This window comes from Dermochelys coriacea, chromosome 9, assembly GCF_009764565.3.
Source record: "Dermochelys coriacea isolate rDerCor1 chromosome 9, rDerCor1.pri.v4, whole genome shotgun sequence".
Lineage (NCBI taxonomy): Eukaryota > Metazoa > Chordata > Testudines > Dermochelyidae > Dermochelys > Dermochelys coriacea.
The window spans coordinates 97,989,258-98,133,436 of NC_050076.1; the positions used below are offsets into that span (position 1 = coordinate 97,989,258).

At 43.0% G+C, this 144,179-nt stretch overlaps 2 protein-coding genes and 1 long non-coding RNA gene across 7 annotated transcripts; 2 read left to right on the top strand and 1 right to left on the bottom strand.

Annotated features, from left to right (window-relative positions):
* Positions 1–816: 816 nt before the first annotated feature.
* Positions 817–75,140, top strand: MCF2 (MCF.2 cell line derived transforming sequence). Of its 5 annotated transcripts, XM_038417080.2 has the most exons (28): positions 817–984; positions 8,061–8,180; positions 8,955–9,071; positions 11,113–11,262; positions 20,040–20,164; positions 20,700–20,814; positions 21,842–21,961; positions 23,156–23,347; positions 27,108–27,299; positions 27,452–27,623; positions 35,692–35,780; positions 37,166–37,254; positions 39,743–39,809; positions 41,777–41,892; positions 42,004–42,073; positions 42,595–42,687; positions 43,196–43,288; positions 45,185–45,310; positions 46,237–46,458; positions 50,248–50,340; positions 51,608–51,686; positions 51,966–52,007; positions 52,315–52,378; positions 53,185–53,291; positions 53,421–53,533; positions 55,690–55,802; positions 58,383–58,483; positions 73,196–75,140. In XM_038417080.2, exons 1-28 carry the CDS (start codon positions 934–936, stop codon positions 73,234–73,236), a joined length of 3,072 nt encoding a protein of 1,023 aa, XP_038273008.1. In that variant the 5' UTR covers positions 817–933; the 3' UTR covers positions 73,237–75,140. The 5 variants fall into 5 exon arrangements, with proteins under 5 accessions (XP_038273008.1, XP_038273010.1, XP_038273011.1 ...); XM_038417082.2 differs by lacking the exon at positions 58,383–58,483 and having other exon boundaries at positions 72,874–75,140; XM_038417083.2 differs by lacking the exon at positions 58,383–58,483.
* A 3,615-nt stretch (positions 75,141–78,755) lies between these two features.
* F9 (coagulation factor IX) lies at positions 78,756–102,556 on the bottom strand. Its single transcript, XM_038416699.2, has 8 exons — positions 102,457–102,556; positions 98,556–98,719; positions 97,585–97,609; positions 95,057–95,170; positions 91,688–91,816; positions 87,613–87,818; positions 83,760–83,877; positions 78,756–79,342 (listed from the first exon to the last, which is right to left on the bottom strand). Exons 1-8 carry the CDS (start codon positions 102,521–102,523, stop codon positions 78,798–78,800), a joined length of 1,368 nt encoding a protein of 455 aa, XP_038272627.1. The 5' UTR covers positions 102,524–102,556; the 3' UTR covers positions 78,756–78,797.
* Positions 102,557–116,292: 13,736 nt separating this feature from the next.
* On the top strand, positions 116,293–126,607 carry LOC119861497. The gene is made up of 3 exons (XR_006274247.1): positions 116,293–116,880; positions 117,412–117,479; positions 126,054–126,607. It is a non-coding gene; the product is annotated as an uncharacterized LOC119861497 (long non-coding RNA).
* Positions 126,608–144,179: the final 17,572 nt, after the last annotated feature.

Below are 144,179 nucleotides of genomic sequence, written 5' to 3' on the forward strand. Positions count from 1 at the left end.
TTTTTTTTTCTTCAGGTATGCGGCTCACTACGTATTTGCAGACATGGGGTATGCAGCGCTGTTGTAGCCATGTTGGTCCCAAGGTATTGGCGAGACAAGGTGGGTGAGATATCATCTTTTCTTGGACCAACTTCTGTTGGTGAGAGAGACAAGCTTCCCAGCTTACTCGGCAGAGCTCTGTGACCTTATGAAGAATTCTGTGTGAACGCCAAAAGCTTGTGTCTCACCCACGCAAGCTGGTCCAATAAAAGATGTCGCCCCCCCTTGTCTCTCCGTTTGCACATGTCAGTATCCACCTGGTCACAGTATGTATGTGCACATAGGTAGCATCCAATTTAGAAAGCCAGGCCCTCCCTGTAAAAAGAAAAGGACTTGCGGCACCTTAGAGACTAACACATTTATTAGAGCATAAGCTTTCGTGAGCTACAGCTCACTTGAAGTGAGCTGTAGCTCACGAAAGCTTATGCTCTAATAAATGCGTTAGTCTCTAAGGTGCCGCAAGTCCTCCTTTTCTTTTTGCGAATACAGACTAACACGGCTGCTACTCTGAGGCCCTCCCTGTGAACCCCAGGCTCTAGGATTTGGCCGGCTTCGCTTTTCTATTGCATAGTCGGGCATGTCATTTAAAGATGCGTCTTTCGAGGCCCCACTAGGCGTTTTGCTTGCTGGAGGGGTGCCCGGCGGAGTGAGCAGCCCCCGGCTGGAGGAAGATTTTGGCCTTCCACCTTAAAGGGGGCGGGGGGGAAGAGAGAGAAAACCGGAGGGAGCAGGCGAGAGTCAATCGCCGTCCCCGCACGCCCGCAGAGAGGGGGGGGGCGGCGGCAGCAGCGTTGCGGGAGGCCGGCTTGCGGGCGGGGTTGGTCCGCCCCGCACGCCGCTCCGCCCCCCCCCCCCCGGCAAGAAGGCGACTGCCGCTGCGGGGGGGGGGCGGCGATGGCCGAGGCGACCCCCGGCGGAGGCGTGCGGAGGCTCGGGAGCAATGCGGTAAGGGTCCTGCCGGCTGCCCAGCCCGGGCTGGAGTGCGGGGCGCTGCCCCCGGCTTGCATTGCCCGCCGGGGGGGGGGGGGGTGCCTTCAGCCGAGGGCGCAGCGGGAGCCGCGTCTCCTTGCGGGGGCGGCGTTGGGATCCGCCGGGGAGGCGACCTCTCCGCAGCCCTGGTGCATCAAAACCAACGCAATCCCTCGCCGACGGGTGGATTTGCGGCTGCCCCCAGAGCCGCTCCGCATCCCTGCGGGAAGGCCTTGCAGAGGCTGTCCTGCCCTTGCAGAGGAGCCGCCGGCTTAGTCTGTATCCGCAGAAAGAACAGGAGGACTTGTGGCACCTCGGAGACTAACGCGTTCATTTCAGCATGAAGCTTTCCTGAGCTACAGCAGCGGCTGACTCTGCAGCCGGCTCCGAGAGTAAAACAAGGCGGTGGGAGCAGGGTGTAGCTTCGTCCGCTGCCGCAGAAGTAGAAGCTGCCCCGGCCTCGTCTTGCCTGACTTCGCTCTCCAAGGAGAGAAGAAAGGCACTAACTTTGCAATCGGTGTATTGATCCGTTTCCTGTGTCCAGGATCAAACTTCCTGGTGGCTTTTCCTTTCCTCTTGGTCTGTTCTTCTTTCCCTGGGTGCAGGGAAATCCCAGCAGAGGGCTGTCTATTCAGGGGGAGATGAGGCTTTTGAATGTAATTCCGAGGAAAGATGGCAAATGCTTTTAGTGCAGAAAATTAAGTACATAATGGCCAACCTATGCAAGTCCTAATTTAGTCACAAATGTGCATTGAAGGCAGTAGGATGCTTCACTCGCTAAAAGTGGCTTGCCCTTTTTGGGCTTAATGTTTTATGTCCTTAGAGCTTTGGGATCATTTTAAAAAAACCCACAAATTATTGTGCTACTAAATTAGGAACATTGTTAAAATATTAGCAGTGGGTTGATTTTTTTTTTTAATTGCACAGATTACTTTAAATTCTTTTCCAACTCTCACATTATAGAGAACACTAGAGGCCGGAGAAGGGGAGTTGAGTGCAAAGGGTTCATGAGTCTTTTTACCAGGTCTTATCAAATGACAATGATTCTCTTTAGTATAATGAATGGTAGGACTGGAAGTTCAGCTGCGTTAAGGCGCTTCCTCTTTTGGCTTTTAGGAGCATAGGGTGTGAAAGTTCCCCACATGTTCTCTCTCTGTCGTATTGCAGCATGACATCTTTTCTTGCCTTGGCTAATATTAGAGTTGAGCGCAAAGGTGCTGGCTTACCTCAGTTAAGGTATAGGGAAATGCAATGATTGTAAAGGGCTGGGTTTTGGTTTTAGTCCCTTCATAAACGTTAATTTCAAATAATTATTAAACCAGCTGATTTTTTAAATGTATTTATTTTTATCTATCATTTCTTCCCTTAATTTAATACTACACAGAGGACACCTTTCTGCTGGTAACAGACTTAAAGCAAGGATATTTTACGTACGTAGTCCATACTAGATATTGATCTGCAAAAGGTACATTTCTTCGTCAAGTACATATCACCTTTTTGCTTCTCATTAAGTGGTGACCTTGATTGTACATTGATAAAATCACCTTTCATGCAGGAAAATCTTAAAATGCTTTCTAAACAGTAGGAATCATGTTTCCCATTCTGGAAATGCAGCTACCTCTGGGGTGAAACGTGACACATGTTTAATAGCAAACAGATCCTCTTACATAAGTTTAGGATACAACATTTAAAAATACCATATCAGACTGGAATTTGCCTGTATCCCAGATGTGACAGACTGGGATAAATCTGTGCCAGATTATGAACTCTTATCTTGTATTATGTATGAAAATGCTCGGAACTATGATTTCCTAAACCTGGACATGCCCAAAGGCAATCTGCGATTCATTGGGATGAAGTACAGTAATGCTTGGGAAAGATGTTTGACACCTTGTTGAAGGACTAACGCTAAGGCTTATGTGTACACGAACACTTTTTTGTCGGTAAAACTTCACAAAAAGTTTCACCAGCAAACGCGCCGGTGTGGACAGCGCTATGTCAGCGGGAGTTGCTTTCCTTCTGACCATAGCTACTGCCGCTCATTAGGGGTGATTTAATTATGCCGGCAGGAGAGCAGCTACACGGGCAACCTTACAGTGGCACAGCTTTGCTGCTGTAAAGTCAGTAGTGCAGACGTGGCGTAAGAGCTGTCACAGAGAAATTTAGGACCATGGATGCTGATTGTGTCTCATTTACGGGCCTTGCCCCCCCCGTGGAACAATAGCTTTTCTACACAGCATCCTGTACAGGGTAAGGAGTGGGGAGGGAGAGCGTAATTGATGGATCTGTAGTTTCACTCTCTGAGCAAAAGGCTCAGAGACAGGGTTCCTATTAAAGAGAAGGATTCTCTTCCGCCCAAGGGGGCAAGGGGATTGATCATTGCCACACGTAAGAAAGAGTTGCAGGAGGAATTCTTTCCAGCCTGAAATGTTGACAAACCTCAACCTCACAGGGAGGGGGCATTTCAGGACTTTGGTTGTTTTCAAAGATCTGTAATGTCTTGTGCTTTAAGAGTAAACTCATCCTGGTTAAGCAATTCCTTTGTCAAGCCAGTGTTTCTTGCTATCCTGACATCTTGTCCCTGAAGGGTTTAAATTGAAGTCCAGAGAGTCTCTAGGTGGAGCCCTGGATGAGCACATGTAAGAGACTGGGGCCTTTTGATTTTGGGGTCTAGGGCAGCTGGACAGCAGCACCCAACGTCCCAAGGAAGGGCATCAGACAAGAGCTCTGAGCCAAGGAGAGTGCCCTGTAGACCTACAACTTAGATTTTACCCAGACCCAGCTGGCCTGGGAGGACACGGGAGCCAGGAGTGGGTCCACTCTCAACAGACAGTTGACTGCAGAGAGGCACTGGGCCAGAGTTTAACACAACAGCTGTATGAAAGCTTCCCAGTTTGTTCAAAGATCAAGCTATGAGGTCTGCCAGAACTACCACGTTTGGATGTGGCTGTGGGCCGGGTCACGGGCTTGTTTATGTCAGGTTTGGGCCATTGACTTGATTAGGTGCAGGATTTGGGAGGAATATAGGCTGTGCCTGTCCATTCTCATCTTGCTGTGGCTCCTTGATGGAGCCCTGTGATCTCCTTGGTGGCTGCTGCTCCCCTGACCGGTTTTCAGAGGAATATCTGCTGTTGAAATTACTATGCTGTGGGGTGAGACTAATAAACAAATAGTAAAATGGTTTTAAGGCCAAGAGTGGTAAACTAAGGAATTGCATGTGATAGGAATGCAGCTCCAGGGCGGCATACATGCTCTGTCAGTAGTATATAGGCAGAAAGGCCTCATAGGGGGGACAACCAGTTCAGATTCTCCCTATGGGTACCTGATTGTAAATGATTTCTCTGAGCCTCCTGAATTCATGGGACAGGCCAATCTAATGACCAGGATAGATGCCGTGTAACTATCCATGTGGCTTGCAACAAATGTCCAACCACCTCACAATCTAGATATTGTCAGGGAGAATCAGACAGCACAAAATTCTTGAAACAAAGCCCTGCGTGTCAGCAGAGGAAGCTCTGACTAGGGAGAAGAAAAAATGGCAACAACCCTTCCCCCATCCGTAATTTGGAGTATTGCAGACTTTCAAGTTGGAGATTTCCCACTCTGCCAGTTAACACTATTCTTGGCAAAAGGAAAGATGAGAATTGTTCTTTGATTCTGACCTTTTGAGGATGGTTGCGTTCCTAGTCAGCAACCTGTCTGAAGTTAACACACAATGATGTGACATAAAATTGGTCTCTGGTTCTGTAACTGTACATGAGTCCTTGTAAACTTTGGAATGTCAGGTTCACTCCCTCCGTGGATTGTGTTGAGATGCTCAGATGAAACTGCCAGGCTTTGGTTGGGTCTGTGAAACCCTCCTAGGAGACACTGGTGTCTTGACATTATCAAACTGCGAAGTCTAAGACCTCTCCTCTCCCAGAAAACCCACCTCTCTCCAGACCTACCTTGTCTTTTGGGTGGGAGCTTAGTGGTTGGCTACCCCGCTCTGGTTGAGGGTGGTGCTTTGCACAGGAATGAGCTTCTTGCCAGTCCTTCCCCCCCAACCAGTTTCACAGCATCAGTCCTATAAACTTGTGGCAGCTGGCCCTATAGCTGCTGCCTACATTGGACTTGATCTTAGTCCAGGGTCTGACACCTTCCCTTTCCCCCACACTGTGCCAGAATGCACCACTATGCTGCAGCATGCTGAATGACGCCTGTATTTAATTCGTGCCGATAACGCATACGCGTCTCCCTCCCCTCACATGTTTTGGGGACTCCCTAGCGCTGCTGTTTATCGTGGGGTACATCAGAGCTCAGAAAGACATAACGGGCCAGGTGAACCAACCCTGGGACCGTCAGCAGCAGCAGCATTTGGAGTCCCACTGATTGCCATGCAGAGGGGTGGAGAGGCAGCCTGCTCCTCTGGACCATATGGGCGGGGGCTTGCCTTCCCTACTGACCCAGGTAGAAGACGAAGAGCTCCAGTCAGCCTGACTGCTCAGAAATATCAGGAGGAGTGTGTGAGCGTGCCGTCTCGTTGGGAGAGAGAACTGCAGGCCGCACGGTTCCCAGCAGGTTTGCTAAAGGGAGATTCTGAGCCTGTTGGAAGAAGGGAGTAATAGCTAGTCTTAGAACCAGGTTTGCAAAGCTTTCTATGACCGGGGCCAGGTTTCAATTGGCAACAATCCCAGGTGCAGGTTCGGCCGGATGGGAGGTTTCATTGTGCAAGGTTCACAGAGCTCTAGACTGGCAAATGTTTTACTAACCAACATTGGTATCAAAGCAATAGCATACAAATATTGGCAAGGAAAGGGTGGGCATCCAGGGTTTGAATCTGAGACAATGTCACTGGCCATTTAGTGGTTTGCTCTTGCTGTCAGAGCCAAATCTTGAGCGCTGGCAAAATTCCCATTGAATGGGAACTTAGTTTGTGTTCATTTATTTTTTCACTCCCGTTTAAAATCACTACAGATGAATATAGTGCATTTATGTGGCTCTTGTGATGCTGAAGAGCACTGACCATTTCTAAGAGGAACACAATCCACAATCAGGTTTTTAAAAAAATTTTAATAAGAAAAACATAAGCGCGGCCATATTGGCTCAAACTAGCCCATCTCGCCCAGTATCTTGTCTTCTGACAGTGGCCAGTGTCAGCTGCTTCAGAGAGAATGAACAGAACAGGGTGATTGAGTGTTCATCCCCGATGTCCAGTCCTAGCTTCTAGCACTCAGAAGTTTAGGGACACCCAGAGCATGGGGTTGCATCCCCTGATCATTTTGGCTAATGGACATTGGTGGACTCATCCCGCATGAACATATCTAATTCTTTTTTTAACCAAGTTGTACTTTAAGCCTTCACAATGTCCCCTTGCAATGAGTTCCACAGGTTGACCGTGCCTTGTGTGAAGACCGTGCCTTTTGTTTATTTTAAACCTGCTGCTACTGATTTCATTGGATGACCCCTGGTTCCTGTGTTATGTGATGGAATAAAGATTGCTTTCTTATTTGCTTTCTCCACAGCACTGATGATTTCATATATCTCTATCATATCCCCCTTAGTCGTCTCCTTTCTAAGATGAACTGTCTCAAAGTTCTTTAATGTCTCCTCATATGGAAGCTGTTCCATACCCCTGATCATTTTTGTTGCACCTTGTCCAATTCTGATATGTCTTTTTTGAGAGAGCGCAGTTCTGGTTGCCCCCAGTATTCAAAGTATGGGTGTACTATGGATTTACATAGTGGCATTACAATATTTTCTGCCTTATTATCTACCCCTTTCCTAATGGTTCCTAACACTCTGTTAGCTTTTTTTGACTGCCGCTCTGCATTGAGTGGATCTTTTCAGAGAATTATCCACAGTGATGCCAAGCTCTGTTTCTTGAGTAGTAACAGCTAATATAGACTCCATGATTTTGTACTTAGAGTTGGGATTATGTATTCCAATGTGCGTTACTTTGCACTTACCAACGTTGAATTTTATCTGCCATTTTGTTGCCCAGTCAGCCAGTTCTGTGAGATCCCTTTGTAATTCTTTGCAATCTGCTTTGGACTTAACTGTCTCGAGTAATTTTGTATTGCGTGCAAACTTTGCCACAGTGTAATTTGTGCGTGTCACATCTCAACTGTAAATTATGGCTGCTTTGTACATAATTGGACGTTTATGGAACCAAACCGTGTTTTGTGTGCATAGATATAGACACTTGTGTTCTTCTTCATCAGAGTGTAGATGCTTATGTGAAGGTCATCTTTCTCCCCGCTCCCCCCCACCAGTTATACACATTTTTCCCTTGCAAATGGGCTAGTGAATATTTCATACCAGGGTTTTTTTCATTGCCCCTCAGTGAAAACTTCATTTAATGTAGATTTAACTGGTAGTATCAGGACTTTTCTATCATTTATAATCACATAAATAAAATGGTAATTTACACTTGATAAAGGATTCACATGTTTATGCTGACAAGTTAACGTGCACTTGATACTTTTAAAGTTCTCAAGAACGGTAAGAAAATTTATATATGAGATAATATATAGAGATAGTTTGGCAAAACTGGATTTTAGAGAAATATCATACATCTTAATTAACTGGGTTCCTTCTGTCATTTTACTTATCTGTGATTTCAAGTTATTTTTCTTGGCTCTATTAAAATATTCAACATTCTTTTCTGTGTATCATTTACAACTCTCTACCACTATGTATGAAATATGGAAATGAGGTTTAATATTTGTGCCACAAATTACATTGCCAATAATTACTAAGGATGAGCAGGTTAATTTTGATACACTTCTGAGGAATACATACAAGTACATTACAAAATGAATCACGGAACTAAATTACAGCTACTTCACAGCTATGACTCGTTTCTTGGTAGAACATTTTATGGAATGTTTCAAATCCAGCATTTTCATCTGCCAAAGAGCAACCGTTAAAGTAAGGAGGGGTGTGTGAATCATGGATGAGCACAAAGAAATAGTAAGAATTGCTTGAAAAGTAGGCTTTGAATTTTGGGTCTCGTCTGAATTTTCACCAGTTGAATGCCCATGTTGATCATCTGCCATGTTTTCCTGCAGGCCTCCTTTCCTGGGAACCTGCAGCTAGTGATGGTTCTACGTCCCACTGGGTTTTTCCAGCGCACTTTCACTGACATTGGATTTCGCTTCAGTCAGGAGGATTTTCTACTCAAATTACCGGTATGAGTATTTCAGCTGTGCATGATGCTCATGTAATCATAGAATATCAGGGTTAGAAGGAACCTCAGGAGGTCATCTAGTCCAACCCCCTGTTTAAAGTAGGATCAATCCCCAGTTTTTGCCCCAGATCCCTAAATGGCTTCCTCAAGGATTGAACTCACATCCCTGGGTTTAGCAGGCCAATGGCCAACCCACACAGACACAGTCCAAACCACTGAGCTATCCTATCAGAAAAAGTTGGGTCAACTCATTTTACGTGAACAAAAGCGAATATCTATATATTATAAAATAAGTGTATGTTTTGTTAGCCTGTAATTGATAAATATAAATTTGACCTCAGCTGCATGTTAAATGAAGGCGTGCCATAAAGAAATAATTGGTGCAAAAGCCAATGTTGTAAATATGGTAGGGCCTTGACTTTAAGAATACCAATCTAACGAACGACAAGTTATCTGAACCATTTTTTCCTTGCATAAAAATAAATGAGCACATGAGTACTGTCAGCGAAGAACAAACCAACATCCCTTCACATTCTGATGCCTGGAAATTGCTTTGCAGTGGTTTGAAAGATGAGAAGAAATTTTGATGCACTCTACAACACTGCAACTTATGCACCGTACTTACTGTGGTTTTGAGATGTTCAATTTTATGAATCTCTTCAGTCCCCAATTAGTTTGTGTAATGGAGATTAGTACATGAAGTATTGCAGGCGTGATTTGCATGTTAATTGTGAAGAAGCTGCAATGAATCAATTAATGATGTTTTTGTTCTTAGGTGGTTATGCTGAGCTCAGTCAGTGATTTGCTGATGTATATTGATGAGAAGCAGTTAACCCCGGAGTTCGGTGGCACCTTGGAATATTGTCATAGCGAATGGGTTATCTTCAGAACTGTACGTAGCGCCGCTTATGTGGTGTTACTCTGCGTAAAGCATCGCTCAAGCAGGGCCCAATTCTACAAAGTGCTGAGAGTTGCCGCCCCCCACTAAACCCCTCCTGGGAGGTGATGAACACCCTCGATTCCCTAGTTAGCGCCCCGCAAGATCAAGACCTTTGCATAGCTCAAGTTATTGGCAGTGCTTAAAGGGATCTGAAAGAAGGGAGATTGTCTATTATTGCCCCCTCGTCTACCTGTCCCCCTGACACATCCCTCCATCGGTTTCCATGCCCCGATTGCCTCCCACCTCACCTCTGCTCTTCCTGCAGCTCAGGCATTCTTCACCCCCTTCTTCTAGGCCAGCAGGGTCCTTTCTGCGCCTTCCCAGTGAGGAAGAGGAGCAATCCTGTTGCTCAGAGGAGGGGAGAGGAGGGAGCTAGACCTGCCTTGAACTGCTGGGTTCTTTCTGCTCCCCTCCTGTGTGATGGTGTCAGCTTCTGAGGGGCGGGGGTCAGAGTTCCGCACAACTCTGATTGGCTGCTCTTGCCTAGGTGGTATTCAAGTGAGGAAAGCAGCCAATCAGAGAGGTTTGCCCCCCTCAGGCTATACAACAAACATGCTCTCCTCAGCGACCCAGCTGGCTTCTTAAATTGTTTTTTCCCAGGTACATGACCCGGTGCACTTTAACCATTGCTTATTGACTAGGATTTTCAAAGGACTCCAAGGGAGTTAGGCACTGAATTTCTATAGGAGATGGGCAACTAACTTCCTTAGGTCCCTCATCACTTTAAAACCATTGTAAAATTCTCTTCACAGCAGATACAGAGATCATCTCCTTTTGTCCCATTGGTTTAAAATGACAAATATTGTGTGTTTTTCTTTGCTTGTGGATTAAAATAATTGAATAAGGGTGTTTGTTCCTTGCACTTGCAACTCTTTCATATTGCCATTTTTCTATGACTTTGGCTTCCATGCTTTCTCTGAGCTATATCCTGCCATAAATTTCTATGCAACACCCTTTGATTTCAATGGACTTTCTGCTCACAGAGCAATGGTAGGCTGTTCTGCTAATTATTATCCAGCTCAAAACTCTAATGAAAATTGCATCAAATTATTGCTTAAGGCTATAATCCTGGAATGAGAGCCACAAGGGCAGACCCCTGTATCTGCATGGAGCTCATTGCAGGATGGGGGTCACAAGCATCTTTCAAGTTCTGCACCTGGCGTTAAGAATTAACGAGAGCACATTGTTAAGCAAAAAGGTGTTTATAATGTAACATAACATAATTTAAAAAATGAGGCTGAGAAAAGGTTGAGAAAACTGGGGAAAAAATGAAAACATGTTCAACATTTCTGCTTGTTATGACATTCACAAGGGCGATTCAGCTTAGATTCATTGCATGGCTTAAATTAGCAGTTCTCAAACTGTGGGTCGGGACCCCAAGGTGGATCGTGATCCCATTTTAATGGGGTCGCCAGGGATGGCTTAGACTTGCTGGGGCTCAGGGCCCAAGCCAAAGCCTGAGGGATTCAGCCCTGGGTGCAAGACTCAGGTTACAGACCCCCTGGCTGGGACTGAAGCCACTAGACTTCGATTTTGACCCCTTCCCCTTCGAAGCGGTAGGGCTCAAGGTTTGGCTTTGGCCCCCACACCCAGGGCAGTGAGACTGGGGCAGGCTCAGGCTTCAGTCCCCCCCCCTCCTGGTATCAGGTAGTAATTTTTGTTGTCAGAAAGGAGTTGCAGTCCAATGAAGTTTGAGAAACCCTGGCTTAAATCTTACTCTTGTACAAAGATTTAAAATACATTAACTTCCCAGCTACTTTGAAACTAATGGCAAAACTCCCATTGACTCTAATATGAGCAGGGTTTGAGCTGGGGTTTTCAAATGAGCTTTGAGGAGTTAATTGCCCAACTCCCATTGAATTTCAATGGGTTAGGGTGTGCCTAACTCCCTTAGGCTCATCTGAAAATCTCAGCATTGGCTCTTAGTGCATTTTTGGATGAGCTCTTAGACTATCCTGACTACTGAGCTGATGAAATCATTGTCTTCCACCAGGCTATTGAGAGTTTTGCACTAACAGTGAAGGAAATTGCACAGATGTTACAATCTTTCGGCACAGAGCTGGCAGAAACAGAGCTACCAGATGACACTTATTCAATTGAGCGCATCCTGGCTTTGCGCACAGAAAAGTATTGTCAGCTCAAGGTATGCTCCTCAGAAACTCAGCTCTATAATAAGTCAGTGTCCTACTTCAAGGTAGGGCTTCTGTGGTTTGACTGACTGACTGTTCTCTCTCTCTCTCTCCCCCATTTGCATGTGTGTCTATTATGACAGTTAAAATAAACTATACCTATCTCTGTATGTTACATCTATATTTGCCTTTCACCCATTCAAACAATTGTCATGCCAACATCCAGGAAACTGTCTCTGCTCCTAGCTGGTTATTTGATAGCCATGTAGGTGTCAGAGCTCGAGAAACAAAGCAATTCTTGCCCATTCTTGAATGTGCATCACGCTGTTCTCTTACAGCGTGTCTCCCAGGGAAGAACTATGGAAGGCTTTGTCAACTCCAAGTGCAATGCTTCCCTCATGGATCTGCTTGATAGTACCCAAATTTGGCATATGCAGAGTGAACAGAATGCCAATCTCCCACTGAAATCAATAGGAGTTTTGCACATGTAAAGAGAGCAGAAAAATGTGATAGATTTGAAGGATAATTTTGCCCCAGAGCGGCATACATCTTATGAATGTGATTGCAAATTCACAGATACTATGGAGCAAATTCTGTCCTCCCAGTGACTTCAGGAAGGGTCCCTTGGTTTGAAAGGAGGCAGTGAATGTGTAGGTGTAAATATATTGAGAGAATATACTACAGATTTTGTTACCCATGATATAAGCTTTATTTTAATGTGAGCCCCCTTGTTTTATATAAATCAAATGGGAGTGCGGAGCTGGTGTTCAGGGCAGGGGCAGCGCGCGGAGTCCCATGGCCCCCACCAGCCTAGGAGCCAGACCTGCTGGCTGCTTCCAGGGCACAGTGCGGTGCCAGGACAGGTAGGGACTAGCCTGCCTTAGTCCCGCAGCACCATCGACTGGACTTTTAATGGCCCAATTGGCAGTGCTGACTGGAGCCGCCAGGGTTCCCTGGTCGAAAACTGGACAGCTCGTCACCCTACCTGAACAACTGTGTCCCCTCAGCTCTCCAGCGGTGTCCCCTCAGCTCTCCAGCCTGAGATGCCTTTTACACTGCTTTGCTCGTAAACAGCCACCCTCCAGGCTTTGCCCACACCCAGCCTCTAATATGTAAGCTGCTCCCAGCTATACATTACTGAGTGCCGCTAGCTATTCCCTCCACTGCCATAATGGAACATTCTTTAAACTTCTTCCCTTCTTCCTCCCCAGACCTAGTTGTCATTGGCAAAGCACGAAAGCCTTCCTTTACTTTTTGGCAGAACTTTTCTTTTCTTGTTTCTTTAATATTTAAAGATATATTTTACTTATTTGAGATTATGATTAAAATATTATATGCTTAAACAAGGATTTTGGGTACAGCAGCTGCCAACCACGCTGTTGTTTTTGATACTGCTGCATATGTGAGAGGCCAGACTGGGTATAGTTCTGAAATACTTAACTTCAGTTCAGAGATTCGAAGGCTAGAAGGGAGCACTGTGATCATCTAGCCATAGAACATGCGCAAAAGAATTCCTAGAACAGATCTTTTAGAAAAATGTGGCACCTTAGAGACTAACAAATTTATTAGAGCATAAGCTTTCGTGAGCTACAGCTCACTTCATCGGATGCATTTGGTGGAAAAAACAGAGGAGAGATTTATATACACACACACACAGAGAACATGAAACAATGGGTTTATCATACACACTGTAAGGAGAGGTTTCAGAGTAGCAGCCGTGTTAGTCTGTATTCGCAAAAAGAAAAGGAGTACTTGTGGCACCTTAGAGACTAACAAATTTATTAGAGCATAAGCTTTCGTGAGCTACAGCTCACTTCATCGGATGCATTCCAGGGCACTGTAAGGAGAGTGATCACTTAAGATAAGCCATCACCAACAGCAGGGGGGGGAAAGGAGGAAAACCTTTCATGGTGACAAGCAGGTAGGCTAATTCCAGCAGTTAACAAGAATATCAGAGGAACAGTGGGGGGTGGGGTGGGAGGGAGAAATACCATGGGGAAATAGTTTTACTTTGTGTAATGACTCATCCATTCCCAGTCTCTATTCAAGCCTAAGTTAATTGTATCCAGTTTGCAAATTAATTCCAATTCAGCAGTCTCTCGTTGGAGTCTGTTTTTGAAGCTTTTTTGTTGAAGTATAGCCACTCTTAGGTCTGTGATCGAGTGACCAGAGAGATTGAAGTGTTCTCCAACTGGTTTTTGAATGTTATAATTCTTGACGTCTGATTTGTGTCCATTCATTCTTTTACGTAGAGACTGTCCAGTTTGGCCAATGTACATGGCAGAGGGGCATTGCTGGCACATGATGGCATATATCACATTGGTAGATGCGCAGGTGAACGAGCCTCTGATAGTGTGGCTGATGTGGCTGATAATCAAAAAGGCTGACAAAGGAGGTGCTGTCGTCATCATGAATAGGTCGGAGTATGAACAAGAGGCTACTAGGCAGCTCTCCAACACCACTTTCTACAAGCCATTACCCTCTGATCCCACTGAGAGTTACCAAAAGAAACTACAGCATTTGCTCAAGAAACTCCCTGAAAAAGCACAAGAACAAATCCGCACAGACACACCCCTAGAACCCCGACCTGGGGTATTCTATCTGCTACCCAAGATCCATAAACCTGGAAATCCTGGACGCCCCATCATCTCAGGCATTGGCACCCTGACAGCAGGATTGTCTGGTTATGTAGACTCCCTCCTCAGGCCCTTCGTTACCAGCACTCCCAGCTATCTTTGAGACACCACCGATTTCCTGAGGAAACTACAGTCCATTGGTGATCTTCCTAAAAACACCATCCTAGCCACTATGGATGTAGAAGCCTCTACACCAACATTCCACACAAAGATGGACTACAAGCCGTCAGGAACAGTATCCCCGATACTGTCACGGCTAACCTGGTGGCAGAACTTTGTGACTTTGTCCTGACCCATAACTATTTCACATTTGGTGACAATGTATACCTTCAAATCAGCGGCACTGCGATGGGTTCCCGCATGGCCCCACAGTATGCCAACATTTTTATGGCTGACTTAGAACAACGCTTCCTCAGCTCTCGTCCCCTAATGCCCCTACTCTACTTGCGCTACATTGATGACATCTTCATCATCTGGACCCATGGAAAAGAAGCTCTTGAGGAATTCCACCATGATTTCAACAGTTTCCATCCCACCATCAACCTCAGCCTGGACCAGTCCACACAAGAGATCCACTTCCTGGACACTACGGTGCTAATAAGCGATGGTCACATAAACACCACCCTATATCGGAAACCTACTGACCGCTATTCCTACCTACATGCCTCTAGCTTTCATCCAGATCATACCACTCGATCCATTGTCTACAGCCAAGCGCTACGATATAACCGCATTTGCTCCAACCCCTCAGACAGAGACAAACACCTACAAGATCTCTATCATGCATTCCTACAACTACAATACCCACCTGCTGAAGTGAAGAAACAGATTGACAGAGCCAGAAGAGTACCCAGAAGTCACCTACTACAGGACAGGCCCAACAAAGAAAACAACAGAACGCCACTAGCCATCACCTTCAGCCCCCAACTAAAACCTCTCCAACGCATCATCAAGGATCTACAACCTATCCTGAAGGACGAGCCATCGCTCTCTCAGATCTTGGGAGACAGACCAGTCCTTGCTTACAGACAGCCCCCCAATCTGAAGCAAATACTCACCAGCAAGCACACACCACACAACAGAACCACTAACCCAGGAACCTATCCTTGCAACAAAGCCCGTTGCCAACTCTGTCCACATATCTATTCAGGGGATACCATCATAGGGCCTAATCACATCAGCCACACTATCAGAGGCTCGTTCACCTGCGCATCTACCAATGTGATATATGCCATCATGTGCCAGCAATGCCCCTCTGCCATGTACATTGGCCAAACTGGACAGTCTCTACGTAAAAGAATGAATGGACACACATCAGACGTCAAGAATTATAACATTCAAAAACCAGTTGGAGAACACTTCAATCTCTCTGGTCACTCGATCACAGACCTAAGAGTGGCTATACTTCAACAAAAAAGCTTCAAAAACAGACTCCAACGAGAGACTGCTGAATTGGAATTAATTTGCAAACTGGATACAATTAACTTAGTTTTACTTTGTGTAATGACTCATCCATTCCCAGTCTCTATTCAAGCCTATTTCCCCATGGTATTTCTCCCCCCCACCCCACCCCCCACTGTTCCTCTGATATTCTTGTTAACTGCTGGAATTAGCCTACCTGCTTGTCACCATGGAAGGTTTTCCTCCTTTCCCCCCCCTGCTGTGGGTGATGGCTTATCTTAAGTGATCACTCTCCTTACAGTGTGTATGATAAACCCATTGTTTCATGTTCTCTGTGTGTGTGTGTATATAAATCTCTCCTCTGTTTTTTCCACCAAATGCATCCGATGAAGTGAGCTGTAGCTCACGAAAGCTTATGCTCTAATAAATTTGTTAGTCTCTAAGGTGCCACAAGTACTCCTTTTCTTTTTGCGAATACAGACTAACACGGCTGCTACTCTGAAACTTTAGAAAAATGCTCAATCTTGATATAAAAATTGTTGTTGATGGAGAATCCACCATGACCCATGGTAAATTGTTCCAATGGTTAATTTACTCTCACCATTAAAATTTGTGCTTTAAGAGTAATTGGCCAAGTGCTCCTGTGGACTTGAACCCACCACCTACCTCCAGCGCTGGAGGCAAGAGCCTCAGACCAATGCCAACAACCTGCCTGTTAGATTGCTCATGCATTCAGTGGGGCAACTAATACATAATATAGGATTAGGTCCTGTATTTGCACTAGAATGTAATGGATTAATCTAGTAACATTTGTATATTTTATACATAACATGTTGTTATGCCATTCCTATGGCATTGTCTTTATAGAAAGCTCCCGATTAGAAATGCACACAATGGTGACCAAAATGTGCTCTGTGTATGTATACATAGGTGCATATAAAATATATACAGCATAGGGAAATATTGCTGTATTTTTAGAAACAATTGTAATATGCCAGCTATGCATTGTAGTTCATGTTTGATTTAACCTTTGTGCTTAGGAACAAATCCTTAGACAGTGAAGAAAGTGTCAGTTACAAATGTGATACTAAATATAGACATGTCAGTGATGCCTGCTTGTTTTCTGGCGAAATCAAAAATATCATGAGTTTTCATTTGCAGTTAAAATATTGAGATGTTCCTTTAGATTATCATTCAGTAGAAATCTGTTGTTTTTTTAAATCTTATTAATTAGTTTAAAATATCAAAAAGGCTGAGTTTTTGAACAAAATGTAGCCTGGGGGGGGTGGGTGTGTGTGTGTGTGTGTTTTCAAGAACATGAAAGATTAAGCTAGATAAGAAATTGTGCACAGATTGCAGTAATGATGATACAAGATTGCTGTCATAGCAACTGAAAGATTGGGGCAGGAGATTTCTGAGTGCATATAAGAACTATCACATACGTTTGCGCATTTGTGTATCTGTGATACTGAACAGAAGCCAGTTGTAAAGGTAATGAGAAAAAGACAGAAACTAATTAAGCACACTAACGAAGAAATTAACCCCTTTGATACACTGAAAGGGGGAAAAATCATATTTAACACCTGTTTAGTTGCTTTTGATGCTTAGGTTACAGCATCTTCCCGTGTAATGGAATTGTCTGAAACAAAAGGAGACTTTAGGTCTCTGGAGAGCTAAACATGAGAGGGTAAAGCAGCAGCCATCTCTTCCCTAAAGCAAGCTGCGTAATTCCTCTTCCCTTTCGTGTTTCCTGGATTACCGAAGTATCAAACATGGTCAGAAGTTTGGTCCTAAATCACATCAATCAAGTGCCAATTGATACTAACACATTCCAACAGTTTATACTTCATGTGTTGTGATTGACTGTCTGGTCCACCTGCTCCTCCCTTATGGTCTCTTCAACTCAACGTCACTCCACAGCTGCCCCTCTAACCCTCTTCTGCCTTGGCCTGGCCCCCTCACACTCTTTCCTTACCCCTTTCTTTCCATTTAGCTGATTCCATCCTAAGTAACCCTTCCCCCTCCCTCCACCCCCCTGAAACAAAGTGGAACTAACATGACATTTGCCACTCTTGGTGTTCACCCTGCTTGTGTGTTCTACCACTTCTCCTACCCAGTGATGCCTGCTCTATTTAGATTGTAAGCTCCTTGGGGCAGGGACTGTCTGTTGCACTGTGTCTGTACAGCGCCTAGCACAACGTTCTCCCCCTGTAAATAAACCAGTCCCTTGAGGTACTTTAACTTGCTCTCTATGTATATACTAATCCAGCCAGGCATCCTTCTGAAGGAAGTGAGACTAGCTTCTTTTTAATCTCCCCCCTCCCTCCCTTGATGATCCTGCTGCTCCTTCCTATCGAAAGAAGAAATATCCAGGAACACCACACACAACTGTGTGCTGGGTGCGGTGTGCAACTGTACTGTTCTCATGCCCCGGGGCTTCCCATTAATCAACAAACACAGCTGCATGGGTTGGGCTGACAGTACCAAGTGGTACTTTGCATTGCCATGCCAAGGAGGCAAGATGGGGTCCAGTCACAGCCATGAAAGGCTCTTTCTTGGACAAGAGTTGGCCTTCAGAGGGAAGTCGCATGGTGCAGTATTCCCAACTAAATGCCTTTGGTGGTATAATTGGGTCATAGCTAGAAGGGCAGAAGGTAAATGGGCCTGGTGCATAATCTACTGTTGCAGAACCTTGTGCACCCATAGTTATGGGGCCTAGTGATTTAAAACTTTACCCTGGAAGCTTTTTGAGGCAGGGTGTATGAACAGCACCTAGCGCAATGAAGCCCTAATGTTAGGGTGGGAGTAGGTCTACACTACAAGCGCTGCAGCAACACATTGACCTAGCTGTGTCAACAGTGGAGGTTAGAGTGACCTAACTACGCTGCACAGGGCATGAAGGTTTTCACTGCATCGAGCGATGTTGCTAGGTCGTCGACCTAAGTTCAAGGTGCAGACCAGGTTGGAGGTGCTACTCTAATAGTATCATTTTAAGAGGAAAGGTAGGGAGGAATTTCCTCCAAACCTCTAACTTGGATGGAAAACCCTGTTCTTTCTTCCCTTCCCCACGCCCAATTTCAGCCCCTCCATGGAGGGGAGGGGAGGGCAGGGAGGAATGCAGCGAGATGGTGGGGAGAAGGTAGCCATCTGAGTTCATTGCTTAGTGCAACTTGGCATTGCTTCTGTCACTGGGGCTGCTCTGTTACAGAGACCAGAGGCTGATTTCTGGAGCTGCAGCCCCCATCCTCTGTATGCAGAGCAGTCCCCCTGGCAGGCAGACAAGCATGGTCCCTGTCCCCCTCCATTTCCCCTCACACTCCCCCTGAAGGAGATTTGGAGCTGAGGGGAAGGAGGAATCAGCCAGGGAGCAGCCTTCAGAGGACACAAGATGGGAGAGGGGGTCCCTGGGGTGGGGAATCGTGGGGAGTGACAGGCTGGGGTGGGGTGGAGTGGTGTGGTGATGGACTTGGCAGTGGGGAGAAGCAGGCTCAGGAATGGGTCTTGTGGAAGAAAGCTGCGGGAGAGGGGAAGACGAGGTGTTTTGTTGGGAGGAAAGGGTATTAGTGCAGGGGAAAGGGTTTTGAGGGGTCTGGTGGGAGAAGGAGTGAAGCTGCTATCTGGGGAAGCGCCAGTGAGCGAATGATTGCGGCGTGAGGTACTGAGACCCTTATTGGTAGCAGGGCATAGGAGGAAGGAGGCACTTGCACTGCTGGGGGATGAGGAGGGTTTGTAGCAGAAGGAAGGTCTATGTCCCCTTCAACTTTGCTGGCAACGTTACTCCACCGGTAAGAGAAGTAATATTGATAAATAGGAGCAACCCACTGCAATGCATGCTCATGCCACACGTAAAGGAGTTGCCAGCAGAGTGTGCTGTGTGAGAGCCCCTTCGCTCTGGGATGTACTGCTCCCCACTTGGTCTGCTGGAGCCCAATGTTGTTAACAGGATAGCTTACCTTGCAATACTGGGAATCCCTTTTAGTTCAGACTAGTGTGTTCTCATGGGCAGTTATACCAGCATAGCTATAGCCGTTTAATTATCCCTCTGGAGTTCTGCCAGACAGTTTCCCTATGTTGACTAGCCCGTCTTCTGTTTTCTCTTTTGCTTCCTGAGATGTGCCTTTCAGCCCAGTTCAACGCCCACCACAGTTTTTCTACTCTCTTAGCATCGCCAACTCAGCTCCAACTGTTGCGTCCCATGTGAAAATAAACATAGAAAACACTTGCTTTTGGGCTGAACCTGATGTAGAGTGAAATTTTTCAGCTGAAACTCAAATACCAAATTTTTAGTTTGAATCCACTTCCAATGAGTTTATAATGAAAACGCTGGCAAATGTTTGGTTGTAGAGACTCTGGGGCATGCTGTCGTACAATCACAGTCTCAAGTTCAGTGCACAGCCAGCACATAGTGGGGATGTTTGTTCTTCCTGTGATATTGACCTTGACTGAAAAATGCAACATACTAACTGGAGCAATATTAATTCAGTACGCCAGCTGTTTATACCTAGTCTATCTAATATCTCACTCTCTATAATCTTTATTAACCACTTTATAATAACACTTTTATAGTGCTTTCCCATCCAATGCTGTTAAAGCATTACTCCCCTGCAAGGTAGGTACAGTAGGTGCTAACATCCCCATTTTACAGATGGGGACATGGAGACCCAGAGAAATGAATTGACTTGCACAAGCAGATCGCTGTGGAGCCTGACAGTGTCTGAGAATAAACTAACCAGTAGTGTCTTACATTTGTGCAGAGAGATATTACAGTAGTAACAAAAGAAGGAAACGTGCTGTTAAGTAGTTTAGAAGAGCCCAATGCCAACGAACGTAGTCAGAAACAACACTGCGACAGGCCCGGAGACTGGGAAACTGTGAATCGGTGAGTGCACCGTGCTTCTTGTTTGATTTCGAATGGGAACTCTCAAGATAGTCAAACTAAAATAAGACTTTATATGTATTAAGCCATGCATATACTTTCCATGGCAGCAGTGGTCAGTACAATGGTACCGTCGTGGGTTCTGTTCCTATCTGTACCACTGACCTTGCTTTTGCAAGTGATTTAATCTTGCTGTGATTCTGTTTGGGAGGAAGGGACTCAGCATCCTCAGTGACAAGTCCCTTAGACATCATAGATTAGAAAGATAAAATAGAAGCAATTTTATACCTACCTCGCATGGCTATTGTCTGCCTTAATGATGTTTGTAAGGTTCTTTTGAGATCTGCACGCAGTCATTTAGATACACATCTAATGAGTTATCATTAGAGAGGGGCCCCTCTCTAAAAGCCCAGATTCAAAACTCCACAAAGTGGAGTGGATTCTGGGTCAGAAATTTGCCGGGTGGTCCCCTAATCCTGTATTGGCCAACTCTTTCTTTTTTTTTTTTTTTCTCTCGTCCTTTTTCATTCTTGTTCAGGTTACTTGCTCAGTTGCATGAGATGGAAACCGCTTTTGATGGCTTCTGGGAAAAACATCAACTAAAAATGGAGCAGTATTTACAACTGTGGAAGTTTGAGCAAAGTTTTCATGAGGTATGGAGAGACTGATCCTTCCCCCCCCCCCACAAATGGGAGTCCTAAAAAGAGACTTTGGGCACTATACTATTGGCAGCAACCATGGCTGTGCCTGACAGGACATTTGTTAGTCTCTAAGGTGCCACAAGTACTCCTTTTCTTTTTAAAGAAGACATTGTAACCAGGCTGCTGAAACAATGACAGTAGGACCCAAAACAACAGGCACATGGAAATGCTGAGTAGAAGCTGAATACTGTAATCCAAGGGTTTTAAAATGCAGGGGCTGGGGCTTTGATTGGTAGAACTGTTTTTTGTGTGTGTGCGTGCATGCATGCATGCTTGCAAACACCAGAAAGAGAGACAAGATAAGCTGAAGTAAGACAGACTGCGGGAGAGCCTGGACAGGCACAGAACCCAGAAGAAGCTAGAGAGGGGGCTTCTGGGTCCGTTGCTGGCTAAAGAGGATTGGGGCTGTAAGCAAAGAAAATATCATCTTTTGGTTTTAGTTCCTCCTGCATTCGGAGAAGTAGGATTTTGTACATCCTTGTAAATAAACAAGATTGCTTCACAGAAAATACCAGACTCTGGTCAATTTTGTTTCCAAACTGGGACACTCTCAGGGCTCCAAATTTTGCCACTTGAAGCAAAAAGGGATGATGCCGTATAATACCTAGGCCACACCCCTGAGCGACATAATTCTATTGACCTAATCTCCTGTGTCGCTAGTGCTATGTTGGCAGGAGAGCTTCTCCCCCGACATAGCTACTGCCTCTCGGGGAGGTGGATTAATTATGCCAATGGGAGAAGCTCCCCCATCTTCCCTTGGTGCAGCTGTGCTGATTCAGTGTTTTAGGTGTAGACCTGCCCTTAGATAGACTTAACTGATGATTTCCAGGCTTTGGGATTTTTTTTTAGCTCGAACGTTCTTTCAGTTTGGGATGTCTCACTTAGCAACCTTAACTATAATGGGATGAGCTTTTGGCTTGAGAATAATTTTGTGCTTATAACTTGTATCCTTTTGCAATTGTTGTCTTCTTATTTTTAGCTCCAGACTGCCATTGAATTTTTAATGGGTCAGCAAGCAGAACTGCCTGATACTGGAGATAGCGTGGCTCAGGTGAAACAAAGGCTCAAAGACTTGGGTAATTTAGATGGAATGGCTCAGGTGAGATAATCTTTCAAATGCTAGATGTACCAATGAAACATTATAGGCGCTTTCTGAGAGTGCCAAAACTACCTCTCTGAAATGGCCTGACTTTCTTGTAACTCATCAGTAGGTGGCTACAAGCAGGTATTGATTTCACTAGTCTTTCACCTCTGTGGAGCTTCATCCAGAACACATTGAAAACCCTATAGCAATGAATTTGGTTCTCCTAGACAAAATAAATCACTGAACCACAAAATCCAACACAGATAAGTCTGTCCATAAAGAAGACCAGGGGGCTGCAGATCTGGGGGAATAGTTATTTATTTAATAAATGTCATTATTTGATAACCCGTATTCCATAGGTGCTCACTAACCAGTGAAGAGGCAAGACAAGTCCCTGGCCGGAAGTGTTGGCGATCTAAGTAGGCAACACATAGGTGAAGAATAGGAGATGTGACAAAAAGGAGAGGGATAGGAGCAGTGAAGTTTGCTGGGAGTCTTGTCGATTGCATGCTTTTTGTGTAGTGATATATACGATGTGTGATAGGCATGTATGACTACAGACATACATGTAGGCTGGGATTTTCAAAGGCATGTAAGAGAATTGGGTGCCTAACTCTCCTAGTTAATATGACTCTGTGGAAAGGCTTAGGGCTTGTGGGCCATTTGAAAGAAGGGTGTGCTTAAGCGGAAGCTTGAAGGAATAAAATGAGGCATGGCAGATGGGGAATGTTGGGGAAGGAGTCCCAGGGTAGGGCCCACATGGCAGAAGGCAGAACTGTTGCATGACATAGCTGCCAAGCTTGACGATGAACAAGATGGTTAATTCTTCCTCCCACATTATCATCCGGAGAACAAGCCAAAGCTGGCTGTAACCACTTTTGAGGGCAATATTTCTGGAAATGATGGTACAATATCCGAGACAGCTTACTGGTAGGCCAGCCAGTTTGTGGTGGTGGTGGTTGTTGCTTTTCCTTTTGAATGGTACAAACACATTAAAAGCTGCCCATCCCTGGTTGCGAGTGCCCTGTTTTCAGAGGTGAATGCTGCATGCTGAAGCTCTTACCCATTTCAAATGGTATGGACTTGGTAGGTGAGAACAGATGAAATTGTTAGTTACAAGTTCTTACTGATAAATGTTTCCACATTTCATCTTGATGGCATGATCTAAACAAGTGTGTAATCCCCTCCATTGCTTTGTCTTTACGAAAGGACCTGGTAAGGAAAGTGCAGGTGGTGATATTACATGGGCACCAGCTAGCGGCAAATCATCATTATGCACTCAGCTTAATCTGTCAGCAGTGCAATGAGCTGCGGCACCATTCTGACATCCTGTCAGAGGAGATCAAAAGGAAGCATGTACGGCTCCGAATGACCTTAGATCTGCACACCCGCCTGCAGCAGGTAACCGTCAGAACTGTGGTGCACTGGGGCTGTTTAACCTCTCTATGTGGATCTCCTGCAGACGGACACCCTGGCTGCAAGTATCCCGCTTGCAATGCACATCTTGTGGTGAAGATATTCTGCTTATATAACTTGCACTAGGGCAATGTGCCTCTTTGTCCTTCACTAGTGACCGAGCCACACAAGGGGTTAACACATCTGCTACCATGGCTGGCTCGGGCAGACGAGTCCTATGATTTTCGGGTTGAAGGTTCCAGGTTCATGCCCTGTGGTACACCCAAGTGGGTCTGGTTATACTTGAATCTCCTCTGTGGCAGCCCCCTCTAATCATTCCCCATGTGATCTCCACATGTAGTTCTTAGTGTTGTTTCTGATGGTTCATGTCACGCTGTTTGGAGTGGCTCACAAGTGAGAATACCAGCCTTAGGGCAGACTGTTAGGAAGCAAGGCACAAACCCCCAACTGGTCGTGAGTTCTATACTTAAAAATTCATCAACCCCGTAACAAGTGTAAACTCCTCAGGCACTGTGCGGCCTTACCATGGAATCAGACTTTCCCCTTGTGCCTTCCGATCTATCTTGCCTCCATGATAAATGGCCACTTTACACCAAAATCCAAAATAGTCTGGTTACTCCCAGTCCCAAAGGACCAGTCGCTTACCCTAGGTCGATTCTCACTTAGATCTCAAACCAGAGAGAGCACGAGCAAGCTGGAGTATATCATCAGGTGTAGCTAATCCTATAGTAAAGTAGGGATTTACTAACTAAGAAGAAATGAGAATTATTTACAAGGTTAAAGTAGGTAAGTGTGCACACACAAATGGGTTAGTCAGGTTTCCACAGGTAATAGCAACTTCTAAAGTAAGCACACTCTATATATCCTTTAGGGCTAACCCAAGCTAAACAGATGGGGACTCCTTGCTTATGCATACAAATCCTCGCCTCTGAGTTCAAGCAACAAAGGAATAATGCATTCTCCTTAAAAGGAATTTTTATTTCCTTCCCCCAGCGTTCGGGCTGTGATGGGATGAGGCCTTGGGCACCGCTCCTCTTCAGGGATGTGGGGGAAGCAAACTATTAAATCATCATTCCACAATGGCCCACTGGATTGAATAGTCCTTGCTGATGGGCAGGAGATAACTGCTCTTGTGATAGACTCATATTTCACACTGGGTAATGCTTCTCCCCTGAATCTGGGGGTTTACCGTCTTAGCAAACATTTCAACATTACCTTCTAACATGGGGTACAGAGATTTAAGTAGGATTAATACATGCAGCATCCTACAAGCATGCCATAAATTCTGAAGTCATTCTTCTAACACTATTATCTCTCTTAACTGTACTAGCCCACAGGTAAGCCAGACTGGTTTCCAGCTGTGCATTTTTCAGTGTTCACTGAGTCCTGGGCCTTGGCACCTGGTCTGCCAGCATCCCAGTCTATTTACCTGTAGAACTAACTATGAATCTAGCTGTAGTCACAGGAGAGGAAACTGGTGAGCTCATGTTTTTGTAGATCCATCACCCAAACTCCAGAGAACCAAAACAATTATAGAACTTCACAGGAATTGTTAGATTTCCACATCCACAAATACTACCAAGTCCCACCTCTCCTTCTCCAGACACCTGCACAGATTGGTTCTGAAGTGTGCGTAACGGCCAAGAAATCTGGGCCTTTCCCCACCAAAATGGGGGAGTTCATGTTAACTCCCAGCTACTACATTAAGGCTTTTTGCTCCTTAAGAAGTGCCATACAATCTTACCATAGTCCACAAACATTTGGATTTTCAATAGAGTGGACCCCAAAGGCAGTAGACTTGATTCAGTAAGGTTTAATGTCGTTCCATAAGGTTTGTCCAGGATATTGTTATATCCATCACAACATCCTTCCTTGATACTGCTTCTTTGTGATCAGCCAACCGTAGCTAGTGTCCCAGGTCTCAAACAGTCCACCCAGTCTCTAGTAACAAAAGATGGGCACACACCCTCAATTAAATGGGCAGACACAGTTCTCAACCTACGAATATCCCCACGCTCTTATCCAGATTGAAATGCAGCCAGCTAGGCCTCATCCATGCCACTGTCAATACCAAATACTGGGTGGGGCATTTGACAGCATTGGCAGGATCAGATGAGAGGGAGAGAGATACAGAATTGGGTGTCATCTGCATACTGAAAAAAATTTAGCCTTTGCTTCCTCACTAACCGTTGCAATGGCTTCAGAGTTGTATTGGAAAAGGAGACAAGATACAATTCAGTGGAACCACCACCTAAGCCTGCCTTGGGCCAGCAGTTGCCCAAAATTGCTCTCTCCTGGGAAATAAGGATGGTGCCAAAAGTCACCTCTGTTTAGTCTTCCAGGGTTCTGTGGCCATAAAATTGAGTCAGTTCAAGTGGCCAACATCACAAAAGCAATGTTCATGTGACATAACTGTCTTGTTGGTACTCATGCTTGTATTAGTGATGCAACCTAACATGTTAGCTTTCCTCTTCGAGGCTTTGACTCACTGGACTAGAGAGAACACCTGATGATATACTCCAGCTGGCTCGTGCTCGTTCTCTCTCAGTAATTTGAGGAGAAGCAGCATAATTGATTATAAAATAAGATGACGGGTTGGTGGGTAAATAAAACTTCTGTCTGTTTGCATGCAAATGGAGTCCTGTAGCTACAATGCTTGTTAATATCTTAATTAGCATTGAAGTTTCAGAGATAATCATGGCAATTTGGCTAGAAGACACAACTGAAATGAACTTGAGTCAATGAAGTAGCAAACTTGTGACCATCCATTCTGACTCAATATCTGCCACATTTTTCATCAAGGGAGCCTGTTTTTTCTCCATCCACTCCACTTCAGTATAGCACTAATCTGAGTGGGCACAGGATTATATAGGAACATAGGCATTGCCAGATCAGACCAGAGGCCCATCTAGTCCAGTATCTTGTCTGAGACAGCAGCCAGTACCAGATTCTTCAGAGAAAGGGACAGTAATTGGGCAGCTGTGGAATAACTTGCCCAGAACAGAAGTTTCTAGTTAACCCCTCAGTTAGAGATTGCCTTCTGCCCTTGTTTTCTAAGTGCTTATTAAAGTAATTTTATACCATCTCATTGACTATATAAAAGTCTGATCCTTTAAAAGAACTCTATTCCATTCTCATTGTGGCAATGAGTTCCACAGTTTACTTATGGTAATTGAGTGGCATGCTTAGAACTTTCAGATGTTGTTTATATAATATTATAGGTATAAAACTGTAAACTGCTGCTATTAAGTTCTTCGTTATAAAAATATGGACACAGTGATGTCAGCTATTCATCACAACTCAAACTCTATGTTGAGCCCAACTTTGTAGTCAGTTTTTAGCCAAACTAGTTAGTCACTAAACACATTAATGGCTGATCTTCTTGTTCATTTTGCCATGTTTACTTTCAGAGCAAGATAATACAGGAAGAGTTAAGTACCAAATTCTACTTTTATGTCAGTGCCATACCAGTGATTTTGCACCAGTGTAGCTGAGAGCAGAATTTGGCTGGCAATGTTAGCCATTCTCCAGAAATTTAAGGCCTGACTTCCTATTATCAGAATGCAAGAGAGTTGATTGGACTTCTCATAAAGCTAATTAGCTTTTTGGTTTTCTCCAGATTGAAAAGCAGATGAAGTGAATGCTAAATTAATGGGTGATAAATATTTTTCATTTATACTTCAGTTAACTGGAGGTTTCAGCTCACTTATCTGTTTACTCCTCATTTGTGTTACACTTTTATCAGGCCCTCGAGTGCTGTGATGAAGGGGCTAATCTTCTAGCTAATCAGCCAATGGATAAATGCCAGTCTAAAGAAGGTGCTCGGAAAGCTCTTGAGGATATAGACAAATTTCTTGAAAGTTCTTTGCTGTACTTAAACTATGATCCTCAAGTCCTGTGCTATGACTTTGAATCTGTTTTAACACCTGAAATAAAGGTAAGATACCTCTGTAGTCTTTTAAAAATAATAATAATACAATTACAACACAATTGCAATATTGCCAGCCTTTATACTGTCTCTGTTACAGTGACTAAAGTGCCAAATAATAATAGTAATTTGCTTATGGTTGTCTTATTCGCACTCCGCAGGACCAGATACAGTCAGTCCAGATCAAGCTTGAAAACGTTCGAACTATGTTTGAGAATCGGCAGACTTGCTTCAAAAAGCGGGTGGATAAACAAGTCCGGCCTGTTCAGTTAGTAGCCCCTCGACCAGAAAACCCACCAAGATCGAAATCTCCTTTATTCTCTCCCAAACACGGTAAAAGTATTTTTAAGTTTCTGGCATCTTAAAACGTTCAGTTTTGTTCATTTTGTTCTGAGCTATGAAAGAACAAGTCTAAGTGTAGTTTTAAGAAATAAACTAGAATTTATGGGCTGATGTAAAATTACTATATCAGTGTTAAATGCTTAGGAGATTATTACCCCTCAAGTTTTGGGCTCAAGTCTCCGATTAATGGGTAAGTAACATATGTTTAGAAGTCCCCCATGTGGTGCATAGATGGGACAAAGATCCCTGTTGTATTTAAGTTTGTTGGTCTCTGCTACCGTATGGAATGCGTTAGCTTCAGAAGCACAATATAGTTATAAGTAGAGCTGTTGTTGTTATTGATACTGAAAACTCTTGAGCTCTTTGAAGTTTTGGAGCCTTCAAGTTTTAGTTTTTATTTCAGTTGTGAAAAGGCTGCGTGAGAATGGGTGCAATATTTTCTCCACTTTCTGTGTAGACAAGCTGATGCAGTTTTTCTCAGTTCATTTTTGACGCTCGAGCTGGTTTGGCTGGGATTGGTTGCATGGTATTTATCCTGAAAGACACAGTGCAAACTTCCCCACACTGTCCCACCAGACAGCCTGCAGTGCTAAATTGGAAGTGAAATTAGGGTTACATGGGAAAAGGACAAGAACCTATTAAAACTTATGAACATATTTATTTTCTATATCAAGAAGTCCTCAGTTAGCAATCTCATCAATATACGTAGAGCTGCAGCTGACACAAATTTTGGCTGACATTTTGCAGGAGCCTAAGGAAATTAGTCACCCAGATCCCACCGAAATTGAAAGGGAGTAGGGCGCTTAACTTCCTTCGACTCATTTAAAAATTCCCCTCTTAAGCCCTTATTATGGAATAACAAATGTTCCTAAAAACCCAGGTCCTGGGAAATAAAGGTCCATGAATGTTCTGCCCAGAACAGTATTTGGCCCGATGTTAGTTTAAATGATGAAATTAAACTTTTTTCCTTAACAAGTATTTATATACCAGTATAAACAAGTTGTCCAAGATAATGGTCAGTGGTTTGACTATATAAGGCAATTAATCATTTATGATCTACACAAGGATTATTTTTCTTATCATATGCACAATGAGCCTCAGTATTCATCACCGAATTTGGTCTGCTGGTTGGATCATTAGCTTCTCCGGCCCAGGCCAATTAGTGACTGGGAGTGTGACGTGAACGCTGATCCATGATCGTTAATGATTTATTATGATATTAGGTATGTTATGGCAGTACCTTAGAGCCCTCAGCTGAAATCAGAACCCTGTTGGGCTAGGCTCTGGGTATGTACATGTTAAGAAATGCTCCCCACTCTGGAGAGTTTATCCAGTAAATAAACAGGGCAGGCAAAGATGAGAGAGGAAACACAGTAAGAGAGGTGAAGTGACATGCCCAAGGTCACACACATGTCAGTGCTGAGAATAGCCTCAGGTCTCCTGTCTCCTGTCCAGTCCCTGTTCAAGCGCTGCCTCTCCAGCATTACTCATCAACAGTATTGTGATGGCTTTTTAAAATCAAAGCGTTGTGACTATTTCGTAATGTTCCATCGTCGGCATTTCGGAAACAGGAGAATGATAAAGAGAGGACTTGGCCTTAAAGATTAGGGCAAATTGTGTGACCTGTCGCTGTCTGTGATGTTTTGGGATCATTCACACTAGTACCCTGTGACCTTGGGTACTTGAATGCTAATCTGCTGAGGTTCATATTCCTGACATCAGGAGTCAGCCCATAACCATAAAGCTCTCACCTCAGCTTCCACCAGCCTACTTGGTCCTGGGGGCGTGACCCCAATGGCCCTTTCAGTCCCAAGTCTCCCCAAATCCATCATCCTGCGTTCCTAACTACCAGACATGTAGACTTTTCCTCTCTGGTTTGTCACCCATGAAGGCGTGAAACCAGTCCGCTTGCTTTGGCACACAAACTCCATGCAGTTTGCACACCAGGGACCTGCTTGGAGTAAAAATAAACAAGAAGTTCATTTAATAGGAAAACCACGGTTTCAAAGACGAAATAGCAAGGGAAGCAAACTCATACAAGCTACGGGGACAATAAACATAAAGAAGCATCTTCAGGATGTATCTTTTCAAATGAGAGAGAAATCCCTTTTCTAATGCACCGTTTCTCAGCATACTCCCTAATTGTAGGGGGGATCCAGGGTTCAAAGATAGCTTCCCATTTCGATGTTGTCCCTCAGTTTCTGAATAGGTTTCACTTCAAACCCCTTCCCCTTTAAAAAGGGTTTTCAGGGTTTTTTTTCCCTTCAGTCACTGTAGAAATTCAAAGTGGGAAAACCGCCCCCCCCCCCGCCTTTCTTAGTTTTCCAGACCGGGGGTTTCTTTTCAGTTTCAAGTTGTTTGTGTTTTCTCATCAACTCTAGTGGTCCATCATTTGTCTTTTCCTAGATTATACAGTGGTAGGTGCTTAGGGCTCATCTCATCTGGTTGGGGAGCCCCTCCCTGCCTGACTACTTACCGCCCTGCTGTGAGCGGGAGCTGAAAGCTGCAGCGCAAATTAGGAGCACAAAGAAATAAATTCATATATACACGTAAATGCATAACCACAATTTGTATGATTATCTCATCATGACCATCAAGTTCAGAACATGACAGGCTTTCATAAAAGACCTTATTCACATATTTTTAAAGCATAATAACATTGTATACACCTTATTCTTTGGGGTTCAAACCCCTGTTCTACCCTGGGGGTGCCTGGACCCTGAGGGTCATACCATCACAGTGGGTATCTGACTGGATGTATTTGATGCTGTTCCCTTAAACATTGTACATTTTAAAGGCATGAAATCAGTCGTAATGGACAGGTACCCTCCATTAATCTTAACCCTGAAAGATGCAAACAAGCATCTGGAAGTGAGCGCAGCCAGCAAAGGGCGAAAAGATGAAAGGCACTTCTTTTGGAGACATGCTGCCAGTGATCCATTTGGAAAGGTCTCCCTTTGACAGTGAAACATCAGAATGGCTGTATCTGAACTGGTGGGATATCTTGTGTCAAAGATCCGTCCTGGGATGCACTGAGTGTGCTTAGAGTTCTGCAGACACTATGGCACAGATTGAAAGCAAGCTACTGGGAAGAACACTTTTTTGTGCTCTTTTCTTTCTTTTGTTTTTTAAGAGGTTAGGAACTTCCTCCTTTCATCTTTGCCCTGGTTTTGAAGTCTCTGTTGGGGGGGCAGGTCTATTTTTAAAACTACTTTTGAAAAAATGTAAACCATAAAATAATGTAGTACTGTATACTGAAGTGCAGTAAAGTGCAGTAAATGTTATGGCTCTATAATAAAGTAACATTAAGGGCTGTATTTTCAAATTTTGCCACCTGAGTCGCAGACACAGAATACAGGATGGTCCTGAGCACCTTCCAGTCTCAGTGGAGTCACCCACTGCTATCAATGAGAGTTGAGGTTGCTCAGTGCTATTTAGGAGATGCTCACCTACGTGCATCTGATGTTCCTGCAGAATATGTACGAAAGAGTCTTCCCCTGTGTAAAGGGGATAGTTACACTCACAAGAACCTCGCAGACATGCAGATATTTGTCATGCACATGCAGATGTGTGCTATGTAAGCACAGCTAAGGAATATGCATTTTACAACTGCAGTTTAGGAATGAAGATTTCAAAATGTTGCCAGTTAAGGGGGTGTTTCAAACAAGAGCAAGGTCAGGTAAAGTTAAGGACAACATTCCCAACTTATTGTGTTGGTACAGAGGAGGAGGCATGAGGATGGAATTTTATCATCAAATTGCAATGGTTTTCATTTGTGGCTTTTGACCCGCTCCTTTTAAGGTGCAGTTCAGGTTTGAAAATTACCAATCTAACAATAAAAAGAAAAGGCTCACGAAAGCTTATGCTCAAATAAATTTGTTAGTCGCTAAGGTGCCACAAGTACTCCTTTTCTTTTTGCGAATACAGACTAACACGGCTGCTACTCTGAAACCAATCTAACAATGACACCTAGATACACTCGACTCACTTACTCCCTGTGCATATTCAGTCCTATCTGCTAAACTTAACTACAAAAATCAGTTTTGTCCGTGATTCTCTCCTGATAGTCCTGCTGAATCAACGCTACTAAGAGGGCAGGAACTGGATTCGTTTCCCTCTCGTGCATCATCGACAGAATTGTTGACATAGTTCCAATCAGTTACAGTTGTCTAGCTAGTTAGCACAGGTGTACAAAGGGCATGATATGAAGATAGAGGAGATGCACAGATGTCACATGTGCCATGGGATATAATTTGGCCCACAGGACCTTTTGTGAAGCAGTAAAGGGTCCAGCTTGATTTCAGAGTGCTGGCTGAATTTGCAGAGCTGGCAGTTAGGAAAGAAAAAGCTTGACTTGTAAAAAGAGCATCTAAGATATGGAAACCATTGAAAGACAAATAAATTTAGAGTGCCACAGGGCAATTTTTATGTTTGCTCTTCACTGCCGAGCCTCGCTTCTAAAAGCAAAGGGAAGTTCACTCTGGCTTGCCAGTGGCATTTGTGGGCTGCATTACAGTGGCTAAGCCACAGGACAGGAGAATGGCAAGAAGATGATGATGATGATGGGCTTCTGACGAACAGGAGTCACTGGAGGGACCTTTTCGCTGACTCTTAATGTTTTGGTTATCTGTAACTGTACAAGCTACTGTTCTCCTTGTGTGTATCAATCCAAATAACACTTAGAGAGAAGTAGGAATTTTGCTGAATGTGTCACAGTAATTTCTGCCTTTTTCATTTTTAAAAAAACATGAGTGTAAATGTGGAGGCTCGATTGCTGGAGAATGATTCCCCACCGTCCTTCCGCAAATTCAGTAAAAGGGAACCAGTGTTTAAAATACTTTTCTTGCACCTTCATTGCCCCGTTTTTAAAATTGCAGCACAATATTGCCGTCTGAGGATATGTTTTCTTCCGATGACTTGCAACAGAACATCTGTGTTTAATCAGCGTTGTTTGTTTTTAAATATCATCACTGATCTTTTACTTCAATGGAAGTCTCAACAGTGAGACGGGTCCTTTGGTCAACCATACTTATTAATGGCTCTATTGTTAACTTTTTTTGATGCTTCAAATATGTATTCCCCACCTTCTCTCCAGCAGTCAGCCTTTGCAGTTGAAGTCTTTTTCAATCTAACTGGTATAAAAGTCATCACTGAAATAGTAATTTGTAATCATTTTATTTTGTAACAGCACATTTTGAAGATGAGAAGCCTTCTCTCCATATCTGTTTCTATTCCTCTGCATCAATTTTTCTCCCTACATGTTTTGCTCATTGCTTCACAAAAGGTGGTTCTTTTGTATAAATATTATTCAAAATTTTAAATATTCTAGCTCCAGCTCCTTTTTGTATTCTCACCTGCAGCAATAAGTTTTTCCCTCTTGAAAAGAATCTTTCATTAATGTTGCTTTATTTTTGCCTTTGCTGACTTATTCTTTGATTTTTAACTCGTGTGAAGATTACAAGTCTTAAGAATTTTTATTTTATTTTGTCTCAAAATTGCGTACAGCCCTTCTTATAACAAGTCACACAATGATCAAGTACCTGCTTTCCCCCAAACATCAACATTTCCTCCCACTAGTGAGAGACTTTAAAATCGTCATTTCATATATTGACAATTACTAATTATTTGTATTCAGGTAGCACCTGTGGACCCCAAGTGAGCTTGAGGCCCCATTGTGATGTGCACTGCATGTAAGCATAGTAAGAGAGAGTCCTTGTCCCAAACAGCTTCCAATCTAAATGGCCAAAGGGTGGAGAAAAGGGCAGTATTATCTTCCTCATTTTGTTTTCGGGGAAAGGAAGCACAGAGGTTATGTCAACGTAGTGTTTTTGGAGCATATGGGAGCGTGCTTCTGGCTTGGGTCAACAGACTAAGTTAGCAGGGCTCACGCTAGTGCTCTAAAAAGAGCTGTGTGGACACTGCTTTCAAGATGAGGCTTGGACTGTAGCTCAGACTGTGAAATCCACCCCTGGCCCTATGTTTCAGAGCTTGAACTCCAGCATGAGCTGTGACTTCAAAGCGCTGTCTAGATGCCTTCTTTTAGAGCGCACCAAGTCTGTCAACCCAGGCTGGAAGGTTGGCTTCTGCTCACTCCAAAATGCACGTAGGCATAGCCAGAGAGGTGTAGACATAGCCAGAGAGATTTTTGGTGTCTCCCCCAATGACTGAGAGTCAGGAATGAACTCCATATCTCCTGCGACCACAAGACTCTGCTTCCTGTCATACTGGTGCTAGACGAGATAGAAAATGATTCCGTTCCTTTGAGACAAAAGCTCCATCATTTTAGATTGACTTTAGCGGTAGAAGCATTTGTAGCACTGTGCCCCATTCTGAGAGAGCTTGAGGGCAGGGTGGCCGGCGGGATGGGTGGGATGGAGATGTTGCTTTCTGTGACACTCTCCTTTTACTTTGCCCCTGGATTTCTGCTCAAAATGTGGGCAGTTGGTAATGCAGCTCAGAGATTCAATACCTTTGTCTGGTGTCCTTCTGTGGCTGCTATTCTGCAGGCTTGGTGGGATCCAGCCTGTAGTAATGCAGCTCCTGCCACAGCCTTGCTGCAGGGGGTAAATGGGACGGCGGTAGAGTGTGAAGTTATCCATTAAGTCATATCTCATTGCAGAAGGGAATGCTGTTGTTTTTCTGTACTGAGAAGCCCAAGGGCTGGGAGGCAACACAGCTTCAAAAATCCACTGCTCCTAAGTCCCTTCCACTACAGACACTGTTTCAGATGAAATCTTCCCCTCCTCCTGTTTCTTCTTGCCAGTGAAAGGGGGAGAGATGGCCCTTAGTCACTTTTAATTGCTCTGATGTTTGTGAGATAATATAAATGAAAATAAATTCACGCAGGTCCTGTGTATCTCTTTCATCTGCTTCGATTTGAACATTCTTCTGATGTAGTAACAGCACACAAGCCCTCAATCCTTCCAGATGTGGTTCAATTCCAATTTTTTCTATTGCCATTTCAAGGCATCTCCATTCAACCCTATCAAATGCTTTAATGATGCTAAAACACAAAGGGTGAAATCCTGGCTCCACTGAAGTTAATGGGAGTTTTACCTTCACTTGAGTGGGCCCAGGATTTCACCCTAGAGCTGTTGTTTGTATCAGTCTTAATAGAGATTTGTAAGGCTCCCTACATTATCTACAGGCTGTCTTCCTTATAAAAAGCATGTCTAACATATCTCTCACAAAGCCTATGGAAGTTAATGAAAAGACTTGGTGTATTTTCTTTAATAATCAAGAAAAAATAGCAATACCTTAGCCAGCCATTTATCCTTGTGGTATAAAAACATTATAAATCTATAGACATCACATCATGAAAGATTTTCCCCATGTTTGAGGATGACCTGCATAATAGAGTCTGGAGCTGTCCATTGACTCTGGTCATATCAAAGGAACAGGTCCTGTTTGATTTAAGTACCAGTCGTGTCAATTGATGGAGCCTGGCATCTCTTTTTAAAGATTTTGTAAGACTCAGCAGCACATCTGTCTGGCATCCTTTATGTTGTTCATCTTCAGACTTACTACTTCAGACAAAATTGTCTGACTCTTGGTTATAACCGAACATTATGGGTCAGTGCTACAGCTGGTGTGAGTCAAAATAGCTGCATTGGAGTCAAAGGAGCCAACTTACAGCAGACGAGCCTCAGGGCCTGTTGTTGTAAGTAGGGCTTTTGTAATCTAATCACAATAGGTGGTATTTCTTCAGACAGGTTATTAGAGAGGCATAGATCCTTATAATTTACAGAAGCTTCACTGATTTTGTTAGTTACAATATCCCCTACTTGGAGAGATGTTTCTTTGTACCCAATGAGCTTTTATTTTGTGTCCTAATGATCTATTGTTTTTATTCCCCTTTTCATAACAAAATTGTTTGATATGTCTAAGGTATTTTTTTTCAATTAGGCGTGTATTCAGTTTGCGTTTAGCTTTAATTAACTGATTATACACTCTCTGGACCATTTACATTTATGCAGGTGATCTAATTTTTTAATCTCTTCCTGCAATGCTTCCTTGGTTACTGTTATACATTGTGTAATTGTGCACTTTTCTATCTAAGGCATGGATTTTAATTCCGGTTTAAAATTTTCATTTGACATCTCTCTCCCTGGGAAGAAAACGTCAAGAAAATCTCTCAACTCTCGTAAGGTAAAAATTGGTAGTGAACCTTGAATGGGTTTTACATGGCAAGATCTGAAATCATATTTTTCCAGGGATTGATAGAATTTAGATTCTGGGTTTTTTTTGGGTGAGATGTTTTGCATCCTTTTTACTCACACCCTGATTGACTTCAATGGGACTATTCATGCTTAAAAGTTAAGTACATGCCCAAGAGTTTTCCTGGATCGGGGCCAAAAATCACGTTTCTTTATCGATTTGCTGTTTTATAACAATGACATCAATAAAGGAAATAATCCTTCCTTCAGGAATCTTCAATGCTTTGAAGACTAGAAACAAAACTCTAATGCCCCTCTCCCCCCATATCAATAGTGGAGACTATTTTAAGAGTTGGAAAAACTAATGTAATTTGGATCTTTCTTTTTAATTCTGCAATCAGCTATATCCAAGAAGGATGCATAAAGTACACTTGTCAAGGATTTGGGTTTTTAAATAATTTAACATTTGTAGGATTGAAGCCTGTTGCTTGTGTCCTTATCAGAAAGCTAATATTATAAAAGACAGAGGAGGGGAAATAAACTAATGGAGTTTCTTGTTTTGCTTAATGGCAGAAATAATATTGAAATAAATGTTAGGTATTTATTACCAGTATATAACACACTGTTGCAATTCTTAGTTCATTTGGCACTTGTAATTCTAGTTACTATGTAACTATTACTTTAATATGTAGTCTATTTATGTAGGTAGCAATTTATCTGATTTTTCATATACATTACAGCTTATAGTTGCCTATGGCCTTTGCACGTATATGGTACGCAATACATTTTACACAATTGTATTACAATATCCTGATCATTTACCTGTATTTGTCTAAATTACTCATGAAATAGGAAATTCAAGATTAATCACCACTAAGGCCCCAATTCAGCAAAGCACCTACGCATGTGTCCAAGTCCCTTTAAAGTTTGCCACGTTCTTCAGTGGGTTAATCAGGTCTTTACAGTGATTCTGAAATTCTCTCATAATGCCCTTACATATTTATTCGTAGACTATGAAATTGAGTATTATTATTTGTATTATCATAAAATCTAGGAGGCCCAGTCATGGGTCAGCATCTTCTTGTGCTCGGCACTGTACAGACACAGAACAAAAAAGCATTGTAACCAATGTTTTTAGACAGTAACCTAGCCAGGGAATTTCTGGGAGAAAGTTTGACAGCTCCTTACACAGTATGTCATTTTTGATTTTAGCTCTCTTATACTACAAGGAAGTTCCACAGTTCAGCATATCTTATCCTGATCCAGGAAACCTTCCCCAGAGGTTCTTGTGTTTATTTCAGAAACTGAGCTGATTGATATTGGCTCAAGCATATCCATCTCTTGTGCCCTCTCTGATATGTACCATTTCCATTCTAGATTGAAGTAATGCATGACTATCAAGAAAAAAGGAATTCCTTGCAGTCTTTTATTTCAGAAAGTGAAGACAACTTAGATATTCTAAAAAGGTATGTTTTGTTTCATATATCATCCTAGTAGAACCTGATGTAGAATATCTTGTGTTCAGAAGATCTGCTTAGTGCAAAATCAGAACCTCTGTTGGAAGCATCACAAAAGGAGGAAGACTATAGTAATTATTAGATGACTCTTATCCTCAAAATGCACTCTATATCAATGGAAAAGGAATTTTCAGTCCAACAGTTCTCTTGGCTGGTGTGTAAAAAATCAAAACTCACCAATAAAGTGCATGTGCCAATGTAGTTTAAATAAATATGGGAAACCAGCGATTAAGAGGGGACTCATGGAGCTCTTTGTAAAAGATTATTTCATGGCAAGGGAAAGCAAAGGGAAGGTCTGTGAATAGAACACAAGTGCAGGTTTTCACATCTGGGCAAAACACATGAACAAATGTCCTGAAATAGAAGCCCAGTATCCTTAACAATTTGATCTTTCTGTTAGATCCACCATCAAAGCTAAAACTCCCCAGTTTGGCTTTGTTGTAGGGGTATGACCTAGAATGAGACAGACAAGCAGTCTCAAGTTTGCTGCTGTAGGAACAACGAACCTCCACTAATATGACATGTCTGTCCACTCAAGCAGCTGAGCCGAGATGGCCCAGAAATGCTGAGGACATTGTTAAATTTCTCTCTCCCTGTATGATCTGGCACATGTTTGGGATGGGGGCTGGGCCATGGCTTGAACATGTTATTCTTTCTTTCTTTCTTTCCGCACCTCAGGTGTACAGTGTGTCCACCAGTTTTCACCATTTAGTATGGTCATGTGCTGGTTTATTCAGGCTTCTGTGTGTCCTGTTCATAGATTTGGCTTCCGATTTTTTTTTATTGCCCATATGAAAATGATTAGGGCAAGTCAGTTTATATATACTACTTAAGTGTGCATCAAGCTGACAGACTCCTGAGACTGGTACCACAACTGGAAGAACCCTAGGGAATAGGCAAGAGTTTAAAGTTACTAAAATATACCAAGATGCTCTTTGGATGTGAGCACAGCCGTGGTGCGTTTAAAGAATTTGAAGGAGCTGCTGACATGGAAAAGTGTTGTCCTTTCATTGTATGTCCACAGCATTTTTGAGGTTGACAACATCCATTCCGTTGAATGAGTCTAGAGAAGACATACATAGATTAGCAGTCACTGTAGCATCTTCCAAGGGTCAACCTCCGAGCTAGTCTACGCTACCACATGCCACTGTGGTATCTCCCATCAGCATAATTACTCCACTTCAGTGAGGAGAGTTGGCAGGAGAGTGACTCCTGTTGACTTAGCACTGGCATGGATGATGCCTAGGTTGATGCAACTTGCATCACTCAGGGAGGTGGCTTTTTTACACTTCTGAGCAACATTAATTAATCGATTTAAGCAGTAGAGTAGACAAGCCCTCCATGTTGTCTTCTGTAAACCCTTGCTATTCACCATGTTCTGAATGCAGTCTTTTGAGATTGCACTATGTTTGCCTCACTTGGAGAGAGATCCTTTTGGCAGCAGTGTAAGAAATGAGTCTTCTAAGACAAAACTCTTCCAGATAGAAGCTGTGAAGTATCGGCTTGCCTCTTAGATTTGCAAATCTAATTTAAAAAAAATCTGCTATAAACTACGTTCCAGAAAAGTTAGTTCTTTAATTCAGATTTTGGGCTCTTCTCAGAGGAGAACAAATTCTTGAAGGCAAAATGGTGAATGGGGGTGAATGACATCTAAAGCTTCTGAACTGGTAAATAATTATGGAAATCTCAAAAGTCATCATTTTTGTAGGACTTCTTTATAGAAATCCATCAAGCAGAATTTGGAATTTTAGAGAGGTGAAGTTTTACTCTTCAAGAAAACATGAGGCCAAGATTTTGTTGGTGCTCAGAAGAACTGGGAACATGCAGCATTTAGGGAAACACGGGGAGAGCCTAAGAAGTTCAAAATCCTTTTTCAAGGCTAAAACATGGTGCTATTTTTTTAAGCTTAGATAAACCATGTCTGAATTTTAAAATAGTAATTCCCCTCAAAACACAGTTCAGAAAATGATCCTTTAGTGAAATTTGTTAAGAACAGCCAATTATTTGATGTGTAGTGAGGAGAAAGAGGAGTTTTAATGTAGTAATCTGTTCGGGTGTTGCACTTTATTGATAGAAAATGAACACATTAAAATTAATGGTTTGTTACACAACCAAGTTGGTGTTTACAGTAAAATGCAGGCAGTTAAATGGTCACTCTGAATTCACCAAGTGTAAATAAAATGCACATAAAGAGCAAAGGGTCCAAACAAAACCCTTAATTCTGCATTTAAGGTGCATATGGCCCTCTGATCTGAGATGGATTTAATCTTTTACGCATTTACCTGTCCTATTGTATCTATACTCATTCTGCCCCTAATCATTAGAGTGTGGCTAATGTCAGGCATATTTACCATGAAATTGAAATGCAATGGCTCAACCCTGCGAACATACAATGAGAAATGCTCCAATCTGTTTTTTTTAATTATTATTATTTCAGCCATGTCATAAACGAGCTAATAGAAACAGAGAGAGTGTACGTAGAGGAACTGTCCACTGTTCTAATGGTGAGTTACTTAAAATTCCTCGTTTCTGCTCTCTGATGTGTTTTCTGAAAGGCATCTGGCAAATTAAACAAAAATGTGATTTGGTAAATTTCTACTTTGCTGGCACATCCCAGGTGATCTGGAGTTTTTCTCCCATCATTTTGATTCAGATGATTAATTTGATTCAGATAGTATGTGCACAATCTTTTAATCTATAATTTGGAGGGAACCTTCTGTTCACAAACATATGTCTTGGTGACTAATTTTATCAATGGTTGGAGAGGAAATATACAGAATAAGCTGCAATTTGATCATATGCACAAATACATGAATATGTTTGTATGTGTATATATATAACATACTGGCTTGATAGACTGAAATCCTCTCTCTCCTCCCACCCTCATGTTTTTCTGAAATTTCTTTCCAAGACATGGCATTTTATATAGCAAGGCCTGGTAATGGTGATTAAAACTGAAATGATTGATTTCCATTAAGCTGACTCAAGATTTATGTTCCTGTTGCATCTTAAAGTCAGTAGTAAATTCATATTTTATGTAAGATATGCCAGCATTGCTAATAAGCAGTTGTGCAAAAGAGACACATTTCAAAGCTGATGTAGGTGAAGTTGTATATAACTGAGTTCATTATTCCTAACTGGTTGACTAGATCCATTATATGGACCACATTTTGTCATCGGTTGTGTGTAGCACGCATTGAATTCTGTGGAACCTCATGTGTCTGCATCCGCAGTTAGAAGCTGTCCCTGAGACTGGCTACTTGTTATCTTTTTCACAAAAAAATTATATATCCAGCTCAGAGACAAAAACAGGGACAGTTCAAAGTTCTGGCTCTGCCCATTCCCTGTTCATTTTTTCTGATCAGTTTATTCTTTTGTGTTAAGTCTTTTTCCAGGGATTACACAATTGATAAATATTTTTTGTAATGGTGTTCTAATGTGACCTTAAGGTAGAGTGCTATACTTTAATTTACTAATAAAATATAACAATTTACAGTACAATAATATCCATTGTGCCACTGCCAGGTTACTTAGTGCAGATTCCCTTTTGGAAAATGCAGTTGATTTCAAGGGGCAGATGCTGAAGCAGAGTGGGGAGGGGGACCTTAGGCAGCAGGAATCAAGGAGAAAAGGGATCTGGTGTTCCGAGAGTGTATTGTTGAACAGCAAAAAATGCCCATTGATTTTTGTTGTTTGATATCTAGCAGTCTTTTGCTTTGTTACAAGTTTCCCACCGCATCAGACCTTGTGAGAGTATCTTTAATTGTTTTCCACTTAACAAGTTGTCAGCTATGTCTTGCAGTCATAACAGCAGATGTGTAACCAAGACAAATATTCCTCCAGGACCTCTCCCTCAGTTGTACTATAGAGAGAAGCCAATGGCAGTTTGTCTTATCAAAATACAGAACATCTCTGAAGTAAATGATGTTTTAATGGGTGTGTATGTGGGTACTTGCCTTTTCCTATTGTATATCTAAAAGTTTCAGAAATCATGTGTAAACACAGACCAAAGCCATGCATGTGTATATGTAGACGAGAGGGCAGCCTGGATCCCTAACAGTAGAGCAATTTTCTTCCATGCGAGGGCTCTGAATTCCATTCCCAGACTTGGGCCTGGTCTCCTTGCCCTGTCACATACAGGGAATGATGCTGAGCACAAGCAGCACATTCAACTCTAGGTGCAGGAACATCTCGTGTTGCTCTGTAGTTACTTCCTCATGCTGTCTGATGAAACAACAGTGCCATGTGAAGCCCGCCCCATCAGACAAATGTCACTAATGCTCAACCTCTGAAAGCGAGGAGAATTCAAAGGGGAAATCAAGAAGATGTGGGGACTAAAAAAAGAAATGAAAGGAAAGTAGCATTTTGTAACCACATACATTTTAGTCATGTAACTTTCCATCTAGTCTTTAATATGGCAATAAACCAGGCTTATACAGGCCTAATCATGAATACCAGCTATCTTCTACAGGGTTACAGGGCTGAAATGGATAATCCAGCGATGGTCATTCTCATGCCGCCTGCCCTGAGAAACAGAGAGGATGTTCTCTTTGGGAATATGCCAGAGATATATGACTTCCATAACAAGTAAGTAACGAGCTGTATATTCCCTTTCTTTACGAGTTCCCCTTAAAAATGGACTGCTCAGCTGCTCTTGCATTCACAGTCACATTGTGTCTCTCCCTTAACCTCTTTCAGAATTTTCCTACACAATCTGGAAAGCTGTATTGGAGCACCAGAGCGAGTGGGGCTTTGTTTCCTGGAAAGGGTTAGTGAATCAATTGTCGTATTTAGAACTGACTTTGTAAACTGCATTTCCCCCCGATACTTAGCATTCCTCAACTTGATGCTTCCTATATGAAATAGCAACCACTGGACACTGTATTTATGGGAGAGAGACAAGGTACGTGAAGTAATATCTTTTACTTGGCCAACGTGTATTGGTGGAAGATACAAACTTTTGAGCTACACAGAGCTCTTCTTCATGTCCGGGGAGCAAGCAGAGCATCTGAGCTAAAATGTATCTTGCCCACATGTCCAGCAACGTACAGGAAAAAGCAGCAGGCATGGCAATAGGCCTATCTACCATGTAAGAATCTCCTAATTTTAGGGAGTGACTCTCATTTCCCATCTACTTGGTTTTTTTAAATATATATTCTCCCAATTTGCAAGTGAAATAGAAGCTAAGAAGGGCATTTGGTGCTCACCTTATTCTGCCTTACAGTTGTCTTAAGTAAGAAGTACTAGACTGCGTGTATTTTAAAATTGATTTATTTATTCTTCTTGCAGCGAGAAGATTTTCAGATGTATGAGAAATATTGTCAGAACAAACCCCGGTCGGAATCTCTGTGGAGGCAGTGTTCAGAAAGCACCTTCTTTCAAGTATGCTAATTATTCATGTGCAAAGCATACGTTAGCCTGGGTGAATTATTTTTGCAAAATGCAACATTCATGTCCTCAACATTGCAACCTTATTCTCCATTCTATCCATGTGGGAAATCCCCATTAATATCCACTGCAGTTACTTAAACATATGGCATGTAGAAGAGTAAATTATTGTGCATCCTATTCATAGATTTCAAGGCTGGATAGAACAATTGTGATCATGTGGTCTGACCTGTGTAACACAACCCAGAGAACTTCACTACAATAATTCCTGTTTGAACTAGAGCATATCTTTTCAATCAAAACTGGATTTTTTTTTAAACTTGCCAATGATGGAGAATCCTACACAATCCTTAGTAACTTGTCCCAATGGTTGATTGCCGTCACTGTTAAAAAAAAATTGTGCCTTATTTCCCGTCCAAATTTGGCTGGCTTCAACTTTCAACCATTGAATCTTGTTATACATTTGTCTGCATGTTTACTTTATGCTATTTTATTGTTACAGGAATGCCAAAGAAAATTAGAACACAGACTTGGGCTGGATTCCTATTTGCTCAAGCCAGTACAACGTTTGACAAAATACCAGTTGCTTTTGAAGGTATTCATATGTCCTTCTTTTTTTTTTTTTTTTTTTTTTTTTTTAAAGCACAAGGAACGGAGGGGAGGTCTAGACTAATGGCTATTCACTAGCCATCACCAGGAATGCTTAGGTCTTAAATCTAGGACATTGCTGATGGCTGTTGGAGAGTTTTAAATTCTCTTTTATGTCTGGCGTATGCTGAGGGCAACACTCAAAGCATGTACTCCTGAAGTCTGAGAATGTCTTGTTATTACTGTACCCCTTAGCAACTTATTTGGCAACAGAATTGCAGACTTGTATGCTGTTCTCTTCACTTCTGTGGCTGGTGACTTATTGGATCCTTCTTAAAATTCCAGCCATCATTAAGCCCTCATGCAGTGTGCAGTTGTGATGTCTGAAGAAGACCTGACCATTTGAATAAAGGGGGAGGAGTTGCTTAGGTTTTTTTTTCCACCTTAGAAATATCAGGAATATCAAGTCTTACCTTCCTTATTTTTGTTGGATGACCTAGAAGTATAGATTGGGATCTTTTTCAGCCCTGAGTTGAATAGACATAAATACAGAATTTTTATTAAAGGGAGCTTTTTGCCCGAGTGTTTTTTACTAAATAATGTTAAAATTGACGACTCCTTTTAATGAATCAGGTTTCGCTTCCTTGGTATCTCCTAGTTCTCCAGCTTTCCAAGGTAGACAAGACCTGACTTTCTGAATCAGAAACGAGGAAGAAGAACCCCAAATACCTGAATTTTACTGTCCGGCATTCTTTACACAATGTGAACAAAGCCACCAACCCAATATCTCCCTCTTCCCAGCCCCTTAACCTTTAAACCTGTGATAGGCTCATGTCTGAATACGGCTTAGCCTTGGCTTCAAAACGAGAAATTCTATGGGGAGGGAAAATTCCATAGTGGAGGAGGAAACAAGTATTTATAGCAAACTATTGTTACGAGGGAAAAGGTTGTTTGAATCTGCTCAGTGATATGGAATGAAAGAATCCTGCAGGAAATGGAACTATGAGTAGATCTGATGGTCAAAAGAGCATGATAAATGCAATTTACCACACTGGCATGTCTACTTTTTCTTAGGTATTTCTATGGCAGCCATCACCATATTATCTGAGTGCCTCACAGACTTTAGTGTATTTGTTCTTGCAACACTCCTGTGACACAGGGAAAGGCCATGGTCCCTATTTTACAGATGGGGAACCAAGGCACAGAGACACTTAGTGACTTGTCCATGGTCACACAGGAAGTCTATGGAAGAGTGGGCCAATGAACTCAAGTCTCCCAAGTGCCAAGCTAGCACCCTAACCACTGGATTATCCTTCCTCTCACGTGGGGGGAATGTACATACAAAGTTATAACAGAGAGAGAAAGAGATCAGCTATATAATGTAACTTTGTATGTGTATATATTATGGATAATACAATTTTTAAACACTGACACCTTGGTTACTCACTTATTGCCTCTGTCCATTGTTAAGGGTTTTCATCTATAGTTATCTGGGGTCTCCCACTGTTAGGGTAGTCTTCTGTTTGGTATCTTATTTTAGTCACTGTTCTGACTCTTTTTCTACAATATTATTCTCTGATGTGTGAATCCTACTGTCTCGGTTGCATGTCCTTTATCTATCACAGCAGCAATATTGTCAAAGAACTCTGGGAGGTTAGTTGAATATGACCTCCCGGAACCAATACTGACTGTCTTTAATGAAGCCGAGAAAAAAGCTGTGTGTGAATGTGGTGCTTATGTGCCACGTTTTCCATACAACAGTGAATGCATTTTAAAATGTTCCATTTTCCCCCAAGATACAAAATAAAAGATACACTGGCTTCTGAACTATTGCAATTTCATGGGCAATGGAGGAAATGTGTTACATTCAAGTGAAAACATAGTCTTTGATTTCTAATTACAGGAATTGCTAAAATACACCACAAGCTGTGATGGAGTTAAAGAATTGCAAGAAGCTTTGGTTGCAATGTTGGATTTACTAAAATCAGTCAATGACTCTATGCATCAGATTTCAATAACAGGATATGATGTAAGTACATCTGGGTAACGAAAGACCTTTTACTCCAAAGTTCTGGGCATCTCAGTGGGAATGGATAGAGTCCAAAAAGATAGGGAATAAGTAGAGTCTAAAATGAATCAATATGATGTTAAAAAGTATAATAGAAAAGACAGTTACAAAATGAATAGGATGGGAAAACACTTCTGGGTGTCGATCTTTCCTCTAATCGCATTAGTTGGGTAAACACTTTCTTTTTTTGTTTGCATGCAAAGGGCATGTTGCAGGTGCAGTCTCAGAGCAAAGCCACTTCATGGCATAATCTCCATTTCCCTACTGGTTCACCCAATAACTCACCCACTGTCAGGGCTTTTTCATAAAATTTCCCTCTTGGGGTCTAATTTATTAAATCCTCTTGAAACACCGTTTCTTTGGACCCTTCCAGGCTCAAACCTTGTCCTTCCTGAGGCTTCAGGTCATGGTATCTTGTTCCCCCTAAGCAGGGAAGCTCTTCTGGTCCCACTCCAGACCCTACTTTCTCCAGAAAATCCTTCCCCTTGGATCTTTCCTAGGTACAAATTGGGTTCAGATTAATCCCCCCCCCCCCCCCCCCCGTGAACTTGGAACAGGTTATTCACAGCCCTCTTTCCTGGGCTGTGCATCACTCCTGATAAGTTTCCACAGCTTCCCAGTTCTTCCCCCTGTGGACGTCTTCCCCTTGAAACAGGATAACTACAGCCCTCCTTCCTTGGTCTGTGCATTGCTTCTGGCAATTGGCCCCCATTTCCAGCTTGGTCTGCTGATCCTTCCAGAGAGACCTTATCTTAGGTCCCTCTGGCTTTGGGACAGGGTTGGCTGGCCCTGGGCCATACCTGCCCTTAAAGGGGACAGACCACCCTGTTACAGAGCATGTTTTAAATTTTTAACTGGTGATTATTTATTTGCTGTGTTATTACCAGGGGGACTTGAGTGAACTTGGAAAAGTATTGATGCAAGGATCGTTCAGTGTTTGGACAGGACACAGAAAAGGCCCTACAAAAATGAAGGAGCTTGCCAGGTTCAAACCAATGCAGAGGCACCTCTTCCTGTATGAGAAAGCCCTGGTGTTTTGTAAGAAGAGAGAGGAGCATGGAGATGCGTATGATAAAACCTCCGCATACAGTTTTAAGCATTTTTTGAAAGTAAGGAAAACCAAGTAACGATGAGAAATTGCATTTTATGTAATAAACAGGTAGCTTTCAGATTTGGGAAAGTATTATTTATCCAATAGATAAGGTAACATTCTCAGCTATTAATACTCATGATGTACAGAGCATTACTGCCACCCTAATGAAAAAATCTTTTCTGACTTTAAAAAGCCACAAAGTCCCTTGTTCTCTAAGCACAGAATGGGCAATACCCCAAATTAGAATCATAGGCAAGTCTTTCGTTTCAAAGATCAGATGACACTTTGTCAATGAAATTTTGCTCTGGGCAAGCCATGCATGAGGGACAGGGATGTGTTTTTTGGGAAACAAGAATTTGCTTCTTCCATTGAGCATCAGGGAAATTGTAGTTGAGCCATGTGATCCTGCTGAATTAAAGCTCTGTCTATAAGCCAGCGGGGATAATGAGGTATTGTCCCAAGCTTCTCAATCACTGCCAAGGCTTTGAGGCCTTCTGGTAAGATCAGTCCCTGCTGGGGCAACAAGACAGCAAGGCCATGACTTCTCTGTTCTTAGGCCAGAGCAGGTCACCCTGCTCTTGCATCCTCTGATTCCTGGAGATGTCTGAGCAATGGCTGCTAATCACCCAACTTCCCAATTGTCTGTGTAGTTGGGAAGGTAAGTAGATGACCCCTCTTCCTCTCTCGCTACTCTCCCTCCTTTGGCAAGGATTTGCTGCGACTAAAAAGGTAAGTTTCAATAGGAAATAGCATAGAACAGAACTCAAGCGATGTAAACAGCTATCCCAGGGCACATACAGACCCTGCTGTCAGCAAAGGTCGGAGAAACCCCAATCTATCATTCTCCTGTTTCCTGCCTTTCTTAGGGCTCATTGTGCTCCAGCTTCCATGATGCCCACAAGTGCTAACCATTATCAGTGAAAATGCTATCGCTCTCCCATTATCCTGAAAAGCGCCCGCCCCTTTAAGATGGACCCTTTCTATGGGCCTCTTAGTGCATTCCATGTGGTAAGCTCCTGCAGGCAGGGGCCATGTTCTCCTCTGGCCAGCATAGTGCCCAGCCTCTAGTGAATAATAATCATATGTGCATATTTTAGAGCCGAACAAATCTGTATTTAGAGGATAAGCCTCCATGTATGGAACTCCCACTGACTTGGATGGGCTTGGAGAGTTAGGCCCTCACTCTATTCAGAATGTCTTTAAATATGTTATGCTCTCTCAAGCCTATTCAGCTCATAGGCACAATAGCAATTGCAGTGGGAGACCAATAAATACCGGGCCGTTTATTTCAGTATTTATTTGTTTTTCCAAACTTCATCATTTTGTTTCTTGAGAGCTTCTCTTTCCTTGTAGGAAAAATACCTCCAATGCTTTTATAGATTCCAGAGTGGCTGCTTGGGGAATCCTTGTTCAGAGGAGAAAATCCAGGGTTCAGCCAGTCTTAACATTTGTCTGTGTCTGCTTCGCTTTCCAGCTGCTCATGCTGCAGAGCTGAGTGATTTGTGATAAAAGAATTATTTTCTTTTCTGTATTGGCGGCATGAGGGGCAGAACTGTGTTTCTGGAGCCCTGAATTTGTTTGATTAGTGATAGTAGTGAATCATTTTTTTGCTCAGGAAGAATGTTTTTCAGAAATGTATAGTTTAGGAAATCTATTTAGTAGAAGCTGTGGAACTGAGAAATCTATCAGAATAACTTCATTTGAGAGCTGTATATCTGTAAGACTTGGGATAATACTTTAAATGGCTGCAGATACAGTACTTTTCTGAGAAGAGTTGGTTTAAGACTATTACAGTAACTTACTCCTGGCTACTTTATTCCTGAGTCAGTATATAATCTTCTAGACCATCACTTGTGGCATCTGAGTCCATTCATTTAAAAAAAAAAAGAAAATTTAAAAAAAAAAACCTTGCAAATCCATATGCCAAAATATGCATAAATAATAGAAATTGAATCATTTAGGAAAAAAATTCTCAGCTCTTGTATTTTTTTAATTTAAAAAAAAATGGAGCTAGATCTGGCTTTTTGCAGCATTATGGCACTGTACAATGTGGGCCAAAACTTTCCAGAATGGGTTTCTATTTATCTCTGTGTGTGCTGAGAGTACTAACTGCATTGCAGCAGGTTTTAGTGTGCATGTTTCTTGAACACGGGTATTTTTATATACACACAATTGTAGGAGAGCAAATGGAGGCTGGGTTGAGGCACCTTTTGAAAACTCGACCCTGTTCTTCAGTACAGGCATGCAGAATATTGTAAAACAGGTCCAATTTGGCACCGAACCAGTGGAATATGACCCAGAAAAGAGACATTAGAGAAGACTTGTTCACTGATATTCCTTTTCTGCGTCCAGGGGTAAATGCTTTCTCAGAAGTTCACAGCAAACTCTGGAGTTCTGAAACTGTATGGCGGGCTGGGTAGGGAAGGCTGTGCCTCCCCAAATAGCCTGGCCCCCACCCCCTATCAGCCCCCTCTCACTTCCTGTCCCCTGACTGCACCCCTCAGAACCCCTGACCCATCCAACCCCTCCTGCTCCTTGTCCCTTGACCGTCCCCTGACTGCTGACACCCACCCGCTATCCAACCCCCCCTGCTCCCTGTCCCCTAACTGCCCCGATCCCTATCCACACCTCTGCCCCCTGATTGCCCCCCGCTCAGAACCTCCGACCCCTGTTCAATGTCTCCTGACTGCACCGCGGGACCCCCTGCCCCTTATCCAACCCTGCTCCCTGCCCCCTTACCATGCTGCTCAGAACACCAGGACTAGCAAACACACCGCCACTGCGCGGTCTAGAGCCCTGGGACAGGCTGGCGGCTCTTGCAGCCGCGCTGCCCGGCAGCAGCTCGCAGCCCCACCGCCCAGAGGGCTGGCAGCATGGCGAGCTGAGGCTGTGGGGGAGGGGCCGGGGGCTACCCTCCACGGCTGGGAGCTCAAGAGCTGGGCAGGATGGTCCCGGGAGCCATAGTTTGCCCACCTCTGCTCTAATTATTAGCTATCAATTCCTAGCACCTTGTGCTGTAAATGCGATCAAGAAGCATATTAATGCACATTAGAGGAATAAGCCTGGTATTAAAATATTGCTTAGTATCCGTTGCTGGTGAGGCAGTAATCTGGTGGTATGTTTAAGAGATAGAGTAGAGGCTTCCTTGGCGGCTAGACCTCTTTAGGGTTTTAATCCTAGTTGAGTCACTGGCTCTGTTTGTCTTTGTACAAGTCACATGATCTCTTTGTGCTTCGGTCCCCTCCAGCCAAATTGTCAAAACTGGTTTTGGTTTTGGGTGCCCAGCTTTCGGCCTGATTTTCAGAGTTGCTGAGCTCTCCCAGCTGCCCAAGGTAGCTCAAGTTGTACATCCCTCTTCCTCTCAGAAATGTTGGCCTTTAGCGGTAGACCTGGGTGAAAAGCAGAACTGCCCTGACACTTGGATGCTGTGTCTGAAATGAGGAGAGTGTTGGGGTTGTTCTCAGTGGGAAGTTGATACACACACTGTGGAGAAGGCCTGAGACTCAGGCCTGTGATCCCTCTTCTAAATCACTCCCACTGATCCACGAATGTTATGGAAAGTCCCCAGAGGTGCACGGCTAGCTCCAAGAAACCTTCTATAGATGTTACAAACTGTTAAACAAAATGCCCAGTGTGAACAACTGTAGATAACCACTTTCAGTCACTACTGAAAATAAACATTTTTGATGAGCTTTGTTAATTTGTGGGTATGGGGGGGAAGTAGGGGATTGTTTAAGATGAACACAATGTGAAGACATTTGGTTTTCAGATTAGAGTAAAAGTACATGTGATTCTTTTTAAACAGATGAATGCGGTTGGAATCACTGAAAACGTGAAGGGGGATCATCGAAAATTTGAGATCTGGTACAGCGGACGAGAGGAGGTGTATGTTGTGCAGGTGTGTGATTTTTTTAAAATGCCATGTTTGTTTTTATATCCTCATAGTGCTGTTTAAACTGGTGGACATTCAGCTGAGAATTGCCTGTCTCCATGTGAACTGGGAACTCTGGCTGGCAAATGTGTGTGGACCGTTTCTGTTCAGATCCCTCGCTGCTCTACTAGCCTGATAATGATCCAGTAGATTAATAGAATAGGTTCTTTCATTGCCTTTGTTTAGTGGCATCTGCAGTGGGCCATGCTTAAGATTAAGAACATAAACTGCAGAGTATAATGTTAAGAAAATCCCCATGCCACAGGAATATTGGGGAAACTGTACCTTAAATCAATAAACATGGATACTAGTATTGGTCTGGAACAGGCCTGGCAGCCCTGAGAGCCCTGGTTCCTGAGCTTCTTAGCATCTTCCCAGACAGGCTGCCTTGGATCCAAGGCTCCCAGGGAGTATGTTCCATTTGGGAACCATTCCTGCTTCGGAACCTTTCACTGCGTCCAAAACCTAATTTTGCAGATTTTTGAGGAGGAGCGATGTCCTGATTTTGTCCTGATTCAAATTTTTTCGCAGAACTAGAAGTCAGTTTCCCACCCACCTTTAATTGATACCCCTTCCAAAACACACGGTCGCACTGAAATGTCATTGCAAGATGTGACACAGCTTTCTTTCAAACTTTTTATTTGTATTTGAAGAGAATTTTATTAACTCTCTGGGTGAAATCCTGACTCCATTGAAGTCAATGACAAAACTCCCAATGATTTCATAGGATTTCAGCCTATATTTGTGGCTGTATATCTATGGGTGTGTAGGTCGAGTAGTGGAGACAATACATGCAGACTGTTGTGTCTGATCACAACAAGCTTGTCTTTTGAAATGTGTGTGGTGTTGCCTTAGAATTCTGAACCAGCTCTGTTGTTCATTTGAAATGTGGTAGCTGTTTATTTGTAAGCAGGTTTTGCCTTTGGGTATTTTGGAAAAAGATTTAATGAGACATGCCCATGTACTTTTGACTGCATCCCTTGTATTGTGATAAGCTCTACATGATTTCCATTTACAGTACAACCTTTGCTATCTGAATGTAATGGAGAACTTTAAATAATTTTGGGGACTTGGGAACATTTTAAATATAATTAATAGTCATCAGAGGCTATAATCCTGCTTTGGATAATAGGGATTTTTGGATAATTACAGTTTAGATAACTGAGGCTCAACTCAATTTTATAACGGAGGATTCATAAAAGCCACCAAATTTCAAATATTTCTCCTCTTTCAGGCCCCAACAGTAGATGTGAAGATGGCGTGGTTAAGTGAAATGAGAAAAATTTTGTTCAAGCAGCAGGAGCTTATAAAAGGTACATTTGAACAATTTCCTGATGGTGTTCACTACAGCAGAGCCTTTCTGATGCTCACATTGCTAATCTGCCAACCCAGTCATTCTCACCAGAGAAATAGTATGTCTCCTATTATTGATATTTCATTACTTTTAAGAAAAATGTTATAGTGCATATACTAGCATAATAGGCAGTATTATTATAAGTAAAAGCAAATTACCCTTGTGGAAAATAAATCAAAATTATCCTTTTTTGATGTTAGCATCTTGATATATTAAAATTTCTTATTTGTTCTCTTAGGCCCTTATTCAGCAAGCTACTTCAGCACCTGCCTCATTTTAGGTACATGAGTAATCCCTTGACTTTAGTGGACTACTTGCACGTGTACAGTTGGGATGCCTACTAACAGACCATGCTGAATCAAAGACTAACTCTCTCCAATTTGCAAAAATTGGTAATCCAACTAATCTGCAGTTACTAGTGCAAATTAATGAGGCTCTACTTTGCCTTAAAGAAAAAAAAAAAGCACTGATTTGTGCAAAGAAGTCTGGTGTTTGAAGTAACACTTTGTCTGTTTTGAGTGGGTGATGACTTTGAGTGATTTAACAAATGACGTTAAACTAACACAGTATTTGCAACCTACTCACAGTTGAGAAGAAACCATACAGTTTGTTTACAGACCAGATTCAACTTTCCCCTCAGCTGAGTGATGGGTAAGTCAGATGAGCTCTACAGATGTGGGGGGAAAAAAAATCATTCACTATGTTCACTATTTAAAATACATATGCAAATCCAGAGCCTTTTGGGCACTCTCTGGGTGAGCACTTCGCCCCCACTCTGGCCCCCTCATGCCATGCAAAAGGGCTGGAAAAGTGGAGAGGGGCCCTAAAAGCCCCAGATCCAGCTAGAGAGGATTCCACTGGTGCAGCACTGTGGAAAACAGCCGTAAGGCTGTCTCTTGAGGACCTCCTTGCAAGCCCTGGCATAGGAACGCAGCGTGTTGGGGATGAAGGAGGGGCGTGTTGGGGATGAAGCTACTGCATGCAGTGCTGCGGTGGTTCCGGGCAGTGCTGAAGAAGCTGCCATAGCTTAGAAAGGCACCCAGAGTGACTTAAAGCCAACCCACCTCTTCATCCCCTCAGCTGTGAATTCTGTGCTGTGCTTCTCACCCTCTGCTGAAAACATCCACAGGAAGTCCATATTGATTGGTGCACAGAACTCCCATAGAAAATAACTCTGAGTTTTGCATGCAGAGGGACATTTCCTATAATCTCAGCAGGTAGGGTGCAGTCAGAAGAAATCTACAGCTAAGGTGGTGCTTGCGCTTTGAGAAGCAATTGCTTTAGCTGTGTTTGTTCTCTGCCCCTTCCCCCCACATTGAGACTATATGCCACTATAGTCAGTGATGTATTCAAATGCACCTTGTAGTACCTGCTTAGATCCTTCGCTTGCCAAACTGAACAGACTTCACCAATATTTGAAAATTAAAACAATGACACATTTCTTTTATACGTTTCAGAAAGCAGCATAGAGCCTCCATAAGCTCCGAAGAAAATGATTCTGAACGCACCAGTCCTATAATGTTGGATCGTATCAGCTCATCGCCACAGAACAAGCCAAAGCAAAGTATGTACAAGTTTGCAAGATCTTTCTGCATGCATAATATTACACTGCAATATGTTATATTCCAAACCAACAGCCGAAAAATATATCAGTTATTTAAACTAGGGCCCTAAGTAACACATTTTCTTGCAGGTTGGTCGAGAATGTCACAATCTGTGGAAATCTGTGAAGGGCTTGAGGACTGGTCCAGCAACAGTTACCTTTCTAATTGCTCAGACACAGAAGAAGAAGATGGAAGCCAGTTGGTTAGTGATGCATAAAAAAATGCTTTATTTTAAGGGCACTAAATAGTGTGTCTGGGGATATCCACTATAAGACTTCTCTTTTTGTTAAAATCTGTATTTGCTTATGCTTTCTGTGTATTGGTGTATGCAGTGTTGTTGTAGCCAAGGTGGTCCCAGGATATTAGGGAGACAAGGTGGGTGAGGTAATATCTTTTATCTGTTGGTAACCTGAAGAAGAGCTCTGTGTAAACTTGAAAGCTTGTCTCTCTCACCAACAGAAGCTGGTCTAATAAAAGATATTACCTCACTGACCTTGTCTTTGTATATTGGATACATTTTGGTTACGCTAGCTCTTGAAAATGCCCCCCTAAATGTTATATGTGCATATGAACCCTAAGTGGGATGTGGCAAACAAGAAAAAGGATTTCTGGGGAAAATGGACATGGTTCTGCACAAAGTGATAAAAAATGAAAAGTCATAATTGGAGCTGACCTTACTGGGCACTGGAGAGAGACAGTAAATGCTTCCAAATGTACCATAGCAGCCATGGATTTGGACATAAGAACAAGGAAGGGGAAACTGTCTTTCAGTACACTCAGACATGTGATTTGGTAGTCATTAATACACTCTTCCCTAGGAAGGAAGAACATTTGATTACCTACAAGAGTGAAAGGCTGAGGGTGCAGATAGGTTACTTCCTGATAAGCCAAACTGAGCTGAAGAACATCAAAAACCTGTCAGGTCATCTCAAGGGAAAACATTGCAGCTCAGCATAGACTTGCTGGTTCTTGACTCTGGAAACATATACATGAGAAGAAAATAGTCCAAAGCAGTACAGAAAACCAGTGGTGGAAGCTTAACGAAGTTAGCAAGGAGTTTAAAATGAAAGTGTTGGGAAAGATCTCTTTAGAAGGGTTCAGAGAAAATATGAATCAATGGCAGAATCGTATTGCAAGCAAAACTCGAGAATGGTGAAACAAAAGTGAGAGTCTTTTTCTCCAGTTAGATCTGGTGGTGGAATGATAAAGTGTGAGAGGGCATCAAGGAGAAAAAAATGTTTAAACTTTGTCAAGCAACGCTCCAACCGCAGGATTTTCAAGAGTATAAAATGAAGAAAGAGGTGGCAGCCACTGAGGCTAGAGCTGTGGAGGGCTTATATGTCCATCTTGAAACAAAGCAGGATGAGAAGGAAATATACAAACTGGCAATAAGAGAAGTAAAGATATTGGTAAGATCAAGTCACTAAAGATGAAAGTGGAAACAGTACCAGAAGGAAAAAAAGCATCATGTTAATCAATGAGACCAAATTAAGGAATGGCGGAGAAATTACTTTGAAAGGCTTCTTAATGAAGAGAATCCAAGAGACCCATGACTTTATGATAAAAACCAAACCAGGATCTGATGGCATCAGTCCTAGAAGTAGTCATTGAGGAAGCATTGGACCACATGAAAAATAAGAGAGCTCTTGGCCCTGATGGCATACCAGCAGAAGCATGCAAGCGTCTAGGGTGTAAACACGTCCCTGCTTGTCTCCTCTACTGTTCCCCAGTTTAAAACAATTTTGAGCGAGTTTTTTTTCCCAAGCAGCATTGGGGTGGGAGGATTCAATCTGACCTCAGTGAATTTTTTCCTATTAATATTTTTTTGTTATTGTGTGAGTGCTAGCCAAGGGGAACAGAGCACAGCCTGAGATCAGGACCTCGAATTGCATCAGTATCTAAAGCACATTTGAGCACTCTCTACAACTTGCAGCACTAGTGCCATAAATGTTCACTTGATGTACAGAAAAAAAAACAAAACAAAGACATGGAAGTCACAACAATATCAGAAGGAGAAAAAGCATCATTTTTCTTCTCGCTACTAATTGTATTCAGGAACAAGAAAAAAAGTAGTTCTCAGCACCACTTAATTTGACTTTAATAGCATGTTATCAGTTGCTGCATGTATTACAGTAATTGTTTTTTGTAGATAAAAATAATTTGTTTATAGAAGTGTTAAGAAAGCAGGTTGCATATGAATACTTATCTCCAACATTGTTGCATGATTGTTTATTATTATACATAAACCAAGAAGGGTACCACTTTCCCCACAGCAGCCAGGAATAAAGACTGTTAAAAAATTAATTACACCATGTTGTAGAACAGAGTTCTTGTGAAGTAATTTTTTTTTAATGTTAGTCTCCAGGAAAATATAAAGCCCTAGCAGACTGCAAGAAAAGAGGATCGGAGGACGTGCTGGTTAAAAACGGGGATGTAATTCAACTTTTGCATGAGGACGGGGAAGGGCAATGGTAAGTATTTTAGAATTCTTTTATCTTACCTCCAGGAACCTACAAGGTAACTATGCTCAATCTTGCTTAACTCGGAATATATCTGGTGTACCTTTGTTAGTGTGTGTACTCTACTGGAAACTACAGAATTAGCATAGGTCTAAACTGCAATCATGGGGAGCTATTGCAGCTTGAGTAGACATCTAGATTAGTGAAGCGGCCTGAATAATTACCTAGAGTTTTGTGGGGGAGGGGGACTTGTACAGTGTGCTTTGAAGTCCATGCTGTCGTAGCCTCACTGCTCTGATATCTGAGCTAGCTACATTAGAGCTAGCTCAGCTTTGTCTACCTGAGCTGCAGTCACGCCCATTGACTGAGTATAGCCAGACCCTTAGACTCCTTACAAATGGTTTCAGAGTAGCAGCCGTGTTAGTCTGTATTCACAAAAAGAAAAGGAGTACTTGTGGCACCTTAGAGACTAACTAATTTATTAGAGCATAAGCTTTCGTGAGCTACAGCATCAGATGCATCCGATGAAGTGAGCTGTAGCTCACGAAAGCTTATGTTCTAATAAATTTGTTAGTCTCTAAGGTGCCACAGGTACTCCTTTTCTTCTTACAAATGGTGTATTCCATTCTTATTGACCTGGAAATTGTGGTTACGTTTCCCTTCCCTTCCCAGCTTGAGGGAATAACGTAAAATCAAACACGTTGTGAGAGAGACCTTTTTAAACACCTGATGTTTCTGTTTGAAGCCATGGTGTGAATGACTGCTCTTTGCCTTTGTCCTCTCCCTGTCCTCTGCAGCTCAGCTCTGGGTCTTGTTCCTCTGGGGCAATTAATAATAGCACTTAGCAATTACAAGGCTTCTTTTTTTCTTCAAATTGTTTTGCAAGTGTTAACTAATGAACAGCGATAGTGTCATCTTTTGGCTTTATTTAAAGCAGTGGCTTGCAAAGACAGTTGGACGTGATGCCGATCACATCACTCCCTTGTGTACTGTTGGCTATGAAACTGATGTGCCTTAAGCATGTCAGCCCAATGAGCCATTGGCTCAGGGAAACTTTGAGTTTGGCTTGCAAGGTAAGGATTAACAGCTGGCTCTCTGCTTTCAGCTGGGAATACTGCCTAGGAAATTACCATATCTGATGTCCTGCATGTCAAACCATTACGCTTATTAGCTCGGAGGGCATGATGCCCTCTCATAATTTGGCCTACGGTCTGGCTGCTTTTCCTTTTTCAGGTTGATTTGTTACCTGGCTCTTGTCAGTCAGCCCTCAGAGCCTTTCCTTGAGTCCTGGTATGAAAGCAAGCTGCATCATTTAATATATTTTCATGGGGATGGAGATTGTGCTATTATGAGAAATTTGAATTGGAGGGGTGCAGTGACCAGATTCTAAATATGCAGACACACATTGCCCATTAGAGGATTCCTGGCCCAAATCTGCATTTGTTGTATTGTAAGGGAAATTAAATTGAACATTAGAAACATCAATATACAAAGCATTGAAGTGGGTGGGGTTTTTTTGAGCAATCACCAATTCCCATGGTGATTTTAGCGACACTGTGTCACAGAGACTGGCTACTGTGAATGTACACTACAGATCTCTAGTGGCTCACAGTGAGTTCTAGCAGTGTGACAGCTAATGGAGATTCTCCTTTATCTTCAGTTGCAGGGCCTTCTGTGGGGATGGAGGTTGGAAGCAAAAGGCCTCGGCCTGTTTTATGGATGGGGAACTAAGGCACAGAAAGATTAAGTCACTTGGCCAAGGTCACACAAGAAATCAGTGGCAGAGCCTGGAGTCGGTCCCTGATCTGTTGGGTCTCAGTCCAGTGCTTTAACCACAAGACCTGTAAGCACCTGTTTTGATCATGGATATGTAGTATTAGACTTGAGGGGAAAAAAGGTAAAAATGGCAAGTATACATTGGACTAAATGATGCTGCACTGCTCAGGAATGACTGTGACATGCAAGGCTAAATGATAGAGAGACATACTCTGAACAAAGGATGGGAGCTAGGGAACAAAGGATGCGAGTTCTCCTCCTGACTCTGACGCTGCATCTCTCTGTGGCCTTAGACAAGTTGCATAAGCTCTCTTACCGATCTCACAGGGGAATCATGAGGAGGAATGAATGGAAAAACTGTTATCTATTGTTAGCACAGAATAGGTTTAATTTATTGTGTAGTGAATTTCCAAACATGAATGAGACCATCTAAACACAGATCAGCTGATCAAGATGTCATATTTTAACACCTTATTAAATAAAGTATTTGACAGACATGGAAATATTAAGATCCAAATTTTCAAACACAGGTGCCTAATGCTTGTTGCCTCAATCCTATAAATGTTTGATTAGGCCCATTGAGTTCAATGGCGCCTAAATAATGATGGTGGGTGCTTTACTTTATACACCCAAATCCTAATTCAGCAAAGTACTTTAAGCACGTGCTTAAGTCCCATTGACTTGCTTTGCTGAACCAAGGCCACTGATTTGAATGTATTGTCTATGTTCTGTAACTTTTCAAAATTAATGATGAATATTGTGTGTAATGGGTCTAAAGCTGCCCATGTTTTCCACTAATACATTTATCATTCAAAGGTTGGTGAAAAACCTGAACAGAAGGAAAGAGGGCTGGATTCCTGTCAACAGTTTGCAGATAGTAATAGGCGACTGTAGGTTTCGGAATGCCAAAGTCGCAGGTATCATACGATAAACATATAGGAAATAGTTTCAGAATTGGAATCAGATTTTTATAAACCATAGCTTGCATTATATTTTGTGTATCAAATTTGGCTATGTAAATCTCAAGAGAAAAAAGAAATGAATAATATGAAAGCAATTACTCCGAAAAGCTTACAAAAGTAGTACATGAAGCTGCTGCTCTATTTTTTTGACATTTTAAGAATTTGTTGTGATTTTGAAGACTAAGACACTAACAAAATAATGCCAAATATTTAAAAATGTAGATGTTGCAAGAGCACTTAGTACTGTATGATGGGCAAAGAAATGGAGTATAGCCATTAAGGGATTAAGTGGCTGTTTTGTCTACACATTGCTGCAAGTTTGGTCCCCTGTGTGAATATAATATCACCGAGGCAAAATCGTGTCACTCTTTAAAAAGATATTCATGCCTGATACAAAATCCTTTGAAGGGAGTCTTTCCATTTACTTCATTGGACTTTAGACCAGACCATATACAGCTTTGATAGGCCTCACTGTTTTATTCACAGCTGACTACTGGCTTACTGGTTAAAGTTTATTGACAATAGACTGGGTTTCTGTGAAAGCGCCAAGATTCTAAAATGTATTTTCTCCCATGATCATTCTCGGTATAAATCCAGACCTAGAGGGGAGACAGATGGTACAAGAAAACACCTTTACAACCACTTGGCATTCCTCACATTTTATCTTACCGCCCAGGTTTAACGTTGTCTTACCATGCTGCAGTGTTGGACATATGTGACTGAGGGTTATAAGCAGATTTGCTTTTTAAAAAAAAAAGGGGGGGGAGGGGAATTTTCACACAAATTTATCCAGGTTTTTTTTTAACTGTTTTTCATAGAAAATTTAAAATGTAAAAGCTTTTGAACAACTGTAAAAATATTAGCAGAAAATTTCATTGAAAAGGTTGACCCTTTTTATTGAAATGAAAAATGTTGATGAGTTTTGTCCTAATTTCAACCTTTTCAATTGGATGTAGCCAAGAAATGTTGACATTTTCCAATCTTCCACCCACCCCAACATCAGTGCTAAATATTATGGTACTTTTTCCTTTGTGTTAATTTGCTACATTACTTAGATTTCAGGTGTTCTGATTTTCAATCTGGATTAGCTAGGGCTGGTTTAACAATGACCTAATTTGTATTAATCAGATTTCATCATAATGTATAACAAAAGTTTACAAACCCTCAACCAGTGCATCCTGATTTTATCAGAACTCTTGGTTAGCTTAACTCAGTTTCTCTGGGACTGTATTGTGCATCAGAGAGATTCTCTGGGCTCCACAAGCCACAGATGCTGCCTGGAGCAGGATAGCTGTTGTCCAGGGCTTTGCACAATGGCTATTTTTATAGGGGTTGTGCTAATAGTCTCTAAAAATCATAGAGACTGCTATTCTCAGCTCAGATTGAAAGTCGCTTGAAGACTGAGACCTGGTCTACACTACAGAGTTAGGGTGATGTAAGGCAGCTTATGTCACCCTAACTCTGTAAGCGTCTGCACTACAGTTCAGCTCCCACCGATGTAAGTTGCTCACTACACTGACTTAATTCCACCTCCATGAGAGGCGTAGCACTTAGGTTGACGTAGTTAGGGTGACACAGTGTCAGCGTAGACACTTGTTACTTACATCGCCTGTTGGCTATCTGGCCCAGACTGGCTGGGCTTCAGGTCTGAGTCCCACATGGGTCAGACTTCCCCACTTAAGTCAGTGCAAGTGCTCCTGGTGAGGATGCACACCACCAGCAGAAGGAGGGTGGTGTGGACATGAAAAACCGCAGTAATTACTGCAGTAGCTGTATGTCAGCCTAACATAGGTCAACTTAATTTTGTTGTGTAGACAAAGGTGTCTGAGTAAAAATTAAGAGAAACAACACAGAAAGAGTGTTGAAATCTGAGTTTCTCCTGGCCACCAAGAAGCTTTTGCTAATGAGTTCTCAGGGGTTGTCTGATGACAATTTGGACAGTTTATTTGTTCTCCCTGAAAGTTAATTTTTTCTCTTCTATATACTTCTGTATTTCCTGTCAATTTAGAGATTCTAGATCTGATTCTGATCTTACTTGCACTTTAGCCAATTTTGTAGGATATTTTCCTGCATTTTTAAGCTCAAGTATCTGGCTTCCTGTTGTTAAGCAAATGAACTCATGTGTGCCCAAAGTATTAACACAATGAAAAGATTACTAAAGGAATAAAAGTTGGAACACAGAAGGCAGATGTTTGATGTGGGACAACAAGTCACTGGATACTTTGGGTTTGTTTGCAGCAAAACCTATGAATTTCCCCAAATCATAATTTATTCTAGAAGTTCAACAATTTTTGTTAGCTTGCAAAATTCCTCAATGCACTTTGCAAATTAGATGTCAGTTGCAGTGGGCATGCACCATGCAAATTCGTAACTGCCAACTGTCCTGGGGAAGCTAAACTATTTGGCTGATGGGACAGCTGCAGTCTCCTAAGCTGGCCAAAGGTTTCTAAGAGTTGTAGAGAAAAAAATATGTGCTGGTGTTGGAGAAATAGTCTGTCTTCAGGCCATTTTAAGAGTGCCTCACAGAGCATAGCAAAAAGTGGGCAGAGCTAAGATCACATATGCAATTTTTGCATTTTCTGTTCATTTCAAGGGAAGTTTCAGGGCTCAATAGCTCTGAAAATCAGACCACAAAGGTGCCTAAATATGGAGTTAGGTGCCTAATTTAGGCAGTAAAGTTTGAAAAAATTTGGTCATAATATAAAAATCTTCATTGGAGTGAACTGGTTTTTAGACGGTGATTTTCAGTGATGTCGTATCTTTATAGTTGCTAAGCAGTTCTCTGAAATGTGATATGACAAAGATATCTTCATTCTCAACAGCTCTGTTCCTTGCATGCATTTGGCCATATCTGCTGCCCTGAGAAAGAAATATCAATATTTCTCTACTTTCTTTATTCTTGCTAGTGCTGAGGAGCCAATGCTATTGTAGGAAAGCGAGCTGGATTATATCCTGTTTCTTGCATTTTCCAGGCAGTATACGATAGCTTCAGTTTTGCAAGGCCAATTACTGCTCTGGGTTAAACATCTGCAATGACAGCAGATTATGAAGATGGTGAGGTTACCTTGGAGTAACTGAGAGCAGAATTTGGCTGCAGAATCTGGTATAATGATAGGAAACAGCACAGCTTGCCTCTCAGAACCCAAATTCCAGGGCTCTCTATAGAAACATCATCTTTTCCTTTATAAGCAGAGTAAATTTGAGCTGGAGTCATTGAGGTACAATAAACATAAAACCTTGTGGTGTCATTTTTCAGAGCTTTGTGAAATGCAGCATTTTGCTTGGGTTCAAATGCAATTGACTCAAAATCTGTAAGCAAAATACAGTTGAAAGCACAGAGGGGACGTCTACACTAAAAACGCTACAGTGGCATCACTGCAGCTACCCTGCTGTAGCACTGCAGTATAGACACTTGCTGTAGCAACGGAAGAGGTTCTTCCATTGCTGTAATACAGTGGTTTTCAACCTGTGATCTGCAGATCACTGGGGTCCACAGACTATGCCTAAAATTTCCAAAGGGGTCCACACCTCCACTTGAACTTTTTAAGGATCTGCAAGAGCATGGTAGCTAAGGCGATGGAAGAACCCTTGCTTTGGTCTAGTGGTGTCTACATCAGGGCTGAGGTCGGTTTAATTACATCACACAGGGCTTGAAATGTTTCACAGCCATAAGCAGAGCAGTTAAGCTGACTTAACTGTGTAGTGTAAAGTAGCCCAGAGTTTTATGCTCAAATCATGGGAGAGTCTGAGAAGTTACAATTTCAATGCAAAATCAGGTCTCAGGAACATTTAACACTGAATGAGAAAAGCAAGGTTTTATGCCTTAAAATTCCATCTTGGAATTATCGGTAGGGATCTTCTGAGTGCTATCCCAAAGCTCCTCCCAGACTTCAACATCAAGATTCACCCTGGCAGCCTCGCTCCAGATTCAGTCGGAGATTAAAAGACAAGCAAACTAAAACGCCATCTAAAAGGAAGAAATTGGGCCAGAACCTTTCCAAGTTGGGCCTGGTTATTTATTTAGAGGACCAATGCAAAGTGAGGCTCTTTCATAAAGGGCCTCAGGCTGGTTGTTTTAAACATGGATCCCACTGCAAAATAAGCAAAACAAGAGAACTTACATTTGTATCACTTGCTCAGGGAGTGGGGAGAGGTTTCTCCTAGGAGACTGCCCGCTGTATATAGGTTCTTTGTTGTGTAGGTCCCGCCTGTTTCCCTTGAGCTCCTGCCTTGTCCTAGTTTTTAAACTCCTGGCAGGTGGTGCTGTCCTTCATTAAGGAATCTGGATCTTGAAGGTATCATGACCACAAGGATCCCAACAAATGCACAGTGCCCATTTGAAGAAAGGGGTTTTTTTTCTTCAAAGCACTTTATAGGCTAATGAAGTTATGGGACATTTCTTCCCAAGTACAGACCAACCAATACTGTATTTGGCGAAAAACTCACTGTGCTGTGGACCGGTACTGGTTATGGCATCCACTTTAAATATGCCAGACCCAGCAAAGAGAGAGAGACTATAGTCAAAAGGGAGCTTGCAATAGCCAGACTAATCCAGTGGTCACCAGGTTCTTTTCATTCCTTTACATAACAATAGTAAATGCCAGACCTGTAACCTGTCTGTAGTGCAAGGTAAAGCAGATATTTCAAGCCCAGTCTTTCTATATCCCAGACAAAGATGGGGAGAAAGCTTTATTAAGTACTTTACAAGCCTTACCTAGATATAAAATAGAAGATTTGGGAAAATCAGTTACTAGCCTGGGGGGCCGTTCGGAAGACGAATCCTCACCTCTCGTGAACTAGAGTTTGGTACAGCTCTGTAACTCTCCGTAATTTCTGAAGCAAGCCCTTGCCTGCTTTTGGGAAGTTACTTTAATTCCTAAGGGATACATTCTACCATTGTGGAAATCCATGGGCGGATTTGCCAGTTGTCTGTGGATTTCTGCATGCATTAAAGGGCAGCAAAGCACTCTGTACCACAGGTGTAAATGTGCAGCTATCACGGTGAAAGAGGTTTCTAGATAGTGTGACGGGGCAAGGCCAGATGGCTATAGAAAAGTAGAGGGAGATAGATATATTAGCTCCAGGCTAAACACATCCCTGGTACCAGGTTAAGTGAAATGGAAGCTGCTCCAGGTCAATTAAGACACCTGGGGCCAATTAAGAACTTTCCAGAAGGCAGGGAGAAGGCTAGGTTGATTGGGACACCTGAAGCCAATCAGGGTCTGGCTGAAACTAGTTAAAAGCCTCCCAGTCAGTCAGTGGGGGTGCACGTCAGGAGCTGTGGGAAGAAGTTGCGTGGATGGAGAGACTGAGCTGTACACACCATATCAGGCACAAGGAAGGATGTCCTGAGGTCAGGATGAAGTGGAGCTTGAGGAAGTGAGGGCTGCTGTGGGGGAAGTAGCCCAGGGAATTGTACATGTCATGTTTCTAAAAGGTCAGCTACCATAGCTGATACTATTAGGGTCCCTGGGCTGGAGCCCGGAGTAGAGGGTGGGCCCGGGCTCCCCCCGCACCTTTGCCCCCTGATTAATCATTGAGACTGGGAGACAACAGAGACGTGCAAGGAAGGATAACTTCTCCTCGCCTCCCTCACTGGCTTATGATGAAAATGGCTCAGTAGACTGTGACCCTTGTCTCTAGAGAAAGAAGGGTTACGTGGAGGGTCACAGTGAGCCTCTGAGGCTAGCGAAATCCACCAGGAAACGCGGGACCCACGGAGGCAAGGACAGAGCTTTGTCACAACTGGTTTAGAAGTGGGATTTCGTTCACAGCGTGGCGGAAGAAAGAGGTTTAAAAAAAAAAAAAAAGTGCACGGGTTTTGGATTTTTTTGTTTTGTTTTTGTTTTTGTTTGTTTGCTTTGTACCACAATGGAGGAGGTGGTAAGAGCTCTGGTACAAGCCACGGCAGCCCAGCAGGAGGCCACCCGGGTTCAGGCAATGGCCCAAGAGGAGTCTATGCGGCTACAGCAGGAAACCAATCAATTATTGATGAGCCAGGTGACCCAAGATCATGCCCCCTTGAGAGAGGTGGTGGACCAGCTGAAGATCCTCACCACCCAGGCCCGGGGGTCCAATGGGACGCTAACCCTGAGGGCCACTGGTTGTCTGCCAAAGATGATGTCAGGAGATGACGTAGAGGCATATCTCCTCTCATTCGAAAGGACTGCTCAGCACAAGGCATGGCCTCAGGAGCAGTGGGCCAGCATTCTCGTCCCTTTTTTGTGTGGAGAGGCTCAGAAGGCCTACTTTGCTTTCAGACGGGTATAGTCAGTGGCATCCGTGCAGGCAAGTCAGAGATCCTAGCACGATCGGGGTAATGGCAGCGGTAAGGGCCCAGAGGTTCTATGAGTGGAAATACCAGGAGAACAAACCCCCGAGGTCCCAGCTATTTGACCTCATACACCTTGCACGGAAGTGGTTACAGCCCGAGGTGTGCAGGCCAGAGGAGATTTTGGAGACCCTGGTCATGGACCATTACATGCGGGGGACTGCTGCCAGATCTCTGCAAATGGGTAGGCCAGAACGATCCGTCCACGAACGACGAGATGATCACACTGGCAGAAAGATGGATGACAGCCAGGGAACTGACCCGACTACCCAAGGAAGGCCCCTTTCGAAGCAAGCACCCGACCCCAACCCTGGAAGGTTGGGCAGCCAAACCCCTGGGGATTCCTAGGTGGAAGAAGGGGGGGCTGAAAACCAGCGGGGACCCCAGAAGGAAGGGATTGGCCTGAGTGGGGTGGGAACCCCGGGACTAAACCCCCTAACCTCCGGGATAGGGGAGTGATTAAAAGCAATTATAGATGTTATGCATGTGGGGAGTGGGGACACATAGCAGCACAGTGTCCCAGCACCGAGGAGCCTATGCAATGTAACTTGGGGGATTGGGAGGTCTCATGCTCCCTTATCCACCTGGCGAGGGTTGCATTAGCACCTCATAATTATACCAGTGAGGATAAATGGAGCAGAGACTACAGCGCTTGTGGACTCTGGGAGTGCTATCACCCTCATATCGGGTAAGCTGGTAAAAAAGTCAGCTGCTACAAGCCAAACGCGTAGCAGTGACGTGCGTGCAAGGGGATGTGAGCCATTACCCCACCATCCCAGTGGAGATAGAGGTTCAGGGAAACCCCATTGAGGTGACCATGGGCGTAGTTCCTAAATATCCTGTAGTCATTGGGAGGGACTATCCAGGGGTTGATAATTTACTCCCCCTGGAGAGGCTGGAAGGAGGTGGGGACCCTGAGGGCAGCGACTCGTCACCGGGGGAATGTCAACCCCCGATGTTCGCTGAGATTTCTCAGGATCTGTTCTCAGCCCCCCAAAAGACCTGGAAGACAAAAAAAGAGAGGAAGGCCATGAAGGCTTTGGGAATCTGGATCCTGACGCAGGGCCAGAAGACCTCCCTAGTAGGCAGATGGATGCGAGCAGCCAACAGAGAAACTTCCACCACAGAAGGTGAGCCAGAAGCTGCCACCAGCCATGACGGCGGCGAGCCATTGGAAGAAGCAGAAGCCGGCCTCTGGGAGCTTGGGCAGATTAGTCCCAGGAGAGAGACTTTGGGGCGGGATCAGGAGGTGGACCCCAGATATAACACCAGGAAAGAGGTGGCCGAGTTCGATGGGATACCCCCAGATGGGAAGGTACGGGGTCCCAGACCTTACTTTATAGTGAAGAAAGATCTCCAGTACCGTATGGTGCAAATGCAGGAGCAAGAGATACAACAGCTTCTGGTGCCACGAAAACATCAAAAAGCCATATTGAGTCTCGCCCAGAGTCACCTGATTGGTGGACACCTAGGGGTAGAGAGAACCCAGGCACGATCCTGCGGAGGTTCTTCTGGCCAGGAGTACATGAAGATGTCCGACGATACTGCACTTCTTGTCCAGAGTGTCAGTTACATAGCCCTCGCCCGCACTTGCGGGCTTCTTTGATGCCTCTTCCAATAATAGAGGTTCTTTTCGAACGGATAGCCATGGATCTGGTAGGGCCCCTAGAGAAGACAACTCGGGGCCACCAACATGTGCTTGTTGTACTGGACTATGCAACCCGGTACCCTGAAGGTGTTCCCCTGCGCAACATAGCTTCCAAGACAATAGCTAAGGAGCTAGAACAGATCTTTGCCCAGGTTGGGCTACCCAAGGAGATATTGATTGACCAAGGGACATCTTTCATGTCCAAGTTGATGAAAGATCTCTGTTCATTGCTCCATGTACAAGCCCTACGGACCTCTGTATACCACCTGCAAACAGATGGCCTTGTGGAAAGGTTCAATAGGACTCTCAAGGCCATGATCAGGAAAGTGGTGAGCTGGGATGGGAAAGATTGGGATACCCTATTGCCTTACCTCATGTTAGCCATCCGGGAGGTTCCGCAAGCCTCCACGGGTTTCTCTCCATTCGAACTACTATATGGGTGCTACCCTCGGGGCATATTGGATATAGCCAGAAAAGCCTGGGAAGAGGAGCCAAATCCCGGAAGGAATATAGTTGAGCATGTACTGCAGATGAGAGATTGGATAGCCTGAGTTACACCCATTGTACGGGAACACTTGGAGAGAGCACAGGAGACCCAATGAACCCATTATAACCACCAAGCGAAGCTTCGACGGTTCCAACCAGGGGATTGGGTGATGCTACTGGTGCCCACAGCAGAAAGTAAACTGTTGGCCCAGTGACAGGGACCCTACGAAATAATCGAAGCCGTGGGAGAGGTTAACTATAAGGTGCAGCAGCCAGGCCACCGGAAATCGGAGCAAATTTACCACATCAATCTTCTAAAATCTTGACACGATCGAGAGGCATGCTTAGTCATGCAGGAGACCCTTCCCCAGGAGGATAACTTACACGAGCAAGTGAGGATATCATCCAACTTGATGCGGATCCAAAAGATCGAGGCAGCCGACATGATTAATCGCAACAGAGACATGTTCTCTACAAAACCAGGGCGGACGACTCAGACCTATCACCATATCCGCATGATCCCCGGAGCCAAGGTAACATTGAGACCCTACCGAATCCCAGCAGCCAAAAGAGAGGAAATCAAGGCCAAAGTAAAGAAAATGTTAGAATTAGGGGTTATTGAAGAATCTTACAGTCAGTGGTCCAGTCCAATTGTTCCAGTGCCTAAACCTGACGGTACCATGAGATTCTGTAATGACTTTCTCCGACTGAATGAAATATCCCAGTTTGATGCATACCCCATACCACGCATTGATGAACTGGTTGACCGACTGGGTAGTGCCCGATTCTTGACTACACTGGATCTGACAAAAGGGTACTGACAGATTCCTCTGACCAAAGAAGCTAAAGAAAAGACAGCATTCTCCACCCCGGATGGGCTATTCCAATACACCATCCTCCCTTTTGGGATACATGGGGCCCCAGCCACATTCCAGCACCTCATGGATAAGCTGCTGCGCCCCAATACTAGCTATGCAGCTGCATACCTAGATGATGTCATCATCCATACGCCAGACTGGGGAACCCACCTGGAGAAAGTTGAGGCAGTACTGCGCAACTTAAGGCGGGCTGACCTCACTACTAATCCTGCTAAATGTGCCACAGGGCTAGCAGAGGCTAGGTACCTGGGATATATTGTGGGAAGGGGCATAGTGAAGCCCCAAACAAATAAGCTAGAGGCAATTCAAAACTGGCCCTGGCCGACCGAAAGAAGCAGGTCCGTGTGTTCCTAGGCGTGATAGGCTACTACCGACGGTTTATTCCCCACTTCGCCACTAGGCCCACAGTCCAGACATGGTAAAGTGGACTGACGCAGCAGAGGGGGCATTTACAGACCTTCGGACAGCCCTCTGTAATGACCCCCTACTCATAGCTCTGGACTTTAACAGGGAATTTATTTTACAAACAGACACTTCCGAGGTGGGGTTGGGAGCAGTTCTGTCACAAATGGTGGGAGAAGAGGAACACCCGATCCTCTACCTAAGCAGAAAGCTTCTCCCAAGAGAACAGAAATACGCAGTAGTCAAGAGAGAATGCCTTGCTGTCAAATGGATTATGGAGACACTGCGTTATTACCTTTTAGGCCAGTGATTTACTTTTGTGAGGGACCATGCACCCCTCCAGTGGCTGCAGCAGAATAAGAAAAAGAATGCAAGGGTCACCAGCTGGTTCTTATCCCTCCAACCATTCCAGTTCCGCATATGGCACAGGGCTGGATGCCACCTTGGCAACGCTGATGGTCTGTCACGAACATACTGCCTGGTGTCCCAAGTTGCCCAACTCTATTGTGTTGAGCAGAGGGGGGGATATGTGATGGGGCAAGGCCAGACGGTTATAGAAAAGTAGTGGGAGGTAGATATATTAGCTCCAGGCTAAACAAATCGCTGGTACCAGGTTAAGTGAAATGGAAGCTGCTCCAGGTCAATTAAGACACCTGGGGCCAATTAAAAACTTTCCAGAAGGCAGGGAGAAGGCTAGGTTGATTGGGACACCTGAAGCCAATCAGGGGCTGGCTGAAACTAGTTAAAAGCCTCCCAGTCAGACAGGTGGGTGTGCATGTCAGGAGCTGTGGGAAGAAGTTGCGCGGTTGGAGAGGCTGAGCAGTACACACCATATCAGGCACAAGGAAGGAGGCCCTGAGGTAAGGATGAAGTGGAGCTTGAGGAAGTGAGGGCTGCTGTGGGGGAAGTAGCCCAGGGAATTGTACATGTCATGTTTCTAAAAGGTCAGCTAACATAGCTCATACTATTAGGGTCCCTGGGCTGGAGCCCGGAGTAGAAAGTGGGCCTGGGCTCTCCCCCCCCACCTTTGCCCCCTGATTAATCACTGAGACTGGGAGACAACAGAGACTGTGCAAGGAAGGATAACTTCTCCTCACCTCCCTCGCTGGCTTATGATGAAAATGGCTCAGTAGACTGTGACCCTTGTCCCTAGAGAAAGAAGGGTTACGTGGAGGGTCACAATGAGCCTCTGAGGCTAGCGAAATCCTCCAGGAAACGTGGGACCCACGGAGGCAAGGACAGAGCTTTGTTACAATAGACATGTCCATAAAATACCAGCATTCAAGCACGAGCTTCCCCTTAGACTTAAGCATGTGCTGTTGGATTAAGGTGCCTTGTTCTAGCTATCAGATATTATGTGGTCACATAAAAACTTTCCTCACTAAGGATCTGAAGACTATTTCTATGTGTGCTAGGTCAGTTGATAATCCAAACTACTATTCCACAATGGACCATCAGATAACATTTTCTCTGAAAATCTCACCTGTAGCTAATATGCCAAAGATCATGTAAATTCTGTGAATTTTTTCATCCATCTCCTGGCATGTCATCTCCTGGCTTTCCAGATAAGAAAAAGGGGAAAATAAAGAAAATTCTCTATTTTTATTATATGTAATAATAGTTTTTTTAAATATTAATATGATTTTAAAGTTAGGTCCCTTTAAATAGCAGGAAACAGGATAAAATTATATCTGATTCTAACTGCCAGTGTATGCAACGGAAGTCTGTCAAAATCACATGCTCTTCTGTTGCTTAGGGACACCTACATTGTCAGATGCAATGCAAGACTCAGAGGTAGGGTTTTGAGAAGTGCCAAGTGAGTGAAAGTCAATGGGAGCTGGGCTCCTAACTCTTCTAGATGCTTCTGAAAAATCCCACCCCCGATCCCAAAATAGTTCCAAAAAGGTGGAGACCCTGCTGCCTGTATGGAGCACCACTGAAGTGAACAGGGGATGTGTGTGTAGGGGTTCTATCTGTGAGGACGTCCTTGCTAGTTTGAGGCCTGTGTTTGAAAATAAATATATTCAGTTGTCTCCCTGGAGGCTGCAGACCTGATTTCCTTTTAACATACGCTGTTCTCATACCAGTGTAGCTCTACTGGGGTCTCTCTTGATTTACACTAAAAGAAAAGGAGTACTTGTGGCACCTTAGAGACTAACAAATTTATTAGAGCATAAGCTTTCGTGAGCTACAGCTCACTTCATCGGATGCATTTGGTGGAAAAAACAGAGGAGAGATTTATATACACACACACAGAGAACATGAAACAATGGATTTATCATACACACTGTAAGGAGAGTGATCACTTAAGATAAGCCATCACCAACAGCAGGGGGGGGAAGGAGGAAAACCTTTCATGGTGACAAGCAGGTAGGCTAATTCCAGCAGTTAACAAGAATATCAGAGGAACAGTGGGGGGTGGGGTGGGAGGGAGAAATACCATGGGGAAATAGTTTTACTTTGTGTAATGACTCATTCATTCCCAGTCTCTATTCAAGCCTAAGTTAATTGTATCCAGTTTGCAAATTAATTCCAATTCAGCAGTCTCTTATTGGAGTCTGTTTTTGAAGCTTTTTTGTTGAAGTATAGCCACTCTTAGGTCTGTGATCGAGTGACCAGAGAGATTGAAGTGTTCTCCAACTAAGAGTGGCTATACTTCAACAAAAAAGCTTCAAAAACAGACTCCAAGGAGAGACTGCTGAATTGGAATTAATTTGCAAACTGGATACAATTAACTTAGGCTTGAATAGAGACTGGGAATGGATGAGTCATTACACAAAGTAAAACTATTTCCCCATGAAGAAAAGGAGTACTTGTGGCACCTTAGAGACTAACAAATTTATTAGAGCATAAGCTTTCGTGAGCTTCATCGGATGGTGAGCTGTAGCTCACGAAAGCTTATGCTCTAATAAATTTGTTAGTCTCTAAGGTGCCACAAGTACTCCTTTTCTTTTTGCGAATACAGACTAACACGGCTGCTACTCTGAAACCTTTGATTTACACTGATGTTGGTGAGATCAGAACCAGGCTCTCCATGAGTAAGGAAGCACAGCTGCACCCATGATGTGTTTTTATATATTCAAAGGAGAAAATAGACAAAGGATGAGAGATTGTCAATAGTCTTCTCTGTAGGCCTAACTCAGCTTCCATTGAAGTCGGTAGTAACACTTCCATTGAATACAGTGGAAGCAGAATTAGGTCAATCCTGCGTGCTTTCGAAGCATGCTTCTTCCCCCTCCAATATATAGGAAACATTTTTGATAGCTCAAAAATAATGTAAAATGGACTATTTAAAAACAGATTTGTATGCTCAATAAGATTGCACTTACAGATGTTTGATTATCAATGCATAATCATTGACTAAAAAGGGAAATAACAAATTACATGGGGATGTGATATAACAGATGAAGAGAGAAATTTCTTGGGTGCCTGAGCATTGAGTATTTTATGGTGGAAATCACACACTCCGTAATGTGGTGAAAATATTTAGATGTTAACAAAAACAAAGGGCAGAGAGTAGGTCTTCATCCTTGGAGCCATTAATTAAATGCAAACTCTTGTACCTTAGGAGCTTGACATTTCATTGGTGGTCTCAAACCGTGGATTTGGAACAAAAGTGTCCTGTACCAGTGTAACTATTCTGTTATAACTCATAAAAATTTCTTGTGTGGACAAAGCCTTAGACATCTAGTTTGATTACCTCCTGTTTGGGCCCAGAGATCAGGCAATGAGATGTTTAAGTTCTACCAGGTATACCAGTGATTCGTTAATGATGCAATTTTTTGTGGGTATAAAACTGTGCCAGCAAAATGAGAATCTGGGCAGAGTCCTATCTAAAAACTAGACCCTAAAAATACTAAAGAGCAACAAGTCAAGAGACTTCTTTCCACTGTTAGATCTCTCGCTGCAATGAGCTCTGCATGGGTGCACCCCCATTTATTTTAATGAGGATCCACAACATCTGTCTCTAAGAGCTCTTTGCAGGATCCAGGGCTATAGTTGCTTTTACATTTGCTTAAATAGCATATTATTAACACCAAGTGTGTTCATGATTTTGATTAGTGATATTGCCCCAGGTACCTAATTAACCCCTTCAGTTCCCCTGGGTGCATGATGCATCCAACAAAGTGTGCTCTCGTATGACAGTGAAGCTCTGGACATCAATTTGCCCTCTTGTTCTACTGAAATCCGTAACACATAATGGACCATCATGGCCTATCAGTATGTATTCTTGGCTTGGTCCCAGTGCTTATTGGAGTCAGTGGGAGTCTTTCTGTTGACTTCAATGGACTTGGGTTAGACCCATGTGTGGCAGTCTGGGGGAATATTAATGACAGCAAACCACTTGCTTTGAGACAGTACTATACTTTGGTTTAACGTTGAGCTCTCGCAAGCTTACATGGGCATGTTTGCTAACATTAACAATTATACTGTAAATAATTCGATTTAAAATCTCATTTACAGTTTTGCAAATATAACGAAGCAGTTTGCACTTGTACGCACTTTAATGACTTCAGTCACAAGCTTTGTCATTTATGCAAGCAGAATTATTTATGCAGGGTCCATTAAACCCCATGTTGATTTTTTGCCTTTGAAACAGAAAGCAGACTTCACTTTTTTACACATGGATATTCTCATCCGCTTCATGCAGTAGATCTTTTGTTACTACGTAAAGAACATTCGAGCGTCACAGCAAAATAAATGCAGAGATGATACTATCCAACTGGTTGTGGAAGTCAACGGGCAGAGTACTGAATTAAGTCAAATTCTGTGGTCCTTGCTTGGACAAGACTCCCACTCAAGGTAGTGGGAGTTTGCTTTTAGTGAAGATCACAGTTTTGAGGCATTGTTGCATTATTACAGGAGCCAGTGTATTCTTCGAATAAGATGCTCTAATGTTCTCATTCTTCATTACTTTATAGATGCTGCCCTGTGTAACACAAGCAAGTTTAGTTCCCCCTGAGTTATAGGTGAACTAGTAGCACCCTGTTTTTGATGCTCCTTTGGAGACTTTGCACTAGGTGTTACAGAGAAACCGCACAATATCTGGAGTTACCCTGTACTATTCATCACAGTCACAGAATTTCACAGCTTCATCTGCACGGACCGGGACTGCAGTTTGTCACCGTCATAAATAGTTTGTCACGGTCATAAAGGAAGACATTGTTGGCTATTTCATTCTTTTTTCCCTATGGAAAGCACTGTATTTTATTTTTGCCTGCTGTTTTTCCATGCCATCCATTAAGTTCATCAAAGAAGTAAATCGACAGTGTCCTGACGCTTCATTTAGATACCTGAAATTGATTCGACAGAATGAAAGCTTTACCCATTTATTTGTTGTGCTTGATTGCAAATGAAAGAGTTCAGTTTAGTAAACCAAAAAAATAAAAAAGCCACATTTTCTAGTTTACTTCATTTTATGGAATGGGTTTAGATATATTGCAGCTATGTGAATGTAATGTACAATAAGATCATCTTCTGGCTGGGTCATATGATGATGATGCAATAATGCTAAAGAACTTCCTTTTGCACTGAATAGCTGATTCAAAGCCCATTGTAGTCAATAGAAGAAATCAACAGGAGTCTAATGGGCTGGGGGTCAGGTCCACTGACTGACAACTCAGGGTTGTCAAGAATCACTTCGAGTTCCAAAGTGTTCCAGGGTAACATCTGTATCTAGCAAGTGTTGAAGTTTACATGTAATGTATTGTCCTTTTGGAACGTGTGCCATAACTATAAGTTAAATGTCCACATTTGCACTACAGATGTTCTTCTTATAAGACGGTACTTGTCAGCATCTTTACTGATAACTTACCTTGTGAATTTTTGGGGAAGAAAAATTAAAATGTTTCATAATTTATTTTGTTTGTCTAGTTTTTCTTTTTGTAATACATATGTACAGGTGGTTTGACTTTTAAACAGGGCTGTATAAAGATAATTCTGATTGCATTGAAAACAGAGTTAGGGATATGCATGCAATATTGAAGTTACACACTGTCTCATTGGATTGAAATGTTTTATACTCTGGATTAATGAGGAATCCTTTTGATGTGAATTTGATTTGTGAGCCATGAATTCTGAGTTATAGTGTAAAGTTATATAAAACCTCATTTTTATTTTCCAGTGACCATTTTTGTACAAAGGAATTGCTGAGCTACTGTATGACTGTCATTGGAATTGCATGGTACATTTCGTAGCATGGTAGTACACCAAACTAATGCTGTTTGGCACTTCTCTAACAATATTACTCATCCATCCTCAAAAATATGAAACTTGTACAGTAGATCAGCTGCATTTGAATTAAGGATCACTGCAAATGCTAGAGATCCCAATCTTGTCCAATTACTGGCATTCTTAATGAACAGATTTTAAATCATCCAAATACATTTTTATCTATTTTAAATAGGATCACAATGCACTTGTTAAGAGTAAAAATAAGATTCTGTTCAATTACTATTGGGGCTACTTATAGTAGTAACAATTCTTGTGGTAAAAAGTACACATTTTGGAGGTACAAGAATAAATAGCAGTGTTGCAATCATAGCATACATTGCATATTAAAATGGTTTTAATTTTCTCTGTCTTCTATAGTCTTGAATCTAAGTTTTGACTAATTGATGAGACTGATTAGTTCCGCAAATCTGACTGTACAGTCTTAGACTTTTCACATTTGGACCTTTGCACAATAAATGTTATGTTACCTTAAGTATATGGATTAATGAGGGTGTTCATGTATATGGTACTATACAGCAGAGGGTTTTCTCTGTCTGTAAATTTAAATGAACTATATTGTATATGTACTTTTAAAATGTGTTAAATCTATATTTAAAAAAATTTAAACATTGTTAAATAAATTCATATGAGAACACTTAATTCTGTCTGAGTGCTGTACTTTTACTTTACAAAAATAGTTTTCATTTTGTTGACTATTTCCTTTCTTCATAACAGCCATAAAACCCTTATACATATTTTGACATAAAATAATACATATCAATATTATAAATGAACTGATTTGTTTAGTGGCAGATAAACTGGTGATAAGAGGAACAGAGGTCTCAGTGACTAGTGCTATAGCCTGAAAAACTAAGTATAAATCCTTTGTCCTTAATCTTTGAAATCTTTAGTGAACATTGATCTGTATCACAAAACTACCATACAATTTGGCACGTCTGAAACTTAGCCAAGAGGGTCCCAGGACTGGGATAGTAAAGGTATTGCAGTTCAGAGTGGAAGTATTTTTGGAAGAGTTGTTTGGGGAAGCTTGGATAGCCCTTGCCTGCAGTATGGATACCCCTAATTCAGGAAAACACAGGAGAATATACTTGATTCCTATTGACTTCAATGGAATTAAGCACATGCTTAAAGTTAAGCACGTGGTTAGTGCTTCCCTGAATCAGGGACCATATCTGGCCCAAACCTAGTGCCTATTAGTAATTCATTTGCATATAACACCACTCATGTTTGTGGCATTTCATAGATACAGCAGGCAAAAATTATAGTGACTGGTGACTTTCAGAAATGAGGCTAAAATTAAAAAAGAAAAGGAGTACTTGTGGCACCTTAGAGACTAACAAATGTATTTGAGCATAAGCTTTCGTAAGCTTTAGCTCAATTTAGATAAATACAGCAGCTGCATTTAAAGAATGGCTGGAGGCAATGTTTTACTTTCTGTCATAGCATGGAGCTTTGGTTACCCCATATGAAGTATTCATTTGTTTCATCCACTTCAGCATAGTTGTGTCATGCTACTGTAAGTGGCAAGAAGGTGGCAATCGAGCTCCCTTTTGAGCACTGCTGAAGGGGAGGGGAGAAGCCAGCTAGCACGTGCCCTTTGATCCATGCAATGCCAGGGTTGCTGTGGGATTACCGTATTGGGGGAGTAACGCATGATGTCTTCCCAAGGCTCTTCACTGTACAGCCTGCAGCAGAGACCTTATGAAATGTACATGAGCCATAGAATTCCAAATGATACAGTGGACATAAAGAAGTCTTATTGACCACAGGTTCCCTCCCCGGCTAATATTCTGCCTTTGTGAGGGAAGGAAGCCGAGATGGCGGATGGTCCTGCAAATCAAGGAGTATTGCTTGTGCAAGCATTTGCTGTCATGCTTTGGCCAACGCCCAAAGTAGAGCTGTGTGACAAAGCTTGTACATCACCAGAATATGCTGATCACCATCCCACAGGAGTGACAGCATGGCCTATGGAATTTTATAGAAATCACTGTTTTTCAGTGGAAATGAGACAGGAGTTAGTGATCTTATTTAAACTTTCCCTCAACTATATTTATTTCACTTCCCTTGAATTTGGGAAATATTAGTGTATGGATAAACAAATACGCAATTAACCAAGTGAATTGGATTCAAAATTTGCTATACCTCTGTAGAGGTCTCAGAAGGCTCTGTTTAGTTCAGCTTCATCAGTTCCTAAAGCAAATATCTTTCTGCCTCCTATGGGAAGGGGGCATCGTGGATGGACTCATGAGGCCTTCTGCAAGACCCAGGGAAGCTAAGGATATTTCCGCTGTCCAGGGAGAAGAGAGCTGTGAAGGGACACCGTGGAGCTGAGTGAGCAGGTGAGAGGGGTGGCCAGTTGATGTACAAACAACATGGGGGTTGGTGGGTCCAGTAGCCCAAAGCAACACAAAGATAGGAGCAGCAGGTTGCATCCACCAATGTACCACCCGCCATGGAATGGTTTTGCTGCTGTTATGACTTAAGCCCTGTCCTCTCTGAGTGTGGAGTAGAGCCCTTTCGCTGAATCAGATATTAGTTTATATACCTAAACTACCAAGAAAACAATGCAAAACCTTTGGATGCATTCATCCCACATCTCAACTTGGTGAGAGTTCTTTAGGATATGGTTTTGCTACAAATGCAATGTGCTGCCACACCGAAGATTTCAGCCCTAATGGGATAGAGTTGTATTTAGTTCCTGGAACCATAAGCAACTAATACATACAGCAAAAATGGAATCCCATACTTAGAATGTGTATTATTTTATTAGACAAGTACTTGCTCAACACAAGGCTTTGTTTTATGCTAACAGCCAGTGACTCTGCAGCATTTGTCTGCTTTTTCCAGTTAAGTAGCTAAGGATAGTCTGATAGCAATGAGGAGGTGAATCTGGAGGCTACAAAAGTGGGTGAAACTTGGTAAATTGTTTCCCAAATATTCACATTCTCTTATGGCTGAGCATACAATGCTTCAAAATTTCAGCGTTTAAGGGACAATATTTTCAGTCCTCTTAGGTGTTCCATCATCAGGTTTATTTATTAATGCGTTTATTGTTAGAATTAACCAATGATGCCCAAAGCACAATAATGTCTTAATAACGTAAATGACTTGAGTCAGAGGAAGATCAAAGGGATATGACACAAGACTGGACAATGGTGTTTATGTTGCATGAATAGATTGAATATATTGAGCAAGAGCCTGATTTATTCAAGTGGCAAAGCTATCATTAATTTGAATAGGAACAGCAACAGACCATATAGACCTAATCTGCTGCCCACTGGAATAACTAGTGGGCAGTAGATCAGGCAATAAAGCCCAAATCCTCAGAGGCACCTAACTCCCATTATTTTCATTGTTTTCAATAGGAGTTAGGTGCCTAAATACCTTTGAGAACCTGGATCTTAGTGAATTACAATGTTTTTAAGGTTAAAATCCCATTGAATACAAAGCCTGGGTTACTTGCTTTCCCATTGGAATGACATCCATTCTCAAATACCCATGAGTAATCGAACAAGGAGGATTGTATGAGCTTTAAAAATATCAGTCCGGTTCTTCTGATGATGTAAATATGCATAGTTTCGTTGAAGTCAATGGAGTGACATCAATTTACACTAGCAGAGGATCTGGTTGCTAGTTATAATTAACTCTGAATAATACATTGAATGTTAAGTTATGGAGATAATTGTTTGCATCTATCTTTTCATAACCTAGAATCAAGTCTCGGCAGAAATCAGTATCACAAATCCTGCAGCTACTTGCATGTGAGTTTTTAATAGGTCTGTGCTTTCAGGTTATTTTACATCATGAGAACCAGTGTTACATGTTAATAAATCTCACACAAGAATTTCCTACTGATCGTAACAATATTTGCACTGGTTGACATTAAAACTTCCAGACCCTTGAGATTGTTGGCAGAGAAGGTAATGCGTTATTCTTTCAGTCGCTGCAAAAGCTCACAGTATTGTATCTTCAACTCAAATTTCTGTCCTCTGCTACAAACACGCAACAGTGATTTCAAAGGTAGAGGCATGCTCAAGAATGAGGGTAGAATTTGGCCATTTACAATGAATGCATTTTTTTTCTTTTTAACCACATGCACTCTGAACGCCCTGCGTAAATATTTATCTTCAAAGAGAAAAATTGGTTCTATTAAAATTGTTTATTAAAATGCAACATTTTAAGAAAAAACAAATTAGGGTTTGTTTTTGTTTTTGTTTTTTTTTTACATTCTCCAACATCTCCTAATCAGGCAATGCACAGAAAAGCAATAGAAAGGTTTAGCTCTGTTGATTAACCACTTGTTTTATCTTTTATCCACTTGGTGTACTTTGATACTCTGGTGTAGATACCATATTTGCCCTTCAGTGCGCACTCTTCCCCCCAGCTGGTTATTCCAGTTAGAAACCAGGTACCTTCTATTTCTGAAGTATGAGGGCCCCCGCTGTCCCCTTCACACGTATCTTTAGCCTCTGAATGGTAACCGGCACAGAACATATTATGTAAGATAGAAAACGTGCTGCTTTTCATGCACGTTGCACGGTCAACAAATGGGACTTTCAGAACCTGTAGGACTGTGGCCACCCTTCCCCGGAACAGCTGGCTTCCCCAGCCACTCACGGTGCCAGTTCCGTACTTGAGGAGGCTGTTGGTGAATTCTCTGCTGGCGATGCAAATGGGGGTGACGTAGCTGTTGAACTCCAGCGGGGTCCCAAGCTCTAGCAGTGCTATGTCATTCTCGTGCTTGTTTTGGCTGGCATTATAGGTGTGATGTGGAAGGATTTTCACCACTTGGCGATATTGCTCGGTACCATCACTGACTTCCGTGTTGTGTTCACCTGGTGAAAGACATGTCATGCTTTTTACAATTACAAACAACCTGTGGGTGACTAAATATACTCTCAGCATTAGTAACTACATACAACTGATACTTATAGTGTAACTAAGGATCAGCTGGGAGCCAAAATGTCATAAGTTCAAATCCCACACTGGGAATTGGCTCATATCCAGTGCTGATAGTGCGCCGCACTACAAGGAGATATTAGATGTGCCATCTGTTGGATGAGACAAGGTTCACTCTGCCTGCTGCTGTATAATCTAGTTGTTGCTGTGTGTTTATGCCAATGCAATCTATTAACAGATCTGACTAAGGCCCTGATCCTGCAAAGGGAGACATAGGCAAAAGCTTGCCAGCTGCAGAACTGAGGCCAAAGTGTGTGATTATCTCCTCAGCTAGGGCCTGATGCTGCCCCCTTTTGAAATTGACTTCACTAGAAGCAGGATTAGTGTCTGCCCTACAAGGAGTAGGAAACCAAATACCAGTGATAGCTCATGAGTAGTTTCTTTATGCTATGTGACAGAGTCCAGTGCTGCAGGAGCAGGTAATGACTTATGTCCCTTATGGTGCAAATGCAACCTCTTGATGAGTGTGTGCTGTGGGCTCCCCGCTGTGCCAATCCAGGGAGAAGATGAATTGCCACAGTCCCCAAATCCAGAGTCTTGGCTCTTTACTTCAAGCTGTAGCAGTTCATACTTTTAGCTCTATAGGTGCCTGATGCAATGATCACCCTCTTGAAGTGACAGACCAGGGACAGCATGAGGTGCTATGGTCTGAGTTAATGCACTATAGCCGAGGGCTCTAACAACTCGTATCCTTTGTGGAGCAACACAGAGGGGAACCTGCAACACACACGCACCAGTGGGTTACACATACATCAAGTTTAGCTGACCACGTTGTATGATGTATTAGCCCAGAGACGGTGGCCACCCAGCTAAAGATCCAATAGTACTGTGTTTAAAAAAACAAACAAACAACCCAAACAGTTGAGGCTAACCCTGGCCTCGGAGCCCAAACATTCCCTTTGAAAATAGGGGGTGGTGATCAAAATTTTGTAGTGTTCGGGATAACAGAAGTTTGGCAATTCTTTGCAGAGTTATAAGGGGGAGCGTTGTCCTGGGATATTACAAAGTCTCCAGAACCAAGAATATTATCTTTTTAAAACAGACCCCTTATTAGCAAACAATACTTCAGAACAACAGCAACCTGCAAACAATCTGTATCTTTTCCTAAAGGACCGTGACCCCACAGAGTGAGATGCAGGTAGTTGCTGCCAGCAACTGGAATATTAGGCCCTAAAAGCGAGTAAACACAAAGTCTCTGTTCCAAAGCCAATCTTTCCCAGCTCCTGCAGATCCCCCTCCCCCAGCTTCCTACACTTTCCTCTGCTGAGGATAAAAATCAGCTGCAGGCAGTTTGTTGTTCAGGGCTATTGCAGCTGATTTGTTGGCAGGGTATTCCCTTCCTTCAAAGATTTTTCTAGACAAAAAGGGGGAATTTGTCAAGACTTCAGGTGTTTTGAGTCTGCACAGCGTTAAGATTTGTCTGGCGGCAGTCAGAGAAATCCTTTCCCACCCAAAGGAAAGTCTACCTGCCCAAGCAGCTTGCTAACTAGCTCTGCAAGGAAATCAGCAGCAGAATCACTTCTCCCTACTGTGACCAACATCCTAAATCTGCAGGTAACTAGGGTGGGATGGAGGGGACTCCTGAGACCTGATCAACAGCTTGTCACAAACAACCCGCTTCTCTTTTTTGTGGCCCAAAGTGGGTCGGGCATGTTTTGCCTCTGCCTCAATCTTTCTAGGAGCTTTGCTGCAATCTCTAGGATCTGAGCTGGTCTGTCAATCGTAGTCACAGTGCTTCTGGTTTTAACGGTGTATTGGCTTCCTGCTGAACATGCAGAGAGAGCCGGAAGTCATATAATCAGTTAGCTGTCTGCGTTCATGTGAATGTTATTGTCTGACAAGGGCCACTATGGCAGCTTTGCTCACTACACTGATCGTGGGCCACGCTCTGTGAGTGTGTGTTTTCAGTGCATTAGGATATGAGATATAAATGAGGGAGTAGGGATTTCTTTTCAGATGACATTACTAAACTGTAAAAATAAGACACACAAGGGGGAGACTTTGAGGGTTTTTTTCTTATTGGTATTGGTATTGGTATTGCTGCATAATTGTTGGGGGACAGGCTAAACATACACCCTATGTGGAATTTGTGGGGGTAATTTTAATGCCTTTATTTTTGTTTGCTAAATATTTCAAGTGGGGGCGCTATTGTGCTACAACTAAAGGTAGGTGTTTGGCATGGATGGAGGGGCAAGTGCGATATGCATGATTGGCATATATTCCAAAGTCACTGTGAAAACCTGCAACCCCCGATCTTTCCCCCTCTTTCCTTGGTGCCTGTCAATCAAATCTACTCCAATAAAACCTAGCTGTGTTCCCAAACAATCCTCCTGTATCCCAATCGGAGGGGTGTGAAACATTTGTGATGAAACTAGAAATGGATGAACTTGCTACAAAATGCAAACCCAGAAACAGACCCATTTCCAAGCCAAAAAATAGGCCCTTCTAGCGTGAAACTGTTTCCGCTGTATAAAGAGCAGAAGTTGTATACTCGCAGTTTAACAGATACGCTCTGTCACCCTTGTGAACTTTCATGGAGGCAAAACTGGTTGAAAGTAAATGGTAGAAAATGTGGCACTCAACCTTCTGTAGACCCTGATCCTATGCAGGCCCAGATGCAGCCTGTACTGGCATGGAGTTCTGTTGAAATCAGTCCCAGGGGTACACCCAGGCAGAATCAAGGGCCAAGAGAGCAAAAGTAAGTGGTGGATCAAAATCCAATAAGGGCTTTGAGCCATTCTCATTGATGGGACTTGTGCTCCCTAGTCTCTTAAGCCTTTTTAACAATCCCACTCTTAATGTCTGAGTTGGTCCAAATTAAGTGACAGTTATAAATATACCTAGATCACCTAACTTTTATTCTGGGTGTGTTGCATGTTTCAATTGAATCTGTTGTTGTTAGCAGCTGCTACTAACTAGATTTGTGTCCCATGTGCTCAGCAGTTATAATATGAAATACACACTTCATAAACCACTTGAGGAAACTGACTTGTGCCACACCTGTGAACCATCACCTTTTTACCCTTGCCTTAGTTACGGGGCCCTGCGTTGAATTATCTTCAGGTTTCCTATAGGCAATTAATAAAAGCTGGGGGAGGGACGTGATGGGAACAGGGGGTTGAGGGCGGAAATAGCATTGGTAAAGATGCAATGAAGTCATTTTGTGGATGTGTCAGTTTTGGCTTCCTAGCGCCTGTCTACACCTCACAGGGACGTTGTTATGCATAGAAGTTCAGTTCTCTATTTCAGTCCACAGTTTCTGCTTTCTACAGAATTTGTCTTAAAGGATCTATTTCTGCTTCTGCTGATCCCTCAGTTAAGTCTCAGATCTGTGTGACGTTTTAGGCGAACGGTTATTTTTATGAAAGCTTAAAGCCTGACAACAATGGAAGCAGAAATGCAGTTTTTAGCCAAAGGCGAGACACTAGTTGGTCAATGTATTTGGAGCTGTGCGACCCACTGCCACCGATAGTCCCATATTAGGGAAAGCCAGAGATGCTCTTATAAGCAGAGCCCCGCAAATCTGCAGATATCCGCTTTATAGCCACAAATGAGGATATCTGCGGAGCACTTTTGCGGCTCGGATGCGGATCTATTTATAAGGTATTTCACGTTTTGTGTCAGCTAAGGCTTCGGAGGGGAGACTGCTCCTTGTCATATTCTGAGTGGTGGTTTTATGGATTTTTGCTTCACTAAACAGAGACCCATAAACTCCTCTCTTTTAGGCCCTTGTTGTTGGGAGCCATAATCCTGGAGACAATATTAAAGCCCCCTGAACTTACCTCTTCTAATTTACTATGGGCCAGATTTTCAGTTGGTGTAAGCTGGTATAGCTCTACTGAAGTCAATTGACTTTAATGGAGCTAAGCCAATTTATATTAGCTAAGGACCTGGCCCTACATCTTTTGTTTCTTGCAGTCAGTGGACACCTTAAAGCCTGTTACATTACAACTCTAGTGGTACCATGGCACAGTTGTCTGGCCTGGAGAGAGGCATCCATGTTGTAATACAGTTTGTATGTACAGCTGGAGTGGGATAACGTGGCTATCGGGCTGTAATACAACCCTTGTGCCCTACCTGCCAAAAACCATGTTGTCCCATCAACGTAACAAACCCACCCCGCTGGAACATGGGTGGCAGGCACAAGTCTAGTGACATAACTAGACTTGTGTGTGGGGTGGATCTTAGGGGAAGCTTTGCCATGATAAACATGTTCATAAACTGGATAGCGCCAATTTATTTAGCATACCTAACTGAATATCCACTAATGCATTCAGACCTCCTTTTGCTTACCTGCCACAACAGTAATCTGTGCGCCAGGCACAATGCAGTGCGCTGCTGTTACGATCCATTTTTCATTGACAATAGACCCCCCGCAGAATCCTACTCCATTACTATTCTGTAAATGAACCTACAGAAAGAGAAGCCTTGGGTACCACACAAACCAGTAATGAAGGGAAATCAAACATCATAGGTATATTAAGGGAATGGACAAGGGGTGAGGAACAGCCACTGCTAAGTGGTACATGCAAAATTGACACTGTGAAAGCAACCACCCACTTTTCCTCATGCAAGAAGGCAATTTCTGATGAGTTCCTGAGTGTCCTTCCTCCCTTCTTGAGCTATTCCTGTCCAGTCCTGCTGGTTTGACCACATTTCACAAGACAACCTTACCAATGGCTAAATGCCATCTCCCATCCCTCCTCTGGCTAAGTCATGACAAGGGGAAACCAATCTGACACAACATGAAGTTCAACTCGTCATTCCAGACAGACTCCTGAACAGGTTAAATCGGACACCGGTGAGAATAATGGCAATGGACCAGATCCTCTGCTATAAGACACTAAGTGCTGCTCCAGGGGTAGCCAGGGGATACAGGCCTACATGTTTTACATTCCAAAACTTAATTTCAAATTAAATATGCTAATTTACTAGGCACAATTAATTTAGAAGAGGGATTTCCCAGCTATGTTCCTTAAATAGCACACAATTGCTACTAGATATCAGCTTCCTCCTGCAAGTGTACCTGCTGCCTCTTTAGCTCTGAGAAGCAGAATTTTAAGCATGAGAGATCAATACTATAACTAAGAGAAGTAAGCTTACATACTACAAGAGGTTTGCACCAAACATGATCTGCTCTACAATTAAAGATTAATACTTTGTATCTCACAGGTCTCTGTTAATAAAGCACAGTATCTATTTGTACAGATGAAAGATAAATGCCCCTGTTAATTCCAACCATGTTTTATTTTGGCAAGAGAGAGCTCTAAGTAACTCAATTGTAGACTTAAAGGTACCTGGCCACCGGAGGGCAGGTATACATTGAAAATTACAAAACTAACTCAGCTACTTAAATATCAGGCTGCAAAAGTATCAACATAATTTTAAAGAAGTATTTGCTACTGATTTGAGATGTGGCCCAAGCTAATCTCCAGATCCAACTGTTCCCAAGATCTGAGACAGTTTAGATGAAGGTCTGAATTCTGTGTCCTGGGCCCATGTCCATTAGCAATGTCTTAGATTACAAGTGACATTAAAGGCCTTCTCTAACATTAATCAGGCTGTTTGTGCCAGTCCATCACAGAACTTACAGCACCATAAATTCTTGCCTAGAGCTGGTATAGTGGTGCATGTTGTTAGAAGTTCTGGGCTACCTTTTCCCTGTGTCCTTGTCTGTCTCAGGTAGACTGGCCCAGGTGCAGGGTTTTCTGCCTGAAGTTATCCATTGCAGCCACTAAAGGCCTCTCCTTCAGCTGTCAGGAGGGCTGCCTGTTTTGTGCTCTCCAGCTATCTTCCTGCATGGAGTGATTCGCTCACTCTTTAGAAACAATTCCTCAACAAGAACTCTGCACAGAAACATGTGAGGGTGGTGGAGAGAAGGGAATATGGACCAGAGAAAGCATGGGGGTGGGAAGAGGTCGAGGAGAGAGACAAAGGGGGAGAAAAATAGGTGGATCCTGAAGGCGACTCCACACTTGAGAGGGTGGGGAAGAATGCCCCAAGATGAATGGAAAGGGGACACAGAAGGGGGGGATAGCTTGGAAAAAAGCCCAAATGGAGTACTGGGCCACTCAAACACATTGCAGGAGGTAGCAGAGCTTCTGACCATTGTCAACTCTTATAGGGTAGCAGGTCTACTAGCTACTTCCCCATATGATGGGGATAAAAACTGGGAATGGGGAGGCACCCATGTTTAGGGCAGCAGGAGAGTCGCGTGGCTTGGTAAAGGCCTCTTGAGAGTTGGCTAAGCATTGGAATTTGAAGGGGTTTTTCCAGGCCTGTGTGGTTCCCCCGTCACTCTTTTTAAATGTGTATCCTACCATCGTGTCTCCTATATATTATTTTATGTCAATTGAGATGAATCATTGTATAGTGCTGTATCATCACCATGCAACATATGGAGCCGGAGAATGCAGGGCTTTGAGCATCTCTGGGCTGGTAGTCCGGGCAAGACTGCAAGCTTTGTCGTTCCTGGATACGATGGATCTGTTTTTTCCCTGATGCACCTAAATGTTGATTTTTGATGTCAGATTTGGGGCCCTGACGTCTGTCTATTTTGAAGTCCATTGAAGAACCTAGTGTCAACTTGTGTGTGACCAGCTATGTTCACATAAACACAACTGTTTTGCTGTCATCCTTAAGATGTAAGATCACTTCTGCCAGCTGCTAACCTTCTAACTTAACCCCCCTTCGCTTTTCGGCTTCTTCAGCAAAGCTCTCTCTGCCTCTTACTGAGCTCTCTTTTTCGCTACTCGGCTTCCTAGAAACACCTCCTGAAGAATGTCATTTTCCCTCTGTTTGAGACAGGATTAAAATACCTCCACTTGATCTGTCTGAGTGAAGATTTTATATCCCAGTTTGTGCAGCATCTATTCATTGGTCTTCAGAGTAGCAGCCGTGTTAGTCTGTATTTGCGAAAAGGAGTACTTGTGGCACCTTAGAGACTAACAAATTTATTTGGTCTTGCAATCCCCATTACCGGCTGTGCTGGGGCTCAAGTTATCAAAAGATTGTACCTCATACTAATTTTATTAGTTCACTGTTTAACTCTCTCAGCCATTGCAGGATACATCCACCTTTTCTAAGCCAGGATAACTATGGAAGACTTTGAAAAAGGTTCCGTTTAGTAACAATTTCTTCTGCACCTCTCTTCTGCTGCTCCTCATTTTTACAACTGCTTACATAGCAGTCAGTGGGTGGAGTTTTATTTGCATTTCCCTGCTCCAGACATCACAATATCTCTATTTTATTACATCCCTGTTGGTTTGGATGGAGATGGCTGTGATGTCACAATATCTGTTTGTGACTTCAGGTGAGGAATGAGCAGATGGAGAAGATGAGACTCCTTCAAATATATATATAGGACCAGTTTTCCTGTTGACGTAAATTATCTAGCTTCACTGAAGCCGGTAGAAGTACTCTGACTTACATTCGCTGAGGATCTGGCCCAATCTGTGTACTCCTATAGGTGTTCCATGGTAAGAGAGGATGAGCAAGGAACATAGCAATTATTTATATGATGCCATATGCGTGCATGGCACTCGCCAGGCAAAATGAAGTCCCTGACCCAAATCTAAGACCTAATCTTGCAAGTGTTGGCAGACCCTTCTGGAGTCCCCTCAAATCACTGGGTTTCTGCCTGGGTGCAGAAGTCTGCCCACGTGGGTCCATCTGCAGGATCAGAACCTTTGATTGTAAATTCTGATTCATTCAGTGACAATATCATGAAAAATAGCCCACAATTTCATATGAAGTATTAAAACCTGGCTCTCTCCCTTCTTCACTGTGAAGTTGTGTCCCAAAATGTCAACATGTCCCCATAAGTTTTGCTTGATCACAGAAGTCTTCCCCTCAACTGCTCGCAGTGAAGTGCTTGGTGCACTCATGTACTATTCTGCCAGCAGCCAAATCTGGTTGGATTGTCCCGTTTGGACAAAGATGCAGTCACTCTGTCTCCTAGCACATTGCCAGTGTGGCCCTGAACTGGGTAAAGTATGTTGCTACAGCATAGATAATGTACATGGGCCAAAAGACTCTGAGATTTTAAGTGCATCGAAGAGCATATAGGAGAAATGCTGCTTTGTATAAAATGACATGAGACCAATCAAGTTTAGCAGGATACCAACAGGAACAGAACATCCAGTACCTGCCAAGGAACTTCACCTTTCCTGCTTTCCATTCCACCAACAACTCGTGTAACTGGCTTAATGATGGGTGTGATTTGAGTGGTATTGTCTGTTGCTTCGTCATGATCATCGGTAGAATTGTAGTTCCACTTGTCAAAGGTATTCATGGCCCGGGTGTACTTGCTTTTGGCTTCGGGAGCTGTAATCCTCCCACATGGAAACGGCACTGTGAGAAGAAGGTACAGATTCATAAAGTAGCACTTCAGCTGGCCATGCATCATATTAAGTGTTATTACAAATTAAGTGGCAAAACTGGAGATAAATGTTTCACACATCTCACCAGCAGGATGATAAAGGAGCTCTAGGGGAGTGGGCTGATTCAAGTGGTTCATGTTTATGTTTGAATTAATTGATGGTGAAGTAAGTAGCTCTCATAATCAAATAAACACAACAATAAATCCATCCAAAGGTCAGAAATAGGAGCTCCAAGCGATATGCCCTAGGTAGTGCAAGCACAAAGCTTTTCCAGATTTTAGAAATCAATTTTGAGGACTTTAAAAAGGAAAAAACACCAACCACCCTGTGTGTATGTGCACATGTGGATGCGATTAACTCAGGTCTTTATTCAGCATGGTACTGGCATATGTCTAAATTTAAGCATCCGAATAGTTCAGTTGACCCAAGGGATCTACTTGCATGGTTAAAGTTAGCATGTGCTGACGTATCTGGCTGAATAAGGGCCTCACATGGCATAACTCTGCTGTAATGTACAGCCTAAGTCCTTGCCACCTAACCAGCAGTTTTAGTAAGAGACTTCTAGGGGCTTGGAGTTGCATTGCATGGAAAGGATGTCACGGGATGGGGTCAGAAATGAGGGGTTCAGGGTGTATTTGGGGGGGGGCTCCAGGCTGGAGCTAAGAGTTTCAGACTGTGGGGGGGAGCAGGCAGCTCTGGGCTAGGGCAGGGGGTTGGGGTGTGGGGTGTGTGTGAGGGCTTTAGGCTAGGGTTGCATACTCGGGTGGTGCTGGGGATGAGGGATTTGGGTGTAAGAGGGTTCTCGGGGCTGGGGCCAAGGGGTTTGGAGGGCAGGAGGGGGATCAGGACTGGGGTAGGGGCTTGGAGCGCTGGGGGTGAGGGCTCTGGGATGGGGCTGGGGATGCGGGGTTTGGGATGCAGGAGGGGGCTCTGAGCTGGTATTGAGGAGTTCGGAGGGCAGGCAGGGGATCAGGGTTGGGGTCAGGGGTGAAGGCGCCAGGAGGCACTTACCTCAAGCAGCTGCCGGAAGCAGCGGCATGTCCCTCCTCCGGCTCCTATGTGGAGGCACAGCCAGGCGGTTCTGTGAGCTCCCCTAGTCCGCAGGCACCACCCTGCAGCTCTCATTGGCCATGGTTCCTGGCCAATGGGAGTTGCGGAGCTGGTGCTTGGGGCGTGGGCAGCATACAGAGCCCCTTGGCTGCCCCTACACATAGGAGCCGGAGGGCGGATGTGCAGCTGCTTCCGGGAGTCATGCAGAACCACAGCAGGCAGGGAGCCTGCCTTAGTCACACTGCGCTGCCGACCAGACTTTTAACAGCCCAGTCAGCAGTGCTGACCAGAGCCGCCAGGGTCCTTTTTCAACCGGGTGTTCCGGTCGAAAATCAGACACCTGATACCCCTATTCCCTGCCTGCTATGAAGCTTTCCAATGAGCCCCGCCTCACAGTCCGAGACTGTGGACCACGTTGTGAATGGGAAGCCTACAAGCATTTCACTTACACCACTGACCTATGGTGGTGGCTACATGCAACCATGCTTCCCGGAGATCGCCACTCTGCATCCTCTGGGTCTAGCTGGTTCTGCCTGCTCCCCCTTCCAACCCTGTCGTTCCTGGAGCAATGGCAGTTTATACTCTTAACCTGGCTTACTAGCTAACTGCTAGGAGTCCTGACACCCAACAATTTTTGCTGCCAACAATTGTTGCTGCCAGAGAGATGGTGGGGAATCTCGAATAGGAGGGGAAATGCCTAGGGGACAATCTCTCTCTGGAGATGATCTCCACATTCTGAATAAGTTTGAGAGCCTTAGTAGATGCGGGGAAGGGAGATTAATTGTGCCGTATAGTGCCAGATCCCTTCAAACCAGCTGACGTTGGACTCTGGTTCTACTCAGTAAAGCAGCAATGCAAATGTGACATTTCTTACCTAACAGATCTGCCCCTTCTTTGTATCAATCAAACCTGGTTACTTCTGTGACGAAAGTAATTGCTTACTACTTCTCGTTCCTGTTTGCGCTTCACTGTTCCTGTCTTCCACTCTACCAACCAACTCACATAATTCCCAGTTACAGGTTCTATTCCATCTTTTGCATCAGAGTCAGAATTCTTTTAGCAAAGTCCCTATCAGCTATACCTGTGCAAATCAGCTTGAAAACAATAGGGCCACAGGGAAATGGCTGATTTTGTTCCGCAAAACCTCTATCACTAATAGTGATACACAAGAAGGAAGCTTATCATTTTCTGTGGTGTTCAGCTTGCTTCCCAAAATGATGGCTGTATATGTGCCTGAGAGATTCATGGTAGGCACGTTGCAATAAATCAAACACATAAAAAGGTATCAAAGAGTTTGGGAAAGCCTACTGGGTGGTTCGGAACATCAGAATTAGAAACCAAGAAAATCAACTCTCCTGTTGTACATTTATAGAGAGAGATTTCTCCCACTGTGCTTGCTTATTATAACTGACATTTCTATAGCAACTAACTACAGTGCAATATAAATACAGCATGTGTCTGAGCTAGAACAGCATGGAAATTATACATGTATAGGTAAATATTTTACAATCGACGAAGGTGAGAAGACTATTAAAAAGCTGTTGATGGATTAGTAAATGCATTTTAGAGTTTTTAAAAACAAGTTGCCATTTCTAAGTACTTTAAATGCAAAGACAGTTAACTGTTATTTTTAATAGCTATGTCTCACTTACTCTATATGAGATCATATCTTTTATTGGATCAATTTCTGTTGGCGAAAGAGACAAGCTTTGGAGTCACATAGAGCTCTTCTTCAGCTCCATGTAGCTCGAAAGTTTGTCTCTTTCACCAATAGAAATTGATCCAATAAAAGATATGACCTCACACAGCTTGTCTCTTTAATATCTTGTGCCCAACATAACTGCAACCACATTGCAGACAGAGTTAACTGTTCTTTTCTATGACCACTTATTTTATATGCACAGCTAGTAATATATCAAATTGGGACCACGTAACAAGTCAAAGTTGTTTCATGATTTTTTTTAAACGTAAAACTTCCTTCTTAAGTTGCAACCATGAAAATCCATGTATTTCCTTTTAAAGATTTTTTTTTACCTCCTAAACAATAGATTTAGGCTGCATATTTTAGCATCAACTGCATGTCTTTTTCTGACTATCAAGTGGTGGAATAGAAATAATACCCAAAAGCATGACGTTCAAAGATGGGATCTAGCCCTGATCTGTACCATCTGTAGGCAGCAGCCCATTCTGACTGGATGTAGACTTTCTCCATCCTGCCTACTGTAATCAAAAAGCCCACAGCATCCCAAATATGAAGAATGTGGGTTCAACAATGTAATAGCTCTTGCTTGCAAGAACTCCTATGACAGGCATGCCTATGGGCATGAGAGAAGCTGGACACATGGCTAGAAAAGTTGGGGAGCTCCATATAGAATGTTGTAAGGGGGTCATACTGGTCCATTGACAGAGGAAAAGTAGACATGACCTATAGATGGGTCTCTGGCTGCCTGAAACAATCAGTGGTCCCAATGTCTACTCTTAAGCATCCCATTCCTGCGCTGCAGAGTAGTGGCCTTAGTGTGGCTCTATTTTTTTCTACGTCTTGTTTGGGGAAGGAGTTTTATGCCACCAACTGCATGTGTGGCCCTTATCTGCAACAAAATGTCCACAGTTATTGATAACCTGCTATACTACACATTTCATAACATGCTTAATGAAACAACCAGGCTGGGGGTTCCAAAGCCACCAAGGGGATTTAGGTGCATTAATTTCAATGACACTGTGTGCCTAAATGCTCTAAAAAGCTTTTGAAATCTCATCCCAAATCTTTAAATCATTTTAGAACTTGACCTGCAGGGTCACAGGATCTTCCATCTCCATTCAGTTTATAGCCAGGTGCACAGGAGCAAACAACTTTATGGGGTGGATCATTGTTGCAAAAATGCTTGCATCCTCCATTCTTAGTAGCACAGGTTGAATCTGAAAGAAATTAAACCAAACCCTTAAGACACTTTAAAAGTGCAATAAATGCAAAGCATGTAACTGAGCTGTTTACTTAGGACCTAGTCCAAGAGTAATGGGTGGTTAACACTTCTCAAGATCAGGCCTTTAGACTCCAGCGTATAAACAACCCAAACTGTTGCATGGCAGAAGCAAATTTGCATCTTCCCTTCTTCCAATGAAAGCACTGATAAGGAAGCGGTACAGACAGAAATTTATGCCTGCTGTGTGTTAAGGGAACCAGAGTTAAAAAACCCATTCCATCTGAAAGCATGGTTAAATCCCTTCATCTTCCTTGAAAACCTCAACCACCGTATCTAACCCATGCACTTCTCCAAGGAATACATGTACAGCTTATGTGAGACCAAGAGGTTAAAGCAGGGGCAGTCAATTATTTTTTTGTCAAGTTCCAAATTTCTTGGCCAAGGTATAGTCAATGTCCAGACTCCAGAGAAAATAATAATAATAATAATAATTCATAAGTAAATAAAAAAATTTCAGGGTCAGTTCAATAGCATCTGGCAGTCTGGATTTGGCTGGCGGTCCACCTATTGACTATCCTGGGTTAAAGCCAATCTCCCCAAAACGGCAAATATCTGAGATGAACTGGATGAAACTGGTTGGAAAAATGTGTTGTGGAAAGTCATGGTGAAGTGGTAGCATCTGTGGGTCCCCCCATTTCTCTCTCTGCTGGAGAATGTTTTGGCTGGTGGACTTGGTTCTGATTGCCGATCCACTGGACCTGCGGCCTGCCCTGCACCTCCTAGCCTCCTGGCAAGCTATCAAGGAGACTGGTTTCAGAGACCTGCTTTGCAGTATGGAGAGGGAGCAGAGTCCACTAGGGCAGCCGCCTCCTGACAAACAATGACTTCAGCGAGATTGAGGCCACACAGCATTTCAGAGCTCTTAGGGACTTGGAAGCTCCACTTGGAACGGTTTGTACAAATATTTGGCTACAGGTCACGTGGATTCCCCACCACACTCCTCCTCCCCCTTTCTTCAGTTTGGATTCAGGTGACCAGATGCCAGGTCAAAGGGTGCAGTGTAACTCTTGGGCTAGAATTCTGATTTCAGATTGGCATGAACCAAGAAACTCGAAGCAAATGTCAGTTTAAACTGCCAAGTTTTGCATCATAAATGAAGTAAAACCACAGATTTCCCATGACATAAACCATAAATCCTCCCTGACGGACACAAACAGCTCACAAGCCTGAGTCCAGCTTTTGGTGAAACTAAGCTTGGAGCTTATAGTGGAACCTTGTGTAATGCTGATGCCTCTGGGTGAGTCCTTGGCAGTAGGCAGTGAGTCCTTGTTGCACGCGTCTCTAATGTCTAAGCAAAAAGACTCAGCCCCCAGCTTCAGCCCCTGCCACTGACACCGCACTAGGGGTGTCCGTGTCCCTGGTGGTGGCCTGGATATGAAATTGAACTCGGAAGCCTCTGGAGCTTGGGACGCACTTCCTCAGCCGGGGGGGGGGGGGTCTTTGTAGGACATGACAACTTGAGGTGATGTTCTGTTTCCCCTCAAGTGGAGGCTTGACCAAGTGCAGATGGATGAGCCTGCTATAGAGGTAGCCAAGAGACTTTTAGCTCAGGCAGTAGAGGCTCATGCATGAAGATCCAGAGGTCCCAGGTTCGATCCCCACTGCTGATGACCAACCCAGGGGCATTCCCATTACACTCATATTTTGTTAAAAGAAAAGGAGTACTTGTGGCACCTTAGAGACTAACAAATTTATTAGAGCATAAGCTTTCGTGAGAAAGCTTTTCATTGAAAATGCATCTGATGAAGTGAGCTGTAGCTCACGAAAGCTTATGCTCTAATAAATTTGTTAGTCTCTAAGGTGCCACAAGTACTCCTTTTCTTTTTGCGAATACAGACTAACACGGCTGCTACTCTGAAACCTGTCATATTTTGTTGTGAACATTTTTGATGCACGCTCCCCTTTGCTTTTCTTTGTCTTTCCAGAATCTCATCCTCCAAGTGTCAAAAGTGACAAGTCAATAGACTTGCTTGTAATCCTCGGTGAGTTTTCAAATAACTTCACAGTGGATTAACTTCTCTCCCACTCCTCAAGGACACATCCATTCCTGTCGTCATGCTTACGTGATTGTTTACTATTTTTACAGTCACTTCATTTCAATTGCTATTTTAGTCCCAGTCTCCCATCCACCAGAAGACTGCAGTGGCTTGAGACCATTTTATATTTGCTGCAAATTTAAAACACTCTTCCAGACCCGCACCTCTTCCCTGCCAGAGTAAAAACACAAGTAGAAAAAGAATCTCTTCTCAGTGCTCATTCATTACGCTGGCTATACTAGATCAGAGGATGGACACGAACAATGAGACAGCGAGATCCTAGCTCTTTAAACCATTAGTGGTTCTATTTTCATAATCTCCTGAGCCTTTCAGGAAAGTATTTGCATTTTGTCTGTCTTTGGAATCATACTGTGTGTGTGTAGTTGATCATTGCTCATTTCAATGTGTTGAGAACTCATTGTCAAAAAGGGCCCTGTGTGCATAAACCTATTGGGCAATACTCAACCCACCAGCATGGTAGCTCTGATCCTGCTCCCGCTGAAGTCAATGGGAAAACTCTAATTTGATTTCTGTGGATTTTTAATCAGGCCCAATTCCTCTCTGTCTCCCCAGAAAGTTGAATGGAACCATAGGGTGAAATCTTGGCCTCATTAAAGTCAATGGAAAAAATATTGTATTCTCTTCATTAGGCTCAGGATTTCACCTGGGGAGTTAAATAGTCCTGACTAAAATAATCCATACTGGAAGGGCTTGTAATAGGGAGAGAAAAGAGGTTCCTGATTAAATATTTGCATTGGGAGACATGACATTACTGAGCAGGCTGTGAATCTGAGTCTCATTTATAATATGTGATGGCTGCCACCTTGGCTAACACCAGGGTTTAAACCAGGGACACCATAGCAAGAAGTAGAAGTTGCTTTAGCATGAGCTGTATAACCAGTCCTTACTAGCTGGGGTTGGGAGGGTAGCATCTCCTCTGTGGATTGGGCCCCGAAGGAGAGATCTGTAACACACTCACCAATGGGTTACACTTGTGTATTGAGTGGTCACTTACAGCAGTGCAAAGTGGGTATAAAAACCAGCCAATCAGAATGGAAGTTATTCACATCCACTTTGCCCAGGTCTAAGTGACTATGTATGGTGCAGGGCAGCAGAGAATCTGGCCCCTTGGTACATACCTAGCTCACAGTTCCTTCCTTCATACCCTGCCGGACACCAACACACGTAGGAACCGATGTCATCTGCGCAATGGGCTCCATTTTTACATGGATTTGGATTACACTGGTCTCCATCTTGGAAATGAAAACAAGATCAATTAATTAGCAGACAAGGGCATTCATCACCTTTGCTACTCAACAGTGAGTGTTTCCCACACCCTACCAGGCTCAGGATAAAGAATGTTAAGTTAAGCTTGGACCTGAAAACTTCTTTTAAGGGAAAATTTAGATTCTGGAAAATAATTGCATAACAAATTGACAGAGCAGCAATCCTGTGGTGACCTCTGCAGCTGCATTAAGCACAAAGGCCTGATTTTGGCATCAAACCTGACCTCATTACAGTCTTTTGGTGTGTTAATTGCCCTGACTTCAGTTGTTCTCTGCCTGTTCTCACTAGTGTGAGATCAGTCTGGTCCTATTTCTGATTGAGTTAGAAAACTGGAGCTAGGAGGTGGATTTCCTAGAGAACATGCAGAGCCAGCTGTCTCCAAATTAGGTTTTTGTTTTTGTTTTTTTAAGTTCTCATCCTTCCTTGAAGAAGACTGTGTGTAGCCACCTGGTTTTGAGCCTTTACTGTAAGACCCTGAACTTTAGGGCTCAAGCTTTTCTCCACAACTGTGAGGGCTAGAAACAGACTTTTTAAAACAAATGAAAGCTGAGATTCTCATGTTTTCCTGATGACAGGTTTCAGAATAGCAGCCGTGTTAGTCTGTATCCGCAAAAAGATCAGGAGGACTTGTGCACCTTAGAGACTAACAAATTTATTTGAGCATAAGCTTTTGTGAGCTACATGCATCCGATGAAGTGAGCTGTAGCTCACAAAAGGTTATGCTCAAATAAATGTGTTAGTCTCTAAGGTGCCACACGTACGCCTTTTCTTTTCATGTATCCCGGTGAATCCAGGAGCCGGGGCTCTAAGAAAAACACCAGTTATCAGAAAATTTGCAATAAACCCCCGGGGACTTGGCAACTGGATCAGTGATGCTGAATCTTAAGGAAATAAACTCTTAAAAGACAGAGCAAAGCCAAAGGGGAATGGGAAGTGAAGAGTGCCCTGACGCATTCATGTTATACCAGCAAATTCACCTGTTAATACTTTTCTTATCCTCTCTCTCCTTACCCCTGATTCCAATGCAAACACGGGGCAAAATACAACAAATTACAGAATGACCAGCTTGCAGGCCAGGGACTGTATTTTTTTGTCTCTCAGTGGATCGACTTATACCGCTGCAAGTCAGTGTAAAACTCTACCTCAACAGAGTTTTGCACCCACTTACACCAGTGCAGACACAAAGCACAGTGCAGCAGAGAATTAGGACTCAAGCCTTGGAAACTGCCAAAAGGTTGCTTGTGTGGCACAGAAGATGGCCACTTACGGCCACATTCACCGCTGTATAGAGTGTTAGCCTATGCATCACTTAAGCTCTCAAATAGGGTTTACTTGGTGCACAGGTCTTGAGCTGGGTTTCTGCATGGGAGTGAATGTCACCCACGCAGCATGGAGGCTGGTACCAGCATCTTGTGAGCTAAACAAGTAAAACATGCACAGTGATAAAAGGAGAAGGTAAGATTATTTTTTTTTGGCAGGGGTCATTAGTTTCAACCATAGAAAAACAAAATACAGTGTCTCAGTTTCATGATGATTGTTTTTTCAGGGGACAATTTTAAAATGCAAATGTAACTTTTTTATTGTATAGTCTGGACTGACTTGTGAGTTATTTAAGACGGGAGCTGCTCTATGTGCTCAGCCAATCTATGAAGCAATTCATTTGCTGAAACATCCTTAGTTTCATATGTTTAGTGTTCATTGAATGTTTTTTCATGGGTGTGGGGGGTAGTTGAGGTTAGGGACCAAGGAGTGAAGAGACAGATTGTAAGTGTGAAGCAGAGTTGGACAGGAGATGCAAAACTGTTTGTGAGCATTGGTTTGAATTCCAAACAGCTATCTGCTTTGGTCACATTTATAGCTCTCTTTAATATACTATTTCCAAGCAAACATGATGTGCTCACACACGTTTACAGAGGGGCCATTCATAGGAAGAGCCATATTTGCATGCAACCAGGGCATTTGCTACTGGCCATTTGTTCTCAAGCCTTAACATTTCATTTTCCCATAGGAACTGAAACATTCTACATGGTTTACATGACCAATCACACATCACAAACAGCAAGTGGTCTGTGGGAACTCATACATTGAAACTTGTTCACACAAGCTGATTGAACAAATGCAATAATTAATAAACTGGTAAAAACCAATGCTGTGAATTATCTACAACCAGAACAGGGAAAAGGACTAAACTGGGGGGATATATTATTCATTATGCATAACTTTTACCAGCTCTACTGTAGAACATATTTCATTAAATGGGAAATATTCTTTCAATTAATACCTGTACCTTCCATTACTTATAGGCAACTACTGAAAGGTGAATACAGGATGACCTTATGGTTTTTATGTATGTGAAATGTGGAGGAAGCAAATCTCTTACCAATATACCCTTTCCAAAACTCCATCTGCAAAACAAACAGACAATAACATGAATAATTTCTCTTGATATTTAATTTGAAAATTAAATTACAGAACTAGCACAAAGTAAAGCCCCCAAAACTTTAGGTAAAGGATCCAAATAGAAAGTTTTTAGGGTTAAAATCCCTTTCATGAAGTGGGTCAGCACAGGCATAAGTGCTTATATGAGACTCGCATGAGCATAGGTGCTATGCTGGTCCATTGCACCCTTTGGGGAAAAGAGACTTTTTCATAGAATCATCGAATATCAGGATTGGAAGGGACCTCAGGAGGTCATCTTGTCCAACCCCCTATTCAAAGCAGGACCAATCCCCAATTAAATCATCCCAGCCAGGGCTTTGTTAAGCCTGACCTTAAAAACCTCTAAGGAAGGAGATTCCATCACTTCCCTAGGTAACCCATTCCAGTGCTTCACCCCCCTCCTAGTGAAAAAGTTTTTCCTAATATCCAACCTAAATCTCCCCCACTGCAACTTGAGACCACTACTCCTTGTTCTATCATCTGCTACCACTGAGAACAGTCTAGATCCATCCTCTTTGGAACCACCTTTCAGGTAGTTGAAAGCAGCTATCAAATCCCCTCTCATTCTTCTCCTCTGCAGACTAAATAATCTCAGTTGCCTGAGAGTCTCTGGATGAAGTTTAGAAGTGTGAGCAACAAGGGTGATGTCGTGGTGGGAGTCTGCTATAGACCACCAGAGCAGAGGGCTGAGATGGACAAGGTTTTCTTCAGGCAACTAACAAGAGTTACTAGATCACAGGCCCTGGTTCTCATGGGGGATTTCAATCACCCCGATATCTGCTGGGAGAGCAATACAGCAGTGCACAGACAATTGCACTGCACATGCAATTTCCATGATTGTCTCCCTCCTGTCTCTCCCCCAGTAGGTTCATAATGCTGGGTTTGGTGTCATTCTGCCATAACAACACTCACTGTTTTTTCCGTGTTTTCAAAGACTTCTCGCGCTTCTTCAAAATTGCATTTTTCTTCCTTGCATTCTCTCTCGAGGTTCCCTGGAACAAACTCTTCCAGTCTATTTGAATTATATCTCTTTTGCCTGCGCAAAATTGAGCTTGCTTGTTCATTTTTGATAAAAACTGCAATTAAAAAACCCCATAGACCATAGTTACAGATGGTACATTCCCCTCAATGTTTTAACTGTCATGTTTAAATGCTGTGTTCTCAAACAACATGCTTTCTGCTCCTGTGTTTTCACCACCTAGACACCATGGCATATTGCACATGCATAATAAAATTCTAGTATACCTTATTCCCCTTCCTGTATACGGAGGGTACCTGTATACACATAACTGTGTCCACACTAGAAGCTGTAATCATATGACTATATCAGTAAAAAACCCACACCCCTAACCAAAATAGTTATGCAGGTACAAAACCTTTGTGTAGACCAAGCCTGAAAATGCTTGTTGAGTTCAATTTCACCCCAGTGCAGAGAGGCTAAAGGCTTAAGTGAGAGGTAAGTACTGCACAAGATTTATGCAGGCCCCCTGCAGAGGGGTGAATTTTGTCCTAGAAGAAAATCAAAAGGAGAGGATTACTATTTGTTTTCACTTTTAAAACATTGTTTACATTTTTTCCAGAACTAACACAGCTTAAAATTATTGTGCTATTTTCTCTTTACTGAACCAGATCCCAATAACTCATCCTGTGGGGCTACCACATGGCAGATAAATTCCCCATTGAAGACTTTATTAATGGCAGCCTTGTGTGGGCAATATTTTTTCAAAGTTTCAATGTTCCTGACTAATTTCTCCAATGTTCTAGGAACCAGTGAGCTTTGTTTCACCTCACACCGCAAGCACTGTTCTGAGTGTGAGCAGATCTGCTTATTAAAACAGAGAAACTTCTTGGTTACCTACTTTACAGCCAGATTTTCAAGGCCCTTTCTTATGACTAGCAGGCTTACAGTGAAAGACATCAAATCCTTTCATGGTCACTAGATGGCGCTGTCAGTTCTGCTTGGGGTTAAAATTGGGCATTACATTTGCGAAACAATATTATGTAGCTTCTTGTTCATATAAGGTTTATACTATAACAAATTTCCAAGTGAATGGGAGTAAATTTCATTGGCCACTTGAGAGTTGGTGAGAGAGAGAAGGAACTCATCATGATGACTAGAAAGGGAACTTGTGAGGACTAGTAACAGCCAGACAGAATCTCTATTTGCTTTTAGAAGGCTAGTTTCTGCTCTCACTTAGTGCCTAATTAAATGCCCCTTTTCATCCGAGAAAATCGCACTGACTTCAATAAAGTCCTTACTCCAGATTTATACTTTGACCCCATTTGAGTTCATTGGAATTACCATTCTGCACTTACCCCCTGTAACTGAAGGCAGGAATTTGGCCCTTCAGATGGAACTCTATCTGCAAGTGACAGGTTTCAGAGTAGCAGCCGTGTTAGTCTGTATTCGCAAAAAGAAAAGCAGTACTTGTGGCACCTTAGAGACTAACAAATTTATTAGAGCATAAGCTTTCGTGAGCATCCGATGAAGTGAGCTGTAGCTCACGAAAGCTTATGCTCTAATAAATTTGTTAGTCTCTAAGGTGCCACAAGTACTGCTTTTCTATCTGCAAGTGATTATTCTGACTGCCAACTGTTTTTATAACAGTTTAAATGACTGCAAAACAAGTCTACCATTCTGTATTCCTTGTGCTGACACTTGCTTTCAATTAGCAAAGGCAACAATGGTGCCGGGAGAATTAAAAGCTTGGTCTTAATAGAACTACGTTGCCTGAGATCTTAATGGAGGAAAACATTACATTTTCCTGGAAATCAGGTCTGGTAGAAACTTGTGATTATTAATAAAAATTGTCCAATGTCAATAGTTTGGTTTGTGTTTGGGGGAGGGATCAAAACTTGATTTCCTTTCTCTTCTCTTCCTTGAAGTTTTGACCATTGACCAGTTCACACTTAAAATGCAAAGGCGATCACTGTCAACAGATCACGTGTAGCAGCATCCATATGAGTAAAGATGGTTCTACCACCTTACCTTTGAAAACAATCCCCCTTTTTTTAGTGGTGAATGTGCTTTTGGGGCCTGCCATTTTGCATTTGACCTGTGAAAAGAGTCCAGTCTAGTGCAGTCCAAGACATGTTCAGCTCCATGGGCTCAGAGACAAAACCCATAGTCTGAGCAGCCTTTCACCCTGCTTGCTTTAGCAACTCTGCTGCCTTTTTCCACAATTAGTCTCCAGACTAATTACACAAAAACTAGAACATCAGCTGCAACCTTTTCACTTTATATCTCTTCTTGGACGCTTCTAGCCAATAGGAATACAGCAGGCACCTGTTCCAATTAACCTACGTGCACCAGATATAAATGAGAGGTTTCAGAGGGGGAGCTGTGTTAATCTGTATCAGCAAAGACAACAAGGAGTCCTTGTGGCACCTTAGAGACTAACACATTTATTTGGGCATAAGCTTTCATGGGCTAAAATATTGTGTTTTAGCCCTCAAAAGCTTATGCCCAAATATATTTGTTAGTCTCTAAGGTGCCACAAGGATTCCTTGTTGTTTTTGCAGATCTAGATGGTAACTCTTCAGATGCCTCATTAAAATATAACGCAAAGCACTCCTCTAACTCAAGTTACTGCCTTTCTGCCATTCCAGTTAATGCAGTCATGTACTGATGCTGCAGAATGCTTTAAAAACAAAATAAAACAACACCCTGGACAAAAGGCTACAGGCCCACTTGGGGAATAGGCACTTTATTCCATCCCCAGGGACACCTCTGGCTGGAAGCAACTACCAGTAGCTAAGTAGGTGAATCTGAGAGTTAATGGAGAGACAATTTAAATACACTTTCTCGGTGCCTGGGTCTATGAGGTTTCCAGTATCCAGCTCTAGCACAGAATTCTGTAGTAGGCACATCTCACGGGGCATGGGAAGAATATTTTGCCATGGTTTGCTTTCAAGAAGTATCGCAATACTGTGCTTTAGGCTCTCAGCTCTAATCAGTGAGTAAACACACTAGAAAGAATATTTTATCTTCCCAGCTAAGACAGGCTGTCTGGTTTGAAGTGAAATAACATTATACTACTCTGCACCGATATATAGTCCCTTCCACCCCCCCACAACACAGCACAAACATAATACAACCTCATAATCCCACCTGAGGGGGCGTGTTATCCTCCCTGTGTAGGACTGGGTCCTGCTTCCATTGAGGTAAATGGTAAAACTGCCTTTGATTTCCTTAATGCAGGATCATGTCCCTGGACATGAGGAAAGCTAGGCAACAAATGGTGTGATAGTTGGTGTATCAGCCTCATTTCTATTAGAAATGTCTGCTCTTTGGCCAAACTGGTCTCTTGCATGCTCATGATCTTAGTTTAAAATATTGCATTTGAATTCAGCCCGAATTTGGCATTTAAACAATCTTCACAGTAGCAAATCCAAGGACCATGTCATGTATTTATTGGTCTATTGGACAATTTGTTCTAGGATTCCAATACACAGTAAAAGGCACAGACACTAAATTGTAAATATCTTTTCCTCCTATTGTTTTATTTGTATTAAAATGGCTGAATCTAGAGCAAGTCCTTGAAATGAATAGTCATAAAAAAAGTATCAGAAAAGTCCCATTCTTTAAATAAAGAGCGGCACAGCAGTTAATCTTATCACCATAAAACCCCTATTTTTTTTATTCTCAAGAGCAAACATATTTTTAAATGGAGAACCTGTACAATTCAGCAGTCTTACTATGTGAATTTTGTTGCTGGTAAATGATTTATTCCTTATCAGAGGACAGAAATGTAATCCGATCTATGAGAGCAACTAAAAAGCAGAGGACTTGCTAGGTTTAAAATGAACCAACCTGTACATTCGGCACTGAGAAGAGATCCCAAAAGACCAGTTATGATCATGAGAGAGGTTTTTGCCATTTTCGTGTACCAAGCAATCCTTTCGCTAATGATTTGTGCAAGTATAGAGAAGCTGGATCAATAGTTCCAAAGTACAGGCCCTTGTTTGCTTACTTCGGGTAATCCTTTAATTTAAGGTCCCCAAATGCTCATTTGACGAGGCTTCTCTGAAATGGTAGCTTGGATGTGAAAGGAGGAGCAACCACCCCAACTTTGCACAGGATAAACCTATTGCATAGTTTCAAACCCCAAGAAATATTGTGGGCCGGGTTAGGTGGGTTTATATTTGCTGTTGCCCATGTAAAAGAAACAGCCACAGAGCCCAAGTTCTAGAACCAGTGACAGACTCATGCATTGGCCTACAGGACCCGTGCCCAGGGGGCTGCTCAGGACAGGTGGAGGGTCCAGGGCTCCCCACAGTGGCCCAGGCTCCCTTGGCAACTCTTACCACAGCCCAGCTCTGGCTTCCAGCCTGGCCAGGGAGCACAGGGCTGGATTAATGCAGGGGCTTTAGGGGCTGCAGCACAGGCCCCCAGGCTAAGGGGGGCCCCGGTGCAGCAGGGCTCAGGCAGGCTGCCTGCATGCCTTGGTCCCACGCCACTCCTGGAAGTGGCTGGCTGCTAGCACGTCTCTGTGGTGGGGGGAAGGGGAGGCAGCTTCGCGCATTGCCCCCTCCCCCAGTACCGTCTCCACAGCTCCCCTTGGTGCTTGCAGGGGTGGCGCTTGTGGGCATGGGCAGCGCGTGAAGACATGCTGTCCCCCTGCACCAAGGGGTGTGCAGATACGTGCCAGCAGCCGGCCACTTCTGGGAGCACCGGGGGGCCACGGCATGCAGGCAGCCTGCCTGAGCCCTGCTGTGCCACTGGCTAGGAGCCACCTGTGGCAAGCACATCCCGGCTGGAGCCTGCACCTCGCACCTCCTCCTGCACCCTAACCCTCTGGCCCAAATCAGAATCCTCTCCTGCACCCAAACTCCATCCCAGAAAGAAACTAATATAACAGCTGTTCTAAGGTAAGAAGCAGGCTATTTTGAATTAACTTAACTATATTCTACGTGTTTTAAGCCTGAAATGTAACCACAGAACGGCTTTACGTTAATTAAAAGGCAAGTTTCATATAGTGTTAATAGCCTCAATGCCATAATTGTGATCATTTTGTTTTAAATTAGGAAAAAGACTTGTATACAGGGGCCCCACAAAATCTAATAGCCCCAGGCCCACGGGGGCATTAATCCGGCCCTGAGGGGGCAGGGTCTTGAGGGGAAGGGGAGGAGCAGGGGGCAGGGTCCTATGGTGAGGGAGATTCGGGGTGGGGGGAATGATCTTTGTGACCAGGGCCCCAATAAATTTTAATCTGCTCTCTGACCAGACCATCAGCTGGAGTGAGCTGATAATGCCGCAAACTGCTCTATGCTGGCAGACCTGTGGAGGTCAGTGCAAGCCAAGAAGTGGATGGCGCATAGCCAAGGAATGTGCCGACTCATTTATCTCCACTGGGTCCTGATGCAGAATCTCTTGAAGTCCAGGGAAAGTCCCTTTAATTGACAGTGGGGTTTGAATGGTGTGCTTAATGCAGCCCTCCACAGTGGAAAATCTTAAATATTGCTCTCTGTTTCACCTCAATTTCACCCGCTGTGGGTTATTGCAGGCTGTAGGTGGGATAATTTGCACTGGCTTCTGTGATTCCAGCCCAAATCAATTGTTTAGTAACATAAGCTCTATGTTCATGATGTTCTCTACTGTAAGTGTGAATTAAATGTGTATTCAGGGAAGCTTGATGTAATGCAAACATGAGAAACAGAGTCAAGCCCAGAGGTGTGTACTAAATGCCCCCAACTAACCAGGCAGAGCAACATCTATGAAAACTTTGAAACAAAGAGTGAGATTCTTCACTCCCATCTGGGTAAAAGGGTCAGGGGATTGAAGTCCATGGCAAAATTCCTAGTGACTTTATGGAGCCAGAATTTCACTCTGGAATAACGTAAAAGGGCTCTAAAAATACCAGTTCCAGCCAGAATAGGGCTCCCCTGGTGCAGGCTGTATAGAAGACTGCTGTAAGGCTGCTTTCCGAGGACCCCGTCAAAAGCCCTGATGTAGGCCAGGAGCAGGGCTGGAGATGGGAGAGGTGTATCGGGGTCATGTTAGAGGGGCAGCACAGTCTCACTCAAAGTATCTAAAGAATACATGTCAAAGGGGATTGAATGTGATCTTTGGGCCTATAGTGGGGTGGTGACCCCATTCCGGTCTGAAAGGGGTTAAAAACAGTCCTGGGGAACCAATCAGGAGCCGGCTTGAGGCAGCCAATCAGGGCTGGGCTGGGAATATAAGAAGGCCTAAGGGAGGAGCTGGGTCAGAGTTTCTCTCCAGCCTTCTAGGGAGAAGAATTTAGTTGTCTGGGAGAAAAGGGTACCTGAAGCTGAAGCTGAAGCTGAAGCTGGGGCTGGGGCTGGGGCTGGGGCTGGGGCTGGGGCTGGGAGGGGAGCTCCAGTCTGGCAACTCCCCAGGCTGAGGCCTTGTGCAAGGCCTAAAGAGGTAATGGGGCTGCAGAGGTGTAGCCCGGGGATAGGCAGAGGCAGCTGGTCCACCCCTTGCCGATGATGAGTGGCTGTTACGCTGCAAAAAGAAAAGGAGGACTTGTGGCACCTTAGAGACTAACAAATTTATCTGAGTGTAAGCTTTCGTGAGCTACAGCTCACTTCATCGGATGCATTCAGTGGAAAATACAGTGGGGAGACTTATATACACAGAGAACATGAAACAATGGGTGTTACCATACACACTGTAAGGAGAGTTTTCAGAGTAGCAGCCGTGTTAGTCTGTATTCGCAAAAAGAAAAGGAGTACTTGTGGCACCTTAGAGACTAACAAATTTATTAGAGCATAAGCTTTCGTGAGCTACAGCTCACTTCATCGGATGCATTTGGTGGAAAAAACAGAGGGGAGATTTATATACACACACAGAGAACATGAAACAATGGGTTTATCATACACACTGTAAGGAGAGTGATCACTTAAGATAAGCCATCACCAGCAGCGGGGGGGGGGAAAGGAGGAAAACCTTTCATGGTGACAAGCAAGGTACGCTAATTCCAGCAGTTAACAAGAATATCTGAGGAACAGTGGGGGGTGGGGTGGGGGGGGGGAGAAATAACATGGGGAAATAGTTTTACTTTGTGTAATGACTCATCCATTCCCAGTCTCTATTCAAGCCTAAGTTAAGAATGAGCTCTCAAAACTGGATACTCTCATAAAGAACCAACCTTCCACACAAACTTCCTCGTGGCTGGACTTTACAAAAACTAGACAAGCCATTTACAACACACACTTTGCTTCTCTACAAAAGAAAAAGGACACTAAGCTATCTAAACTACTACATGCCACAAGGGGCCACAACAATGGTTCCCGTAACCCACCCAGCAATATTGTTAATCTATCCAACTATACTCTTAGCCCAGCGGAAGAATCTGTCCTATCTCGGGGCCTCTCCTTTTGCCCCTCCACCCCCACGAACATGATACAGTTCTGTGGTGACCTAGAATCCTATTTTTGATATCTCAGACTCAAGGAATATTTCCAACACACCTCTGACCAACATATTAACCCACAGAGACCTTCCTACCAACACTACAAAAAGAAGGATTCTGGGTGGACTCCTCCTGAAGGTCGAAACAGCAGCCTGGATTTCTACATAGAGTGCTTCCGCCGACATGCACGAGCTGAAATTGTGGAAAAGCAGCATCGCTTACCCCATAACCTCAGCCATGCAGAACACAGTGCCATCCACAGCCTCAGAAACAACTCTGACATCATAATCAAAAAGGCTGACAAAGGAGGTGCTGTCGTCATCATGAATAGGTCGGAGTATGAACAAGAGGCTACTAGGCAGCTCTCCAACACCACTTTCTACAAGCCATTACCCTCTGATCCCACTGAGAGTTACCAAAAGAAACTACAGCATTTGCTCAAGAAACTCCCTGAAAAAGCACAAGAACAAATCCGCACAGACACACCCCTGGAGCCCCGACCTGGGGTATTCTATCTGCTACCCAAGATCCATAAACCTGAAATCCTGGACGCCCCATCATCTCAGGCATTGGCACCCTGACAGCAGGATTGTCTGGCTATGTAGACTCCCTCCTCAGGCCCTTCATTACCAGCACTCCCAGCTATCTTCAAGACACCACTGAGTTCCTGAGGAAACTACAGTCCATTGGTGATCTTCCTAAAAACACCATCCTAGCCACTATGGATGTAGAAGCCTCTACACCAACATTCCACACAAAGATGGACTACAAGCCGTCAGGAACAGTATCCCCGATACTGTCACGGCTAACCTGGTGGCTGAACTTTGTGACTTTGTCCTCACCCATAACTATTTCACATTTGGGGACAATGTATACCTTCAAATCAGCGGCACTGCAATGGGTACCCACATGGCCCCACAGTATGCCAACATTTTTATGGCTGACTTAGAACAACGCTTCCTCAGCTCTCGTCCCCTAATGCCCCTACTCTACTTGCGCTACATTGATGACATCTTCATCATCTGGTGAATCTTGCCCAGGTGCTCAGGGTTTGGCTGATTGCCATGTTTGGGGTCGGGAGGGAGTTTTCCTCCAGGGCAGATTGGAGAGGCCCTGGAGGGTTTTTTGCCTTCCTCTGTAGCATGGGGCATGGTTGACTGGAGGGAGGCTTCTCTGCTCCTTGAAGTTTTGAACCATGATTTGAGGACTTCAATAGCTCAGACATGGGTGAGGTTTTTCATAGGAGTGGTGGGTGACATTCTGTGGCCTGCGCTGTGCAGGAGGTCGGACTAGATGATCAGAGTGGTCCCTTCTGACCTTAGTATCTATGAATCTATGAATCTATGAATCTGGACCCATGGAAAAGAAGCCCTTGAGGAATTCCACCAGGATTTCAACAATTTCCATCCCACCATCAACCTCAGCCTGGACCAGTCCACACAAGAGATCCACTTCCTGGACACTACAGTGCTAATAAGCGATGGTCACATAAACACCACCCTATATTGGAAACCTACTGACCGCTATTCCTACCTACATGCCTCTAGCTTTCATCCAGATCATACCACTCGATCCATTGTCTACAGCCAAGCTCTACGATATAACCGCATTTGCTCCAACCCCTCAGACAGAGACAAACACCTACAAGATCTCTATCATGCATTCCTACAACTACAATACCCACCTGCTGAAGTGAAGAAACAGATTGACAGAGCCAGAAGAGTACCCAGAAGTCACCTACTACAGGACAGGCCCAACAAAGAAAACAACAGAACGCCACTAGCCATCACCTTCAGCCCCCAACTAAAACCTCTCCAACGCATCATCAAGGATCTACAGCCTATCCTGAAGGACGACCCATCACTCTCACAGATCTTGGGAGACAGGCCAGTCCTTGCTTACAGACAGCCCCCCAATCTGAAGCAAATACTCACCAGGAACCACACACCACACAACAGAACCACTAACCCAGGAACCTATCCTTGCAACAAAGCCCGTTGCCAACTCTGTCCACATATCTATTCAGAGGACACCATCATAGGGCCTAATCACATCAGCCACACTATCAGAGGCTCATTCACCTGCGCATCTACCAATGTGATATATGTCATCATGTGCCAGCAATGCCCCTCTGCCATGTACATTGGCCAAACTGGACAGTCTCTACGCAAAAGAATGAATGGACACAAATCAGACGTCAAGAATTATAACATTCAAAAACCAGTTGGAGAACACTTCAATCTCTCTGGTCACTCGATCACAGACCTAAGAGTGGCTATACTTCAACAAAAAAGCTTCAAAAACAGACTCCAACGAGAGACTGCTGAATTGGAATTAATTTGCAAACTGGATACAATTAACTTAGGCTTGAATAGAGACTGGGAATGGATGAGTCATTACACAAAGTAAAACTATTTCCCCATGGTATTTCTCCCCCCCACCCCACTGTTCCTCAGATATTCTTGTTAACTGCTGGAATTAGCCTACCTTGCTTGTCACCATGAAAGGTTTTCCTCCTTCCCCCTCCCCCCCCCCCCCCGCTGCTGGTGATGGCTTATCTTAAGTGATCACTCTCCTTACAGTGTGTATGATAAACCCATTGTTTCATGTTCTCTGTGTGTGTATATAAATCTTCCCTCTGTTTTTTCCACCAAATGCATCCGATGAAGTGAGCTGTAGCTCACGAAAGCTTATGCTCTAATAAATTTGTTAGTCTCTAAGGTGCCACAAGTACTCCTTTTCTTCTTACTGTAAGGAGTGTGATCACTTAAGATGAGCTATTACCAGCAGGAGAGCGGGGGTGAGGGGGGAAGAAAACCTTTTGTAGTGATAATCAAGGTGGGTCATTGCAGTTTGCCCAGTGAGAGGGGGCTAGGTGATGACTGGCAGTAGCCACTGAGGCAAGGTGGGGATAGAGGTTTGAGGGTTCCCCTGGGAAGGGAGAACCAGAGTGTCGGGGTGCTTTTGGGGCAGCACCTCAAGGTAAAGGTGCACCGGGGTCCGAGAAGGATACGGGGGCCTGAGGCAAGTGAGACACTGGCCAACAGGAGGTGCTCTGCCATGGTGGAAGAGCTAATTCCCGGGTGACTAGCAGGAGGCACCACACTGGTGAGTGTCGATCTGCTACAGGGCCCCTTTCTTGTATTTGAGATCTGTTAGTGCAGAACTCTGCAGCCATGTGGAATCCGGTTGGTTTTCCTGATTGCAGGGCCTTGGTCAGTAATTGGTTCCTTGCCCTGGGACCATATATACGCTTATTTTAACTTAGCTGATAGTATTGTTAAATGGAGTTCTAATCTAATACAATGCCAATCAAATAGCCTGCCTTTTAAGAGTTACAGTCTGCTCTTTTTACCCAGGAGACCCTTGCTGTCACCTACCTTTCTGCCAGCAGTTTGCCCCCCAGAATAGATGACTAATGTGCTCATGACTTGCACTACAGAATCAGGACTCATAATTGTGGCACCGAGTACTGATATAAGTGATCCTGCTTTAAATGAAAATCTCTGTGCCGGAATGAATAATAGACTTAACCGGCAACTGCAAAAGATGCCCAAACCTAAAGATTTTAAATCAGGATTGCATTTTAAAGAATCTGTTTGATATGTGGTGCTATTACCTCTCTGTATTAATTCTAATAACTTTGCTCGAAGAGAGGAAGAGCTGTGACTTTGAGGACTTCTGGAGGGAGATGATATTTGGCAAGCATCCCCAGGTCTTTGCAAAGCTAGATGGATATTCTATTACTGTAATTGCTATAGAATTCTGGAGAGCATTTCACAGCGTAATAAGCACTCACAAACAGGCTAACTGGATTCCATGTGGAATAGAATATGTGAAGTCCTGGATGCGCCAGTATGGGGGCGGCTAGAGAATGACCTCTTCCTTGCTATGAGGTTATGATGGCCCTTGGGTTACTGTAAAAGTATTTGAGTTTATGAACCGTGAATGCTGTGCACTGTGTCCAAAACATTAAAAATGTTCCTTCCTGATGTGAGAGACATTTACGGTTGTGGAGGTGTTTTGGAGTCACTTTTTGACTAAGGGGAGAAATGATAAGCTGCAGATTAAAACAAGAGGAGCTAAAATTGAGTTATGGGTTTGTAAAATCTGTTGCACTTTGCCAGCAAATATCATTTATTTTTTGAGACGTGACATTTCATCTCATTTTGTTTTGCAGTGTCTGAAATTGTTTGTGTTTGACATAGCCGGTAGGGCTTCCAAGGGACTATTATCAAATTACCACTCTACATAGATGAGTTAAGATGTGTTAATGTGTTTGTGATGTAAATTGAATGCAAAGTAGAGAGGATAATAATCGTCCCTCATTTTCTGTGTATAAGAACGTGCAAATGTGGGAAAATAAGAGAAACAAATTGGTGTAAAATGGTGAAACGATATATGTTGCACAGATAAAAGGAACGTGCAGAATAGCCAACTCTAACAAACAAAGGACAATTAGATTCTCATTATTTTCAAGGTTTTTTAATAAGAACATAGTTCAGTCAAATTATTTTGGTTTATGGTGCATGTTTCAGTTCTAATAATATTTGCAACATTAATGCTAATTAATCTCCACAGAAAATGCTATCATCATTAGAATAAACAAGGCCATTAATATAAGCCATTGTATAAGTCCACAGTAACTGCTATCAATTATTGTGGCATCAAATGAAAATAACGAATTTATCTTTTATTTATTTCATTTGCAAACAAAATCCGCAGTGCTGGGATTTGCACAACACCATAAGTACTTTGGAGAGCGAAGCATTCTTGTTCTGTTAGATCCCAGCAATGAAATATTGATCCAGCTTAATTTTGATTTAAAATGGTCAAGTTCTCAAAATGGGGCTACTTAAAATTCAGAATTACGTTCAGTGCTCTCCCATAACTGAGATTTCTGTAACAATTACAGGTGTCTGGAGGATGATAATTCCATTTCGTGGCAATTTTTGAGGCTTCAAAATTTGTTTTTGTTCCACACTAGAATGAAAACAAAATCTTATGAAGGTTTTCAGGAAATGTAACCGGGTCAAAACATTCACTTTTGAATCAAAAAGGTCAGGTTTTTGATTTGGGTCGATCTCTCTCTCTTTCTCTCATTGGAAGTGACCAGAGCCCTGGAATTTGGAAACAGTCCTCTCATCAACCTTGTCAAAATCAATGCATCTCCGCAAAAGGCTTTGAGGAAACAGCACGTCAATGAAAACATTCTGACCAGCTCTTTGTGGAAACTTAGTAACATCAGCTCTAGTAACTTACTCATCAAGTTATCCTTTATAACAAGGACACCTTGCTATCTGCTCACTTCCTATGGCTATTCTGTGCTTTCAAGAATTTTGTAGAAGAGCCTCTGAATATTGTATGTGGCAAGTCTTTTGTAACTGGACTAAGAATAACTTCATTCAGAAGCAGCATTCCTATCCATGGAGATTTATCATTATCATTATTATTATTATTTAAAATCTTATGGTCATTATAATCCGCTTGGGAGGTCAGAGAAGGATAATTCTCATGATGGTTTTTGGGGTGGGTGGAGAAGAGGGAGAGAACTCGCTATAAGTTGATTGGACCATATTACCCCCTATAGATAGAGTGACCAGATGTCCTGATTTTATAGGTTTCAAAATAGCAGCCGTCTTAGTCTGTATTCACAAAATCAAAAGGAGTACTTGTGGCACCTTATCCTAACAAATTTATTTGGGCATAAGCTTTTGTGAGGTACAGCTCACTAAGCTTATGCTCCAATAGATTTGTTAGTCTCTAAGGTGCCACAAGTACTCCTTTTGATTTTATAGGGACAGTCCTGATATTTGGGACTTTTTTATATGGGCTCCTATTACCCCCCACACCCTGTCCTGATATTTCACACTTGCTATCTGGTCACCCTACTTATTGGAGTTACACTTGCATTCATGGGGTGAAATCCTGGCCCCAGTGAAGTCAAGAAGAGTTTTGCCATTGACTTCAATGGGGTCATGGTTTCATCCAGGGAGTTTATAATAGATTGCTCCCTTGGGGCTCATCCCCTGAGGTGAAATAGGAAGGAGTCTGCCCCCTACACCTTAGCTCCCAGGAGCCTTTTGGAGCCCAGGGTCCTTTGTTCCGGCGCTTTCACTCTACCACTGGAGACCCTCCCTGCCTTGCTTGGCTTCCGGGGATCACGGCTCTAATGGAACCGTCACCAAGGCTCCCTTCCTGGCTGTTCCCCTAGAATGTTCTGGGGGGGTGGGATTTCCACTCCACAGAGCCGGGAAAGTGGGTATTCAGCACTGGCTTCCTGGAAGGGCTGAGTCAGCCCCCACAGCTGGAGCCAAACTTTCAAAAGATCCCAGCATATTGGGTGCATGTTGGGCTCTGAGCAGCTCCAAAATCTGTCCCAAAACATCCCAGGGGAGCTACTGGGTGCACAGTGATTGTAAATCTGGCCCTGTCTTCCCTGCTGAAATCCTGTGTGGTTTGTTTGAGAGGAGGCCCCCAAGGCATGTGGCCGAACATCCCCTGCTCTAGCCTGTCCCCTGTGGTGCACCATGGCAGTAGTATAATGATGCCACAGAGGCAGAGCTCTCTTCCTACTTCATGCTATGAGTAAGTGAGCTGCATAAGGTGTGTATAATGCTCCGTAACTCCATTCTAATCACAGGTGTTTTAAAAAAGATATCCCATTCAATGTATTGGCACAAATTCTACCTTCATATTAGAGCCTGTGCCTGCTCCTTCTGAAAGCCCCATACCAGGTTCACACTGGGTTAGCTCAGTGGCCTTATTCCTGATTTATAGCATTGTAAGTGGGAAAGAGCCACTGGACCCAAGGGGAATTAACTTAAGAACATACAAACGGCCATACGGGGTCAGACCAAAGGTCCATCTAGCCCAGTATCCTGTCTTCCAACAGTGGCCGATGCCAGGTGCTTCAGAGGGAATGAACAGAACAGGGAGTCATCAAGTGATCTGGCAAACAGACACTAGGGACACCATCCCTGCCCATCCTGGCTAATAGCCATTGGTGGACCTATCCTCCATGAACTTATGTAGCTCTTTTTTGAATCCTGTTATAGTCTTGGCCTTCACAACATCCTCTGGCAAAGCGTTCCACAGGCTGACTGTGTGTTGTGTGAAGCAATACTTCCTTTTTTTTGTTTTTTAAACTTGCTGCCTATTAATTTCATTTGGTGACCTCTAGTCACCAAATACACTTGATCTATTGACTTGAGTGGGAGCAGGATGGGTTTCTTATTGCTGTGCCAATGTGTCCCTGGTATTATTCTAGATGCCTGGATTTCATATAGTTACACAGTTGTCAGGGAGGGCAGATTTGGGGCCAAAATATTAGATCTAATTATCTAGAAGTATACACCTTGCCTTCTGAGAAACAAGAGTGTGTTAACTAGCAGATGGTAACATGATTCTATAGACAGAGTGCCATGCATACATATTATTCAGCTCAGTTATAGCTTCATTTGAGGCTCAGGGCCTTATACAGAACAGCTCTATTGCAAAAATAATGAAACATAAAAAAAACAGCACAAGAAAAGTATTTCCATTTTAATTTCCTAGCTTTGTGTGTGTGTGTGTGTGTGTGTGTGTGTGTGTTGACTATAGTGACAAGATGTGTTACAGCTTGATGGTACGAGGATCCTATTAAAGGATTGTAGAAAATACCCATTCTCTCCAACAAAACACATTTTTGTTTAAAAAAAAATAAGAAATTTGCATTTTCCTTCTAGGGCAGCTATAGTATATAACTTTTTCATTAAGTGAACAACAATGAAAGTGTTGCTTGATGTCCATCTCTTCCCCATGTCTCTACTCAATTGCTTTAAGACTGTGACTTTCTTTCCTGAGCAAGGACTGCAAGATGTTCTACAAGTATACACGCTCACCTTGCTACCTGTGTCAGTTCGTTACAGTCTCTCTCATTTTGAAGTACAGTCTTTATGTTGCAATGATTAACATACCAGGGCCAAATCATCAAGTGGTGTAAATTGTCAAAGCTCCATTGAAGACAATGGCAAGATGTATATTTGAAGTCAATAGAACTAGGACTGCTCGGGGTTGCCCCTCAGTTTTACATCAGTTGGAAGATATAAAAGAAAAGGGAGGTGCTGGACCATTGCACTGCTGTATGTAGTTGAGTGACCTGATTTTGTGTGCTTTTCTTTCGCTGTGCATAGCGGTCTCACAAGAGGCACCTTGGATAAAATGCTCTCCTGGGCAGTGGGCTTGCACTAGTTCTATGCACCAATGAAGTCCCACTTACACCCTGAAACCCCTTCAATGACACCTGGGGCTCATGTTGTCTCCTCTGCATAGGGATGAATCTCAACCCCGGTGTCTAAAATATATAAAATCACGCTCATATGTGGGAAGCAGAATCCTTATCCTCAGGCTCTTCATTCTGCTGATTACTCTAGGATGGGGAGTTCACAAATTTGGGTGGCTGTTGTCACCCATCTTCTCTTTGCACCAATGAGGGAGCATTTAGGGGAAAGAGAAGGTTGTTTTCAGTGGTGCAAGATAGCAGCCACTTCTGAAATTTCAGTCATGCTGGTGTTCAGTCAGTTTATACAAAAATGAATTGTTGGCTCATACCTATTATGCATTGAAAGGCTTTCCCTCCCCGCTCAGCTCAGGGTTTTTATTCCCTGCACTGGGCATTGTTCTTCTGCTTCAATATGGAGGCTTGAGTGTTTTGCCAAGAAAGAAGCTCCCCTTACTGAGTCCCCTCAAGAAACACCCCCCTTCACTAGCTGCCACCCCTTCCATTTTAGTCAGTTTTTAATTAGACTTCAGGATGGGCGCACAGTGCAAACTCTGCTTTCATCTGGGAGCTCCAGTGCTGTGAAATATTACAGGAAGTAAATAACTGTCAGAAAGGAAATCCATCACTGGCTCTGCAGAAGCAGAGAACGGCTTTGAAATATTCTTTTTCAAAGACGTTGAGCGACTGTCAGAAATGGCAAGACGGGCAAAAGATTCCCAAGGAAAGGGTAAACACAATTATTAATTCACTAGCATGCCACATTTCACTGTGGCTCTAATAACTTCCTATTAGGTCTGTTTTTGAAAATGTCTGATCAGGGTTCTTTTTAATTGTCTTTTCTGGAAATAAATGCAAGGCTGGGTTGGATCCATTTCTACAGGGTTTGAATTTAGACCTCGCCATTCCCACTTGCTTCCAAACACTGGGATTAATTCAGCCTGGGTATGAACAGGTGGAATGCCACTGGAGCCCACTGCACAGCTCACAGACGTTGACAGGACTCACAGGTCATCAGCTCTGAACTTGACCATTTTTTAACAAGTTTTTTTTTTCTAAAAACCTGTTAGCTCGGCACCATATTGGGCAATTTCCTCCAGGGGTTCCTTGTATGCTCAGTAAAGAGGCTCTTTTTGTCTCTAATTGGCATGAATGTGAACTGCCTCTTCCCGAATTCTGGAAATTTGTTTGAAAGATTTCTGATCCTCCTCTTTGTCCATCTGAAAAATGCATTAGATTAATATGGATAACGCTGTGTCCAGAAACCCATGTGAGACAGATACACTGTCAAGGGAAACATCTTGCACTTAATTAAAACCCTGTATGATTTTACATTTGATATCAAAAGCATCATTACAATAAACAAGCCTGATCTGTATATAAGTCAATGGAAGTCAACTTCCTTTTAAAAATCTATGGGCCAGATCCTCTTTTGGGGTATCTCCATTGACTTCATTGGAGCTAACTTCACTTACATCAGCTGAAAATCTAGCCCATACAACTCATTTGACAGAGATGGTCTAATCACATTATGACAAGGACCTTGCCTTTCTTTGCTAAATGGTAGTAGGGGGTCAGACACTTTTTATTGCTTCTGGCAGCCGAGTGCCTGGGACATGCCAGGGACTCCTTGCATCCCTCCATTCTCCCCCACAAGGTCCCCAGGTGCCACCTTCCGATCCCCTTATATTTCTGGGACTCTCACCAACTCTTTAATGGGGAAAAGTGGATCCCAGAGCTGTACAGATCTTCCCTTAGGCCTTGCTGATACGTCCCCGGCACCTGGTATAGTGTGGAGGTGGATTACAACAATTTGTAGAGTACACAGTTGGAATCCATATAATCAACGAGGCAGACACCAGTTTTGTGTAGCCACTGGTGAGGGTCTTGATAAGTGGAAGAAGGTACAGAATGGGATACAGGGGCAGACACAAGAGTCTGGATCCTAAACTGGCTTAGGCACCTGTGATGGGGCACCTGCCCCACACTGGTAGAGAAAGGGTTAATAGCAGCCCTGGGGAAGGACTGTGTCCCTGAAGGGCTGAGGGAACCACTAGCACCCTGGACAGAGCAGTACTGGGCCAGGTCTGGGGAGTAAGAGGGAGCCCCAGCCTGACTGGCTGAAAGACTGAAGCCCAGATACAGGGGCAGAGAAGGTGCTAGGGCTATGGGGAAGTGGCCCAGGGAAACGGGGGTTGAAGGAGATGCAGCATGTGGGTGCCGCCTTAGAGGGTCCTTGGGCCGGGACCAGGAGTAGTGAGTGGGCCTGGGTCTCCTCTCCCTCTCGCTTCCACTTCCTACTGAGGAGAGTGGCCAGTAAAGGGCTGCAGTTTGCCTCTGAGGCAAGTGACTAGAACCTTGGGCTGCAGTTGGCCATGGAGGCGAGTGGCTGGCCAGAGGACTGCCGCTCCCCTGGAAGCGGGAGAGTACAGAATGGGGCACAGCCGGAATGGGCTATGTCCTGAAGAGGATGCCGTGATCCTTGAGGCAACATGTGTCCGGAGCAGAAGTGGTGGCAGTGAGACACTACCAGAGGAGGGCACCTGTGAAAAGACTGAGCTAATTCCCAGAACAACTAGCAGGTGGCACCATGGTGGTGAGTCTCACCCTGTTACAGCACCACTGATGTCAATGGAGATTAGTCTACTTACACCAGTTGAGGATCTGGCCCAAAGTTGGTATTTGGAGCCTTAACTGTAAATTTCCTGGGATTCTAGTGTATAGGGTTATTTAAATTACAAATTTGAGTAACTTCAAAAGCTACATTCCCAATTTACCTTTAACAAATTATTTATTCCATCCCATTCAACTCATTTAGCAATTAAAGTTGCATGACTAAATTGCAAATATACCCTTTCTGAGCTGTAGTAATACTGTGAATTCTTTAATTTGAGTCAAGTGTTTTGCATGCTTGGAAATGCAACCACTTAAAAAGCCTAATATCTGATCTATTGGTGGCTCCCCCCCCCCTCCAAATTAGAGACTTTGAACAAATGCATGAGTTCTGCTGCTCAGACTTATCCTCTGCAATTTAAACTATGATCTAGTTTAGACATCGCACAAAGGTATCTCCCTAATGCTCTTGATGGGTGCTTTTTCATATAAGCTTTTTTATCTTGAAATATAGTGTCAAACTAACTGAAGAATAAAGAGTTTGCAATGTGTATCCTACATTATGAATCCTGCTTTAGACAGGTAAGTGCTATATATACTCTATCTCTAAATAAATAAATACAGGGCTTTGAGTGTTTCTCCTCAAGACCTTTATTTTTGGGTTGCACAGTGGAAGGAATGCACCATCAGGACCTCATCTAGCAGTGCCATGAATTCCTCTTGCTCAGTTCTCAGTATGCTGATCTCGTCTTGAGTTTCTCAGACACAGAGCTAAATTCTACCTTCCGTTACACCACTGCAGCTTGGTTGATTGGACAAGGGTTGCAGCATAACTGGAGAAACTGGTCTGAAGTAAATAGGATGAAATTCAAGAAGGACAAATGCAAAGTACTCCACTTAGGAAGGAACAATCAGTTGCACACATATAAAATGGGAAATGACTGCTAGGAAGGAGTACTGTGGAAAGGGATCTGGGGGTCAGAGTGGATCACAAGCTAAATATGAGTCAACAGTGTAATGCTGTTGCAAAAAAAAGCAAACGTCATTCGGGGATGTTTTAGCAGGAGTATTGTAAGCAAGACACGAGAAGTAATTCTTCCACTCTATTACGTGCTGATTGGGCCTGAACTGGAGCATTGTGTCTAGTTCTGGGCACCACATTTCAGGAAGGATGTGGACAAATTGGAGAGTGCAGAGAAGAGCAACAAAAATGATTAAAGGTCTAGAAAACATGATCTATGAGGGAAGATTTGAAAAAGATTGATTTGTTTAGTCTGGAGAAGAGAAGACTGCGAGGGGACATAACAGTTTTCAAGTACATAAAAGGTTGTTACAAGGAGGAGGGAGAAAAATTGTTCTTCTTAACCTCTGAGGATCGGACAGGAAGCAACGGGCTTAAATTGCAGCAAGGGTGGCTTAGGTTGGAAGTTAGAAAAAACTTCCTGTCAGGGTGAGTAAGTACTGGAATAAATAGCCTAGGGAGGTTGTGGAATCTCCATCATTGGGGATTTTTAAGAGCAGATTGGACAGACAGCTGTCAGGGATGGCCTAGATAATACTTAGTCCTGTCATGAGTGCAGAGGACTGGACTAGATGACCTCTCGAGGTCTCTTCCAGTTCTATGATTCTATAATGGAGGGCAGAATTTGTGAAGCTGGGTAACTTGGGAAGTGCCATGTGAATGTTAGCTGTCCCAACTTTGAGGGATTTATAAGTGAGCCTTGTTCTGCTGAGTTTTAAGACACAATTTTAGCAATCCCTAAAAAGTGGTAACTGGGTGGAAATGAACAATTGCCTGCTCTCTGACAGTCTTTGGTTAAAACTAAGTGATTTAAATCTACCTAGCCGCCAAGTAGAACTTTATAAAGTGATGCTTGTACTAACCCCCACTCTGGTTAACACAATTTGGCTGTGAAGATTATGTTCTTCCCTCATCATATGGACCATATCACCACCTCTCTTTGAATTCCTCCAATGGTTCTCTGGCTCCCACCATATTACTCTTATTGACTAAACGGTGTAGCTAATTGTTTGACATCACTCATTCTTTAAAACGTTGAAGGGACCCAGTAACTGAACTTAGCCAAATCTATTGTCTAAAGACAAAGTAGTACAATATGAAAAGGAGACATACATACCCTCCATCTGGAAAGCAAGTCTTATCTTGCAGATGTTTATTTGCCTTACACAGAAAGCATGTTTCAAAGATAGACATTTCAGATACTAATATTTATAGGATGGTTTTACAAATTACTAAACTCTTTATACATCACTAAAATCCAACTCAGTTTGTAACAGTTTCTTCACTTGTTGTTTTTGTTCCATATTTTTCTTGTCTCTGTTTTTGATACTACAATCCAAACTAGTTGCCCATAAAGGTACCTATACTAGAACAGAGAACAAATGTATCTTGATTTTCTATTTGCTAGTGCCAAAGCTGATTTCAGCTTTGCACAGTGTTACGGGATACGAAGTATGAGTGAACAAGAGTAAGAATAATACCATTTAATTATAAAGCTTTCTGCTAACATAATATATAATGTGTAACACTTTAACATGGTGTGCAACATGTATAACATATACAAGCTGGTTAACACTCTTCTCATTTCCACTCCCTGCTGTACCCATGGTACTGGCCTCATTAACTTATTTCTCTGCTTGTGACTGGTTACACGGAGACAGAAATTAGGATCTTTTGTTCATTTTGTTGCAAATTCATTTGGAACTTTCACTTCAAAGAAGGAAATCCCAAAGGCAGCCTGCCTTGGCATTGGTGACAGGGGGAAAGCTATAACCACCCCAAGCTGTCATCAGGCTCAAATCCAAAGCATCCTTGCATGTTCTGAAATTAACCCAAGGCCCTTGTTGGGTTGATGTTATCCAGAGGTGGCCTAGCACAATGAGCCTTCAATCCTCAGTGATGTATTTCAGATCTGAGTTTTTGCTTGGACTCATCTGTTCTCAATAAAGCCTTTTTCCTCCCCATTTTAATTTAAAAAACAAAGATCCTGTGTGTACAGTAGGTATTATATACACACAGGATTTCTATCTAACTAAGGATGAGATTTTAAAAATTGTTGGCTTAATTCTGCTTCCATAGAAGTCAAAGACGAATGGTTTTGAAAGATTCCCACCTGTCGCGTTTTGATCCATTACTATAGAATGTTGCAGTATATTTTAATAAAGATGGATTGAAGAATTGGTGCAGACTTTCAACCCATTTATATTGCTTACAAGTATTCCCAAATATTACCAAAAGAATACATTGTAAGATGTGCTACGTCACATAAATCCTTATAATAGCTACCGCTACCTCTGCGAGCTGAATGATGTGTGATCTTGGGTCCCACAGTATGGTCCCACTGCTACTTCTCGACACTATTCCATTTTATTTTCTCAGGAAAAAAAACAATACCAAGGAGAATGCAGGAAAGAATTAAACCTCCTCTATGAAGCTCACACTGCATACACTGTTACGTGTCACCTGCTTCTCTGTGGTGTTTACAGTTTAATAAATGTTAGTCCTCATGTGTATTTTTCCTTATGTTTTTAAAATTACCTTTTTGGTCACCCTCGTAACATTCCCTGAAATGTTTCCCCATTATAACTCACTCAGACCATTTAGGAAGACAACCATTTATAGCTGATACCATTTGGGAATTTTCTGCATTATTCATTGACTTCAAATTGAGAATAATCGTTCTGGACATTTTACAAAATATTTCCAATGTCACCATAAGCTTTTTCCATTTACCAGAAGGTTTAAAAAAAAAAGGCAGATGTAAGCACAGATTCATATTTATTTATTTATTTCCTTATTTTTATGGCCAGAAGGGACCATCATGATTGTTTAGTCTGACAGCCTGCCTAACACAGGCCAGAGAAACGCATCCAGTAATTTCAGCATCAAGCCCACAAGTTCTGGTTAAGCTATAGTGTGCCTTAGAAAGATATCCAATCTTGATTTAAAGATTGCAAGAAATAGAGAATCCACCCTATCCCTACATAGATTGTTGCAATGGTTAGCTACCTCACTGTTAAAATATGTGCCTTATTTTTCATCTGAATCTGCCTAGTTTAGCATCACTGGATCTCACTATATCTTCTTCTGCTAGATTAAAGAGCTATCTACTACTGTAAATTTCTACCCTATGTAGCTACTTGTAGACCAGGATCAAGTCACTGCTTAACCTTGGATAAACTAAATAGACTGAGCTTTTTTTAGTCTCTCATTATAAGGATGTTTTCTACCATTTTCAATTTGTTAACATCTTTTTTTTTTGAAGTCTGGACCTAGTATTCCAGCAACGATTTCACTAATACCATATCCACATCTCAACTCCTTCTTTATATTCTCCTGTTTATACATCCAAAAATCATGTTTGCCCTTGTAGCTCCCATTGTAATTCTGTAGCTCATGGTCAATTGGTTATCTGCCATGACCCCCAAGTCTTTCTCTGAGTCACTATTTTAAAAATTCACTCAGCCATCTTAAAAGTGTGACTGACATTCTTTGTTCCTAGAGGTCTGACCTTGCATTTGTCTGTGTTAAAATTCCTGTTCAAATAATTCAGATCAGACTATATAACTATTGTTATTGACCACTCCATCAATTTTATAAGCAATTATTTTACTTTTTTATTCCAATCATTGATAAAAATGTTCCTGATGCATTTAAAGAACTCTTCCTAAACACTACTGGCCATATAATTGTTTTCATTAATAGCCTTAACTTTCCATATCGATTATCTGCATTTAGTAACTGCTGACTTGCACTCCTTCCTACATGCTTCCTCATCTTTCCATTTATTGCATATTGTTTGGTTATTGCTGCTTGCATCTTCCCTCTGAGCCAGAAGAGTATTTTAATGAAAGAAGACTTCTTTCATGCCTGTGGATGTGTGTGTGTGTGTGTGTGTGTGTGTGTGTGTGTGTGTGTGTGTGATATCAAATAAAATGTACTTAATCCATTCCCAATTATCAGTCACATTTTTATGTTTGTTTAAATATTTTCTCCTGCTCAGTTTTCCTCAGTTGTTTTTGCCTTTTGGAACCTGGCCTTTTTAAAGCCTCAAGTATATATGTTACTGGTTGGAACTATATTCTATTTGCATATAGTAAGAAAAATTGGAACATGATCACTTACATCTAGGTGACCATCAGATTTAGTTCAGTGACCGATTCATCTTGATCCATCAGAATGAGATCAAATATAGAGCTACCATGAGTTGGTCATAATGCTTTTTGTATTTAGAAAGTTATCATTTTTAGGCCGATGATGGCGATTCACCATTCTCCAGGCACAACCTCTCAGGCATTAGAGAGACCTCCACCACTATCTAAAGTATTTATCTGGCCCCATCACACCTCACACTCTTCAATGCATTTATCTTCATGACACATCTGTGAGGGAGGGCAGGGCTATTATCCCCATTGTACAGATGGGGAACTGAGGCCCAGAGAGGCTAAGTGACTTGCCCAAGGTCACACAAGGAAGTCTGTTGTGGAGCAGGGAATTGAACAGGCTAAAGCCCTCACCTTAGAACATTCTGCTCAGGTTACTTAGGCATTTATATTGTGGGCTATGCTATGTTGTGCAAGTTGCCAGTGTTGATGTAAAGCCATTATTAAACAGCTAATAGTAAACCCTCTGTACAGTGTATATCCCAGTTTGCCAAATTCTTCTCGCACAGATCTGAGCATTTAAAAACACAATACATTTTTTACTCCTGCTGAATGTTCTGGGAATACGTCCATGGATTTCTCAGGGGGAAAAAACAGAACATGGCAACTTCTTCCTTGCTGCCTTCTCTCCCCCTTGACTATCAAATGGTACATTCCAATCTTTCACTGTTCATGCGGAAGGACTTCTGTTGTTTTGAGGGGCTAACGCATTGAAGGCTTCTCTCCACCCTGTTCCTCGCTTAACAGTCAGGCTAGGTTGGTGCTGGAAATGCTTTGCTCCTCTCAATGCCACTTAGAGGAGGCAGCCTTATATGAACTTTCCCTGGAGTCTTTCCAATTGCTCAAGCAGGCTTTGGATCCAGCTCACTCCTCCTGAGCACCACCAACCTTCAGCTAAGGTCCTTTCCAGCAGTCCTCTTTCTGTCATGAGGTAGAATAGACCTGTTTATTAGTATGAAGTCCATTGGATGTGGGCATTGTATTGTCTGTTTGTCTCCTCAGGAAAGATGCCCCTAACCATCTCCTTTCCAAGCAGATGTATTCACAGCCTTGGCAGGACTTTGAAATTAATGTCATTCAAGCTTCTGAGCCTGAAGTTAAGCCCTTAGGTTTTTACTCGACACCAGTGCTAATCAGGTGCTCTGATGCCCTTGATTGAGAATTTTAATATTCACAGGACCATTACCAAAATTTTATCTGATATTTTAAAAATGTACAACTATTTTTGGGGTGCAGAAATTATTTACTCTAGAATATTCTTCCTGTCATACCCCATTTTCCACCAAACACCTGTTCCAGTTGGGGTTCTTCTTTTTGTTGAGGACAATTGAACTGAGAACGGAATCCTTGGATTAGAAACAGTTTTCACCCTTGAATATTGGGGAGTCTGTAGCGTATAGCAATAGGGTAGTATCCCTTTAACCAGTGTAAATGGTTTGTGAGCCCTTTAGTGGTTCTCCCCAGAAGCTATGATTTTGAAAGTGCCAGAAACCAATCAGTGCAGCAGTGTGTATGTAGCTAGGCCCCGGTATTGTTTTTCGTAGGAGCAGGTGGGTGAGATTCTGTGGCCTGCGTTGTGCAGGAGGTCGGACTAGATGATCAGAATGGTCCCTTCTGACCTTAGTATCTATGAATCTATGTAGGGATATATTTAGTAAATGTGGTTATTTGGAAGCCAACTCTCCCCATGTGTTTTTTTCATATTGTGTAAAGAGCAATAACCGCAACAGTCTGATTTTAAAATATTCTCATTAATTGCTAGCAGTAGTGACCAAGACAGTGATGTGAATGTTTAGATGCATTATTCAGAGTGGCCACTAAGGGACATATAGTCAGGATGTAAGAGTCTGTGTCACTGGACTCTTTGTTGTTTTTGCGTAAACATGAAATAAAGTCAGTCTTTCATTCAGCCTGACCTGTGTGCGAAGTGAGGTGGCGTAGCTCTTTATGGAAGCAAACTGGTCTTCCTGTAGGCCTAGCCTTTGCTTCATTGTTCCTTACATTCCTACCCTCAATCCCTGTTATGGTGAGTCCAGGCTGACACAACAGGTCAGGCTTGACAAAGCCCTAGCTGGGATGATTTAACTGGGACTTGGTCCTGCTTTGAGCAGGGGGTTGGACTAGATGACCTTCTGGGGTCCCTTCCAACCCTGATATTCTATGATTCTATGATTCTATGATTCTATGATTCTAACAGTGTGAGAGATCTATGTATGACCCTACTTTTTTTCCAAATACCACCCCCAGCAGGATTTAGTTCTCTGCACCCTGAGGATTGGACACTCTGAGTAAGCAGATCCCAAAGGTTCCATCACGTCTCTGGTTTAGAACTGCAGTCAGAGAAGAAGCCAGTTAATACCCAGCTCTATAGACTAGGACCTATAGTAGTGGATGCTATCCTTTACAGAAGCCTCACAACTGCTGAGGTGAAACAGTTCAATACTGGGTAAGTATTTCATGCCATACCATGTTATTTTTTTTTTTGAGCTGGCACAATTTGACTTATGCAAGCAGGAAAAGTGTGAGTCAGTGAATGATTTCATAACACTCTGTACAAGCTAATCAAACACTGTGACCATGGAGAAATGAGCAAAGAACTTATTGGAAACAGGCTTGTTGTTGTAGGACTGAAAGACTGCAATTACAGTATCAGACTCCAAAATGATTCTAACCTTACACTAAAGATAGCTAAAAACATAGTCCTCCAAAGTCAGTATGTAGACAAGCAACTGACACGCCTCGGAAATAACTTTGAGGAGGAACCTGCAAGAGAAGCCATAGACAAAGAGAGGACAATATCCCAGGATGTCCAGAAACACTACCCACCCAGCCCATGTACAAGCACAAAGGAAATCCCTAGAGGGCTATAGTAACATGGTGCAAAAAAAAGGAATACAAGAGCACGAAAGAATGCCAAAGGTGTAGCAAGCTACCTCACAGCAAGTGCCAGCTACCCTGCTGCCAGATTTCCCCATTACTCTACTCTATATCTTGTATAGTCACCTTTACACAGTGCAAAGTCAGGAGAAAATGCTGTCATATCATGGGATTGTTTTACCTTCACTTTGCATCAGCATAAAGTGCAGGGCAACAGGGAATTAAACTTCAGGCTTCAAATACTTTCAGTAGATGGATCTGGGGCTCCTGTCTCAATGCTAGGTAATATTTCTGAATGAATCAGAGGTGCCTTAAAGTAACTCACAATACTTTTTGAAGTCTCACAGTCTCAATCCGATCTGGGTTATGGCCAACTCACTGAGGCTTACTTCTAAAGCAGTTATTTATAGACTCTTCTCCAGCTCGGCAGTCTCTTGTGAAAATTTCTGAACATCAGCTCTTCAAGCAATCAGCATAAAATTAAAATTTTCAATTTGAATTGTGAAAAAACAGGTTAAGAAAACTGCAGTGTTCTCCAACAAATCCTTCCTTTCCTGGGAGGCTCTGCGTCTTTAAATATTAATCATCGGTATCTCTGCTCTTCTGTAATCTTAAAATACTCACTCATTCTACGAAGGAAAACATTTCATTTGCAGAACCAAAAGCCAATATAATTTCCTAGGAAGCCCCTCGAATTCGTATTATAATTAGGCTTGGAAGGCTTAGATTGTTATTGGTAAATGTCAATTTCACCACACACATGCGTGTGTGCCAACCAAAAATATTTTAATTGATGATGATTGAAATTTCCACATAGGTAAAGTAAGAATAATACTGCTTGAGAATTTATTTGCTTTCAGGATATTTTGACGTGAGGTTGATGCATCTTCTCCCCCCAATAATTTCACACTAGTATGAACATTTAAATGGATAAAAATAAAAAAGCTTAAAAATAAACATCAGTAGCCCTCAAAATTAAAAACAACCCTGAATTCTGCCAAGCCTAATTATAATGATTGGGAAATGAATAGGTCTTTAATTGTTTTCTTCGGTTTAAGAAATACAGTAAAGATGGAAATGATATTTGTTTTGCAGCTCCTGTTGTAAACAGACCAGTTGCCCTACTCAATTACAAGTGTTGTGGTGCCTTCTTAAGACCCGAGCCTGTCAAGTCATGGATGTCAGCAACTTTACTCATGTGAGTTGTTCCATTGACTACTTGCCTGAATGAAGCTATTCATGTGCTTACGCCTTTGCAGGACTGGGCCCTTTAAAACTGTTCCACAGCAAATGGCTTGTGTCTGAATTGTTTGTCACGTAGTTAAACAGTGACTTAAACCTGAAAAGCTTTTTAGCCCCCCCCCAGTGGTGGAAAATATTAAATCAATGGTTTGTACTAATAATCTGGAAATAAAAATCTGAAGAAACTTTCCCCACCCCTTGTTCTACCGTAGCAGGCTGGAATGACCTACTTTCTGTGCTTTGTCTTTTTTTAAAAAAAAAAAAAGCTTAAAATTTTAAACAAAAATTAATCACTTGACTGCAGGCAATGAGATGTCTGTGTGTGAAGGGTGGCAACACAAGAGAAGTCCCAAGATTGAACTGAGTCTGACCTTGAATTGAATAAACATTGTTTGTTTTCTTGATTTGGGGGGAGGGGGGAATTGCATTCAGCAAGCATGTTGAGAGATACACTAGGCTTGATTAGTCACTGCTTTTGTAATTTCCTTTGAACTTTGTAGTTGTGTGTGTCAAGTGCAATATCTCTGATAATCTGTCTCCTGTGAAGAGGAGCAAAGGAAGAAAACCTCCAGATAAAGTGAAACTTCTCATGGAAAATGATAGTTTTAGGCTTGTGTTTAACCCTCTATGTCAACTAACTGCTGCAGTGTGCTTCAAGAGTATGCTGTGTTAATACGGATGCTGGGACCGTACTCTTCTTTTCCCTAACCACTGATGAATATGCTTAAGAAGCGTCCCTTATGGGAAAGTCCTAGAGAATTCAATGATGATTTGTGTTACTATAGCACATAGAGGCATCAACGGAGAGCGGGGCTTCATAGTGCCAAATTCCATACTCACACAGGGCAAGACACTGTCTGCACCCATCGAGTTTATAATCGATGTAGACAGGATGGGAGGGAAAACAGACACAGAGAGATGAAGTGATTTGCTCAAGGCCACATCATAATTCAATGGCAGAAGTGGGAAGAGAATACAGGTTTTCTGAGGCCAGTCTAGTGCGCTACTTTTGTACCATGCCGAATTCAACAGGAATAAGACCAACGGGGTTCTACAGAAGTTTGCCTAATGGTATATAGAATGTAATAGTAAATGATAACCTCTCTGGCCATCCCACAGTTGGGATATAATTCTCAATATATCCTGTAGGACAGATTCAGAAAAGCTAGGTGGAAAAGTTATTTTTCCAGAGAATTCCGTGTCTTCATCGTTGCTCTGGCCAATGACAAACCCATCAAAGGCAAACAATAAATTGGAATGTGAGGTGGTAAAGCAAAGAACAAAATAACTGTGCATCACAAGCTGAGATGATGAGGGTAAGAGCAATTAATTTGAGAAAGGAATGTATTATAGGCCAATATACTGTAGCCTCTATGATGTGCTCATCCTGAACGCAGGAAGGTTAAATACCCATTACCCACATGGAATTTATATTCCCACTAGCTACACATTTCATAAACTAGCACAGAGAAGAGTGCACTGGACAGGATGCTTCTAGCTCTCTCAGTCCTGTCTCTGTAGTCTTTTTCCCTCTGTGTGCTGGACATTGGACATAGATACCTACAAGAAACCAGAGTATTAAACCCATTTCCTCCATTGTTTCTGGGCTCTTTTTGGGGGGAGAAGGGAATCGAGGTAATCTACAATTTTAGTGAGAAATTGGTGTACCATATTATTGACTTACTTTTAATTGGTATGACCCTCCTCCTAAGTAAAAAATTCTGTGTTAAACTGAGCACCCTCCTTTTTCCAACTCTAGCTACTGTAGAGTATTTAGGGCCCCAGTCAAACTGAATTTTGACAGCTAGAACTTTGTTTTTCTTGTCTATATAATATTTGTTTCCTCGTTTCTACTAATAAAGGTATGTCAACCTCCTGCCAGCCACTGACATGGGAAGACTGTGCATCTCTTTGGTTTTGCAGCTCACCTTGAAGGACTCCTAGACTCAGTAACTCTTGACCCTTAATGGGTATTCCATGTACACAAACAAGTTCTGATTGAATATCTTCAGTGACCTCTGGTTCTTAACTGTTCTAGCAACAAACCACCACTGAGGTGGGGTGGAGTTAGTGGTGAAGTGGATGGGGGCTACATGGAAAGTGGCCCAGAGAATTGCAGCAGAAACTATTGTTTCTCTTTGCCTTGCTCATTGCAGTTTGACTCATCGCTGTGATGTTGATACTAAAATATGCAATCAATTTGCCAGGAGAACTCTGCCATCTCTTGTGCCTTTCAACCTCTTGCATTACACATAATAGTGTCATTGCCGCTCTCTGTAGTATTCCATCCCCCAGCCTCGGTGGAGTACTTAATAGTGGAAAACAGCTGATGCTTTAAAATAAAAATCAAGCTGTCCCCGGAACATTAGACACAGAGGGAAAGTAAAACCTGTTCCAAACAGGGACATGTTTGTCTTTCAGACTTTGTGTTTCAGGCAAGTGAAAGTGGAAAACTATCTCAAAGAAAAGCTAAACCAGTCAGGTTTTGAATGTGCGTGAGAGAAATTTAAAAAAGCCTGTGGACTATCAACTTTAGCTAAACAGACCCTCAACAAATTCAGCTGAATGTTCAGCTTCTCCTATCTATCCTGAATGTAGCGAGTCACAACCCTTGAGGTAAGGAAGACAAAGAAACAATTATTCTGTTTACACATATAGTCAGTACATGCATAGTGATAGTATTATTAAAATAATTAACAGGAAAGAGGGTTGAACACTTGTCTCTCTCTCCAGTAAAAGTTAGTTCAAGAAAAGATATTACCTCCCGTGCCTTTTCTCTCTGATATCCTGGGACTGACAAAGCAATAACACTGCATACAACATAGAGAAGAGAAATTTAAGTGCCTACTACAAAGCCCCTTGAAGTCAATAGAAGGAATCCTATGGAAATCAGTGGAAAGCATCCCATTAACTTCACTGGGCTTTGCATAGACCCTAAGAGCCAGATTGTTCAAGGGATTTAGATACTTAGAGATGCAGATAAGTACTGAGCTCCTGCAGTCCCAGTTGATTTCAATGGGAACTGTGTGTGTTCAACCCTTCTGAATTTTTTCCACTGAAATTAATACAAGGGATGGGTCTTAGACTGATTTAAAATTTTCAAAAAAAAAAAAAAAGGAGTACTTGTGGCACCTTAAAGACTAACAAATTTATTAGAGCATAAGCTTTCGTGAGCTACAGCTCACTTCATCGGATGCATTTGGTGGAAAAAACAGAGGAGAGATTTATATACACACACACAGAGAACATGAAACAATGGGTTTATCATACACACTGTAAGGAGAGTGATCACTTAAGATAAGCCATCACCAACAGCAGGGGGGGGAAGGAGGAAAACCTTTCATGGTGACAAGCAGGTAGGCTAATTCCAGCAGTTAACAAGAATATCAGAGGAACAGTGGGGGGTGGGGTGGGAGGGAGAAATACCATGGGGAAATAGTTTTACTTTGTGTAATGACTCATCCATTCCCAGTCTCTATTCAAGCCTAAGTTAATTGTATCCAGTTTGCAAATTAATTCCAATTCAAGAAGCTCTTGAGGAATTCCACCATGATTTCAACAATTTCCATCCCACCATCAACCTCAGCCTGGACCAGTCCACACAAGAGATCCACTTCCTGGACACTACGGTGCTAATAAGCGATGGTCACATTAACACCACCCTATATCGGAAACCTACTGACCGCTATTCCTACCTACATGCCTCTAGCTTTCATCCAGATCATACCACTCGATCCATTGTCTACAGCCAAGCGCTACGATATAACCGCATTTGCTCCAACCCCTCAGACAGAGACAAACACCTACAAGATCTCTATCATGCATTCCTACAACTACAGTACCCACCTGCTGAAGTGAAGAAACAGATTGACAGAGCCAGAAGAGTACCCAGAAGTCACCTACTACAGGACAGGCCCAACAAAGAAAACAACAGAACGCCACTAGCCATCACCTTCAGCCCCCAACTAAAACCCCTCCAACGCATCATCAAGGATCTACAACCTATCCTGAAGGACGAGCCATCGCTCTCTCAGATCTTGGGAGACAGACCAGTCCTTGCTTACAGACAGCCCCCCAATCTGAAGCAAATACTCACCAGCAACCACACACCACACAACAGAACCACTAACCCAGGAACCTATCCTTGCAACAAAGCCCGTTGCCAACTCTGTCCACATATCTATTCAGGGGATACCATCATAGGGCCTAATCACATCAGCCACACTATCAAAGGCTCGTTCACCTGCGCATCTACCAATGTGATATATGCCATCATGTGCCAGCAATGCCCCTCTGCCATGTACATTGGCCAAACTGGACAGTCTCTACGTAAAAGAATGAATGGACACAAATCAGACGTCAAGAATTATAACATTCAAAAACCAGTTGGAGAACACTTCAATCTCTCTGGTCACTCGATCACAGACCTAAGAGTGGCTATACTTCAACAAAAAAGCTTCAAAAACAGACTCCAACGAGAGACTGCTGAATTGGAATTAATTTGCAAACTGGATACAATTAACTTAGGCTTGAATAGAGACTGGGAATGGATGAGTCATTACACAAAGTAAAACTATTTCCCCATGGTATTTCTCCCTCCCACCCCACCCCCCACTGTTCCTCTGATATTCTTGTTAACTGCTGGAATTAGCCTACCTGCTTGTCACCATGAAAGGTTTTCCTCCTTCCCCCCCCTGCTGTTGGTGATGGCTTATCTTAAGTGATCACTCTCCTTACAGTGTGTATGATAAACCCATTGTTTCATGTTCTCTGTGTGTGTGTATATAAATCTCTCCTCTGTTTTTTCCACCAAATGCATCCGATGAAGTGAGCTGTAGCTCACGAAAGCTTATGCTCTAATAAATTTGTTAGTCTTTAAGGTGCCACAAGTACTCCTTTTCTTTTTGCGAATACAGACTAACACGGCTGCTACTCTGAAACTTAAAATTTTCAGCCATAGCAGTTAGAGCCTCATCAATCCTTATTATCAACAAAGTCCCTGGGACTGAAAAAGTCTCTTGGTCAAAGTTCCTGGGACTAAAAGTGTTTGGAGGATCAAACTCCTGGCTCGGATTCTTTCTTCCTCTCCCATTTACTTTGGTGAACTCAGAAGGAAAAGCCAAATGACTGTATAAAATTTAGCCTTGTTTATTAGTCTCTTCAACACCAGCATCTGAACATTAAAGGAAGCACAATTTCTGCTTCTCCCATCAAGCCTATTTTTTCAGAGAAAGTCTCTGTAGGGAAAGGCTAGTGGAGAACTTTCTGCTTCTGTCTGTTGGCTGCGGTAATTAAAGTTGGTGAGGGCACATAATTTACCACCTATGTTCAACTAAAGCACCCAACAGTATTGTCTCCCCAAAGCACTGCTCTTGCAGTCTTCACCATGGGCTGCGACTTTGAAAGAAGCCTATAATGAAGAGCACCTCTGAATCACTCGGCCTTCCTTTTTCAGACTAATGCTGCTTTCTTTTGCTGCCCAACAGTCAGTCATTGGCAGGTTCAACCTCTTGATTTACATTGTGATGCGAACTATGCATCACAGACTAAAGACGATGCCTAACGGAAGTCGAGGTCAATTGTTGCAGTTTACCACATCCACAGGAGCCTGGTTTAGTTTCATGAGTCTTGTTTTGCTAGTCACTTCTTCCTGCTCGTACTGTGCCTCATCTAAGCCTTCCTTACAAACCATCTGTATGTACAACGATCAGAGACTCAGTACCTCTTTGAAGTCAAAACTCTAATTTATTTTATATTAGAATGTGGAATGTGTGTGCCGCTGGAATAGCCACACTGTAGAAGTGCGGAGGACCCAAATCTAACTCTGCACCTTGGATCAAATTAGAGAAGATTCCTCCTCTTCATTAAAAGAGATCATCATGCAATTGCAGCCTCCATGCGGGATCACTGATAACCAGCCTGAAGACTAAGCCTTGATGGATTTGAAACTGGTCCAAAATGGACGATTTTTATTCCAATGAGTTAGCCATTGATGAATGGCACGGTGTTTTTAAGACAGATGGAATCCCATGAATCCCATCCAGTATGGTGTTTTTATCTCCAGTCTCTTACTTATTTTTTTCTCTGATTCCTCATCACTTATGGCAGAAAGAGTGGGCGAGAAGCTCCCTTCGGTGCTGATTCTAGTGCAGTTCCACTGAGCAGCTGCATAAGCAGAGCAGCCAGCACGCTCCCCATGGAGACAGAGTACATCATCTTGCTGGCATGTTCACCCACCAGTGACCTGGCTTGGGCAGCCCAAGCATTCTGTCACTTTCCAGTTAGCAAAGCAACAAGTTGTTGCTGAGTAGCCTGCTTGGCTTTTCTTTTCCTTTTTTTTATAAAGATGCTTTCTCCCCCACACCCCTCACCCAAACACCTGTGGGTGGCTGTCTCAAACCACAGAAAAGCAATAGTCAGACAATTGTGCAATGGAATTCAGGGCTCAATTCTGTTCTGGGCTGGAGATGCTGGGGTTGGTGCAGGTGTAATTGACAGCTCAGTTTTCCCCATAACCTTTCATCATGGGTGCAACGTGAGCACATATCTGTAGGAGAAGGCTGGTTACACAGACCCCTCTGGTTAGAATGCACCATGTCCCTGTACCCTCCGCTGGTCCTCTGAGCATGCAATAAGCAAGCAGCTGTTTCACAACCTGATACTTTGGGAGGGTGGTGGTAGAGGGCATACTGGCACATGCCCTCTGTTGGTCCCAGCAGCTAAACCAGCAGGAAAGACTCCTAATTGCTTGGCATGTGGTGGGTCCACCTCCTAGCATGTGCCTGTGGAAGGATCTAGCCCTGATGTCAGAACAGGAGAAAGAGGGTTCCTTTTGTCTTCTTCCCTTCCCAGTACAGGAATGAGCCCTGGGGGGTCAAGTCTCTTCCTGCATCTGTCCAGGCCAGGGGTCCCCAGGACACCAGCTCCTTGGGATGGATGTTAAAAGGCAGGGACTGTCCCAGTCAAACTGGGGCTCTGCCTTTCCCATCTCCTGCTCCTAGTTCATCAGTGCCTCTCTAAGGCTGGGGCCTTCAGCAAAGCTTTCATGGGGATGCTGCATTGAATAGGGGCTTAAGACTTGAAACCTGTAGAGAACAGCAGAAGCTTCCTTCTGCTGCAAAACCAAGCTATGACTTGGTTAAAAATAACCCAGAACTATGAGAGTAGGGAACACTGCTTACTGGCTTGACAGCAGTGTAATGGGGTGCACATTCCTCCTCGTGATGCAGGAAGGGATTAATGGGCTACGGAAAGCCCGATCAGCCCATACTGAGACACCTGGAGCAGGAGGTAGACTTCCAGGGAGGCTTAAAAGGAAGAGGCCAGCTCAGCTGTGGGAGTGAGCAGGCAGGGAGAGTGTGTGAGTGTGAGTAAGCAGATGTGGAGTGCTCACTGGGGAGAGAAGACTGGCCAAAGACTGGTGCTTAGCGTCTTCTAGAGGAAAGGGAAGAGTTTAGGGGTATGTTGTTTCACACTTGTTTTGAACCTTAAGTACCCTGCAAGGGGTAGAACCATAAGTGATCTAACCAGAGGGATAAGGATCTGCAATCCAGATGGCATTGGAGGCTGGGCAGAGCAGTGGCAGCCTAGCTGGGAAACTGAGGATGAGTGGCAGCTGCATTGCACAACACTGGAAGGGGGTGCACTGGTAGGGACATGTGATAAGTGCTGGTGTTAGCCAACCATCTTTTAATGCCTTGGTAGTCCCCAATGTACTATTCTGTAACAAAGAAAACAAAGACAGCAGGATAAGTCTGAAAATAATTACAGGGAGTGTATAAAACAATACCTTGGGACTGATTCTGTCCCCCAGCCTGGCCTCTCAATACACCTCTCTGTTGGTGTAGAGGGGTCATACAACCAGCTGGGAGAATTCCTGCAAAACAGGTTCAGCGTAGGGCCACTGTAGTGGCCCATGGTGTGTGGGGCATGATGGGGGGTGTCGCTAGGGACAGGAAGGAGTGGGAGGTAGCACATGGTACTATGGGAATTCTGGGCTGTTGGAGCTGTAGAACAGTGTTATGAGGATTCTGGGGGATGCTCTCACTTACAACAGGGGTCATTTTTGTATTCTGGAGCCGTGCAGAATCCATAGGGTGAAAAGATGGCCTAACCCCAACCCTCTTTTCCCCAGTTGCACCATTAAACTCCTTGTATTGGTTGTTCTTGACTCACCTTTGCATTAGTAGATCCCCATATTTCTCCAGATTAGTTTGGCTCATCCTTGAAATTGTCTGGGCATCTGAAATGTGGTACACATCCATGCCAAATGTCTCCCTAGGGCATCTGTTCCCTTCTGAATGGGAACTGGGTACAGGCATCAGACTATTGTTATTTAGTTTCCTTCCCAAAGAGAGCATGTATCAAAGCAAGAGGGTGTTTTGATTAGTGAGTCAGACTGGATAGATGTTGGTACAAGGTGGCCGTTGGCATGCCATTCAATCTGTTCACTCTTTGGAGTGTAGGCCAGTCGGTGTCAGGCACAGGGTGAAGACAGCTGGAAGAGAAGGAGTATAGGAAGCCTTGTCAGCTCTTCCTACTATTCCAGCTAATTAGAGGATACGTCGCTTCATTGTGTGCTGAGGTTTATCCAGTCAAAAGGAGTCAATGGAGGTTAAACAATTGTTGCAACAACATGGAAATCTAACCAGTCAGCGAGGGTGCTATATAAACTCTTCCTTCTGTTGCTGCCAAGCATTTAGAAAAGGTAGCTGCTAGATTTGCTTCTCCTCATGCTTCTGTTTAATTATCCTTCAAAGCATTTGCATTTTTGCTGCTTTATGGGGAACAAACTTCTCCTGGTCTGTTTGAAAGAGATTATTTCATAAAAAAGCATTTGTACAAATAGATTTAATGTTCAGTTTTCTTCCCCCCTCCCCCCCCAGGTTGTTTATGTATTTTTGTCCCATATGCTCCCTTATCACCACTCTGTATTTCCCGAAGCCAATTTTCAAACCGTTTACCATCCCCAGTGAGGTCTGAAACATTTAATGGAACAATGAGTCTTTTGTATGTCCCCCTTGAATCAGAGGTCTTGGGTCTCACTCAGTGAAACCTCTGCTGATTTACACCCATGGAAGTGAGAAGAATTTGATCCCTATTCTACTATTAGATAAGTATTTTGTTCTGTTTGGGGTTTTTTAGTCTTTTTCTTTTCCTTTCTTTCACCTTTTTTAATTTCTTAAAGTTCTGATACAATGAAAATAACTAATTCTGATGGTCTATGTTGGCTGAGATTCTTTTAAAGCTAACCACAGAATTTGCATGCCCTGTTTCCATTCACTTTAATCGGCGATTTCTGAGTGCCTCCAAGTATTTAAAGCTAGAAATAACTACGATCTCTCACTCTCTCTCCAGCTAGGAGAACTCACTTGAGTTGTTTGTTTAGGGCTTGTCCACACAGTGCACACCAGCAGGGGTATAAATATGAATGTGCACCAGCTGGCCCACGTGGAGTCTTCTGGCGTTGACTAAAGGTCCCCATGTGCACGTTAGTGTAGAACTGTTAGAAACAAGACTATGTTAATGTGCATAGGGAACTTTCAGTGTGCACCAGATGGGCTGGTTAGCACACCACATGCCAGTGTGCGCTAAGGCACCAGGTGGACAAACTTGTACATTTGTGTGCAAAGAACTCCGTCCACAAGCAACCTGAGCATTTTAATGTTCTTGTTGGCTGCATTCGATCTGTGCCTGAATTGATAATAGGATGGGCTATTATCAGGGAAGTGCAGGCTTCTCCCATCACAGAGCTGGTAAGACGCCTTCCCAAATGCTGTCTGAGAACAATGTCTCCGGTGTGTCATTTTTAGCAGTGACTAAAATTATTTTGAACATGTGGTACCATGAGCTTTGCAAGTCAAGATTCTTATTCATGGTAATGTGGCACTTGGATTTAAAATAATAGGTGCAATCCTGGCCTCATTGAAGTCAATGGCAAAACTCCCCACAACTTCAGTGGGGCTTCGGGTTGCCAATTTTTTTTGGATGTATTCCTGGAGATTTCATCACATGACAGCATCTTTAATTAAAGATTAATCTTTAATTCCTGGAGACTCCAGGCCAATCCTGGTGGATTGGCAACCCAAGGGGGTTAGGATTTCATTCATGGTGCCCCTTTAAAGGATAGGACACCTGCAGCCAGTCCGCCTTGTTCAGTTAGGCCTTCCCTGCTACACCTGTGCTGCGTGTGGGACTTAAAAGGAGGAAAGCCCGGCAGTTGAGGAATGGCTGCGGGGGAGAGCCAACAGAGCTCCTACTTGGGAGCGGGGCCTTCATCGGATTTTTGTGTTGACCAGAGCCTAGGTGCCTGTTAATGGGTGTTGAGACTCACTTTTGTAGCTGGGGCTCACCTGGAAGGGAGGGGGGCTGGATGCTGAGCCCAGCTGGACTTAAGATGCCTGTGATCTGTGCTTTTGGTTGTCCTTTGTTTAAAGGACTCTGTTATTCCAGAGTGGTTTAGCTCTCTATGCTTGACTGGGGGTGGGGTCAGAGCATCTTTATGTCTGGAACATGCTGTGAATGTTGTGGGGAAGCTGAGGCAGAGTGGCTGCCATGCCGCAAGAGATGGTGCTCTGAGATGGTGAGTTCAGTACAGTGTCATTACAGGATTCTTGTTGGTAGACGAAGTGCTGGGGAGGTCTTTGGTGTCATTCAGTACACAAGGTCTGGGCAAAACTCTGTCAATTCAACTGTGTACCTTCTCTTAGAACTCTTTCCCCCCACATCCCCAAATCTACTTGGCTTTCACAACTGCAGAACATATATGTATTTATTCATACTGTGGCATTAGTCAGAGGCTCTGTTCCTAATCAGAACCTGTGCACACAAGCCTGATTCAGACACTTGCTCTTCTATGCACTGTGTTTTGCTGCTCCTCATTGCAATTTCTGAGCTACTTGTTCAGTTGCATCTCTTCAGTTTACCCATACAGCCAAAATGTTGGATTCTCTGTGTTTGCTGTTTGGCAGGTTATTTTCCTGTGGTACCAAATTTTTCCTTGTACTTTTAGGCAAAGCACACACAATAAACACTAATCACAGCTAAAACTAGCATTGACACACACATATGAATTTGTAACACAGGCATTATGTATGTCCTCCTTTATGGAGCAGAGTCATGGAAATCTACAATAAAAATTGATAAGATCAACTCATTCCAAAATAAATGCCTGTGGTAGATTGTCAGTCCATTGGAAGGAGATTCTTGCAACAGCAGAAATTGTAAGAAGAGCAAACCCATTCAAAGCATCAAATATAGTAAGAATATGGGCATATTTAGGACATGTTTTAAGGATGCCACCAACATGCCTTCCATGGCAAGTGATCATGTGAATACCAGCTGGCAACAGAGAAAGAGGGCGACCTAGAGAGACATTACGCAGAATGATAGAGAAAGAAGCCAGATCCATCAACATGGCACTCAGGAGCCTGAACAGCCCAGCATAAGACTGAAATAAATGGTGGACACTGGTGGACACCTTATGCACCTGAGGGCCTGGGAGAATAAAGACTGCTAAAATTACTCCTTGAAAATATAGGTCAAATCTTGGGGGGATGGAGGGATCTATGCTAACACACCTCTGATTATCTCATGTCCTAATTTTGCCACATATGTTCAGCCCCATGAAGGGGGTCCTTAACAAAGAAAGCCAGGAGGTTGGTTTTGCTTAATGGAGTTATCTTCCAGCTATGTTAAATTCAGACTGGAGGAGCTAACTGCTGTTGGACAGATACTGGTATCCTGTGTCAATTAATTAAAACTGAGTACAGCTGGAGTGTAGTTATAAACTGCTAGATCTAAAGGTAGCTGGCACTGCAGTGCTCATTTTTACATTGCAAAATAATATATGCAAATAGGTTTACTCTTTACATATCTGCACAGACCTTGCTTGGGGACAGAAACATCTTCTCTCATTCTCTCTCCGATTCTAAATTAGCCACCAAAAATACACAGCATCTACTAATCCCTGTATGAAACCTCATCTTGTTGTCTCTGTCCCTAATTAGAATGGTTTGCTGTGGAAATTGTGTGCAACTGGCCTGCTGAAAGGCTGTGTGACCCCCTTGTTGTCTGTCATGAATAGCAGGGACATATTAACTCCTTGCTCACCCAGGCATTGAGAGAAACAGGCTTTTGCATGCTTCATTAGGAGTGTGCAAAGTCCTTCAGCAGAGCGCTTGGACATTTCCTTATTCTACAGAGATACCAGAAGCAAGCAGTCTGTGCAAGCAAAGCTGCCAAATCAGAAATGACAAGCAGGAGGAAGACTGTGCTGACGGTTGCTGTTGGTGGCTTGTTTACGTCTGTGTGTCCAGGCTGCTGCGGCTGCCTGGAGGCTCCAGTCCCAGATTGAGCACTGGGGAGAGAGAGCGCCTAAGTAAAGAAATAGCAATTTCTGTAACGAGGACATTGAAGTGATGTCAAAATTATCATTTAAAGCTGCATCTTCCTGAATAATTATGCCCCTGTATGTGCCATGAACAGTCAGTGCCCTCAGAGGTATTGGCATTGAGAATAGATCCAGAGATAGGGGGTAGGTGGGGGTGGTGGTTGTGTGTGTGTGTGTGTGAGAGAGAGAGAGAGAGAACGCCAGAGTGGTATTTTCTCCGTATAAAGTACACATGCTACTTTAGGGCAATTAAATCCTCTTGGAGCTCAGCTGGACCTATTTCCAGACCACTGCTAAAAATCTCCTGGATTAGCCACCCTGAAGTGTTTAATTTTGTGCTGCATTCTGGATGGTGATGTGTTTGAATTATAAAATCTCTATTTGGCTCCAGTATATATGAACTGTAAAATCAGTCTCTGGCTAGTAGGACTACTGGTTTTCGGTGGTACGGATGGATTGCACATTGGGGGTGGTTTGTGCTGTAAGGGGTTCAGGTTCAGCATGAGGTGTCAAGTTTGCATGCTGTGCCACACTTGCAGGGCCGTCTGTCTCTGATGCAGGCAGATACAGCTGCAGAGAGTGAGACTCAGCCAGGCTGGCTCAGTAGCATCAGTGCTGTTTAACTTATCAATTATTTTTTGTTAGTTCAATACATTGTCTGACAACCAGGCTTAGTTGTTCTTGAAATACCTACTGAATCCTTGATGGGGGGGGGTTATGTAAATTGTCAGGCTAATTGGGTCCCTTTCTTTTGGTGTGTGTTATGGCAGCACTGAGAGGGTCTAGCTGAAATCTGGGTCTCATTGTGCTAGTCACCTTACACTCCTAGCCTATTGGTCCATGTGTTAGGTGTCTCCTGCTGTGCCCCATACACAAATGGATCTATCCCAGCTCTCCACTTGGGTAGCTGGCTCTTTAACTCAAGATGTAGAAACTCCATGCTTCTAACTCTGCAAGTTCCTGGTTCAGTCTTCAGGGTTGTGGCCATCAGACCACAAGATGGTGGCCATCAGACAGACCCAGTAAAGAACAGTCTCTGCCTCGAAACCTGAACATAACAGCGGCCATACTGGGTCTGAGCAAAGGTCCATCTAGCCCAGTATCCGGTCTTCTGACAGTGGCCAATGCCAGGTGCCCCAGAGGGAATGAACAGAACAGGTAATCACCAAGTGATCCATCCCCTGTCGCCCATTCCCAGCTTCTGGCAAACAGAGGCTAGGGACACCATCCCTGTACATCCTGGCTAATAGCCATTGCGGGACCTGTCCTCCATGAACTTATCTAGTTCTTTTTTTAACCCTGTTATAGTCTTAACATTCACAGCATCCTCTGGCAGAGAGTTCAAAAGGTTGATTGTGTATTTGTGTGAAGAAATACTTCCTTTGTTTGTTTTGTCTAATTAGCATCTTGTCTATACAAGACGGACAGAGAGGGGAGAAATAAAATATCATTATCTCCATTTTACTGATTGGAGAACTCAGGGGACGGAGATAAAGGGACTGCCCAAAGTGTCACAAGGATCCTATAGCAGAGCTGGAAATTGTACCAGTCCAGTGGAGTAGTCACAAGACCATCTTTCCTCTCCACTGGTAGCAATTCTGCTGCAGTTGTACCTGGGAGGATTCGAGGGGAGTGAGAGAAGGGAAGTTCTCAGGAAGACTCAGACACTAGCTGAGCTGCTTTAGATGTCTTGATTTTTTCCCCAGAATAACCTCTCTGGTGGTTTTGATAGTGGAGAAACCTGGAGTATAGGGATTGTGTGGGTTCTTTCCTGTGAGTGACATCTGTTCTTTCCAGGTGAGGCTGGGATCTGGATTCTGAAAGGAATAACTACTCTTGTTTGGTTTCTTCTTCAACACCCTATGTGTCGGGATGATTCCGCTGCAGATGGGTCTAGCTAAAGATGACAAAAATCACTTTCAGCAATTGTTACTCTTTGCATGTCCAGGAGTATGGGCAGGCCCAGCACGACTCCAAGGTTGCACATTCTCTTGATCCCGGGTGAAAATACAGCCCCAATCAAGGGCCAGATGGCAATGTTGCCAGTTCTTCTCCATGCTTCCCTCTACTATGTAGCATCACTGTAATATTTCCTAGTGTCATCAGTATGGTACCTCCATGCTAGGGAATATCATGGGTGACTTTCATCAGCATCAGTATTCCTTCACCACCATGAGATGACTCAGAGTGATTAGCACCATTTCTAGCTCATGCTCTGGTGAAAAGCCAGATTAGGAAGTTTAAAATATCAATAGAAGCTGTTTGCCTGTTGGTATTACAGATGCGACAGAGATCCAATGCCGGATAAGTGCTTTAGATACTACATAGATACAGTCAATCCCACCTGGATCTACCCTCTGGAAAAACACTTTAGCATTCAGCAGCAGCATTCTGCACAGAGGATTCACTTCTGTTGGAGACATAGTCAGTAAATAACATGTGGCACATGAGATGAGCTGGTGGTATTTTTATGTGCAAAAGAGACCGGCAAATCACTCACCCACACTCACTTTTACGGTCTGTTTTATTCTCTGATTCAAAACAACCAGATTCAGGCTCCTTTCTCCCTCAGATCTCAATTCCATCTGCTATCCTAGCCTGGATTTCAATAGATGGAGTGGTGAGTAGCATTTCCTTTCATCAGACTCTTATGCATTGATGTGTACAGAAAGGTTTGCCCTGACCTTTGAATTTGACTTCTTAAATTAGTACTCTTAAGATAAAAATGCTGTGGTGATAACATGGGTTAGACCCTCTCTTCCACTGTATAGCAAGGAGAGGCGTGGGAAAAGAACTAAAAAGTTCACTCTGCCCCTTTCAAGGAGCCCATGCAAGGTCTCCCAAGCTAGCTAAAGCCAAGCATTTCAAGGTAAGGGTCATGCCAAGGCAGAAAGGGGACAGAGCAAGGACGCGATCACAGTACACAGATACAGAGACTGGATTTCTGCCTAGAAATTTACTGGTAGTTAATGTTGCTTCTACTCCTCCTTGGATAAGAGAAAATGTTCCATTGCTAGGGAGAAAGCCAATGGCGGCAGAGAGTCTGGAGGTGCTCTGGGATGTAAGTGGATGCTATGGACTTGCTTAATCCTGTCCCCCGAGGGAAGCGCTGGTTTTCTTCCTTTCTCTGAGGATTGCTACATTTGAGGAGGGAAGCCAAGTATGGTTTTAAAAAAACAAACAAGCTATTTACTTAGGGCTGATTCTGCAATTCCTGCTCACATGGAGTAACACTTATTCAAGCCAGAAGTAACCTTGAAGTCAATAGGGGGACTCTGAGGTAAGAGCTACTTAGTATAAGGCTTGTGGAACTTGGCCCTTAATATACTTTGAATGTATGCCACACAGATAAGGTCTTCCACTTTTTAAATGTCTTTTATTGGATCAACAAAAGAAGTTGGTCCAATAAGAAATATTACTTCACCCACCTCATCTCTCTAATATCCTGGGACCAAGACAGCCATAACAATGCTATGTACAACTGTAGTTACTGGCTAGTAGTTACACCAGCTATTGGACAATAAAGGTACCAAAGATGAAGGATAGGCAGAAACAAAGATCTTGGATCAAAACACCCTGAAAGTTTGGAAAATTCAAATCTGGACTTTGCAGGTCTGGGCCAAGACATAATTATTTTCTGACTTAACCTCTATATACCAAGATTTTTCTTAGAATAAAAATGAATCAGAAATCAGACCACGATTCTGTGAGTCATCATGAGTTGTAAAGGATTAAGACTATACTCTAAGCATAATGGAAGTTAATCTTTGTAATTAACAAACATATTTAGGTGCCCAGTGGGGTTTTGAAAAGCACTTAAGGGAATTAGGCATCTAACTCCAGTGCTTTTGAAAATCCTCTGGCTGCCTATGTGCATCTTTAGACCCCTAAATCTCTTTTTAAATCTGGCCCTATGTTTATAGAATGTTCTTCTGAGTGTAAACTACCTTGGGACCTGCTCCAGTTCCCATTGCAGTCTATGGAAATTTTGTCTTTGCCTGTGATAGGATCGACTTATGTTGCGCTGTACAGAAGAACATTATTAGTGCCTTTTGAATCTCTGAAATACAATTGTATTTGAAGTTCACCTGTCTCACCGGAGAACAAACAAAATGTCAACTGCTTTCCATTCTAGAGAAAGAGCAGCCGTCATTATAGTTTCAGAAAAGCTAAGCCTTGCTACAAAACAAGATTCAGAGGAACAATTTTCTCCCCACCCGCAACGCTCCTCATTTGAAATGGAGTTTTTATGGGAGTTGGGATGAAGGTGGTGATGGGGGTAACGTGTTGCTGACCTTGACAAATGGAACTTTCTTGTATGATGAAAAGTCCCTGAAATAGAGTGTGAAAAGGAAAGGAAAGACAGAGGTTTACTCCAGAATCGGATTATCTGTAATGGTAGACTGCTTTATTGGAAAATCAACTTTTGATCAAGAGAAACTTCACTATAAGCACTAGTTATATAGATATATATATCGTTGCATTTTCAAAGTCTTCCTCCCCCACATACATAATACTGTATCCCACTGACTATTTGGAATGCCCATAGCTCCATAACCAATTAGCAGATCTTGTCCACACTGTAGTTCTCCTCTCTTTACCCTCATCTTTTGTAGCTTTAGTTTCAGGATACAGTCTCTCTAGCATATGGACACTTCAGATTTAATGGGAGTTGATAAACACCATGTAAAGGGTTCATTGAAATATATGCACATCTGAGTCACTGGGCTAGCAGATGTCTGTTATGTGATGGTGGCTGTCACTTCATTAACCCTCTGAATCTAACCATAAAGCATAGCTTCAATGCTAGCTATTCCTCCTCTTATTTGTAATTCGTCATCTACAAGATATTGATTCTGTATCAAAAAAATATTTGCACAAGTCTCCTAAAGCATTTTGCAAATTTCAGTTGACAGAGGAGTTCCTGCAAAACTGAAACGAGTCACATATTTCACAGTAGGGCATGTTCAATGTTGGGCCAGGCTTGAGCCTGAACATTCTGCCACTTTTCAGGAACGAATTAAAGTCAAAATTTTTAGGCTTTGATACCTACAAGTAGACACTTACATTCACAGTCATGTACCTGTATAAAATGGCCTCACTTTCGGATATAAGCCCTCACAAATTCTACTGAAGTCAACGGGATCCGGGGGCTTGACATCTTTTAAAATTTAGGCCACTTTTAGGATCCAAAGTCAATTGGAGTCTTTGGATTAGGTCCTTGTTAGGTGCCTAAATATGGATTTAGGAGCTTTAACTTCTAGATTTGAAGATGTTGGAAAGCCACACAGGTGTCTTATTGTTTTGTCTAGATCTGTAGATCTCTTGTGCCATCTAAAGTAGAGTAATTGTTCTGGAATTCCTTTTGCAAAATGCGTGCATGCTCTCTCTCACACTCGCACTCACTCACTCATGTGTCCCTCAAGAGCTGATTAGTAAATCAGAACACCCACAGATGGAGCTTTTGGAAAGTCACTGAGGTATGTTGGGGAGTGGAGAATCAGTACTGGGCCTGGGGCAGCTGGACCACGAGATCCCACTTGTCTGAGGGGTAGCGGACACGGACAGTCCCAACCAATATGTGCCTG

Coding starts and splice junctions, on each gene's coding strand:
- F9 (XM_038416699.2), bottom strand. CDS start 102,523: ATGGCAAAAACCTCTCTCATGATCATAACTGGTCTTTTGGGATCTCTT. Junction 95,171..97,584: donor GTTTTGGAAAGGGTATATTG/GTAAGAGATTTG, acceptor TTCATTTCCAAG/ATGGAGACCAGTGTAATCCA. Junction 91,817..95,056: donor AGGAAGGAACTGTGAGCTAG/GTATGTACCAAG, acceptor AATTTCTTTCAG/ATTCAACCTGTGCTACTAAG.
- MCF2 (XM_038417080.2), top strand. CDS start 934: ATGGCCGAGGCGACCCCCGGCGGAGGCGTGCGGAGGCTCGGGAGCAAT. Junction 35,781..37,165: donor AATCTCTCAACTCTCGTAAG/GTAAAAATTGGT, acceptor TTTCCATTCTAG/ATTGAAGTAATGCATGACTA. Junction 46,459..50,247: donor GTTTTAAGCATTTTTTGAAA/GTAAGGAAAACC, acceptor CTTTTTAAACAG/ATGAATGCGGTTGGAATCAC.